Source organism: Pelophylax lessonae (assembly GCF_965119305.1).
Source record: "Pelophylax lessonae genome assembly, chromosome: 2".
Lineage (NCBI taxonomy): Eukaryota > Metazoa > Chordata > Amphibia > Anura > Ranidae > Pelophylax > Pelophylax lessonae.
In genome coordinates, this window is record NC_138769.1 from 445,841,804 (window position 1) to 445,985,982 (window position 144,179).

The 144,179-nt window shown below is 42.3% G+C and overlaps 1 protein-coding gene across 1 annotated transcript; it reads left to right on the forward strand.

Annotated features, from left to right (window-relative positions):
- The first annotated feature begins 4,023 nt into the window (after positions 1–4,023).
- Positions 4,024–116,025, forward strand: LOC309546412 (sodium/hydrogen exchanger 2-like). Its single transcript, XM_082246073.1, has 12 exons — positions 4,024–4,355; positions 31,255–31,718; positions 57,007–57,257; positions 76,905–77,122; positions 83,287–83,492; positions 86,247–86,336; positions 89,735–89,805; positions 92,020–92,178; positions 101,139–101,235; positions 101,537–101,671; positions 104,867–104,957; positions 115,322–116,025. Exons 1-12 carry the CDS (start codon positions 4,118–4,120, stop codon positions 115,684–115,686), a joined length of 2,385 nt encoding a protein of 794 aa, XP_082102199.1. The 5' UTR covers positions 4,024–4,117; the 3' UTR covers positions 115,687–116,025.
- The last annotated feature ends 28,154 nt before the right edge of the window (positions 116,026–144,179 follow it).

Genomic DNA, 144,179 nt, shown 5'->3' on the forward strand with positions numbered 1-144,179 from the left:
AATGCCTAATGAACCTTCAGCCACAGAATACTACATTCTTAGCTGTCAGGTAAACCCATGTGGGCTAATTTGTGGGGCCAATACTGGCCGACACTTACTTCTGTTACCTGTGAATGCCTAATGTACCTTCAGCCACAGAATACTACGTTCTTAGCTGTCAGGTAAACGCATGTGGGCTAATTTTTGGAGCCTGGAATAGCCGACACTTACTTCTTTATCCTGTGAATGCCTAATTTTTCAGACTGGAAATGAAAAACAATGGGTCTGTAAAGGTTCCGCCAAATTGTGGAATGGATGCGGACCCATTTTACAGATGTGTGAATGGACCATATATGTATTAGACAATGTATTTACCGGCTGCTGTCTGTTCTGGCTGATTTATGAAAAAATATATATATTTTTTGCTGTAAAAAAAAAAAAAATTTAGGGCAACTTTTTCAATTGCAATACTTTTGTTATGACATTGTCCATGTGCTGGGACTATTTGTGCACATCTAGTACTCGTTTTGTGGCTGCAAATATGACCTAAAGGTTTTTAAAGTTCGCCTCCCATTAAAGTCAATGGGGCCTGCCGCGAACTCGCGGTTCGCGGACTTTTGAGAAAATGTGCGGCTGGCGTTCGCGAACCGCCCTGACCGATGTTCGTCCATCTCTAGTCCTAGGAACAGTGCATGTACAGAGCTCATCATATGAGGGTAGTCCTAGGTACAAGACATATACACAGCTCATTATATAAGGGTAGTCCTAGGTACAAGACATATACACAGCTCATTATATAAGGGTAGTCCCAGGTACAAGACATATACACAGCTCATTATATAAGGGCAGTCCTAGGTACAAGACATATACACAGCTCATTATATAAGGGTAGTCCTAGGTACAAGACATATACGTAGCTCATTATATAAGGGCAGTCCTAGGTACAAGACATATACACAGCTCATTATATAAGGGTAGTCCTAGGTACAAGACATATACGTAGCTCATTATATAAGGGCAGTCCAAGGTACAAGATATATACACAGCTCATTATATAAGGGCAGTCCTAGGTAGAAGACATAAACACAGCTCATTATATAAGGGCAGTCCTAGGTACAAGACATATACACAGCTCATTATATAAGGGTAGTCCTAGGTACAAGACATATACACAGCTCATTGTATAAGGGCAGTCCTAGGTACAAGACATATACACAGCTCATTATATAAGGGTAGTCCTAGGTACAAGATATATACACAGCTCATTGTATAAGTGCAGTCCTAGGTACAAGACATATACACAGCTCATTATATAAGGGCAGTCCTAGGTACAAGACATAAACACAGCTCATAATATAAGGGTAGTCATAGGTACAAGACATATACACAGCTCATTATATAAGGGCAGTCCAAGGTACAAGATATATACACAGCTCATTATATAAGGGCAGTCCTAGGTAGAAGACATATACACAGCTCATTATATAAGGGCAGTCCTAGGTACAAGATATATACAAAGCTCATTATATAAGGGTAGTCCTAGTTGGGTTTATTTATCACTGGAATTTGCACATTGACTTTATAATTTATATTTTGCATTCATAATACGGATTTTGCACTGTGGACTTTGATTTGTTGAATTTATATATTTTTGCAATTAATTTTATTGTTTTTTATATTATTGTTGATTGCTATTAACACTATTGGTAAGATCGTTGGTATCACATATATGTTGTTTAGCACCACATTTGTTTAGCGCACCAGACCACTTTTATTGTACCTAGGATTACCCTTATATAATGAGCTCTCTACATGCATTGTACCTAGGACTGCCCTTATATAATGAGCTGTGTACCTACACTGTACCTAGGATTACCCTTATATAATGAGCTGTGTACTTACACTGTACCTAGGATTACCCTTATATAATGAGCTGTGTACCTACACTGTACCTAGGATTACCCTTATATAATGAGCTGTGTACCTACACTGTACCTAGGATTACCCTTATATAATGAGCTGTGTACCTACACTGTACCTAGGGTTGCCCTTATATAATGAGCTGTGTATATGTCTTGTACCTAGGACTACCCTTATATAATGAGCTCTGTAGATGCACTGTACCTAGGATTGCCCTTATATAATGAGCTGTGTATATGTCTTGTACCTAGGACTACCCTTATATAATGAGCTCTGTACATGCACTGTACCTAGGACTGCCCTTATATAATGAGCTCTTTACATGCACTGTTCCTAGGACTACCCTTATATAATGAGCTCTGTACATACACTGTTCCTAGGACTACCCTTATATAATGAGCTCTGTACATGCACTGTTCCTAGGACTACCCTTATATAATGAGCTCTGTACATACACTGTTCCTAGGACTGCCCTTATATAATGAGCTCTGTACATACACTGTTCCTAGGACTGCCCTTATATAATGAGCTCTGTACATACACTGTTCCTAGGACTGCCCTTATATAATGAGCTCTGTACATGCACTGTACCTAGGACTACCCTTATATAATGAGCTCTGTACATGCACTGTTCCTAGGACTGCCCTTATATAATGAGCTCTGTACATGCACTGTTCCTAGGACTACCCTTATATAATGAGCTCTGTACATACACTGTTCCTAGGACTACCCTTATATAATGAGCTCTGTACATGCACTGTTCCTAGGACTACCCTTATATAATGAGCTCTGTACATACACTGTTCCTAGGACTACCCTTATATAATGAGCTCTGTACATGCACTGTTCCTAGGACTACCCTTATATAATGAGCTCTGTACATGCACTGTTCCTAGGACTACCCTTATATAATGAGCTCTGTACATGCACTGTTCCTAGGACTGCCCTTATATAATGAGCTCTGTACATGCACTGTACCTAGGACTACCCTTATATAATGAGCTCTGTACATGCACTGTTCCTAGGACTGCCCTTATATAATGAGCTCTGTACATGCACTGTTCCTAGGACTACCCTTATATAATGAGCTCTGTACATACACTGTTCCTAGGACTACCCTTATATAATGAGCTCTGTACATGCACTGTTCCTAGGACTACCCTTATATAATGAGCTCTGTACATACACTGTTCCTAGGCCTACCCTTATATAATGAGCTCTGTACATGCACTGTTCCTAGGACTACCCTTATATAATGAGCTCTGTACATACACTGTTCCTAGGACTACCCTTATATAATGAGCTCTGTACATACACTGTTCCTAGGACTGCCCTTATATAATGAGCTCTGTACATACACTGTTCCTAGGACTGCCCTTATATAATGAGCTCTGTACATACACTGTTCCTAGGACTGCCCTTATATAATGAGCTCTGTACATGCACTGTTCCTAGGACTGCCCTTATATAATGAGCTCTGTACATACACTGTTCCTAGGACTGCCCTTATATAATGAGCTCTGTACATACACTGTACCTAGGACTGCCCTTATATAATGAGCTCTGTACATGCACTGTTCCTAGGACTACCCTTATATAATGAGCTCTGTACATACACTGTACCTAGGACTGCCCTTATATAATGAGCTCTGTACATGCACTGTTCCTAGGACTGCCCTTATATAATGAGCTCTGTACATGCACTGTTCCTAGGACTACCCTTATATAATGAGCTCTGTACATACACTGTTCCTAGGACTGCCCTTATATAATGAGCTCTGTACATGCACTGTTCCTAGGACTGCCCTTATATAATGAGCTCTGTACATACACTGTTCCTAGGACTACCCTTATATAATGAGCTCTGTACATACACTGTACCTAGGACTGCCCTTATATAATGAGCTCTGTACATGCACTGTTCCTAGGACTGCCCTTATATAATGAGCTGTGTGGATTTATACCCAGGACTGTCCTGATCCATGCAGCTCTTTACAGTCATCATACTTGTGGCAGGGCTGGATGACAGGGAGGAGGAGCGCCGGGCTGTGGGCGTCTCTTGCAGTGCTCAGCACCTGTTCTTAGTGTAATGAGTGTAAGGACAGAAGGCAGGAAGTCGGACAATTCTGCTAACCTGAGTCTGTCACTGTGTGGAGAGAGGGAATGTACTAGGAGCATGCATGATCCCTCTCCTCTATAGAGGGCAGATCTACAGAACATGATGGATCTGTCAGCCAGGACCGGACTCTGTTACTTCCTGCTGTGTCTGCTCCACTTCACCCCAATAGAATCTTCATCCTCCCTGGGGACCAGCAATCCAGGGGTTCCGACTACCTCCCACCATGGGGTCACCCCTGCTGAGACTAGGCTGCCAGTCTTCACCCTGGACTACCCCCATGTTCAGATCCCCTTTGAGATCACACTGTGGATCTTGTTGGCTTCCTTGGCTAAGATCGGTGAGTAGATCGATGTTTTCCTGCTTAGAAATCACTTTGTTTCATTGTAGACAGCCATGGAAAGAAATCAGGATAGTATCTTTCCGAGATCAATGATAATGGATAGGGTGGATCAATAATCCATCATTTATATAGAAAGGGGATAGCAGTCCACGCAGAACAAGCGAGTGGGTTTAACTCAATCAATAACTTTATTTGGAGTTTGAAAGAGTTATATCAAGAGAGAAATGATTGAGAACAATAATCGATGATCGATCGCATATTATGTGTATTGCCTGTGTTATGCTTTTATATAAATATATCGATCTATCTATCTATCTATCTATCTATCTATCTATCTGTCTGTCTGTCTGTCTGTCTGTCTGTCTGTCTGTCTGTCTATCTATCTGTCTGTCTGTCTGTCTGTCTGTCTATCTATCTATCTATCTCTCTATATCTAGATAGATATCTATATATAAAAAAGCACAGGTGATACCCATAATATACAACCGATAATAGATTACTTGTTCTCAATCATTTCTCTCTAGATATATATATAATTATATTTTATATTGCTGATCAATTTACTGGTTGGTAGAAAAATATGATCAGAAGACTGAAAAATGGTCAATGCACAATACATAATAAGTGATCTGATCGATCTGTCCTGATAGGAGTAATTGATCTATAGCTGACAACTCCCATGGTCAATATGTCACACACAGGAAAGTGGATTTTGATAGATAGTTAAGATATGGTTGTTATTTAAACATGTAAGTTATCAATAGCATCTATGTTTCTATCATGCAATCTCATAATCCAATCAATGGAAATAGGGTCAAATTCATAAACAAAGCATCTCAGTGCTGCAAATGCAAAACGATAATATTCCACCTTGACTGTTTGGCTCAATTTGATCGATATCGAAATTGGTCTAAATTGGTTGCAAGCGAAGTTACGCCTTGTTAAATTATTTGCAGATTCAATCGATTTAATGATTTGGGTACAAAAATCAAAGCATGCATGGCCACCATTAGCGATCCTATCTACTGATCTATGTACTTTCCTACAATAGATTTTCCATCCAGACTGATCAGAATCATTTTTGCCTAAATGGGTAACGCAGTATGGGGTTGATTTACTAAAGGCAAATAGACTGTGCACTTTGTAAAGTGCAGTTGTACACTGCAAGAGCAGTTACTCCAGAGCTTAGTAAATGAGCAGAAGCTCTGCTGACTTCCGTCATCCAATCAGTGCAAGCAAAAATGCCTTTTTTTTTTTTCCTTGCATGTGATTGGGTATTCTTTGTACAGTGAAACTTTACCTCATTTACTAAACTCTGGATCAATTGCATTTGCAGTGTACAACTGCACTTTGCAAAGTGCACAGTCTATTTGCCTTTAGTAAATCAACCCCACTGTGCCTTTCCAGTAATTTATAGATTTGATCATATTGTCTGACTCTGTGAAGATTGTTGCATGTATGGTCACCATTAGATGAACATCAGAAAAATGAATCAGAAGAGAATACCATTCCAGTGTTTTTGTATCTCTCTGTATCCATCTTTAGTTAATAGAATGATACCTATGGACATTGCCTGCACCTGGAGGTATCATTGCACTATCTGGCACCCTCACAGGATGACTTGGTAATGAAAACCTTTACTGTATAAAGAATGATTCTTTACACAAGGGATTATTAGTCCGGGGAATGGATCTACTGCCTTGTGCCTATGGTGGCCTTGAAGTCATTTACTAGGTTGTTAAAGCTGAACATCAGGCAAACAGCAATACATATAAGGGAACCACTTCATCTCTGGAAGGTTTTATCCCCTTCCTGACAAGGCCATTTTTTGCGATACGGCACTGCGTTATTTTAAATAAAAATTGCGCAGTCGTGCGACACTACCCAAATAAAATTGATGTCCCTTTTTTCCCACAAATCAAGCTTTCTTTTGGTGGTATTCGATCACCTCTGCAGGTTTTTTTTTTTTTTTTTGCGCTATAAACAAAAAAAGAGCGACAATTCTGAAAAAAGAAAAATATATTTATATTTTTTACTTTCTGCTGTAAAGCACAGCCAATAACAAAATAAAAAATTGTTTCATCATTTTAGGCCAATATGTATTCTGCCACATATTTTATGGTAATAAAATCCCAATAAGTGTATATTGATTGGTTTGCACAAAAGTTATCGCATCTACCAACTAGGGGATAGATTTATGGCATTTTTAAAATAGTTTTTTTTTTAATTTATTTTACTAGTAATGGCGGCGATCAGCGATTTTTAGCAGGACTGCGACCTTTGCGGCAGGCAGATCAGACACCTAACTGACACTTTTGAGGGGACCAGTGACATTACTACAGTAATCAGTGCTTAAAATATGCACTTTTACTGTAATAATGACACTGGCAGAGAAGGGGGTTAACACCAGGGGCGATCAAATTGTTAAATGTGTCCTTAGGAGGTGCTTTCTAACTGTGTGGAGGATTTACTCACTGGATGAATACAGAGAACTGTGTTCCTAAAAAGGATCCCTGTGTTCATCTCTGGCAGAATGCCAGTCTGCCTTGTTTATATAGGCAGACCACCATTCTGTCTCTAAGGGGAGCAATCGCAGATGGCCGACGGACATAGTGTGTGCCCCACTGACTATTCCACGAAATGATGTACAGGTGCGTCATTTCGCGCAATAGAGCCGACCTGCCGCAGTAAAACTACAGAGGCTGGTCGGCATTTGGTTAATTCCCAAAGGAGATATACTCCTGTTCATTCCTGTCCATCCAGTCATGAAATTTACATAGCTCTGTCCCACAGTGCAGCCCTGTTTAGCAGAGGAGGGAACCTGATCTTTCTCTGCTCCAGTTTCACTTCTTACAGGTTCCCCCTGCCCTATATCAGACAGTGAGTGGAGAAGCAGCATACAGATAAACTCATCGCTCTGTCCCTGCTCTCTCCTCCTGTCAGCATGCTTTGCACTACAGCACACTAGATTGGCTCATTGTGCTGCTTCTCCCACCCTTTCTCTGGGCTCTGCTGTACAAACTGTAGAGTAGCCTGCAAGAGGCTGATACCAAGTCAATAATTTCAAAATATATTGACTTTTGTATTAATAAGAACAGAGTTGTGTTAGTTTGCACCTTTTTATATCTGCCTGGAGTTCAGCTTGGAAAGACAAGGTTCTAAAAGCTTAGCAAGGATTGCAAAAGCCTGAAGTGCCGGTTCACACTGGTGCAATGCGGGAACCCTGCGAATCCACTGCGGGTTCCCGCATCGCACCTGACTCGCAGGCAGTTCATACTGCCATATGTGAACTGCTGGGGGTGTCAATACAAAGTTAATGACACCCCCAGATCAGTTCGCATATCGCAGTGCGAACTGTCAATTCAGACAGCAATCGGATCGCATAGGTGTGAACAGCCACGCGATCTGATTCTGGTGCTGACCAAAAAAAAGGTCCTGCACGACTTTGGCCTGAATCCGATGCAAATTCAGTTATACAATCTGTATGGCTGAATTCGTAACACACAAACATCACATGTGATTTGCAGAGCAGTGCGGTGCGAATCACATGCAGTGTCTGACATCGCTATAGTGTGAACTGGCACTTAGGGCTCATTGAATGCGTTTATAAACGCAGTATGAATGCACATGCAAGAAAAACGAATGTATCTTAATCAGTCTAGTTTACACCATTGCTGTGTTTTAAAAAAAAAAACAGCATGCTGCATTTTTTTTTGCATGTTAACAAGTATTTTTTACTGCCTAGTGGCGATTTTGTATTGAGCGGGGGGGGGGGGGGGGGGTGTGCTGCAACTGCAGACTAAGCGTTTGGCATGTGTTCATGGCGCGGCCCTATTCACTTATATGGGAGAGTTTTACCAGCAGTTCTGCCTGCTAATCTCTGCATGTCGCGTGGAAATTGTGGCACTGTGATGAAAAGCATCACACCCACTGCAGTGTGTACAAACTCAACTAGCACTGTGTCTGCTTGTAGGTGGGTGGTCAACGAGCAGTAAAAACATGGATCAACCACCTGTTTTACCACCCCCTACCCCCAGTTTATAAGGAGTCTTCCAGCTTTTGGATGTGTGCCAAGGTATCCACCCATTTAAGTATTATATGAGCTCTCCAGTGTAATATGTTACATCATTTTTAATTTTAGACTCTACACCTGGGTTAGTGTGGATCACCTGTAATCTCATTGACACAACCCATTACAGTCAGAAAGATGCAGCGTCTTGGTCAGCAGTTACAAAGCAGCATGGGTGTTATTATTGATGCAATGGGGTTGCTTTACTAAAGGCAAACAGACTGTGCACTTTGCAAGGGCAATTGCTCCAGAGATTAGTAAATGAGGGGAAGTTTCACTTTGCAAAGTATACCCAATCATGTGCAAGAAAAAAAAAAAAAAAAAAACAGCATTTTTGTTTGCTTTTACATGATTGGATGATGGAAGTCAGTAGAATCCCCCCTCATTTAATAAGCTCTGGAGTAACTGCTCTTGCAGAGTGTCGCTGCACTTTGCAAAGTGCACAGTTTGTTTGCCTTTAGTAAATAAATGCCAATGTATGACACGGCTCTCTGTGCTCCTTCCTAATGGGAACTGCAAATTCCCCCGAGGGTTCCACAGTACTGTTTATCAAAAAGAACTATCTCTGTTTCTGCCTGTTACTGATTCACAGCTAAAGATTTCTTTTTAATGTAACTAAGTTTTTACAAATAAATCACCTTTAGGCCCTGTTCACACCTGAGCGTATTAGAATCATGGGTAGAATCGCACGATTCTGCCTGCGATTCCAGAACCGAAACAAAATGCCCAAAGCGCTTGCCGTGACATTATTTCTTAATGACATTCCAATCGCAGTGTGGTTTTGCCTCGATTGTCGTTTGTCAAAACACACAAAAATTGCAGCAAAACACGCAGCGCCAAATGCTTTGGCTCAGTGCCCAAATTTAATACATGAGCGTCTTAGGTGTGTTTTTGGAGTGGAGGGAGGCCAAATTGAAATGAATGGCGCCATTCCAAAAATGTCAGCGTCACTCAGGTGTGAACGGATTCTAAGGCTGCTATCAAAAGGGTGGCCAGAGGACAGTAAGGGTAAAAACAGGCAGTTTATCTGAGTTTTTACTACCCAACTGCTCCCAGCTACAAGAGGGAACATGGTGCCATTCAGGTGAGGATACATTGCCAGGGTGCAGCGGTGCAGTAAATTTAAGGGTTCATGTGGAATTGTTAGGGCTCATGTACACAGGGCAGTTGAAAACTGAGATAAAAGACAAAAAAAGAAAAGAGTGCGCACCGACCTAATGCATTACCATTAAAACCATTTATTAAAATATTAAAAAGTGTACTGAATACTCACAAAACTGGTGTGATATTACACACATCAACATAGCATGTACAATCTCCAAGGTAGCCAAGGTCCCACATATAGCGAATAGGCATGCAGATGGTCGCATGGGGCTGCTGTGGCTAGGCTGACGCGTTTCAGGGGCGAACCCCCTTCCTCAGAGCCAGAGAAATGCTGCGAATCCACACCTTTGGGGGCTGATGGCAGTGATATATGTGGTAAGGGTTAAAAATATTGTAACCACACCATAGAGGGAGGGGTCCCCAAGGCCCCATGGATGAGGCTTGGGCCATACTCTGCTATTTAAACTTGTGAGTTGGACATGACACAGTGGCTCTGAGGAAGAGGCAAAGCCTCGAAACGCGGCAGCCGTCATCCGATAAGGACAGTGGACATTGGTATGGACTGCTCCTGATATTCAAACACTTGCTTTTGATAGGACTGATTTACACCTTTGTTTGTGAGTAGCCATTTTTATGTGAAAAAAAAAAAAAAAACATTTTTAAATGTCCGAAAATATCGACCGATACCGATATCCGATGACCAAAATATCGGTATTGGCAATAAAAAAACGATATCGGTCGATCACTACTTGTAACGTCCTCTGTGAGCTCCCAAAACCTCTCCATACCCGTTACTTCTGTTTGTTTGAAATAAGCAGTGCATGTTAGTTGCAGTCATGTACGCTGCTCTATGCACACTGCAGATCACATAGTCTATAGTCCATCTCAGCAGCAAGAAAGAGAGGGTGGCAACAGTTCTACATTCAGGAATGAACGTAGCCACCCTCTAGGAAGTCAGGAAATCACAAGTATTTTTTATGCTGAATTTTCCCGTAAACTCCTGGCAGAAAAACAGCAAAATATTATATTAAAATAATGCACCAGTGCATGCAGCTTTAAGTAGATTTTTTTTTAAACCAGAGTTTAGCATCACTTCCAGTCTCAAGTATAATTGATACCAGTGTGTTGCATAACAAAAACAAAAAAAAGAAGGAAAAATAGAAAAAATAAACAGTATTTCACAGTTTGTAAACATAGTGTTTTTCCTTTCTGTAATAAAAGAAGTTGTTTGACTAATAGAGACATTGATGTCGGCTGCATGAACAGCACTGATTATTATAATTATGTTTTTTACTTCCAATCTATGGAATGCAATGCAGTATATGAGACCTATTTTTATTTTTTTTTTGAATGATGAATTCTTCAGTGCTTTTGGTCAATGCAGAGAAGGAGGATTACTAGTGTAGTGCATTAAGTGCCCATTGACAATAGAGGGTGGCGTCATGTGCTGGCATGATCTGACTGCCCCCAGGCCAATTGTTTGGGTTTAATCCAGCAGAGAAGTGCTGTGATTGAGGTTATCTCAGGAGAAATAATAGTGACTGGACAGGTTTTTTATTGTGACTTACAGCATTGGCTGGCAGTGTCTACCAGTACCAAGTAAAAGTAACAGTGTCACCCAACCTAGCTCAATCGGGTTACTGTCATGTCATGTCTTTGGGTGCCTTATTCTCTGTCACTAGACCATAAAACTAACTCTGCCCTAAAGCCTCGTACACACGCACCGATTGTTGGCCGTGAATTTTCGGCCAACGTCCGATCGGCCGATTGTCGGCTTGTTGATGCTTCCGACAACCCGACTGCGACTTTTCGGCCGAACAAAATCTGGTGTGCAGGCTATAAAATTTTTGTTGGCCGTCACCAAAACGGCCAATTTTCCGTCAGTCAGTACAGATTTCGGCAGACAAAAATCAGATGAGCAAGACTGGGCATGCTCAGAGAAGAAAAAACACACGGAAAGTTAACCAGCACATGACATCACTTCTGAAGTTGGTTTCTGTCGGCCAACAAAAGTCAAGTGCAAGTCTAGAGCACATTTCAACCAACACAACAACACTGGACAAAAGACGGCCGATCGGTCGGCCAACAATCGGTGCGTGTGTACGAGGCATTAGTTGGTTAGCCTGTGTCTGTGACAGTGGTTGTGTTACCAAAACAAAAATGACAGGGGCTGCTCAAGGCTCCATCAGGTGATGAACCGCTAGGAGTGCAGCTGGAAGGAGGAGACTCCAACAATACCCAAAGCATTGGCACCGGTTGGGTGATGTAACTGCTGTAGGAATTGAGCATCATTGTCAATTTTCACCAAGCCGCTTAGGACCCAGAATTGTGCAGACACATGACTGCTAAGGGAACTTCTATGACCCTGTGTTGAGGAGAATGGTGGGTCAAGTTGGAAGACCCTTTGAAGTTTAAAAGGTCCTGGCTGGGTATGGAGCCACAAGCGCTTGTGACCTTTTGTAATGAGAGGTCCATGTAATCTGGTAAGGGAGTTTTTCAGCTATTTGGTGGTGGTATTGACACGCATGATCACTCTTTAACCACTTAAGCCCCGGAAGATTTTGACCCCTTTCCTGGCCAGGGCCTATTTTGCGATTCGGCACTGCGTGACTTTAACGGACAATTGCGCGGTCGTGCGACGCTGTACCTAAACAAATTTGGTGTTCTTTTTTTCCCACAAACAGAGCTTTCTTTTGGTGGTATTTGATCACCTGTGCGATTTTTTGATCATGCGCTATAAACAAAAAAAGAGCGTCCATTTTGCAAAAATAACAATATTTTTCACATTTTTTTATATGAAATTCCCCAAAAAAATGTAAACATCAAAATTTTTTAACATTTTAGGCCAATTTGTTTTATGCTACATATGTTTGGTAAAAAAAAAATCGCAAAAAGCGTATTTTGATTGGTTTGCGCAAAAGTTATTGCGTTTACTAACTAAGGGAAAGATTTTTGTCATTTTTGTTGTTTTTTTTTTTACGAGTAATGGCGGCGATCTGCGATTTTTTTTGCGTGACTGCGACATTGCGGCGGACAGATCAGACCCTTGACTGACATTTTTGACACTTTTGGGGTTACCAGTGACATTACTGCAGTAATCAGTGCTATAGATATGCACTGTTACTGTAAAAATGACACTGGCAGTGAAGGAGTTAACTTTATTGGAGAGGGAGGGGTTAAGTGTATCCCTAGGGGCGTGTTTCTAACTGTGATTGGCTGTGGCTCCTAGTGTAAGAACAGAGATCAACGGTCCTACATAGCAGAACCGTTTGATCTCCATTCTTGCACAGGGAAGAATGACAGGCGGCTTTGTTTACATTAGCCGCCTGCCTTTCTTCCGGTGTAACAGAAGATCGCGAGTGCCCAACGGACATCGGGTCAGCCGGGCACATGCACGGGGGGGTCCGTGACCGCACGGGAGCGGGAGCGCGCCTCCAGCGGCGCACGCTCGCTCCCTAGACCCTCACAGGCTAGTGACGTAGCCCTACGCCGCTTTGCCTGTGAGGGGCTGACTGCCGACGTAAATTGTCGTGCGGCAGTCGGCAAGCAGTTAAGATGGTGAATGATAGTGAAACTCACAAGGATCATCATAATACACTTGTGGACTTTATATGTTTACTAATTTAGCGCAACTTAAGAAAGCTAAACTGCTAGTACAAGGACAGAGCTTATCCCAGCTCAAAACATCTAGTAGGGAAAAGAAGGCCTAATATTTGCACTTTACAGCAAAACCCCTCCAACCAGGCCCAACAGGTTTCGCTCATGGGAAAAACTCATAGGTGAAATGAGGCTCCAGGGCAGAGTGAAACGCATTGGGATCATGGCCTGGTTAGAGCCCAGGCTGAGGCTTTCATACACCTTCTTACAGGGTTTTGCTGTGATGTGCAACTTTTAGGACTTTCTTTCCCTACTGGCTGTGTTACCAAATCCGGTTTCCCAGTTATCAAAAACACTCTATAGGGTAAAGAGAAGTGATAAAAAGGATTTCCAATGGCTTTAATAAACACTGTAATGCTCTGCAACTGATGCAAGAGTGGTAAGTGACCAATAAACAATTCATAGTGGTATGACCAATGAAGGCTCTAAACCAGGGGTGTCCAAACTATGGCCCTCCAGCTGTTCAAGAACTACAATTCCCATCATGCCTGGGTATGTCTGTGAATGTCAGAATTTTACAATGCCAAGTGGAATGTGTAGTTCTGCAACAGCTGGAGGGCCGTAGTTTGGAGATCCCTGCTCTAAACAGTACTAAGTGCCCATTTTGATCTTTGCACCACAGTGTGGTGTGTCGATCTGTCATTTATTTTGAATAGCACCCCAACAAACATCACCATAGCAGTCAACTGACAAGTTACCACAATGCACCACAATCCACATGCTGTACGTTGTGATGTCCTAGGTTAAAAAAAACCCCCATGCATTCCCAATTTTTGAAGGATTAAAATGCGCTGACAGATTATTTAAAATAAATATGCTGCTTGAATGTAGAACACTGTGAACTGGGAGCACTGTTAATTCAATGAGCTGAAATTGCGCTGGACCGCACCAAAAGCGGTGCATGCACTACTTTACAAAACACACAGGGACTAGATTGCATGGGACTACTGTAACATGCAATCCAGTGCAGGCAAATGCACTTGTGTTTGAGGTGTTGTTAACCTTAACACACCCGCTGCAGATCGCAAGTGCATTGCAATTTGAATGCAATATGGGTAAGGCGCATGGAATGTGGATTTCCCCCATCGTGTTCTGCTGTGAACTGTCCCTTAACCTCCCTGGCGGTATGATTATTTCTGATTTTAGGTGCTGAAAGCGGTACCATTATTTTGCTAGTAATTCTTAAGGACGAGCAGCCCAAACCAACTAGTTTTTTTTTACTGTGCGCTCTTCTATATAACATCTCGGGTATGATAAAGTTTGAAACGCAAAATCATAAATTAAATTATAACAACTAACTATAAATAAGTTAAAGCATATATATATATAAAAAGTACAGTATATATTATATAAATATATATATGTGTGTGTATACATATATAGATATAGATATATATATATAGATATACGTGTATATCTATATATATATAAAAAGTACAGTAAAACTGCAGGAAAGGGCACTGGGGGGCATTTTGTAATGTAATCCAATAGGATTGCAATATATCAGTGTGTTTGTGTGTTTTACTTTTCAAATTTGCCGCCGGTTCCACCCCCCTGGGAGCGTCACATCGCAGGTAACGGAAGCCGGGGCTCACAGCATCGGGCGTAAGATCCGGCCACCGTATGCTGCAGGGACACATCGCGGGATCCCGGGGAAAAGGTAAGTAACCTCTACCAGGATCCAGTGATGCTCCCTGGCGGTACCCCGAGTGTGGCTCGAGGTTATCGCTAATGGCACTGAAATTTAACCCCGAGCCACACTCGGGAATACCGCTAAGGAGGTTAAAGAAGAACTAAGGCTCCATTCACACCTGAGCGTATCATATTCAGGCGTTTGGTTTGACATTGTTCGGGTGTTTTTTCAGGCGTTTTTTGCAGGTGTTGACATCTAACAAAAACGCTTGTAATCTGCCAAAAAAGAAGCTCATGTATTTTTTGAGATTCAGGAGTTTTGCTTCAGGTGACAAAATGCTTGAATGTGAACAGGGGGCCATTGAAATGAATAGGGTTTTGCTTATTGAGCATTTTGAGACTTCAGAGATAAGCGTTGTATGAGCTGAAAAACACTCAGGTGTGAACAGGGCCTAAGGCTCCATTCACACCTGAGCGTATCTTTTTTTTTTTGGGCTTTTTTCAGGCGTTATTTTGGGCTTTTTTCAGGCTTTTTTGCAGGTGTTTGGAGGCAAGCATTGACATCTAATAAAAACGCTTGTGATCTGCCAAAAAAGAAGCTCATGCACTTTTTTAAGCTTCAGGCATTTTGCTTCAGGAGATAAAACGCTCATATGTGAACAGGGGCCATTGAAATTAATGGGGTTTTGCTTGTTGGGCGTTCTGAGACTTCAGAGATGAGCGTTTTACGAGCTGAAATACGCTCGGATGTGAACAGGGCCTAAAAGACAAACTTTTTTTCAGTTTTTTTGCCATCTGTGTCCCATTGGGGAGATTCCTGTCACATAGCTAACATAGAAGGTCAGAGGAAATCCCTCCAAAGTGAGGGTATCCCTGGATGTCACCAGGATCACCAAAACTAGTGTCCCCATTGGAAGATTTCTCTTCTATTACTTTTCTGGGAACAACCAAATATTTGTAAATTTCTTTTAAATTCTCAATAATAACATTAACCAGGATACATATAGAGGGTGAACCTTTCTAACAGGGCACAGAAAGCAATAAAAACCGTTCAGGTCTTTTAACCCCTCTCCACTCCACAACAAAAGTTTTGCCTTTAGTTATACTTTAACACGTTCAGTATGAATTAACCCAACCTGTATACTGTAAAAGAGCCCTTACAGTTTATCGAAAGCCAAAACTTTTGTTCAGCTTTGGATAGAGTATGGAAGGCTAAAACCCTTGTGAGTTTTTTTCTGCTCGTGTTCCCATAGAAATAAGACCAGGGAACCAGATTCCTTGATTTCTAATGTAGGGAACAGAATTATAGCTAGAATATCAAATTTTTTTCTTAGTAGCAACCATTGCTTCTTCTGTAATATTCTACAAGCATTAGTCTTAGTCTGACTTTTACGGTATATAAAGTGCAGTGTAAAGTAACCCATGGCAGCAATATAGCTATTATTTCTGGATGACCGGTACTATTTACAGTTGCTGGGCAGAGTCATTGCATTTTCATTTGAATAATACAAATTTACATACTGGGCTTTCCATTTCTCTGCAGAGTAGGATAGGATCAGAGTATCACAGTGAATGGTAGTATATTGTCATCATACATTGTGCTATATGTGTGTGTTTGGAGAGTCAGGGCATCAATCACTTCAGCTCCGGAAGCTTTTAACCCCTTAATGTGACCAGGCCGTTTTTTGCGATACAGCACTGCGTTGCTTTAACTGACAATTGCGCATTTGTGCGATGTTGTACTCATATAAACTTGATGTCCTTTTTTCCCATAAATAGAGCTTTCTTTTGCTGGTATTTGATCACCCCTGCGGTTTTTAATTTTTGCGCTATACAAAAAAATGACAGACAATTAAAAAAAATATATATATATATATATATATATATATATATATATATATATATATATATATATATATATATATATATATATATATATATTTTTTTTTTTTTTTTACTTTCTGCTTTAAATCATTTCCAATAAAAAAATGTAAAAAATCTACTTTGGGTTGGGCTGGGAAGAGTAAGAGTAGCACTTTGACAGCACTTTCTAATTGTTTGTCTTTTGCTTTTGCCTCATCCAGTAAGCTAGATCAGCCTTTTTCAACCCTGGGGTGCCTTGAGGTTTCTTCAGGGGTGCCTTGGCAAAATGCCTACAAATCAAACAAACACTGTAAATAAGCCAGCAGGTGAATCAAACTTGGATTTTAGTGACACACAGGGCTCTTTTTCTTAGAGAATAAGTCCCGGTTCACATTTGTGCGATGCGGGAACGCTGCGAATATACAGCGTATTCCCACATCGCATCCGCACCCCTGGCAGTTCACACTGCCATATGCAATACGCTGGGGGTGTCAATTAGATGTTAACTACACCCCCAGATAAGATCGCATATCGCAGTGCGATCTGTAAGTTCTCACAGAATCGGATCGCACTAGTGTGAACCACCATGCGATCCGATTCTGCTGTGGACTAAAAAAAGGGTCCTGTGCGTCTTTTAGTGCGATTGCGGTGTGAATTCAGCCATACAAACTGTATTGCTGAATTTGCACCGCACATAGATCGCATCTAATTTTAGGAGCAGTGCGCTCCGAATTACATGCGATCTCTGTGATCGCACAAATGTGAACCGGCACTAAGTGCAGGAACTCCCTCCTTCCAAGTCACCATTTGTCTCTGCCTCCTACCCACCTCTGAGCATCTTCCCTTGGTTCCACCTCCTGCCCACCTCCCAGCACTGCCTCTTTTAGAGAATACAGAACCAAGTATGATTTTGTGCTACCTTGTAATTTGTATAGGAATTTGTTAACGATAACAAGAAAGAAAGTTAAATACACCCCCTGCAGTGAGCAACAATAAACTCCAACCCAGCAAAAGTAGACCCCCCAGTAACAATAGATCCCTCCGCACCAATAGACCCCAGCAACTAAAGATCCCCCAAACAACAAAATACCACCCCAGCAACAAGTGAACCCGATCAGCAACACCAGATTTCCCAGCAGCTAGCATCCATAGACCCTTCAGCAGCCAGCAACAGTAGACCTCTCCCTCAACAATAGATCGCTTCCAGCAACAATTAACCGCCACACAAAAATAAATCCCCACCAGGGACGACAGATCCCCCAGCAGCCAGCATCAATAGACCCTCCAGCACTCCTTGCAATTACATACTTTAATTGCTGGAGGTGCCAGAACTGCGTTCACCCACTAAAAAAAACACTGGTTACACAAAGCCATAGATTGTAATTATGCACCATTAACCTCCTTAGCGGTAATCCCGAGCGTGACTCGGGGTTGGTTTTTCATATCAGGAGCGGTAACCCCGAGTCACGCTCGGGGTGGATTGCAGAGAGCGCAGCGGTGTTCTCTTACCTTATCCTGGCGATCCAGCGATAATCTCTCATTGCTGTGACCGCCAGCCAGTCTCCGTCGCTCTGATCACTTCCTAGTTCAGTTCCCTGCAGCAGCAATGAGCGGAACTAGGGAGGTAAATTCAAAAAAAAAAAAAAAAACGTTGCACAAAACACAAAACACATTTTATATTATATATATATATATATATATATATATATGCATGCATATATATATATACCGGTATATATATATATATATATATATATATGCATAAATATATATATATATGTATATATATATATATATATATATATATGCACACACACATATATCTATATATAATATATAATGCATATAATGCATAATATAATATATATAATATATAATATATAATGCATGAATTATAATCTAATCAATAATATAATTTTATTATATATATTATATATTAAATAATAAAATAATATTATTGATTCGATTATAATTCACGTGTTTGTGTTTCAAATTTATCACATCTGGGATGTCTACTAGACTCTTGTTTTGGTCAGGTTTAAGTCAGTAATTACTAAGAATTGTAGGCCTATAATACATAACACCAAATTTCCATGAAAAGAATTGTACCGCTTTTGGTATGTAATTCCTGACAGAATCATACCGCCAGGGAGGTTAAGACTTTCTAGACACTGGCATCCTAACAACCAACATCAGTTACAGTAATAAGGATGATGTCTGTTGCCTCCACAGCATCCTTGTTTGACCCTCCTCTGTACTGGGGTCACATTAGCTGACTGATGGAGAGAAATTGAGGGAAATAAGAAACATTGGAATACTAGTCAGTACCAGTGTACAAAAGTGTATTTGCTTTGGAAGAATAAATCACCTCTAACATTGGGTGTCCTGCATGTGGATGTTGTTGCATTGTGTAAAGCTATTAGAATAAATAAAAAAGCACTGAGCTTGATACAGTAGCTAGTGTGTATAAAGTTACAGTAAGTACTGTTTATTACAAATAATGGGCAGAAGCATATTTTTGGGGGGACTGTGGTGTATGATTCAGTGTTCTGGAAACGTTCCTTGGAAGGTGTTCAGCTATTAATAATTGATAAGCATTTTATACTGCTGAGGCCAAGCAACAGAATTAGAACATTTAAAAGATCTCTAATAGCATTCATTTGGCAATCCCACTAAAAGTCAGAGCATTAGGCAAATGTTGCCTTTCAGAAAAGAAAAAAAAAGAAATTATGCTTCAACTGAAAATCTCTCCTCTATGACTTTATTTGCAGGCAATCACAAAGAAAAGCATACAATGATATATATATATATATATATATATATATATATATATATATATATATATATAAAAACTCTCTATGTTCTGTTAATAAATGTATTTTTTTGTACCTGTATTTGAGTGTGCATGCGTTTTTTAAATAGAAGTTGAAGAAACAGAGGAGAACTGGCATGTGAGTGTCTAAAGGCCCGTACACACGTACCGATCGTCGGCATACAAACGTCGGTGGACGAAGGATCTGCCGATTGTACGCGTGTTAGTATGGTGCCTCCGACAGATGTCTGCGCACAATCCGCGGACAAAAGTCTTTCGTGCAAACATGAAAATATTTGTATGCCGACACCAGAACGGACGATTGTTCGCCTGTCAGTACACAATTCGGCCGACAGACCGCAGATTTGCAAGACTGGGCATGCTCAGAAAATAGAAAACACAGGGAAAGTTAACCATTACATGACATCACTTCTGCAGTCGGCGGACAAAATTCTTGTGCTGTCCTTGTGCTGTCTTTGCACTTTTCAGCAGACACCGACATCCCGGGGAGAAAAGAGGAACATTTGTATGCCGACCATCGGTACGTGTGTACGGGGCTTTAGTCACGATATGTATAGATACAAAGAAAAAGAATGCCCAAGGGACTTTGTGAGACACAAACCACCAGGTATAATATGTACAAAATTTATTGCGTATTTAAACACTTTGGTACATACAAATAATAATAATTCTGGTAGACATAAGTACATACATATATGCATGGGTTTCCATAGTTTCATAAATCAAGCTACAACTGGGAACATATATGCATCACCTTACAATGCCGGTCCTATGGTTTGTTGTTGTTACACAATCCTAGTGACAGAAGCACTCAGCAAAGAAGTCCTTTATGATGGAGTTCTCAAGGAGGCTAATTACAAGAGCTGGCTTAGGTCATAGTGCTTCAGTTTTCACTTCCAGAAGGAAAACTATGGACCTTTGTGCAGTGAATGAAACTACACAGACGTAAGCCAATTACCTAACATATTCATGTGGATCTAAAAAAAAAAAAAGATCTGCTGTCACCCCTCTTCTGCCCAAGACTTCCATTTAAAAATTGCTCTTTCATCCCCAAATATTTCTCTGTCCGGGAACAGGGTCTTCTGGAGTTTCAACAGCCATCACATCTTTTCCTCCTTCCCTCCTCGGCCATGTTAATAGACCTGATTTGTGTGAGGGAGAAGACTTAAGGCCCGTACACACGAGTCGAAATTCGGCCGGGAATTTTCGTCCGACGTCCGATCTGCCGATTTTCGGCTTGTTAGTATGATGCTTCCGACAACCGACTCCGACTTTTCGGCCGAAAAAAATCTGGTGTGCAGGCTATAAAATTTTTGTCCGCCGTCAAAACACGGCCAATTTTCGTGCAGTCGGTACAGATTTCGACAGGGAAAAATCTAATGAGCAAGACTGGGCATGCTCAGAGAAGAAAGAACACAAAGAAAGCAATCCAACACATGACATCACTTCTGAAGTAGAATTTTGTCGGGCGAGAAAATTTGTGTGCAGTTTAGGCACATTCCAACCAATAAAACACAACTCCGGACGATCGGTCGGCCGATAATCGTTGTGTGTGTACTAGGCTTTAGGAAGAGATGGCCAGTCCAAGCCTATACTTACGCCAAGCCTTTCCCACGGCTATTAGAGCAGAGCTGGCCTCAGAAGTTGACCGATAGGAAAGAAGAAGAAATGCTATATGTAGGATACATAAGGGGCACAATATTTATTCTGGGAATAGGCAGACTAATGTCCCCCATGACATCAGCTCTGTAATAAAAGGCTCAGGAAGTTAGGAGAACAATGCTGCTCTAAGAGACACAGCTCCAGGAACAAGATAGATACACTACAGCTGATATAAAAAGTCTACACACCCCTGTCAGGTTTCTGTGATGTAAAAAATGATAAATAATTTTAGAACTTTTATCACCTTTAATGTGACCTATAAACGGTACAACTCAATTGAACAATTGAAAAACAAACTGAAATCTTTTAAGGGAGGAAGTAAAAAAAAAAAAACAAAAACTAAAATAATGTGGTTGCATAAGTGTGCACACCTTCTTATAACTGGGGATGTAGCTGTGTTCAGAATTAGGCAATCCCATTCAAACTCATGTTAAATAGAAGTCAGTACACACCTACCATCATTTAAAGTGCCCCTGATTAACCCCAAATAAAGTTCAGCTGTTCTAGTAGGTCTTTCCCGACATTTTCTTAGTCACATCCTACAGAAAAAGCCATGGTCCACAGAGAGCTTCCAAAGCATCAGAGGGATCTCATTGTTAAAAGGTATCAGTCAGGAGAAGGGTACAAAAGAATTTCCAAGAAATTAGATATACCATGGAACACAGTGAAGACAGTCCTCATCAAGTGGAGAAAATATGGCACAACAGTGACATTACCAGGAACCGGACGTTCCTCCAAAATTGATGAAAAGATGAGAAGAAAACTGGTCAGGGAGGCTGCCAAGAGGCCTACAGTAACATTAAAGGAGCTGCAGGAATATCTGGCAAATACTGGTTGTGTGATACATGTGATAACAATCTCCCGTATTCTTCATATGTCTGGGCTATGGGGTAGAGTGGCAAGACGGAAACCTTTTCTTAGGAAGAAAAACATTCAAGCTTAGTTCACTTTTGCAAAAACACATCAGCATGTGGGAGCATGTGATAATGTTTTTGAGGGGCCAAGCCCAATCCCTGAAAGACAACCCCACACCATAATCCCACCTCTACCAAATGATTTAGACCAGTGCACAAAGCAAGGTCCCTAAAGACATAGATGAGTGAGTTTGTATTGGAGGAACTTGACTGGCCTGCACAGAGTCCTGACCTCAACCCGATAGAACACCTTTGGGATGAATTAGAGCGGAGACTGCAAGCCAGGCCTTCTCTCCTTCTCTCCAACATCAGTGCCTGACCTCACAAATGCACTTCTGGAAGAATGGTCAAACATTCCCATAGACACTCTCCTAAACCTTGTGGACAGCCTTCCCAGAAGAGTTGAAGCTGTTATAGCTGCAAAGGGTGGGCCAACTCAATATTGAACCCTACAGACTAAGACTGGGATGCCAATAAATTCATGTGCATGTAAAGGAAGGTGTACCCAATACTTTTGGTAATATAGTGTATCTGAGGGGGTAAAGGGTTTGATTTTTTTTAATAGCAACCTCCGAGGGGTTAGGTGACCTAAAGTAATTTTTTTAATTTAATTCTGTTTAAATTTATGTTTGGCCACTTGAGGACCATGAAAGGATGTGAAAATCTACCCATCTGCATCTAGTCTTTCCAGCTCCCGATCCCTACTCCGATATCAGGAACTGTCTCAGGCTTCCTGGTGCATGATTGAGTGGCTCCCAATGCTACGAAATAAGCAGCGCCAGATATATAAGTGGTATACCATCATCAGGGATGCTGTTGTCTGATGGCCCTGCTAAGGAACCCAGACAGCATGATGTCGCTCCCTGGTTAGGAAAGGCTGCTCTAGAGCTTGGGAGCAGGAGATGAAAATTCACCTGAAGTCTGATTTATAGCGTACCTGATCTGATGCTCTTCCAAGTGCCAACATCAACCTCATGTAAAAAATGTATGCTGTTTCCTGAGGGTGCATACCAGTATCACATAACAGAGACCTTTAGTTAAAGAAGGATTGAACCCTCCTGTCCTTGTAAAGTTAAGAAAGCTGCCATTTTAGTCACTGTTTAATCTGTAGTTGTGATCTGTTATGTCACCAGCTATTTGATGGCTTGACAGTTTGGTCAAGAGCACAAGCATTCCTCTTCTCCAGGGGGGGCACAGTGGGAGTGTACCATCATCATCCTCCTCATTGGCATGCTCTGGAGTGGGGGACTCGGCATCGCCATGCCTGGGGAGCAATGAGAGGGGTCAAACCACACCACGGCTGTGCTTGCCAAAACCTCTTCCGTAAAGTCGCGTCTCAGTGCAGCTGCTGCTATGCCCGGTGGGAGCTATTGGATTATCTACCCATCAGTGCTGCTTATCTGTTCCTGTCTTGGATGTTCCTGGTTTGATTGGGGATCTCTGCTGGTAATTTCCATTTGCTTTAAAGGTGGCAAGCGCATTTAAACCCATGTTTTCATTCAGGGGCCTTGGAGGTGAGAGGCTTGCATTAAAGAGGAAGTAAACCCTCCTCAGGAAGTTGTACCTATAGGTAAGCCTATAATAAGGCTTACCTATAGGTACTGTAAATATCTCCTAAACATGTACGGTTTAGGAGATATTTACCTTTAATGCAGCCAGTGACGTCACTGGCGCATGCGCTCTGAAGGAACGGCTGATCGTGCCGTTCCTTCAGAGCCCCGTGCCGTGACCGTCGGCTCCCGCGCGCGTGCGCGGGAGTGACGTCACCGCGGCTCCGGCCAATCAGATGGCCGGATGCCGCGATCCCGGAAGACGTGCGACTGAACATGTCGCTCGTCATACAGGTAAGAGAGCGGCACGGCGGGGGCTCGTTCTAAGGTAAGTATTTCATAATGAGCTAGTATGCGATGCATACTAGCTCATTATGTCTTTCTCTTGCAGGTTGTAAAAAAAAAAAAAAATGTTTGAACGAGTTTACAACCTCTTTAATGGTGGAGGATTTCTGGCACTTGATCACCAAGAACGTTATTTGGAGCACAATTGTCACTGCATGGGACTTTTATATTTCCATTTATATTCATGTTTATGGTTTAATGATTTTATTCATTCATTGAGCGCTGCACTGTATTTACTCTTGTTATATGCTGGGATTTGATATTTTGACCCTGAGTGTCCAGCTGCTATACAATTTAAGTGTTGTTTTGCGCTGATCTTACTTTTTTCTATTTAGTTGGATCTCAAAGTAATGCCAGTAGATAGAAAATGGATTAAAGGTGAACTATATTTTAAAAAAAATATATGAGCAGGCAGCTTTTTATTGCAGAAGAGACATATCTCCCTGTTCGTATTCTTCTAGTGAATGTACACTGAGCTTCACATTTGCAGACTTAAATCGTTACTAAACCCACAACAGTAAAATCAGTCTGCCAGCTGTTGCGGAACTACAAGTCCTATGAGGCATTGCAAGGCTGATAGTTAAAGGGAATGACTCTCACAGGCATGATGGGACTTGTAGTTCTGCAACAGCTGGAGGGCCACCAGTTTGACGCCTCTAAGGCATGCTTGTTATACTCACTGTGGAACATAAGGAGTTAATCTTCTGCATTGTGTAAAAAAAGGCTGTTTGATCCTGTATCTTCTGATCCTCTCCTTCTTCCACTGTCCCCAATATATTTCCTGATAATACAGAGTCAGGGGACAGGATGCACATGCTCAGTTTGGTGTGTAATGCTAGAGAGTTTTTTTTTTTTTTTTTTTTGAGAGAGGCATGTGTTTCGCACAGCGCCAATCAGCACTGTCCAAATAGAGGGTCAGGGGTCCTCAAACTATGGCCCTCCAGCTATTGTGGAACTACACATCCCATGAGGCATTGTAAAACTCTCACATTCACAGACATGACTAGGCATGATGGAAATTGTAGTTCCTGAACAACTGGAGGGCCATAGTTTCAAGACCCCTGAGATAGAGGGATAGGGGTCCTGCATCCTAATAGGACAGTCAGTGCAGAATGAAAATGCCTCCTACAAGCTTTAACCAGACTAAAAGACTGCTATATACTGCTGATGAGAAAAGGTATTTAGCAGTTTATATTTACTAAACAAATTGCATTTCCATGTTCTGTCTACTGTGGGAGACCAAATATAGTGAATGCAGGCTCCTGGGTTTAGTAACACTTTAACATACTTTCTTGGCACAGTGCTGAGATTAATTCTTCTTCTTCCTTATATTTAGGATTTATATAGCACCAACAATTTACAAAATGAAGGCAGACAAGACAGTTACAATTCAATTCAATACAGGAGGAATCAGAGGGCCCTGCTCATTAGAGCTTACAATCTAAAAGATTACTCGATGTGCATGTGCGGCAGTCATGTCATCCCTGCTTGGGAGGGATCCATAATAGAGGGAGGGATCCATAATAGAAGGAGGGATCCATTGGAGAGGGAGAGATCCATGACTGAGGGAAGTATCCTGCAGACTTTAGTTCCACTTTAAGAACTGACAGTTGTTATACACTTCCCTTGCCGTTTTGGAGAAAACAATATTCTAGTTTCATACATTATATGAATTGCTTATAGTGGTAATGTTTCTCCCAATATTTTTAAATTAGGTGGAAGTCATGCTAATATAGGTACACATTATGGACAGGTAGTTGGTATTTGACAGACTGAAGTATTGTAACTTATCCATAGATAATCTAAATGTAATGTAAATGTATCCATAGACATCATAGGCTTTGCCCAGCCAAGCTTCAATGAAGGAATAATTTTTATTGGTTTGCTGGGATTTCATTCTCTATAGTTTATGGTTTTCCTGTAATGAGACATTGTAACACAGTAACTAACTCAGGCTCTATTTTAAGGAAGCTCCTGCAATCATTTTGTTAATTTGTAACACTTTATTACTGTACCACAATTGCAGTAGTTACTTTTATATGGCGATGACAAAGCTGGTTTTGAACTTCAGATGAGTAATATACGTACTGCATGATTAAATGGCTTATCATTTTCCATATGAATGCTGTTATCTCCATGACACATGGAACAATTAATAATTCCATTTACTAATATGTGATTTTAAAGAGCTGACGTTGCATTGTTGCATTGCAAGTTTGAGCAGCCACTAAAAAAGTTGTGTTGTATGCATTAGTCAAGGAAAAACACTATATTTAAGTCATTGTAAAGTCTATTTTTTATTTTTATAAATAAATAAAAAACATGTAATACTTATCTCCTCTGTGTAGTTGGTTTTGCACAGGGCAGCCCGGATCCTCCTCTTCGCTGGTCCCTTTTTGCTGCTCCTGGCCCCTCCCTCCTATCGAGTGCCCCCACAGCAAGCACCCGAGCCGAGCTGCAGCTCCGTGTGTCCATTCAGACATGGAGCTGCCGTTCGGCCACGCCCCCTCTCTCCCCTGATTAGCTCACTGACTTTGATTGACAGCCACGGGAGCCAATGGCACCATGGCTGCATCTCAGCCAATCAGGAGGGAAAGTCCCCGGGGGGGGGGGGTCACAGGTAAGTATTAGGAGTTATGGGGCGGGGGGGGGGGCTGCTACACACAGAAGGCTTTTTATCCTGATGCACAGAATCAAGCCAATAGCAGTTTACTGTAAGTCGCCTCACATACTAGCACATTATCACAGACTTACCTGAAAGCGAAGCCCTCCAGCGGTGCACTTTAACCTCTGAAGGCGCTTCCATCTTTCCGAGTTCGTGGGCTTCAGCTATCTAGCCGAGCCGGCGATTACATCACTCCCGTGCGGGAGTCATTATTTACAGAACGGCTCTGAAGGAACAGCACAGGCATGTAGTTCTTTCAGAGCGCATGAGCTGATGACGTCACCGTCTGCATGTACAGCAAATATCTCCTAAACGGTGCACGTTGAAGCCTTATTATAGGATTACCTATAGTTAAAAATCATACATAGGAGTTTACTTCCACTTTAAACACACACCTGAACATGAATGATGGAGACCTTTCAGAGTACATTACTCCATCTGACTCTCCATGTTTTGGATAGAGGTTACACTGTCAACAAAAATTTGAGGCCTAGTATGTTTAGACTGTTTACATTGCCAAACAGTGCATATCTCCCAACTGTCCTTTCTTTGAAATCAAGTCCCTCAGTCCCTCCTTCCTCAGCTGTCTCCTCTTCTGGTCTAATGATTATGTTAAAAGATACACTATTTAGCTTACAAAGGTTTTGTACTTGTGAACATTGGGAGGAATTACCACCTTACAGCTAAACATATCAGTGGTGTCAGTGGGAAATTATCTGAGAGGTAGAAATTGCTCATTGTGGAAGGAGCCCCTAGCAACCTCTGGAGGAACCCTAGGGTTCCATGGAACCCTGGTTAGGAAACCCTGTTCGAAATGATTGCATTTGTTGTTTTGAAAAACCAATATAAAGGAAACATAGTGGGTTTAATTAATTTTTTTTCTGAGTTTTAATTATTTATGGTCTTAGTATTCGGGGGCATGGCAGAGGGGTGTCCTTTGTCAACATACTTTGTACTAAAAATTGAAAGTGACAGTGTGATCCTACAGATACTAAACCCAGTTAGTGTATTTTCTGAATCTCGGATCTACATGATTGCAGTATATTTGGCACACTGGGATGATTTACGAAAGAAGTAGAGGCTCTTTACGTAGCAAAGTGAAGGTTTACTGATAAGGTGAAGTTGTGTTAAGTTTAATCAACCAATTATGTCCTATCAAAATTCTGCGTATTTAATTGCCTCACGCATGACTGAGTATTCAATGTCTCACTTAGGCTCGGTTTCCACTAGTGCGGCTACGAAGTCGTGCTACTTCTAGCACGACTTTGTAGCGAAAGTAAACTGCGGCTTCAGTGAGACTTGTCCCTCATATAAAGAGGGAAGTCGCACTGAAGACGGCTCAAAAGTAGTGCACGATCTACTTTTGAAGTCGCCGCAACTGAAGCCGCGGCAGTGGAAACGGGCCCCGTTGAAAACAATGGGTTTTGACTTGCTGTGCGACTTGACATGTGTCAAGTCGCACCGCAAGTCGCACAAGTGGAAACCGAGCCTTAGGCCCCTTTCACACGGGCGCTCGGTATGTCCGTATATCACCCCATCCGTTTGCGGGTGATATACGGACATAATTAATGGCAATGGGATTTGCGTGCTTTCAGTTCTGTTCCGTTTTTTGGAACGGAACAGAACCCTATTTTTCTTCCATTTAAAAAACAGAAAGGATGCAAAATCGGATGTCAGCGGCGTCATCCGCTGACATCCGCAATCCCCATAGACATACATTATGTCCGTATATCATCCGCAAACGGATGGGATGATATGCGGACATACGGAGCGGATGACACAAGTGTCATCCGTGTCCGTGAAAAAATAGTGCCGGAGCGGATCGCAATACGGTCCGCTCCATGTTAAAGAAGCCTTACTAGCATTCACCTTGCAAAGTGAACATTTTTTGTGAACGGCCTTTACTCAACTGTGATTCATTAAGCTGTTTGCAACATAGTGTAAGTTAATAACACCTCTACAGATTTCTTCTGCATGGGTTGCCCTCAGCAAACTCATGGAAACTCAGATGGGTGTGATTTACATGAAGAATAGGACACTTAAGTTCTTTAGCAAAGGGCTCATTAACAATGCAGATTCTTTTTATAGTTGCTCAAGATTATTATATAGATGTTAGGATGATCAATTATTACTGTCTGTGTCACCATGAGAGATTTTTCTTTGCTGTTTGCCCCATTGTCACAGACAGGTTCTGACCTTGTTCCACTATATCCAAAATAAAAAAGACATTTTTAGGTTGATTTACACTGTAAATACCCATATCATTTACACAAACTGTTTCATTCTGCTTTGGAGTGGAACTAAAATCTAAAAAAAATGAATGTGGAAGAAGAAGTGGATAAGATGGCAGTGGCAAGCAGGAAGCACAGTGCCATCTGTGATGGAGAGGGGCAAACCAATGTACGTTTGCCAGCATGAGTAAGTATGCTATGCATACTTTCTTATAATTCAATAACAATTGAAATTTGTTAAAAGCCTGCTGAAGACTGCAAACCATCAGCACTTCCATTATAGACCAATTTCGGAAATCTGGAACTGAAGGCTTCAAGAAATACATACAAGGTTTGATTTAGCCCACTTTCACACTAGCTTTCCGATCAGGTCCTGTCAGTTTTTCAGGCGGACCAGATCGGATGCTCTATGCACCTCTATGGGGCAGCGGATGTCAGCGGTTACATGTCAGCTGACACCCGCTGCTCTCCAATCTGATGTGGTCCGTGAAATCCGGACAGATGGCAACCATATTTTCAATTTTCATCAGGCGGTCTGCTTTCATCCAATCTCCCATAAAGGAGAGCGGGGATCTGACAGCTCTGTTTCTGCAAAGTAAGCGGACACCGAGCTGTCATCTGCCTGCTCAGCGGGGATCAGCGGATCGATCCCCGCAGAGCAAAATGGAGTCCACCGGGCAGAAGGCCCATGTGAAATGACCCTTACTAAAATTGGAGAGTGCAAGATCTGGTTCAACTGTTCCTGGTAGCCAATCAGCTTCTAACTTCAACTTGTTCAATTAAGCTTTGATAAAAAAAAAAACTGGCAGCTGATTGGTTTCTATGCCGAGCTGCACCAGATTTTGCACTCCCCAGTTTCAGTAAATCAATACCATAGCTCCTGCAAAAACCAAACCTGACATATAAAGCATTAGTGCTGGTTCACACTATAGTGATGTTAGACATCGCATGTGATTCGCATCGCACTACTCTGTGATGGTTCACACTATGGCGATGTCAGACATCGCATGTGATCTGCACCGCACTGCTATGCAAATCACATGCGATGTCTGTGTGATGCGAATTCAGCCAAACATATTGTATGGCTGAATTTGCATCGCATTCGGACCAAACTCGTGCAGGACCCTTTTTTTGGTCCGCACCAGAATCGGTTTGCATGGGTGTTCACACATATACGATCCAATTCCTGTCTGAATTGACAGTTCACACTGCGATATGCAAACTAATCTGTCATTAACTTTGTATTGACACTCCCAGCAGTTTGCATATGGCAGTGTGAACTGCTTGCAAGTCGGGTGCGATGCGATTCGCAGAGTTCCTGCCTTGCACCAGTGTGAACCGGCACTTAGAGTGCTGCATTTTTTTTTTTTTAAAAGCTTGTCTTGGGCTGCATGTCTTACTTAATACTGTGATTATAATAAAGGCAGTCCCACCCACTGAACACACATTTTCAAAGGATTTTTTAAAGTGAACTAGAGTCTCATTATCTGCAGAACAGAAGCAGATAAGCATGGTCAATAAGGTTTTTAACCTCCTTAAAAGTCTTGCTGTGTATATATTTGGTTTTGAGGAGAATTATTTTTTTCTAACTTCAAATGCCACTAGGTAATATCCTCCGAAGTAATCTATACGCCATTTAATGGTTGTGTAATCATGAAATCATTTCTCTCTGTGTTTTGCTACTCCCTTGTAAAATCCTCTGTGAGTCCTTGAACCTCTCTTTTCCCCCCTCACTTCCCTTTGATTGGGACAAGCAGTGCACATTAGTTGAAGTCATGTACACTACAAATCCAAAAGTCCATAGTCCTCCATCTCAGGATCAAGCAAGAGAGGTTGGCCATGTTCCCACATATAGTGGGACCAAGAAGAACAAAGTACCACCTCGATTGTGGTTCCAAGAGGTACCATACCCGGTACCATATCCCACAATCCTTTGCATGCAGTCACTACTAGCCACTGATTGGTCAGAGAATCCCACCTACCCCGTTGTTATCCCACCCAATTAACTTTAGTACTACTTTAGTGGAAAAGCAAACCATACTGTACCGAACCGTTCCAACACCGTACCATGCGGTACCAGCAGTGAAAAAGCAAACCGGGCCAAGCAGGGCCGAGTAGAGCCGAGCCGGTACTTGCAGTGGAAAAGTGCCACAAATGTATCCACCTTCTAACAGGAAGTAACAGTGATATAAATGGGGAATTTGGAGGAGGCTGAGAGCAATAGAAGGTACTTTTCTGAGTTGAGAATACATACTTGAATAGAACAGAGTTCAGTATCACTCTAACAAAGGCACCTTCGTTCATTTTTCTGCGATATGAAAACCTGTATTTGAAAACCTATTAAAACAAGACCTTTCTTTTTGTCGCACAGGATTCCATCTTTACCACAGGCTGCCTACCATAGTCCCGGAGAGCTGTCTCCTTATCTTGGTCGGATTACTTCTTGGTGGAATAATATTTGCAGTAAATGAAAAGTCTCCTCCAGCCATGAAGACAGATGTCTTTTTCTTGTATCTTCTCCCTCCAATTGTGCTTGACGCAGGGTACTTTCTCCCTATGCGCCCCTTCTTTGACAATGTGGGCACAATATTCTGGTACGCAGTGGTAGGCACACTTTGGAATGCCATTGGAATTGGGATATCCCTTTTTGGAATATGTCAAATAGAAGCCTTCGGGCTATTAAACATTTCATTGCTACAGTGCTTGCTATTTGGTAGCTTGATCTCGGCTGTAGATCCAGTCGCAGTTTTGGCTGTGTTTGAAAATATCCACGTCAATGAACAACTCTACATTTTAGTATTTGGGGAGTCCTTGTTGAATGATGCTATCACTGTGGTAAGTTAATTGATTTTGGATATCACTTTTTAGTTGTAGAACAGTATAAAATTATGTTCACCTTTTTAACTTTTCAGTAAGAAATGAAGTCAGAGAGGGGCACACAGAAAACGTCTGTGGTCAAGGGTAAAGCCTCGTACACACCACTATTTTTTATTCAACCCAGCTCAGGTCAGAGCTGCTGTACTAATAATCTAATGTTAGTACAGCGGTCTCTCTCTACTATTGTGTTCTGACAGGAGGACCCCAGAACACCCTCCTTCCCCTCCAACCAGAACACTCCAGTCAGTGCTCCCAGCCATTGGCTGAGAGTGTTGATCGGGAGCCTTCGTCTGGCTTCTTTTGGACTGGTTGCCATACACATGGGCTGTTTGTCGGTGCTCGCCGTCATTCGGGCCAAGTGTACTACTAGGCATAATAGGACGCAACGTCTTGTTTTAGGTAGGACCTTCACTTTTAAAAGTTTAAAGCTAAGTACAACAATCAGTGACAACATGACTAATATATGATTGTGATAACATTGTGTGTTGAAAAAACAGTCAAGGAGTCTAACAACTCATGCTCATGGGTGCGGTATATACACAACAAATGTAAAGTATTAGAGAAATGCAAGATAAATAGAAACCAATGAGATGTCAACTGTGCATGGTAGCCAATCAGCTTCCAGTTTTTTTTTTGTCAGTTTAATTGAACAAGCTGCAGTTAGAAGCTGATTGGCTACCATGCACAGCTGCTCAAGATTTTGCACTCTCCAGTTTTTGTAAATAAACCATAAAATCTCCAGTTCTGCCGGATGGATTCAATCAGAATACAGGACACCGATCAGGACGAGCTCCTCTTAAAGTGGTTGTAAAGGCAGAAGGTTTTTTATCTTAATGCATTATATGCATTAAGATAAAAAGCCTTATGTGTGCATCAGCCCCCCTTAGCCCCCCTAATACTTACCTAAACCCATCTAGATCCAGCAATGTTGCCAGAGTGTCTCGGCTGCCTGGGACTCCCCTCCTTATTGGCTCCTGCTTATGTCAATCAAAGTCAGTCAGCCAATGAGAAGAGAAAGGAAGTGGGGCCGGGCTGAGGCTTTGTGCTTGAATGGACACATGGAGCTGTGGCTCGGCTCGGGTGCCCCCATAGCAAGCTGCATGCTGTGGGGGCACTCAACAGGAGGTAGGGGCCAGGAGCAGCGAAGAGGGACCCGAGAAGAGGAGGGTCTGGGCTGCTCTGTGCAAAACCACTGCACAGAGCAGGAAAAAAACAATATTTTAGTATCACTTTATTGATCAGTGGTTCACATAGACTCTTAGCCTCAAGCACGGAGATGCCCTTTGGATCCCTTCCTGTCTGTAGCTCGATAACTGTCTCAGCAGACCGGATGTCGATGGATGCAGTAAAGGCCACAAAGTCCCCAAGCTGGGCAATGATGGTTGTAGAATAGATGACTCTTTCTTTAGATGTTTCTGCAATAATAGCACTTCTTCAAAAAAGAAACACAGCACACTAAGGCTTCCCTCTCCAGCCTGCACCTCACTTTCATGTCTTCTCCTGTGTCCCTCTCTTCCCACTGCAACCTTGCTTCTTTCTTGGGATCCTCAGCTTCCTCTTGTTCTGCACCATGCAGCAGAAATATTTGGGACCATCTGAAATTAATGTAGCCACCCTCCAACATAAAGTTGGGTCACAACAGCAAAAAAAGGGAATTTTGAGGAGGCTGAGGGTAATAGAAAGTATTTTTTTTTAATTAAAGCTATTTTGGCTATATTTTTCCTGTAGGTCACAGGAGTGCAGTTCAATCTGCATTCCTGTGGCCCATTTTCAGATGACTGTGGGCTAAAGCTGAAATCACTCAGCTGGCCCAAGCTTGGGAAAGATCCAGACTTTATAGTCAGGATCCACCCAGAAGCCTAGACTGGCAGCTGGATCAGTTGTTCCCGTTTCCTCCACCCTGGCGCTCCAGTGAGCGCTGGAGGGGCAGAGCAGAGAGCTTTTGACTGACAGTCACCAGCTTTCTGCTCAGTGAAAACTGGGAACTGAGCAATCAGCCATCTTAGAAGCTCAGTCTTATAAGAGGCGGGGGAAATATGTAGCGTCAGATTAATGCTGTATCCACTTAGGTTTTTTTTTTGTTCTAAAACCAAAACTTCTCTTATAATACATATGTGAATCAATTTTTTATTTTTTTTTTTAAACTAGAGTTTAGACTGGCTTAAATATGTTTTTCTGTGATACTTCCACTAGTTAACATACTGTACATATTCAGGTATTATATAGAGCTAAATGGTGACCATCTACAGAATGTGTCCTTAGTACTTGAATCAGGGATTTATCCTTCTGGCTGCAACATACTAGTGGTGTCATTAAGATATTATTAGGGTATTACATATCCTGAACAAGGTGACCCACTGGTAGTACATTTTGAAGTACTAAAAAAATAACATGTAGACATAAGATGTATGATAAAATAAAGGATCTACTAACAGCAACACTGTGGAAAAAATTGCCTAGATACAATGTTTTGAAGCACAATACCAAACTTTTAGTGCTTTACATCTTTAAAGGAATGCTTATTACTCTTTTATTACTGATCACAGAGACTGAATCCGGTTGTGAAAATGTATTTATTAATTTAAATCATCAGCTACTGTACTTGCGTTTTTCCTATTTTTTAAGTAATGAATCTTGTCGCTATATAATTATACGAGAACTGTAATTTCTTCTCATTTTCTGGCCTGAGCAGTCTGTTTATCTTGTGCATAATATATCGCAGAAAGGGGACATTACAGAATAAAATGAGATTTCTTTTGATTTTTGACTTGCTAAAATATCATATCTATATATAAATATACAGGGAAGAGCTACTGAACATTAACATAACAGTTTATCTTGCTTTTCCTAAATAAGTGTATGTCATAGATAAAACTATGTACGTTTTTATCCATGTATACACCATTTATTTCAAAATAACCTCTTTTTGTTTCAGTAAGCTTGATCATGTATGGATCTGATCCCTGGGTTTCAAATATCAGTTAGTCAACGCCAAAGTAACCTCTTTAATTCACCTGTATACATACTGATATTTTAGGATGGAGCGTTGTGCATGACTACATATAACATTTATTTTTGTACTATATCCCAAGGTGTACAATGAAAACTCATTTATACGTGACCACTGCTCTTTGTGCCAATAATAAAGCTGTTGATTATACATGATCGTTTGGTTAAATATTACCATTACTTTGCATGTCAGATCTCCCGTATAGTATTTGTCTAGTAAAAGATTTGTGCCAAGAATACTAAAGTACTACCAATTGTCAATATGTACACATCTAGCCAAAGGAAGTGAAACATAGAATCGGTTGAGGAAGATCTAGGAAATTCTGAATTTCCTAAACTCCTAATTTTACCTGTTATTATCCTATTATTTATATCTGTTCTGTTGCTTTTTGGGGCAAAAAAAAAAAAACTAAAACAGAACGTGGTTGGTTACCGGGGCAGTAGAAATGTGAAAAAAGTTCCAACCTTAACTGTTGAGCCAAATAAAAGCAAGGCCACGTGCGTCCATGGGGTGCTACTGATCCGACTTGGACCCCGACTTGTCAGCCTGACAAGTTGCGGTCCGTCGCGTCCCATAGTGTAGTACAGGAACGGTTCTAATAGGAGCGACACAAGACGCTCCGACTTAGAAAAAGGTTCCTGTACTACTTCGGGGCGACCTGGAGCGACTTGCATAGACATTCATTTTATGAAGTCCGTGCAAGTTGCGCCGAAGTCGCGCTGCACGCGACTTCACAGGTCGCCCCGAAGTCGGATCCGACATAGTGTCAACGGGGTCTAGAGTCACAAATTGTATTATGAGACCAATTTACTAAAGAAGGTAAAAATCTTCAATTATCATGTTAAAAGCAAATTTCTGATCACTTTGAATATCAAATCATGTGCAGATGCTTTTTACATGATTGGATAATTGAAGTGAATATTCAAACAATGTTTTGAGTGATGAGTGTCAACTCTTTTAATAAATATGCCCAACTGTATTTGGGGGATAAATGCCTTTTTAAGTCCCTTTTTAAGTCCCTTTTTAATGAAAAAAAAGCCAAGTAGATATGTTTTTGCCTCTTTAAAACAGTAATCCTGGGAATTCAATATAGTTTCCTTTAGAACTACCTGCAGCTAATTCAGGTAAGCATTTGCGCCACTTTTGGAAACATTACTGATGTGTGCAAGAAATTCTGGTTCTGTAGTTATAACTACCTGCATTTTTAGAGCCTGTGGCTATAGAATTACCACCAGGTTGCAGAATAGGAAACATCAATAGATAAAAAAATGAAAGAAAAACAAACCCTGTAAGACAAAGTCATAATAAGCTAGTATGCATCGCATACTGGCACATTATGATATATTTACCTTGAAACGAAGCCCCCGCAGTGCTGCCCACTCACCGGTGACACGGCCGACATGTTCGGCTGTCCTGCTTCCTGGTTCGTGTCCTCCGGCCATCTGATTGGCCGGAGAAGTGATGACATCACTCCCAACATGCACGCAAGAGCCGCCGTTCACGGCACAGGGCTCTGAAGGAACAGCACGGGCTGCCGTTACTTTAGAGTGCATGGACTGATGACGTCATCGGCTGGATGAAATGTAAATATGTCCTAAACAGTGCAAGTTTAAGAGATATTTACAGTACCTATAGGTAAGTCTTATTAAAGGCTTACCTATAGGTAAAAGTTATAAGAGTGGATTTACAACCACTTTTAAGACCATATCTGAGCTGGTGTACTGAGGTATGTGGTTCTGTAGGCAGCCCCTACAGAAGGTACTGTATAACAGTGCAACCATTTTACCATGCAGGATGGTGTGGACATGTCCTTACCACTTGCTTACTGAGCACTTATACCCCCATTCCTGACCTGGCCAATTTTCAGCTTTCAGCGCTCTCACATTTGAAGTGACAATTGTGTGGTCATGCAGCACTGTACCTAAATTTAATTTTTATAATTGTTTTCACACAAATAGAGCTTTCTTTTGGTGGTATTTAATCACCACTGGGTTTTTTTATATTTTGCTAAAAAAACTTTTGAAAAAAAAAAAAAGAAAACATTTTTCATATTTTGTTATTTAATTTTGCAAACAGGTAATTTTTCTCCTTCACTGATGGGTACTGATGAAGAGGGAATGATAGGCTGCACCGATAGGCACTGATGAGGCAGCACTGATGGACACTGAAAGGTGACACTGATGGGCACTGATAAGTGGCACTGATGGGTAGTGATGAAACAGCACTAGTGTGCACTGATCAGGAGGCACTGATGAGGCTGCACTGATGGGTGGCACTGATGGGCACTAATTGTTGGCAATGATGGGCAGGTATAGGTAGCACAGAGAGGTGACACTGATGGGCACTGATAAGCGGCACTGATGGCACTGATAGGTGGCACTGGTGGACACTGATCAGGAGGCACCAATGATGTGACACTAATGAGCACTGGTTGGCAGCACTGATGGGCACAGATAGGTGGCACTAGTGGGCACTGATTAGCAGTACTGATGGGTACTAATAGATTGCACTGGTGGGCACTGATTAGCAGCACTGGTGGGCACTTAGGGGGACTGACATCCCTCTAACAGAAGCCGATTAGTGGCTTTCTTCTTTTCTTCACGCTGACAGCAAGAAGGAAAAAGAAAGCCTGTAACTGTCTTCTGTTTACTTCTGGGATCAGCTGTCATTGGCTGACAGCTGATCACGTAGTAACGGGCCCGCTGTGATTGTCTCTTTACCCTGCTCTGTGATCAGCCGAGTTCCAAGGGGGCACGCGGGCGGCGCGAGAATGGGAGGATGTCCATGTACGCCTTCGTGGCATTTCAAGCTCGCGCTGTAGCCGTCTTTTGGCTATAGTGCGGGTGTCAAGTGGTTAACCTTGAAATGCATGCAGTTAGCACATTCTGTCTGTTGAGCACTTCAACTTTTTTTGTAGTTATTAGGTCTTTGAACCATTCTTTCCCAGTCCCATTTGTCAAGAATCTGGTGATGTGAAAACCCGTGCTAGTAGTGCAGCAGAGCTATTCTCCTACAGAGCTATTCCCATTGCAGGCTTCTTGATGTCTCTTGACCTCTGTAAGACTCATGTAAAAACAAAACAAAAGTGCTAATAGGATTCTTGCAGTCACTAATACAAATTAAACACATCTTGGGACTTTGAATTTCATTAGTGATACAAAAAGCAGGGTGAGAGGTAGTTAGAGGCAGTTACACCATAAAGGGCTGGTTGTATTAGATTACATAGAACTCAAATCACCAGGTTGAGGAATCTTTAGGTGCAGCCCTTTGTAAAAAATCAAGCTTTATAACTTCCTCTTCAGCAGGCTTCGGCGGGGGGATATGTGCTGTGTGCGGAGTGCATTCCCATGTGATTCTGGTGTGATCTGGCATTGAGGCTTCATTTTTTTTACAGGGGGCTGCTCTTGTAAGTTGTTCAGCCTGGCGGGAGAGTCCTTGTAAACCCTTAAATATACCCAATGAAGGGAACTATTCTCAGGTTATACACAGAGGTGAAACAAATCCTCCTACATAATGTGTACCTGTTTATTGCTGTCTCTCTTTTCTACACCCATTTAACGTGCTGAATTTATAAACTTGCCTGAGAGTTCTGAAAAAAAGGGACAGAGAGTTGAAATTACACTCTGCAGAGCTCAGTGAGGAGAACTCTGAGAGCTGATTGGAGGTAAGAGACACACCCCTCTTGAAACAGCTCACATGGACACAGCTGAGGCTGTCCATTTGCTGAAAGTCCCTCCCCTGTCACATTTTTTTTTGTGGTGTCAGGAAAACTTGTCAGAAGTGCGGATAGCAGAGGAACGAGGCAGCAGACAGAGATGACACTTAGTGCTCCTAATTGAAACAAGTACACACTATAGAAGGATCTGTTTTGTTTATATTTAATGTCTAAAGTTTACAACCACTTTAGGTAAACTGAGCAAACTTGTTAACTCCAGCATAGCTGAATAGCGTTAGCAACTCACTGATTACTTTCACTTTATGTGCACGTCATTGGAAGGGTTATGTGCTGTTTTTCACCTACCATTGTATTTAGTATATAAAACAAATAACCTTTTTTATTTTATTTAAGAAAACATTTGTATAACCTTTTACCTTTCCTCCACTGTGAAGTTTTCATCCCAATTCTAACAAGCAACAGCACATCACAGCAGCACAGCTTAATCCTTTCTGGCTTCCCACTGTGTAGACTTCCTCACTAAGCTGTGATCCTCAGCTCATTTCCTTTGCTGTGGTGTGCTGGACCCTTGTGACAAATCCTGAAGCCCTAAAAAAAACCATGCAATAATGTTTAATGTATCATACGACTTTTATAAATTAACATATATTACTTGCTTCTATCTAAACTGAATGACATTTTGCTTTTTAGGCTTTATTTGAATAATATCTGTTGCATGCATATTAACCCCTTTAACCGCTTGCCAACCAGCCGCCATGGTTTTAGTGCGGCAGGTCGGCTCTGTCCCGCAAAATGACGTACCTGTATGTCGCTTCCCAGGACCACTAGCAGGGGGCGCGTACACACCGCCCCGAGGCGCGCACCTGAACCTATTGCCCACAGGGGGAGTCAATCAGCAGGTCCGGCGGCCGTGATTCCTGCCGGGCACCCGTGATCGCTCCCCATGGAGACAGAATGGCAGTCTGCCGTTGTAAACACGGCAGACCAATATTCTGTCACTTATGAACACAGGGATCCTGTTTTCCTCTTATTTAGGAACACAGGTCTCTGTATTCATGCAGCAAGTCAATCCCCCCCACAGTTAGAAAGCACCCCCCAGGGACACATTTAACCCTTTGATCGCCCCGGGTGTTAACCCCTTCCCTGCAAGTGTCATTAGTACAGTAACAGTGCCTATTTTTAGCACTGATTAATGTAGTAATGTCACTGGTCCCCCAAAAGTGTAAAAAATGTCAGTTAGGGGTCCGATCTGTCTGCCGCAATGTTACAGTGCCGCTAAAAATCGCTTATCGCCACCATTACTAGTAAAAAAATAAAATAAATAAAAATGACATAAATCTATCCCCTAGTTTTTAGACGCGATCTATAGCAGAATTCATATTGGATTAAATTTTTTATTATTTTTTTTTCTTATTGGGAATGTTATATATCAGAAAGTAAAAAAATATTGTTTTTTTTTTTTTTCAAAATTTTAGCTCTTTTTTTGTTTATTGCGCAAAAAATTGATGTAAAACTGAACTCCATGCCCAAGAAGGTTAAGGCAGTTCTGGAAAAAAATGGTGGCCACACAAAATATTGACACTTTTGGCCCAAATTGGACATGTTCACTTAGGGGTGTACTCACTTTTGTTGCCAGCAGTTTGGACATTAATGGCTTTGTGTTGAGTTGTTTTGAGGGGATAGCAAATTTACACTGTTATACAAGCTGTACACTCACTACTTTACATTGCAGAAAAGTGTAATTTCTTCAGTGTTGTCACATGAAAAGATATAAAAAAATATTTACAAAAATGTGAGGGGTGTACTCTTTTTTGAGATACTGTGTGTGTGTGTGTGTATATATATATATACCACCCACTTTATTAGGTACACCGTGCTAGTACCGGGTTGGACCCCCTTTTGCCTTCAGAATGATGTTGGAAACATTCCTCACGGATTACCCATGGTCCATATTGACATGATAGCATCACGCAATTGCTGTAGCTTTGTTGGCTGCACATCCATGATAAGAATCTCCTGTTCCACCATATTCCAAAGGTGCTCTTTTGGATTGAGATCTGGTGGCTATGGAGGCCATTGGTGTACCTAATAAAGTAAACAAATATACAGTGCTGCGCCAGAAAAAATGCAACATGAAATTAGAAAAATAAAAGTAATGTATACAAGTGTTTCCAGTGTCCAAAAAATGTGACAAATAATAAGAGTGACTCGTGAGAACAAATCTTCACATCTGTGATCACCACTAAAAATCTGTGGTGTGCTCCACTTCACCGCCACCAGAAATCAAAGCCTCTCACCTTACACACTGAACCAAGAATCAACCCGGGTCAGAAACAGCTTTACCCCGCAAGGGTCACAAGATGGTGTAGAGGATCTTCATTAGGACATCTATTAGAGCTGCACGATTCTGGCCAAAATGAGAATCACGATTTTTTTGCTTGGAATAAAGATCACGATTCTCTCATGATTCTCTGTGTAACATCTTTTACATTATAAAAAAAAAATTGGGATAACTTAACGGTTTTGTTTTATTTTTTTTATTTTTTTATTCATTAAAGTGTATTAAGTGCGTTTGAAAGACTGCTGCGCAAATACAGTGTGACATAAAAATTTACAACAATCACCATTTTATTCTGCAGGGTCTCTGCTAAAAAAAATATATATAAATGTTTGGGGGTTCTAACTACTTTTCTAGGAAAAATAAACTGATTTAACTTGCAAGCAACAAGTGTAGGAAAAAGGTTTAGTCTTTAAGAGGTTAAACTTCCTTCCTCCGGCAGAGGGAAAGAAAAGATACAATATAATCATTTGTGTTTACAGTTCAGTGGGAGACTAATGCTGATAGGCTTTTGCGGGAGGCTTTTTTTTTTTGACAGCTGCTCCCTCACAGCTATGTAAAGAATCGAGCAAGTGTCCTGTTAAGATCGTCAGGGGGAGTGAATCGCGATCTCGATTCTGTTACGATTAATTCTGCAGCTCTAACACCTATAGAAATTCCCAAAGTAGGTTCCACTCTCACTAGAAGCAGATACTGGGCATAGAAAGGGAAAAGCACAACAGATCTAATGCTTTCCGTATAGATGAATCAGCAAGGTATTTATTAAAATAAAGTACTCACAAAACAAGCACTAGACCAGTGCATATAAGATACAAGCTCCGCACAGCTGAGAGGATGTAGCGTTTGGCAGGATAGGCTTCGCTCCTATACGCGTTACGTCGTCTCCTATTGGGCGCTGACTTCCACAGTAGAGGTACCTAATAAAGTGGCCAGTGAGTGTGTATCCATTGGCCCCTTTTACACATGGAGTCCGTCAGGCGGACTCCGTTTTTCTCAGCAGGGGATCGATCCACCCATCCCCCGCTGAGCAGGCGGATGACAGCTGTTCTTCCGTGATGTATGCGGAGACAGAGCTGTCAGGTTCCCATTCTTCTCTATGGGGGAATCGGATGGGAACGGACCGTCTGTCTGTTCTCATCCAATCCGCCAGACGGATGGAAAATAGGGTTTCCATCCAACCGGTTTTGACGGATCGGATCGGATGTCAGCGGACATGTCTCCGCTGACATCCGATGCCCTATAGAGATGCATGGGGCGTCCATTCAGATCCGCCAAAAAAAACTGACAGGCAGATCTGAACGGACTCCGTGTGTGAAAAGGGCCTTACTCTATGAATTTATACCATGTTGTGTGTTAACCAGATCTTTTATAGTCAAACTCCAGATTAGGATAAAGTGAACACTGTATTCTGCCAGCTTCAGGCTATGATAAGATTAACACATAATAGTAGTGGAAGAGCCAATACTAAACATTACCCCTGTTCATTGATATGCAATCAGTATGCTTAGGTTTCCATATCACTGGACCGAGCTGCCTGTAACCAGTCCTACCTGTTTCACACTGAAACTCTTAGCTTGAGAGAAGTTTCATTTGGCTCTCTTCGGCATTTCCTCCTTAGGTTAATTATTTGGTTCCATAATTAGATAACTGTAAAGGATCAGAGCTGTAGTTTAATCAGTGTTCTTATTGCTGCTTGTAGTTTTTAATATTGAACAGATGGGCCCTCGGTTACTTATTAGTCTCCATTGAGATATTCTTTGCAGAATGACAACTCAAATCACCATCCAATTTGCATTCTTTGCAGTTGTAATAAGTATATTCTCACACGCTACAGGCATGTGACTTACCTCCAGTTGACCTTAAACATTGTTATAGGCATATGCAGATATATGCAGTGCCCACGGAGATATTTTTTCAGTTTAAACTGCTTAAACAGGCCAACAGCTTGGGATGATATATTATATTCTTGAACTTGAAGGGTTATGAACTAAACTTTCTTCCTTTGTACAATAGATCCTTTTTTTTTTTTTTATTATCCACACACATAATACATCCCGCTGGATTGTCCTCCTCTTCCTCAAGAATCAGTGGTGTAGCCGCAGTCCACCTATAGTGATGCTATAAATGTGAATATTTCCCTTGCTCCCAAAGAAGGATGAATGCTTGATAGAGTTGAACTTTCATACACACAAGCGCACACTGTAGGTCTAGATCAGTGATGGCGAACCTTAGCACCCCAGATGCTTTGGAACTACATTTCCCACTCTGTACTGTAGTTGAGCATAATGGGAAACATACAGTGCCTTGCGAAAGTATTCGGCCCCCTTTAACTTTTAGACCTTTTGCCACATTTCAGGCTTCAAACATAAAGATATAAAACTGTAATTTTTTTTTGAAGAATCAACAAGTGGGACACAATCATGAAGTGGAAAGAAATTTATTGGATATTTCAAACTTTTTTAACAAATAAAAAACTGAAAACTTGGGCGTGCAAAATTTTCAGCCCCTTTACTTTCAGCGCAGCAAACTCTCTCTAGAGAAGTTCAAAGTTCAAAGTTCAGTGAGGATCTCTGAATGATCCAATGTTGATCTAAATGACTAATGATGATAAATAGAATCCACTTGTGTGTAATCAAGTCTCCGTATAAATGCACCTGCACTGTGATAGTCTCAGAGGTCTGTTTAAAGCACAGAGAGCATCATGAAGAACAAGAAACACACCAGGCAGGTCCGAGATACTGTTGGAGAAGTTTAAAGCCGGATTTGGATACAAAAAGATTTCCCAAGCTTTAAACATCCTAAGTAGCACTGTGCAAGTGATAATATTGAAATGGAAGGAGTATCAGACCACTGCAAATCTACGAAGACCTGGCCGTCCCTCTAAACTTTCAGCTCATACAAGGAGAAGACTGATCAGAGATGCAGCCAAGAGGCCCATGATCACTCTGGATGAACTGCAGAGATCTACAGCTGAGGTGGGAGACTGTGTCCATAAGACAACAATCAGTCGTATACTGCACAAATCTGGCCTTTATGGAAGAGTGGCAAGAAGAAAGCCATTTCTTAAAGATATCCATAAAAAGTGTTGTTTAAAGTTTGCCACAAGCCACCTGGAAGACACACCAAACATGTGGAAGAAGGTGCTCTGGTCAGATGAAACCAAAATCGAACTTTTTGGCAACAATGCAAAACGTTATGTTTGGTGTAAAAGCAACACAGCTCATCACCCTGAACACACCATCCCCACTGTCAAACATGGTGGTGGCAGCATCATGGTTTGGGCCTGCTTTTCTTCAGCAGGGACAGGGAAGATGGTTAAAATTGATGTGAAGATGGATGGAGCCAAATACAGGACCATTCTGGAAGAAAACCTGATGGAGTCTGCAAAAGACCTGAGACTGGGACGGAGATTTGTCTTCCAAAAGACAATGATCCAAAACATAAAGCAAAATCGAAAATGGAATGTTTCACAAATAAACATATCCAGGTGTTAGAATGGCCAAGTCAAAGTCCAGACCTGAATCCAATCGAGAATCTGTGGAAAGAACTGAAAACTGCTGTTCACCAACACTCTCCATCCAACCTCACTGAGCTTGAGCTGTTTTGCAAGGAGGAATGCAAGGAGAAGTGGGCACAAATTTCAGTCTCTCGATGTGATAGAGACATACCCCAAGCGACTTCCAGCTGTATCGCAGCAAAAGGTGGCGCTACAAAGTATTTACTTAACCACTTGCCGACTGCCTAACGCCGATCTACGTCGGCAGTCAGCCCCTCACAGGCAAACTGACGTAGGACTACGTCGCTTGCTTGTGAGGGTCTAGGGAGCGAGCGCGCGCCCCCGGAGGCGCGCTCCCGCTCCCGCGTGGTCACGGACCCCCCGCGCGTGTGACCGGCGGACCCGATGTCCGCCGGCCACTCTGCGATCGGCGGGGGAGAGGGAGAAAGTCAGGCGGCTTGTGTAAACAAGCTGCCTGTCATTCTCCCCTGTGTATGCAGGATGATCATACGGTTCTACTATGTAGAACCATTGATCACTCTCCATACATCTGAAGCCACAGCCAATCACAGTAGAAAGCACGTCCCTAGGGACACACACAGCCCCTCCCTTTCAAATAAAGTTAACCCCTTCACTACCAGTGTATTTTTACAGTAACAGTGCATATGTATAGCACTGATTACTGTAGAAATGTCACTGGTAACCCCAAAAGTGTCAAAAATGTCAGTCAAGGGTCCGATCTGTCCGCCGCAATGTACCGCAAAAAAAATCGCAGATCACCGCCATTACGCGTTAAAAAAAAACAACAAAAATGACAAAAATCTTTCCCTTTGTTAGTAAACGCGATAACTTTTGCGCAAACCAATCAAAATACGCTTTTTGCAATTTTGTGTCCCACTTGTTGTTGATTCTTCACAAAAAATTACAGTTTTATATCTTTATGTTTGAAACCTGAAATGTGGCAAAAGGTCGAAAAGTTCAAGGGGTCTGAATACTTTCGCAAGGCACTGTAGTTACAAAACATCTGGGGTGCCAAGGTTCGCCATCACTGGTCTAGGTCAAGTAGAAGACAATTAAAGCTAAACCTCGGACAAAACTTGTTTCCTTATTTTGGATAGACTGGGTAAAAGTTAGTCTCTCTGTGTGTTGTTCAATCCTGTCTGTGCACCCATTCCTGATCAGGTGAGAGGGCTCAGAGGCATATGGAACCTCTGTAAAGTGTTTACTTCTAGCTGTGCATTCTCAGTGACCCCCATTGCCTTCTGGTCATTTCTGGACCAGGTGTCACATGGATATTGCCCCCATCTGAGTCAGACAGCAATATTAATATGACATTTCTAACACTTCACCTTTTAATTAAAAATGTAAAAAAGTGTTTTACTAACGAACAGAGTGTTTGTGTATAATCACACACCATTCGGACGGTGTCTTCTTGACAGTCAAACCAGGTCTCTAGACTTGCAAGGCAGTAGTGTTAACCAGTTAGCCACCATTAAACTATATTTGGGCCTTAGAAATTTGTATTTATTAGCTGCAAATCTTAGCAAGGTGCATCTCCCTGGGCGGAGATCTGAGAATAGTGGTTGGCTCATTAAAATTTTCCAACCTAGCCAAAACTACTAGTGCGCCAGGAAAAGCATTAGCATGCTAAGCAGTATTTTTTACATCGGAGCCAGGGAAATGTGTAGCTATTGGATGACAGGCAGTTACTGTCTATTAGTGCCATTAGGTTTAGTTTTTAATGTGATAAAAAAAATTTGTGCATGGATATTATAGGATTAGAAACAATTAATAATGAATTTATTATTGGGAAATATGCTGCGCATAAATAGATAAATGTTCATTAAAAACATATAATGTAATATAATATAAGATAGATAAAAACTGAATTAGCTGCCAACACTTGACCCTGAATTAGAAAAACAGATCACGAAACGATAAAACAATAGTAGTTATAGCGCTTAGAACATGATGTTAAGATGAACAGCACAGTCCATTAATCATTAAGAAGTCCACACATATAAAACAAAGATGTTAAATTTCTTCCGAAAAGTAAAATGTGTTATCCCAAAGACACTCCAAACTCCAATATCCCAGTTCAAAGATTCCACCACCAAGGGATAAGATTGGCCTCTTACCACAACACAATATCCCCATGACAAGGATCATATTCAGCATATATGAGATCCGGATCCGCTGACAGGTCCTGCACCAGCTCCCACACAGATCGTACCCACTCCTCTCAAAGTTAGTAAGTATGGAAAGGAAGGGAAACAACTACCATAGCGTAATACTGTTGAGAAACTTTATTCATATAAAACTGCAGAGTGGCAACTCACATTTGTGTTGTAATCGTAAGCGTGTATCACGGAGTGTCCCGGGACTCGATATCCTGCCGAGAAAATGGCCGCCGCGCCCCCTCGGTGGTCACAGCGTGACGGACCCCCTGACGACGTCAGTTACTGACGAAATGCGTAGGAGGAGCCTACGGCACCTCACGCTGTGACCAACGAGGGGACGCGGCAGCCATTTTCTCGGCAGGATATTGAGTCCCGGGACACTCCGTGATACACGCTTACGATTAAAACACAAATGTGAGTTGCCACTCTGCAGTTTTATATGAATAAAGTTTCTCAACAGTATTACGCTATGGTAGTTGTTTCCCTTCCTTTCCATACTTACTAACTTTGAGAGGAGTGGGTACGATCTGTGTGGGAGCTGGTGCATGACCTGTCAGCGGATCCGGATCTCATATATGCTGAATATGATCCTTGTCATGGGGATCATTGTGTTGTGGTAAGAGGCCAATCTTATCCCTTGGTGGTGGAATCTTTGCACTGGGATGTTGGAGTTTGGAGTGTCTTTGGGATCACACATTTTACTTTTCGGAAGAAATTTAACATCTTTGTTTTATATGTGTAGACTTCTTAATGATTAATGGACTGTGCTGTTCATCTTAACATCATGTATAAATTGCTTACACACAACCCGGAACCAACACTTGTTTGCAAGCAACCAAGCACTTAGAGAGGATAACTACCTCTAATACGGTGTGATAACAAATGCTGCTACTTAATAAAATACCATGAATAGGAGAATATGTGTAAATACAAACGATATGTAAATACAAATGCACGCCCCGACGCTTTTCGTACTTCCGACTTCATGGCCCCGTGAGGAAGTCGGAAGTACGAAACGCGTCGGGGCGTGGCCAGGCGGCGTAACCAAGTCGAAGTGTACGAGGAGTGTGAGCACCCGGAAGGCGCGATCCGCGGCGTGGAGTCAGGTTACGGGTCCCGATGGGTACACACCTCCGGTTATGCGATTATCCAACTGATGTCATGTGAGTGTGATATTTTGTGTATTTTGGAATAAAGCCAGTATTATACGTTATCACACTAGTGGAGCTCTATTCCTTCCTTCCCTTGCATGTCTCTTGTATTTGATTGAGCCCATTTTCGGTCCTATCCCGGAACCCAAGTGGATGCAGCAGAGCCTTTCATTGGTCTGATTGGTCCCAATCCGGAGTCCCGAGTGGAAGTGGTTGTATTGTGGCTTGTTTGCTCAGTGGTGAGAATCACTGGGCCAGTGAAGTCGGTGAGTGTGCATTACCTTCCCCCCTTCAGAGCACAGTGGTGGTGGTCAAGGTGATCCTTTACTTCTGCACCGATTAGGATTTCTCAAGGGATACATCAGTGTGGATTATCGTTATTTGTCATACGTTTTTCTATGCTGCTTTGGTGGACTGATCCATGTTGGGACTATTATTTATATATTTATAATTTTATACAGTCTTTACTGGGTTTTATCAAGTTTTCAGTGATTGTGATTGGGGAGTGAGCTTATCATTCTTGTTTGCGCTACTAGAATTTTTTGTATTTACATATCGTTTGTATTTACACATATTCTCCTATTCATCTTAACATCATGTTCTAAGCGCAACACCTACTATTGTTTTAATTAATAATGAATGGATTTAATCTCTTAATCAGGTAACAAAATATTTTGTTTTGCTCTAAAATTGCTTTTGATTGAGAAGGTCAAGCCTCTGAAATCATTTGTTCCCGGCGCAATTATTTCTGTTTAATAATCAATGGTAAAATCTAGAATCTGTCTGTGTGCCAAAAACACATAAGGATAGGCTACATTCATTCTGGCGATTTAGCCCTGTGCGAATTGCAGCGGCAGGAATCTTCTGTGGGTAAGTGCAGCGATTACAACAAGCAATCGCAAAAAGCAGCCTTGGATAGCTGCGGGGGCGCCGGCAACCTGTAATTGTAGGGAGCGGCACCAGCGGCCGCAGCTGTCCGGGGCTGTTTTTTCCGATTGCCTGTTGTGATCGCTGCTGGACACAATCAAAGTTTGTCCAGCAGAAATCACCGCATTACCTTTCGTTGGCAGAGGAATTAAGTCTGCACACACTTGGGACCGGCTACTGTAGGTGTCAGCTATGAGCTCAGTCTTGCACTCTGGCAGGCGCAGGAGTGAGTCATCCTTCCCAGGCCTGACAGTGCTCTGGAGTGGACAAAGGAGGACATAAAGGGGTGGACAAAGGCATGTTGGTCTCCCCCTAGCTTCTACAAAGCTTTCTCCTTCCCTTGGTACATGTGAGTATTTTCATCTCATCTAAATAAAATGTTTAATTGAGCCAGATTGTTGTATTTCCCTCCTTTCCCCTTTTATAAATACAGTCTAAAATTACTCACAGTACACACTGCACACATATGCTGCATTTCTTGTACTCGCAAAATACTCCTAAGGCCCCTTTCATACAGGGGAGTCCGACGGCGGACTCCGTTTTTCTCAGCGGGGGATCGATCCGCCGATCCCCTGCTGAGCAGGCGGATGGCAGCTCTGTCTCCGCGCTGTGTGCAGAGACAGAGCTGTCAGGTCCCCGCTGTTCTCTATGGGGGAAATCGGATGGGAACGGACCGTCTGTCCCTTCTTATCCGATCCTATCTGATTCGATCCGCTGAGAGTGGGCTGCCCTATGCATGACACATGGAAATGTGAATCGTGCTTTTAAAACAACTAGCAGAATCGGATCGCACAAGTGTGAACCACCATGCGATTCTGCTGCGGACCAAAAAAAGGGTCCTGTGCGTGTTTTAGTGCGATTGCGGTGTGAATTCAGCCATACAAACTGTGAAGTCTCTGCAAGTCGCGCCGAAGTCGCGGTGCACAGCGGTGCACACGACTTCACAGGTCGCCCCCACAAAGTCGTGTCGCGCTAGTCTGAATGGGCTCTAAAAGAGAGGAGAGGTGCCTCTGAGTGTAGCAATATGGTTACATTTAATGAAGGTACAACATTTAGCAACTCACATGTTTGATGATTAAAAGAAGCACATCTAAGGATGCAGGCATCCGGGGTAAAGCTGTCCACATAGACCATCCTCCGCACCGCCATCAACGTCATCCCTTCCACACTGCGCTGGGGCTTTAACAAGTGTTAAAAATGGAGTTTCGGCACGTTTGATGAGCGTTAAAACTGCTCCACAATGAAAAGTGACAGAAACAAACTAATTTTACCGCGCCACAAACCGCACCGAAACAGCGCCGCAAACGCCTGCTAGAGCGTTTGCAAAGGGTTACCATAGACTTGAATGGGAGGCGTTGAAAGGCTTCAAAACACCTTTCGACTCCACATAAGGCTTCAATTTTGAAGTGAAGCAACGCTAACGCTTCATGTTTTGATAGTGTAAACAGCCCAATGTGCTGTCTATTGTATCTTGTGCATAGGCTTTTGAGGGGCATTTTTAGACTCCATTCACACCAGCACGACTTGTCATGCGACTTGTCAGTCTGACAAGTCGCGCTCCCTCGCGGTCCATTGACTGCTACAGGACCCGTTCTAATAGGAGCGACACAAGTCGCTCCGACTTAGAAAAAGGGTCCTGTACTACTTCGAGGCGACCTCGGAGCGACTTGTATTCCATTATGTGAAGTCCATGCAAGTCGCTCCGAAGTCGTGGTGCATGGGAATGCACAAGTCGCCCCCCCCCAGTAGTACAGAGTCGTGCCGCCCCAGTGGGAACCGAGTCTAAATGCCAGTGTGAATTCAGCCTAAGTGGAGATAGCAAAAAGATTTGTTTTTCCTTTCTGTTGCATCTACAGGACAGGAAAGGAACAATAATTTACTCAACTGGACATTATGGCAAAAAAAAAAAAAGAAACCTGACCAGTGTTTTAACCACTTCCTATTCTACACAGAATTAGTGAAATATGTTGATTCTTATTTAGATATACGGTACTTTTTATCCATTCAAAATCTATTTAGGACATCATTTTGGAGTTTTTGTTGTTTAAAAAATGGAAATTGCCTGGTCTGTGGTCAGTTTGCATCTGACTGCTGCCTGGGTATCACACACACACAGTTATATTTACGGTCCCTGTTTTTAAACAGTTAAATCTGAAGCACTGTCATAGTCTCTACTTTACAGGCGCACGGAAGGCTGTACAATGAGAAATGATATAATGGACTGCTTGTTCTCTTCCCTGAAATAATCCATGTGTACAAAGACGTCTGGTTATTCCAGTATCTCTTGTTCCCATTCAGCTTTCTAGAGCAGCTATCACATTTCACTTTTAAATAAGCATGGTACTACATTTGGGTTTCGGAAATTTAGCATTGTCACAGTGATCACTTTAAAATAAATTCCAGTGACATTTTCCTACTGCGCTCTCAAGTCTTTCCTTTTCACATTCAACTTGACCTTGTACTAGTACATTCTCCATTAAGTCATACATCATGTAAGAGGGTTTGTGTATATGCAATGGTACATTGTTCAGATCTACAGTTACCTTAACACCCTCTGAGTCTAAAACAAATAGCCTGCATATACAGGTATTATTTGCCATAACACATTATAGTGCCCCTACAAAGATGCGGGAGAAATTAACTTTGTTGCCCACTATTGCCACTGACGAGTAATGAAGGCCCCTTGACCCCATCATCTAGGGAAAGGGAGTCTTGACTGCTGGAAGCTTGGCAGCTGTTTGGGTGTTGTGATAAATGGGGAATTTAGGTGGATTTAACAGGATTGGCCACGAAGACACGAGGTGATGGGGTGGAGCCTGAACTCTAGAAAAGGGGCTACGCAAGGGCACGTCCCACCACTCTGAGGAGATCCTGACGTCACAAGAGTTGCCCACCCACCCGCCCGTTGGGAAGTTGTCACAGCTTTATTGGCGGTTTTACCTTGCCAGCGATGGATATTCCTTTATGGGCCATGCCCTCAAGTTTAAGTCTGGGATCAGTTTAATGCCTGTCACGCACTGATGGTGGAGACAGGCCTATTAGACTATCTATGTTTGTTATGATGCTCACAGTATAGACCGTGACTGGCATCGTTATGTGGTAATTTAATATTGTTACAGTTTATAAGTTCAATAATGCTGTGGCCTTGCCCTAATTCCAACTTAAACAAGTATGTGTGTCTTTTCTGGGGGGCCAAGGTCTTGTGTTGGTAATACCTGGTCAGAATATGCCTAAGCTTATCAGCAGTCAAGTGAATAACATTGATTTTCTCATTACAATGCCTCCTGAAAGTTGGTGGCATATATTAGGCAGCACATGAACCTGTGTGTGTGTGCACTTCAGATAGAGGGGTGCTTGTTCAACAAAGCAGGGCACAGAACTATGACAGTGTTCAAAAAAGCAGTACTTTGCTTTTTAGGAGCACAAAAAAACAAGGGATGGCTTGGGGGCATCATGAGCAAACCTAAGAGTTCCTGCTATCACCCATGGCTCCCTTGGCTGTAACCCTTAACATGCATTATCTCCCTAATATTCAACTCCTCCCTAACCTTAAGCCTAAAATATATCCATGATTTGAGCTTATCTGTCCCCTAACCCTTAACCACCTTTGACTCAGTTAGCCCCAATTGCTGATCACCAGAACCACCAAACCTGTACTTACCTTAAAGCCCAACTCCGAGCATATAAAAATAAAGTTACCCAAGGAGTGGGCTGTATTAGCTCATTTTGTCCAAGGGAGAGGAGACAGTTTTACTTATCAGATCTTCCATTCCCCCACTGGAGGCACTCCTTCATGATCTGGTGGTGGACTTTCCCACGGCATCCTCACATCCAGGTGGTCTTGATGATGGCAAGACCCTAGAACACGAGGGTGCTGATTCTGTGGGGACTGGTCTAGCTGTGGGACGGAGGGGATGATTGGTTAAGTATATTTTTTTGTTCCCCTAGACATAAATAAGCAGTTAGCTCTTTCAGTGCGGACACAGCGCCACTTCATGGTATAATTTTTTATTTGGCCAGAACTAGGCTTTAAAGCAAAACTTTACTTTGTTTGGGCCCCCAAAGCATACTTGCATGTAGCGGCAGATTTACCTTTTTTGAGCCCGGGTCCCTTGTCCCCTCTTGTTTCAACTTGGCTGGCACTGGCTTCTTCTCCCGGTCTTTTTCTGGGGCCAGAGTCTTCTGTCTTCTTTATTGGCTAGTCACTGATGACAAATCTCCTGCACATGGGCGTTACTTTGTCCTGACACCCAACTCACATTTGAACACTGAGCTGCACATTTACGTTAGTCATTATACAATTGGAAGAAATGTATTTAACAGCCATGTAAAGTAGTTTTATAGCAGGAGAGACATGTAGAGTTTCTTCCACCATTGAAACCTACATTCTAGCAATTTTTTAAAATGTAACTTTAGTTACTTTATCTTTAGTTTAATCCATAAAGCAATATTCAAAATGTAATATGAAGCATATGTAGTCACGGGTCCATGGTGATGCCACACAGCCGGGGATTTCATTACTAATGCTACTGCTGTCCACACAGTTTCTCTAGCTCCAGCTGTTGGGTGTTACTACCCTTAGTGCTGCATTAATAATATTATAAAATAAAGTAAATATTTGAGAGAGAGTGCTTGAGCATGGAAAGTGTGCAGATAAGAATCTGAGAATTTAGGCATGGAGACCTCATCATTGGAGTTTAATTTTTTATTATCTCCCAAACACAGGGGTGTCAGTTTTGGAAGGACTGACTTTTTTGAAACAAGATCTGGGCTACATTCACACTGGCAATTTGGGCCGATGCGAATACAGTGGAAGGAATCTGATGTTGCGAACTGCTAGGTGCGATCAATGGCATTTTTACTATAATGACAGTGCCGGTGGCCGCTGCTATCCGCGCTCACAGCCAACACAGTTCACAGCAGTAGCAGGAATCCGAAGACTGCTTCTGCAATGTGCAGTGGCCTAAATCCTTGGTGTGAGAGTAGCCTTATATATATTGTTTTATATATTCTCGTTTTAGCAAATTAGATCCCAAAAGGTAATGCTACACCAGAAGTTGGTGCAGTCATTTAAGTCACAAATCCTGATCTACATGCTTGTTCATGCTTTTTAGTGATTCAGAATATTTTCAAACCAGAGGGTTAGCAAATTAAACAGAGAGCTCCTGCTAAATCCATGTATATCCAATGTATAGCAAGCACTACTACAGTCAGAGGTAAATTATCTCTTACCCATAGCTTAAAGAGGTTGTAACCCATAATAAAACAAAAAAACAAAAACAAAAAGAAGAGATTGTGTTTTCTTATAGCAGGTTAAAAAGCACAGTGCTGTCTAATCTGAACCTATCTATGCTGTAAAAAAAAACCCTGGTTGATCCTGCCTGTTCATGTGTCCCCCTGTGTAAACTGACCACGGCAATCATGGCTGCTGATCCATGATTACCATAGTCAGATGACGTGCCTGCGCCATCCTGCTGCTCTCCTCCTCTCTTTCTGCCTGTCAGCTCCTGTGCATGTGAGCTGCCCCTCCCTTCCTCTCCTGTCGCTATTAGTAGCTGGCAGTAAAGTTGAATAAAAATTACTACCAGCCCTTGTGTTCTATCAAGCCATCCTACACAGTGTAAATATTTGTATAAAACAATGCCTCTAAATACCTTATCGCAGATCTTTTCTGGCTGGTCACATGACCACCGGCTGCTCTCCTCCCACCATCTAAGGGCTGCAGTGGGAGGGGGTCAGCGGACAGCACAGCGATCACGAGACCCCTCCGGATGATGTCAGGTGGATCTTGGCCCCTCCCGCTGTAGCCCTTAGATGGGGGGGAGGAAAGCAGCCGGAGGTCATGTGACCAGCCAGAAAAGATCTGACATAAGGTATTTAGAGGCATCATTTTATACAAACATTTACACTGTGTAAGATGGCTTGATAGAATAGAGGGGTTGGCAGTGATATTTTTGACTTTACTACCACTTTAGGTATAACAGGCAGCAAGGTAGTATGGAGAGAGCCCAGTAGGTGCCCACAGTTCAAAGATTTACAAGCTGACATTTGGATGCACAAAGTAATACAATGATATTTAAGATCTGAACTAAAAAGATTTAGCACACCTATATTATAATAAAGGTCATAAGGTGTAGACTTTATAGCAGAAGCAAGGTTAATTATCTACTAAATGTGCCAGACACAATCATTAGCTACTGATAAATCACTGCACTCTAGTATCCAATTTAGTTACTTGTAAAGTTGGCAGTGGAAAGTCTTCAAGTGCTGATCACCCCAACTAAGGTCATGAGGTCTCTGTAATAATTTTTATGATCATTGTTATCAGTGGAATTAAAGAAGTGACTATCAAAGCATCGGTACAAAGATACATGTAATCAGAGATATTTCAATGTCATTTATTTTTTTTTAAAACTCAGAATCACCTTATATATCTCTGTGTAAATGTCAATGGGGAAAGTCCTGTCCCATATACAGAATTGGTTGGGGCAAGATAGTGTCAGGTGGCACTGTACTGTATTAATAATCTTTATATAAAAAATGAATTTACATGTTGCCAAAATGCAATCTTTTTGTACTAATTCCTTTAGATTTATCAAAAGATATACCTCATTGGATAGTTTGCTTGATTATTCCCATAGATCCTCAAATGAAATAGTTGAGGTAAATCTGTTGATGGTGTTTGAGGCCAGTTTAATGGATCTGGAGATTATTTCTGCTTCTGTTTGTAAAAATGTATCTCTGCATTTTATTAACATGAATAGTGCCTGTATATAAAAATGTTAGCAATTTCCAAAATTATTTTTTATTGTTCAAAGTTGCAGTGGTACTCTTTCAGCAGGTTCAATAGGAAGCAATGGTTTTCTGCTGTTAGTGTTTAGACCAGGGGTGTCAAGCTTAATTTTTATTGCGGGTTGCATCAGCATTATGGTCACCCTCAGAGGGCTGGTTGTATCTGTACTGTAGCCCACCACTATCAGAAGTCAGGAGCCCCCACCCTCCCTTACATCACAGTGCATCCCCTTTACTATGTGCTGCTGCTGGGAGGAAGCTGGCGCAGAGCTGGGAAGAAGCAACTGCAGGGTCTGGAGGAGGGCTGGAGTCAGCTGCTGGAGTCTGCTGAATGCTAAGACCAGTGGAGGCGGAGAGGAGGGGGTGTTGTGGCTGCACAGAGAGGTGCAGGATCTGTAGGAGTTGTTTCCTCCTCTCTGCTGCCAACTTCTGAGTTGGGGGGTGGGGGGTCCTCTCTGCAGCTGCAGGGGGAAGCACAGGATCTGGCAGAGGAGTTCTGTCCTCTCTGCTGCCGTCTGCTGAGACAAGGTGGGGGCAAAGAGGAAGGAGATGTAGCAACTGCAGAAGAGGTTTAAGGGCCACATGAAATGTCCTGGAGGGCAGGATACGGCCTGCAGGCCTTGTGTTTGACACCTGTGGTTTAGACTAATTGTCTTGCTTAGCAAAATATAACCAATCTGGATAATTTTCCTTTTCTTTTATAACAGGACATTTCAGATCTCTGGGGCGGAATTTGATTAAAAGGCACATTTTGACCAGATATGTAATATGGTTGTCAAATACTGATATCTAATAAAGTGACTATTTTCTAAAAAAAAGTACCTGCGTATATATATATGTATATATATATATATAAATATATATATATATATATATATATATATATATAATTTACCTTTACTTTTTTTAAATCAGAGAATGTGAGTGGGTCCAAAAATACTATTTTTTTTTAAAAATGTAAAGGGATGTATGAATTAATCACTGTTTAAAAAAAATATAGTAAGATACGTTAAGCTGCCTAAAAACAGAACCGGCATTGTAAATAAGCTTAGGTAATATAGTAAAAAGGCAACTTCAGTTACACTTGGTAACCAATCGTATTTTATCTTTTATTGGTTTTACCCCTACTAACATTAAATCTGATTGCTTCCTCAGGATTACTGTAAGTGGCTACTTACGGGACACTAAGAATAGTGGGTGTGGTTACTAATAAAATAATCAACCAGAACGTGTATTTTAATACGACCTACGGTAATTTTCTTTTCATAGGGATGTTTTAAAGTATATCTACAACACATTTTTTGTCAGCTTTGGATTGCATAGGGAAGAGTTCAAACCCTTTTCAGTATCTTGCAGTCTTTGTGTTGTTGGGGGAGATTCTTATTTTCTGACCCAAAGATACAAAAAGAAGTAGGCAATCTCTCCAAAGTTAGGGGGGGGGGGGGGATTACCTGAAGCCCTTTGAAAAATATTCATTACATTTTTGGGATTCTCATCACAGTAGCAATGGTCACCAGGACAAATAGAGGGGGAAAAAATCTTCCCAGCAAGGATACAAACAGCAATAAAAAATAGCCAAAACTAAAATAGAAAAACGTCATGTATCAGCTTCTGTAAGTGAATATGTGTCACAAAACATGTCATACATTCTTATACGTGTCTCTTTCTGCTTCTAGGTGCTGTATAATTTATTCAAATCATTTTGTGAGATGAGGACAATTGAGATTGTGGATATCTTTTCTGGAATGGCGAGTTTCTTTCTGGTGGGAATAGGAGGAGTTTTAATTGGAGTAATTTTTGGATTTGTAGCTGCCTTCACCACCCGCTTCACTCGCAATATCCGTGTGATTGAGCCTCTCTTTGTTTTCCTGTACAGCTATTTGTCATACTTAACTGCAGAAATGTTCCATCTTTCAGGTATTATGGCGTAAGTAATTCAACTTGTATTAAATATAGAAATAATTGCACTGTATTTGCCTAAATGTTAGGATTCACTGATCTTAGTTTCTCATATATGTCATTATGATTGTATAGTAACACTCATTATGAATAACATCTTTTTTCACATTAGAAATGGGCTTACCCTGTTGTGGATGTTTGGTTTATAAGTATATTGATTTTTATGTTCTATCAGTATTTAGATTCCTCCTATATATTAGTGTAAGACATGACACATATATTGGTAATATTTACCAAAAAGGAATGCTGTGCAGTAACAAAAAAAGACATATCATCACTAAATGTGTGTGTCCATGGACGCACACAGCCCGGATTGAGAGCGCACTCGCATGTGTGCCCCCATAGCTCACGGCTAAAGCCTCGTACACACGCACCGATTGTTGGCCGACCGATCGACCGTCTTTTGTCCAGTGTTGTTGTGTTGGTTGAAATGTGCTCTAGACTGCACACTAATTTTCTCGGCCAACAACAACCAACTTCAGAAGTGATGTCATGTGCTGGTTTACTTTCCGTGTGTTTTTTCTTCTCTGAGCATGCCCAGTCTTGCTCATCTGACTTTTGTCTGAGGAAATCTGTACTGACTGACGAACAATCGGCCGCTCTGGTGACGGACAACAAAAATTTTATAGCATGCACACCAGATTTTGTTCGGCCGAAAAGTCGGTTGTCGGAAGCATCATACTAACAAGCCGACAATCGGCCGATCGGACGTTGGCCGAAAATTTACGGCCAACAATCGGTGCGTGTGTACGAGGCTTTACTCTAGGGGCACACACAGGAGAGGAGGAGCGGAGTATACTAATAGGGGACTTCAGAAGAAGGGGTAAAGATCCGTTTTGTGCAATACAATTGCACAGAGCAAGTAATTATATCCTCTTTTTTATTTTAATTAAAACATTTTGACTTCACTACCACTTTAAAATGTTAAAGATGTGGAATTACAAGTTCTGAACCTTTCTAAAGTGCTCTTCACCATTCTGTTGTCCTTCACACCTACATTAGGTAGTTGTGCTTTACTACACCTCTACCTCTGCATATTATAAAAGCCTAGTAACACATATATTTGCAAAGTATAGTGCAGGGCAAAATAACATTTTCTGCAGTATAATGTAATGCTAGAGAGTGCAAAAGCAAAGATATGTTGGAGGCATTGAGACTGAAAATTCATATACAGTACAACAATCAAAGTTTTAGATTTGAAAAGGAAACACTGAATTTTTAAAAACTGAAATAAAAGGTTGGTATAAAATGGCAGAAGTCAATAATCAGTGGGCATTATTAAAGCAGAAAGAAAGTTAACAGATTAAAAAATGTCCCAAATGCTACTACTGTATAAGCATGTCTTGTATGCTCCTTTATATTTAAAAATCTGCATTTAAAGTGAAATTGCAGTTATGATGAAAATTATCTTCTTTATTTATTGGAATATTATAATAAACTTTTAATTATGCTGATCAGAAAAAAGCATCTAATCTAGACATTCAGCAACCCTCTTGCCTTTTACTGACAAAGGTTGCCCTGTGTAGCCGCATGTGGCTGCTCATAGGCAGTTCCTGGTACCGTTGTTGGTCCCTGTTCAAACAGCACAGCAAAGCCCCACCCAACCCTGCCCCTTCCAGATGTCACAGGCTCTTCTTAATGAGCTTATAAAAAATGAAAACAAGCCACTGATGCTAAAAAAAAAATGTAAAAAATGAATCATTTACAAAGGGGGGCTGAGAGAAGGTCCGGTCCACATGTACAGCTGTGCAGGGCTTTGAATCAAGACTGTCCGCGGTAGAAGAAAGCTGGATTCAGGGGGAACTGTCACTGTAGCTGGAAGCGCTGTGGGGTGGCAGCAAAAAAATGACACTCCACAATGCCCACTGCACTTTATGATGCGGGGGTCCAGTCTGGGTAAAGAAAGTAACTAGCTTAACTGTGTGCAGAGAAAACTGTCCTAAGACGAGCAGCTGATCACATCCATCCTGCTGTGCAGAGTGTTACTAATGGAAAGAAGAAAGCCAAAGGCTTGGATCCGGTACCTGCACGTAGAAAGACTCAAAGGTATTTCCCATTTGGAGGGCACCTCACGCCAGGGATCAGCACAAACAGGAGCAGCGGCTCCAAACTCCTAAGAGTTTATATGGCCCGAGTATGGAACTCCTGCTGTTTGGGCTATAGAGTGTCCGGTGTGAACATCTCCTATTTAGACTGACTTGTGCATGATCTTCCCCCATACCACTCTGCTGGTGTCAAGGTCTTACCTTGCCTTCCTGTTGGCAGCCATCTTGGACATGTGCAGACTGCTGTCTCTTATAAACTCTGATTGCATCATCTCTTGTCTGCTGCCTGGGCATCGCTCAGTGATGATGTTGCACACCTGACTATATATATCACCTGATGGATTTCAGACCTTGCCCTTACATTTGTGCTCCAAGGTGCATCACTGCTAGCAGTTCTCTGTTCTCTGTTTTCTTCGTGTATGACTTGGCTTTGCAAACAACTCTCCTGGCTCTCAATTCCGCTTCGGCAGACGACCCCGCATCGTTTGACGACCCGGCTTTGCCAGATTACTCACTTCTGGACTCGATCCCGGCTTGGATGATTTCCCGCTTCTGGACTCAATCCCGGTTTGGATGACTAACCGCTCCTGGACTCGATCCCAGCTTGGATGACTACCCGCTCCTGGACTCGATCTCGGCTTGGATGACTACCCGCTTCCGAACTTGACCCTGCTCTTGATTTCGCTCCTCTTTCTTGCTGTACTTTTATTATTGTTGCATTAATAAACTGCTTTATTTTACTTGCATCTTCATGTGGTCTGGTTTGCACCCTGACAGCTGGCCCGGGTGCCCTATGTTCTCTTTTATTTCCCCCCCTTGGGGTCTGGTACCAATAGGATCCCCTGAGGAAGCTGTAAGCCAAACGTGTAGCGATCCATTGGTTTACCACGCTTGAGATCCCTGTTCAGCCCGGAAATTAAAGATCACCGGAGATTCTGCGCTAACACATACCAGATCTTAGCTGTATGTGAGCATGTAACAGGTTCTTTTGCATATACTCACCTACCTTGTATGGGGAGATGTTGTATTGTTTCCTATCAACAACTATCTTTCTGATATGGTTTTGATATTTTTTATCATGTTGTTACAATTAAAGAAACGTATTTTTACTTTTTCAGTGCTCGTGTTTCCTTATGGGATTATTAGTGGCAACCTTAAAAGTCCTACCTATTCCTTATCTAATTGCTAAAAACCAGTGTTAATTTTGGCAGCAAATTTAAATTTAGTTTTAGTCTTAGTCTTAGGACTAAAATGGCATTTTAGTTTTAGTCCTATTTTAGTCTTCTGCAAGTGTTTTAGTTTTAGTCGTATTCAGTCGACTAAAACTCCAGTATATTTTAGTCGACTAAAACGCCCTACATTTTAGTCGACTAAAACTCATTTTAGTCATCTATAATCGAATGGGTGTAGTTCAATTGTAATTTGTAATGCATTATTTAAGCATTTCTCTACAATTTCCAAACTCATTATATACTACTACTGGTCCTGGAGTGAAAAATCTAATGTGTTATTATTTATGCTTTGAGCATGCACCAGTGTTAATTTTTGGCAGCAAATTTCGATTTAGTTTTAGTTATAGTCTTTTGACTAAAATGCCATTTTAGTTTTAGTCGTATTTTAGTCTTAAGACTAAAATGCCATTTTAGTTTTAGTCGTATTTTAGTCATCTGAATTGTGTTAGTCGACGAAAACGTTTTAGTCGGTTTTAGTCGACAAAATTAACACTGCTAAAAACTCAAAGGTCCAGTCCAGCAGTTGGATGACAAGAAGGCAGTGGATCCTTGCTGGCTTTGTTCTGAAGACTAGATGCAGGTAGAACTGTCAACAAAGGGCTGGGGTGCACTTTCACTGCTTTTAGTGCCTTCAGCCTTTTTTTGACAGCTCCCTTTGCATCCAGACTCTTGAGCACAGCCAGTAAGGATACATTGCCTTGTCATCCAACTCCTAGACCAGGCCTTGTACATGCTGGTACCCAGCCTGTTACTTTCTTCTTTCCACAACAGACAGGATGCTTGGCTTTTCCTCTCCCAGTGCCTCCTGCTTGCTTAGAACAGTTTTCTCTGCACACAAATCAGCTAATTACTTTCTGCATCTGGCCTGGATCCCTGGATCATAAGGTACGGAATGCATTATAGAGTGTGATTTGTGCTGACACCTCAGAGTGCTTCCAGCTACAGTGACAATTCTCTCTGCATCCAGCTCCCCTGCTCCAGTCTTGATTCAAAGCCCTGCACAGCTGTACAGTGCATCCGAAAAGTATTCGCTTCACTTTTTCCACATTTTGTTACAGCCTTCTGCAAAAATGGATTAAATGTATTATTTTTCGCAAAATTCTACAAACAATACCTTTTAATGACAACATGAAATAAATTTGTTTGAAATCTTTGCAAATTTAATAAAAAAGATGCACGTATTCACAGCCTTTGCTCAATACTTGATTGAAGCACCTTTGGCACCAATTACAGCCTCAAGTCTTTTTGAGTATGATACTACAAGCTTGGCACGCCTATTTTTGGCCAGTTTCTCCCATTCTTCATTGCAGGACCTCTCAAGCTCCATCAGGTTGAATGGGGAGCGTTGGTACACATCCATTTTCAGATCTTTCCAGAGATGTTCAATCGGGTTCAAGTCTGGGCTTTGGCTGGACCACTCAAGGACATTCACATAGTTGTCCCGTAGCTACCCCTTTGCTATCTTGGCTGTGTGCTTAGGGTCGTTGACCTGTTGTCAGGTGAACCTTCACCCAGTCTGAGGTCCAGAGCGCAGGTTTTCAGCAAGGATGTCTCTGTACATTGCTGCAATCACCTTTCCCTCAATCCTGACTAGTCTCCAAGTTCCTGCCACTGAAAAATATCCCTACAGCATGATGATGACACCACCATGCTTCTCTGCAGGGACGGTATTGGCCAGGTGATGAGCAGTGCCTGGTTTCTTTCAGACATGATGCTTGTCATTCAGGTCAAAGAGTTCAATCTTTGTTTCATCAGACCAGAGAATTTTGTTTCTCATGGTCTGAGAGTCCTTCAGGTGCCTTTTGGCAAACTCAAGATGGGCTGTCATGTGCCTTTTACTGAGGAGTGGCTTCCATCTGCCCACTCTACCATATAGGCCTGATTGCTGGAGTGCTGCAGAGATGGTTGTTGTTCTGGAAGGTTCTCCTCTCTCCACAGAGAAACACATCGGGTTCTTGGTCACCACCCTGACTAAGGCCCTTCTACCCGGATCGCTCAGTTTGGCTGGGCAGGCCTGCTCTTGGAAGAGTCCTGGTGGTTCCAAACTTCTTCCATTTACAGATAATGGAGGCCACTGTGCTCATTGGGACTTTCAATGCTGCAGAAATTTTACTTCCCGGATGCACTGTATATGTGGACCCTCCTTTGTAAATTATTTTTTCTTTTCAGTGCTATCTCATAAATGAGGATGCTTCATGAGAGAGCACTGACAGGGGAATCTATAATCAGCTCCAAGCATCCTGTATATTCCAACTGGCTATAAAGTGCTAGCCCTCAGTAAACACGCCCATCAGCTGTCCTTAGACTTAGTAAGGAGAGGGATTTAAGTCACATTACAGGCACTAAATACTGCTAAAGAAAGGAATAAAAACTGTGATTTTTGCATTTTGGGACATAAGGTTGAACTTAGCTTACAATAACGATTGTGGAGGAGTATTTAAATATAAGGCTTTCCTTCTACTTTAATTATATATTTTTAATCTTTTATCTGTGGTTATTTGACCACTACTCATCGGTTCTAGTCTAGTGTGAAATAACAGCCAGGGAAGGGATGTATGTGCCTGTTTCTGATGAGTAGAATGCCAGCGCATGTGCAATAGACATTTGGCAAAGTGATATGAGTGAACACCAGCATGGGTGTTGTTGGAGCTACGAATACCAGTGCGTGTGAAGGAATTTCCTGAAGGGCACAGATTTTCTGCATGAATAGGGATGAACTGACACCTCCACGTACCGACAATGCTCAGGGGCTGAGTCAGTTCAATAGTGGTTTAGTAGCATTGTCTGGCCGACATGGGAAGCCAGGTTCAAGGAAGGGAGAAGGCAAAATTTCAAGGTAATTTATTTGAATTAACTAAAACTGCTATAAATTAGCATATGAATATGAATATTGGAAGCCATTTTTTTCTTTATTTTTGCTAGTAGGGACACTTTAATGTTTACTTCCTGGAAGTAGATTATATGTGAGGGAATGTAGTAAGAGTACACAGAAGAAGAAAAAAGATGATTCCCTGCAGAGGTAAGTAGGATAGTAGAGGTGAAAAAAAATCAACATATGGTAGATACAAGGAAACAGAAAGTATAGTTGAAAGAGAAGTGTATAAATACAGACAGAAATAAGCACAGAAAGAGGAGAAAATAGCTAAATCTAATAAGAAAGAAGACAAATTATTTTTTTAGGTATATTATTGACATGAAGAAAGATACAATGGGATCACAAAATATGAAAACTGGGTACAATACTTATGTTGATGGAGGCCAAAGGACACTGAGGCTACATTCACACCTGAGCGTAGCGTTTTCGCGCGTTTTTTACCGCGATTTTTACTGCGATTTTACCGCGATTTTTGTGCAGGCGTTTTTAGATTGAATAGAGACCAATAAAAAAAAGGCCTGTAATCTGCCCAAAAAGAAGCAGATTTACTGATTAGTACTTTTTTGAGCGTTGGGCGTTTTGTATACAGCATCAAAACGCTCAGATGTGAACAGGGGCCATTGAAATGAATAGGATTTGTCTTGTTGGGCGTTTTGAGAGCTGATCCTAGAGCAGAAAAACGCTCCAAAAACGCCCCAAAACGCCTACATGTGAACGGAGCCTAACAAAAACAAGTTGGGGAATATATTGCTTCTAGCAGTAAAGTTTAAACGTGGTTGTAAACCTCTGAAATGAAAAATGAACAAAGCATATCCTTCTTCAGTGTGTAGTGCCTTTATCCAGAGTACCCAGTGTGATTTCTGGCTGCTCTCTGCTTCCCCTATCTGTATGAGTCACTTCTGACAGTTTATGATGACACCAGGAAATACTGGAAGATGGTCCTGCCCCCTAAAGCACACCGCAGATGATTGATGATGATCTGTGCATATGAGACTGTTTAGAGGGAATGGGCCCATTCTCTCCTCCCAGGTCTCAGATTACACTCAGCTCTGTGCTGTGTGCTGAGCAGTATGTGACATCAGATCACCGCCCCCTGCCTGTTGGAGGCTTACAAATAGTCTTTGATGTGTGTAGCTCTGGAGAAGAGAGGACTGCAGATAAACAGGCACAACTTTTGTAGAAAGATTAAATTAATCCCTGTATTACCTGAGGCTAATCACTTTAGTGGGTATATATAAGGATTTGCATCCACTTTATGAATAGGGTTTCCACAGGCAGAGGTAACAGATAAACAAAATCACTTAAAGCTTTACAAAGCAGTGGGTCCTGATTGTATTCAACCCAGAGTTGTAAGAGAACTTTAGCTTCTGGCCCATTAAGGCCCCTTACACATGGGACTATCCAGCTGCAGTGCGTCCCTCCTGGCATTCTAGTTTGCCCAGGAAGGACAGGTGCAGCGTCCAGCTCTGCTGCAAGCAGCCTGTCAAAGTCTGGGTGGGGCTGAATGCAGTACTGAGCGGTACAGTGTTTAGGGCCCTGTGCGTTCAGGGACAAAAGTCAGAAGACCTGCACTCCATACCTTTTGTCCCATACAGTCATCATCCATTTATTTATATGTGAGAGCTATAAAAAGGCTTGGACGATCTATCTACAGCTAGACTTTGCATTACACTGCCAACAGCAAATCTGTATATGTGGGTTCTTGAGGGATGCATATAAAAAGTACATAAATAATTGCAAATAAGAATATCAAAAGATCTCAGTGTTTTCCCAAAACATAGAATTTAGAGAAAAATATCCATAAGTGGCAACAGGCACTATGTAGGTAGCGAGCCATAAAATAATACATGTAGCCAGTCAGCCTTTCCCACAATCTTATCTCGAAAACTTGAAGATTTTATTACTTTTTTCCAAGTGCCTTAATCAGTTTTTATTGCACTACTAGCAATAACAGGCAGTCATTAATCTGTCGGAGAAAGTGTCAGAAATGAGATCTGGTAGGTAGAATTCCTGCAGTAGACAGTTAAAGTTGAACTACAGGCAGAAACTTTTAATCATTATCCAATAAGCCCATTCCCATATTTACCAAATATATTCTTTTTTTTCAAGCAAAGCAGCAGTTAGCAATAATTGTTTTTTTGAAATGCAGCAATTCCCGGCTCATTTTCAATTATATCCGGTGTGTAAGATCAATGGCTGCTGTGCCGCTACTTCCACTGCAATTTGGGGATAACAGTGGCAGGACTAGTCTGTCCTGCCAGCCATTACATCATAACTAGGACATTATAGTTAATCTGCTGCATTGCTTTAAATTGGCAAAGCACAGGTTTGCGTTAAACATGTAAACAACATTTTTCTCTTTTTCTGGCTTCTGGATGTCTGTTCTATAGTAGAAATCAGAATAAATATAATACAAGAGTGCTATTCTTTTCTCAAAGTGGGGGTAAACTCCCATGCATGACTTTTACCAATAGAAACAGTGAATATCTCCTAAATGTGCACCATTTAGGAGATATTTACTTTTGATGCAGTGATGTCATTGGCGCATTCACTCTGAAGGAGGGGCATACCATGATGTTCCTTCAAAGTCCTGTGCCTTGAAAGCGCAGGAGTGTTGTCATTGTGACTCACATAGCTGGACTCCGTGAAGCCAGAAAGAAGACCGGGTGAAGATGGAAGCGCCTTCAGCAGTGACAGAGCTCCGCTGGAGGGCTTCGTTCTAAGGTAAGTTTCACAAAATGTGCTAGTATGCAATGCATTGCCTTGCAAGATTTAAAAAAACAAAAAACAAAAACAGTGGTTTACTATTGCTTTAAAAACACATATTTGCACACTGTTTCTTTTTTTTTTAATTAGGCTTTTCCAAAATCAGAACAGTCAACCTAATGTAATGAGACAGTTAAAAAATAATTTTAGCAGTGGCATTTTTATATAGTCACATTGGTCCAGCTTAGACCAATGTAACTATGTATATCAGAGTTGTATAAAGTACTTGAAACCCATACTTGAGTAAAAGTACAAGTGCTCGATCAAAAAGTGACTTGAGTAGAAGTACTAAAGTATTCAACATTTTTTGTACTTAAGTATTGCAAGTAGTTTTTTTAAAAATGTTGCTACTCAAGTACTGAAAGTAAAAGTACCAGTAGTTTTGAAAAAAAAATTGCTACTCAAGTACTGAAAGTAAAAGTACAAGTACTGTGTTATGAAGTTATTAAAGAAAGAAGTCAAAAGTTTGAACATCATATTGTTTTTTTATTATTTCAAATGCAGCTTCTATTTATACATACAGTAGCATTTATTTTCGTATGCGCTGATAATACACATGTTTTGAGCTTCGTGAAACCTGCCATCTACTGTTCTGGCAGTGGTAATTTTTATAATAGTAACGAGTAACTATGCAGCACAAAAAAAATATATCGGAGTAGAAGTATTGAAATCATTGAAAAAATGTAGTGAAGTAAAAGTGGAAGTAGGAGAAAAAAATTCTACTCTAGGAAAGTACAGATACCGCCTTTCGGTACTTAAGTACAGTAGTGAAGTAGTTCTACTTAGTTACTATACATCTCTGATGTATATACCATATCTGTGGGATCCCTCTAGAGAAGCTAAAAATCACTATAAGGCCCCTTTCACACAGGCTTTCTGATCAGGTTTGCCTGTCAGTTTTTCAGGGGGACTTGATCAGATGCTCCATGTACAGTACCTCTGTGGAGCAGCGGATTTTATCGGTGACATGTCCGCTGACTCCTGCTGCTATCTGATCCTGGCCATGAGACCCTATTTTCCATTAGTCTGGAGGTTGGGTTTGGATGAAAATGGACAAGCAGTCCGTTTTCATCAGATCTCCCATAGAGGAGAGCGGTGATCTGACAGGTCCATCTCAGCACAGTGAGCAGAGACGGAGCTGTCATCCGCCTGCTCAGTGGGGATCGGCGGATCGATCCGCACTGAGCAAATCAGAGTCCGCCAGGTGGAAAGCCCGTGTGAAAGGCCCCTATAGACACCACTACTGCAATGATCTCCACAGGTCCTGTGCTGAGCAGCTGCCCTACTACATTCTGAGCACAGGAGGTTGTCTGCTTGGCAGGGGCAGGCATTCAAAGAATGCTTTACATTTTTTCAATGATTGCAAAGCATTCTCTAATTGGACGAGGTGGTGTGGTGACATCATGCTTTCCACCTTATCCAATCAGAAAATGCTTTGCTGACCTCTTGTGCTCAGAATGCAACAGGACCTTAAACAAAGTGGAGATCATTGAAACAGTGGTGTCTATTCCAGTTATCGCCAGCTCCTAGAGGGGTCCTGCAGGTATGGTACATGCATACTAATATTGGTGAAAGCTGGACCAATGTAACTGAGTGAAAGTGCCTTATCCAGTATTCAACTGTAAGGAAAAAAACACACACATACATACATAGATCAGATGCCATGTGCAGAACTCAGACAACCATAAATTAACAGCTGGCCTATGTGAGAACAGTACTTTGTATTATGTAATACTGCAATATTTGGATATTACAGTATCTAAAACTAAGACCTGACTCACATATTCCTAGGAGGAAAAGCTTTGAGCATTAAATTGGATCTAGAGTACAGCCAAGAGACAGAGTAGCACCATTCAAGTAACATCGGCTTTGTGGGTATTGGCCTGCACATTCTCATACCAGCTTCTTAGTGCAGTAAAAAGATAAGATAATTCCTTCCCAGTCACACAACAATATCCTAGCTGGAAAATATTGTTAGTAGGGCACAATGGCTCCACAGGCATTTACTATATATATATACATATATATATATATACACTATATTAACAAAAGTATTGAGATGCCTGCCTTTACACGCACATGAACTTTATTGGCATCCCAGTCTTAAGCCTCGTACACACGCACCGATTGTTGGCCGACCGATCGGCCGTCTTTTGTCCAGTGTTGTTTGTTGGTTGAAATGTGCTCTAGACTGCAATGGACTTTTGTTGGCCAACAACAACCAACTTCAGAAGTGATGTCATGTTCTGGTTTACTTTCCGTGTGTTTTTTCTTCTCTGAGCATGCCCAGTCTTGCTCATCACATTTTTGTCTGCCGAAATCTGTACTGACTGAGGAACAATCGGCGGTTCTGGTGACGGCCAACAAAAATTTTATAGCATGCACACCAGATTTTGTTCGGCCGAAAAGTCGCAGTCGGTTGTCCGAAGCATCATACTAACAAGCCGACAATCGGCCGATCGGACGTTAGCCGAAAATTCACGGCCAACAATCGGTGCGTGTGTACGAGGCATTAGTCTGTAGGGTTCAATATGGAGTTGGCTCACCCTTTGCAGCTATAACAGCTTCAGCTCTTCTAGGAAGACTATCCACAAGGTTTAGGAGTGTGTCCATGGGAATGTTTGACCATTCTTCCAGAAGCGCATTTGTGAGGTCAGGCACTGATGTTGGATGAGAAGGCCTGGCTCGCAGTCTCCACTCTCAATTATCCCAAAGGTGTTCTATCAGGTTAACGTCAGGACTCTGTGCAGGCCAGGCAAGATCCTCCATCCCAAACTCGCTCATCCATGTCTTTATGGACCTTGCTTTGTGCACTGCTGTGCAGTCATGTTGGAACAGGAAGGGGCCATCCCCAAACTGTTCTCACAAAGTTGGGAGCATGAATTGTCCAAAATGTCTTAGTATCTTGATGCCTTTCACTGGAACTAAGGGGCCAAGCCCAACCCCTGAAAAACAACCCCACACCATAATCCCCCCTCCACCAAATGATTTGGACCAGTGAGTTTGGGGTGGAGGAACTTGACCGGCCTTCACAGAGTCCTGACCTCAACCCGATAGAATAACTTTGGGATTAATTAGAGCGCAGCCTGCGAGCCAGGCCTTCTCGCCCACATCAGTGCTTGACCTCACAAATGTGCTTCTGGAAGATTGGTCAAACATTCCCATAGACACACTCCTAAACCTTGTGGACAGCCTTCCCAGGAGAGTTGAAGCTGTTATAGCTGCAAAGGGTGGGCCAACTCCATATAGAACCCTACAGACTAAGACTGGGATGCCAATAAAGTTCATGTGTGTGTAAAGGCAGGCGTCCCAATACTTTTGGCAATATAGTGTATATATACTGTATATATAGAGAGAATTTCAATTTCAGCTCAAAGGGACACTTATTCTGAAAGTGTCAACTATTTTCACCTTGTCAACTTTGGTTCCAGGGGTATCTGCATAGCATGCATGCAGGCACCCGTGTTATAAAAACACATGTGTGTATAAACTATAAGCTGGCAGCTTGCCATCAAAGTCTAACTACCATTTATTATGTATGTTTTGTATGTGTATCCCATTAGATCACATAAACATTCAGTTTATTTAACAGATCCTCTGAAGGAGATTATTCTAACTTTTCATGTTGTATCTTCAAGTGGTTGAAAAGTCAATTTTTATATTAGAATAGCAAAGAGGTTTATACTATCCTGCATTGTCCAATATTATTGCACAGAGCAGCCCCATTCCTTCTCTTCTGGCCCTCACCTCTCCTCTTCTTCTGTGTATGCCCCCATAGCAAGCGGTGTGCTATGGGGAGCAAACACGCAGGCATGCTCCTGAGTCAGCCTGTGACATACACATTGTGTCTCGGCCTGGCCCCTCAGTTCCTCCTCACAGGATATGACTGACAGCAGCAGGAGCCAATGGCTCATACTGCTTTCAGTGAAGCCTGTGAGAGCAGAGAGAGAGAGGAGAGAAGATCTGCACACAGACCGAGCACTGGATTGATAGAGGACTCAGGTAAGTATTTCGAGGATTTGGGAGGAGGGGAGGAGCAGCTAGTGGAAGGGTTATTACATTAATGCATAGGATGATGCATTAAGGTAAACAACAACTTTTGACTTTGGAAGCACATTAAAGTCAGTGTTGGCTGTACACTGGGTCTGTTTTCCTGAGAACATATAAAACAACCTTTCTTTACTGATATAGTTGTTAAATTTATGGCAGCCGTTAATATAAAGCACATGAAATAAAAAAAAGCATGCTATTTAACAATATAAAAAATCTTCCATAGCTGTACTAAAATTGAGAGAGTAGATGTCTGTAAAGGTTCTCATTTATTCAGGTCATGGACTCAGGTAATGGCTCTGACTGTCGAAAAATCATCATCATTTATGTCCAAAAGGTATGTAGCACTACCCCGTGTAGGAGTTACTGATGTCAGGGATTCCCCATTGCTGCACAGCCAGTCACACAGCATTTCCTTCTTGCATCCAAACACAGAAATCAGTCCTTTGGCTTGTTTTTGTTGTTTTATTAGGGGATGATAACTTGGATGGCGTAAGGGATTATGGGATACCCAACTTGAAAATCCATAAACAGAACCAGGGACAACTCCCTCCCTATTTACAGATTCCTCTTCTTCCTTCCTTATGCACAAACTTGGTTCCCTTTTGTACATCTTCTGGTGGATCTCACCCTGGAGGAGCTAACAGTCTCTTGTTTACTCAGCAACAGCTCATTACAGGCTAGGAACTCTCAGTCCCTTAGTAAAGTTTCACATAAGAAGTGAACAGCTTTTCACACCTTCTTCAGCTTTCCCACAGACACTGATCCTAGTTCCACTGCTTGCAGAAAATGTTAGCCCACCTGGCTGCTTTCTCTTCCCAGTTCCCCTGACTGACACGCACATAGATATTTCCCAGGGCAAAGTTAGATGAAGACTTCGCACACCGCTGTCTTTAAGAGAGCACTGCTACAGCCAGCAGTCTCTCCCCATGACTGTCCCTGAATCGTGCTGATATACTCACTGTCTCTCCTTGCAATCTCTCTGCTGCCTCTCCGGTTTGGGTTCCTCCAACTGTCTCCTGTGGTGGGATCCTTCCAGGCCAGTCTCCTGAGCTCCAGTCCGAAGTAAAATGCCTCCCTGGCAGGGGTCCCTCGAAGGGCCACCAACAGCCTCTCCTCAGCACTGCTTCTCCATCTTCCACCTGTCTCCCCTGCTGGCATGGCTCATGTCTATTTAAGGGGTACTTAGTTCCCTGCCAGACCCCCAACCTGGGGATTGGCTAAAGGCCCCTAGATATTCAAGGCGAACCCTCCAAGCTTCCGTCCACTATTTTCTAGAATTTTCTCCAAACAGTGGGATGCACCAGGATGAGTCACCCAGCCCTGGCCTCTTATAACCCTGACCCAGATTTAGTGACTCAGGTTTATCCTTGAGCCAGACTATAGTTGACCTACTCTCACTTGTAGTAGTACACACTAGAGGGTTCTACAGATAGTTCCATCAACCTATTCCAGTAACCATGGAATGTGTCAAGGGAGATATCGATTGTCCAAGAACATTACAGGAGAGGTGAAAGTTTGTGAAACCTCTAATTACATGAGTCATTGTTTCTGACATTCAGTAGGCCTGAAGAAGCTGTTTGAATAAACATGGAAACATCTTTATCTACAGTAAAAGTCCGAATAAGCGCCGGTTCACATTACCGCGACACTACTTCGGATGGCGACCTCCGAGGTCGCGGTGCGAGCAGCGCGCCGCGACCTCGGAGCGGCCGCCACGGACTTCATAACATTGAAGTCTATGGCGGTCGCCTCCTGGTCGCCCCAAAGAAGCTCCGGACCCTTTTTCTAGGTCGGAGCGACTTGTGTCGCTCCTATTAGAACGGGTCCGCAGCTTCCCTATGGGAGGCGACCTGCGGCGACCTGTGAGGCGACCAGGTCGCCTCACAGGTCGCCCTAGTGTGAACCGAGCCTAAATGTGACTAATTACTGTTAGCTAAGATAGTAGATATTGAGGATTGTTTTTGTATAGCATTGCATGTATGCTGTGTAGTGTTTTGGCATATTTGTCACCTTGGGCCAAAACAGCCATATACTTAGTTTATTTCCCTTCCCATATACATTATATGGCAATCTGACAAATGGGTACAACCTGAACAATGTTTTTTTCTTTTTAACCTCCCTGGCGGTATGATTCTTTTGGATTTTAGGTGCTGAAAGCGGTACCATTATTTTGCATGTAATTCTTGTGAATGAGCAGCCCAAACCAACTGTATACATTTATTATATATATATATATATATATATATATATATGTATGTATACATATATTATGTATACATATATTATATATATATATATATATATATATATATATATATATATATATACCTGTATATATATATAATGTATACAGTTGGTTTGGGCTGCTCATTCACAAGAATTACTTATATATATATATATATATATATATATATATATATATATACGTGTGTGTGTATATATATATATACATATATATATATATATATGTATATATATATATATATACGTATATATATATACATATATTTACATAAAAAGTACAGTAAAACTGCAGGAAAGGGCACTGGGGGGCAATGTAATGTGATTTTATTTTATTTTGAATGGTATCAGTGTGTTTGGTGTGTTTTACATTTGAATTTGCCGCCGGTTCCACCCCCCTGCGGACGTCACGTCGCCGGAGACGGAAGCCGGGGCTCGCAGACGATCGGGAGAGAGCTCCGCCGCCGCACACCGCCGGGATACATCGCTGGATCCCGGAGAAAAGGTAAGTAAAGCCTCTTCCAGCATCCAGCGATCTTCCTAGCGCTACCCCGAGTGTGGCTCGGGGTTACCGCTTTTGGCACTAAAATCTAACCCCGAGTCACGCTCGGGAATACCGCTAGGAAGGTTAAGTGATCATGCCAGCATAATACATGCTCTCTTTCCCCAAACACGTAATATCTTTAGAGAAGGACAGCTAGAGAACATCTAAACACCTGTGCTCTTATGTCAGTAACAGCAGCTAAATATATTTCATCTGGTTATTTGTACGTTCCCTCAGAAATGATTTATCAGGGGGTTCTGTACAAATGTCAGTCATCTCCTGACCTTGTCACAATTATCCAGTTGGAGGGAGCATGATCAACTCATGTTCCTAAAGTATATGTGAACCTTTACCTTGTAAAACAACCCATTCAGTTTAAAATAGAAATGCAAGTTAAAACATTTGTGTGTATACAGGGCTTTTTTTCAGCTGGAACTTGGTGGAACTCAGTTCCACCACCTTTGGCTCAGGCCCTCTGCTCCCTGCTCATCACTATCATTTGTAAACACAGGGTCGTGGTTGAGTTCCTGCACCTTTTTTCTGAGAAAAAAAGCCCTGTGTGTGTATATATATATATATATATATATATATATATACAAAAACAAATACAAATATTTGTGTGTAAAAAAAAAAAATATGATAAATTTGTGTCATTTGTGTACAGTATTGTATAACTGCACCATTGCCAGTTAAAGTAGTGCAGTCCTGAAGAGCAAAAAATGGCCTGGTCATGAAGTGCATTTCTGCCTTTACAGTCACATTTTATAAACCTCCAAGTTACAGTATGGTTGGCATGTGTTCCCATACACACAGCATATCTAGAAATAATTAAAACAATATTTTTTTACATCTAGTTTTTTACTTGGATCAAGTTTAAACATAGGATTCGATAGACAGCTTGTATTGTTCAGAATGGCTTGCAGTGTGCAAATATGGGACAAGTTTAGGGACTTTTTTTTGTGCATTAACATACTTAACTAACACTTTGTTAGGACCAGGGCCGGAGTGGGACTCATTTTCAGCCCTGGAGTTTCATGCCTTAGACCGGCCCACTTTAGTTCACGACTGACTATATTAAAATAATGTAATTAAAACCTCAGAATATAAGTTTGCAATGGAGCACTGTTCTCTACAGCCTTGTAATTCATTGTATTTTTCAAAAAATATCATCAATTCCAATTCAGTGCAAATACTCCCCTACACTGACACCTCTGACACCTACACTGACCCCCCTACACTGACTCCCCCCCCCACACTGACACTTACACTGACCCCTCCACTGACCCCCCTATCAGTATAGACAGAAAGGGCATGGAGGAGATATTCGGGTATAATAGAGGGATTAGGCTTAGGGATGGAGGAGTCTCACTTACCTGTTCCGAGGCTCCTTAGATTTAAAAATGATGCCGCCTGGCACCAACATGTCACCACGCATGCGCCGCCGCTCGGGAAAGCTTGTATACGTTCGGCTATTCCCGGGAATAGCCAAACGTGTACGGCCTTTCCCGAGCTGCGGCGCATGCGCGGTGACATGTTGGCGCCGGGCGGCATCATTTTTAAATCTAAGGCGCCGCAGGAGCACATCGGGCCGCCGACCTAGTGCCAGGACAACGGTCCTCGTGGCCACCAGCCCACCGGGAATGATCCCCGTGCTCCCGATTAGCCAATCCGGGCCTGGTTAGGACAGACACTGTGCTCATCTAGTTTACAACATTACATAGGAGAGGAAAGCTAAGCAGGATTTTTAAGCAAGAAAAAAAAGGTAAAAGGCAATTTTAAATATATTTTTTAGGCTTCATGTATACTGCAGCTGGTAAACGGATGTTTATGAGCATTTGGGCATTTTTTTCAGCAGCCCCTGAACTCTACTCAATGTTACTTTATGTGTACAGGCATTTATAGTAGTTTAGAAGCAGTTGAGGTTAGAAGCATTTTTCTGAAAGCAAAAAATCGCGTTCAGGACGGTAGTTTAGTGGCATCTGAAATGCCAAATGCTTGTAACAGAGTGTAAACGCGGTAACTCAAGTTTAAAAGCAATTTCCCTTATAGGCATTTTCAATGAGAGAGAGAGAGAAAAAAAAAAGCTTCTAAACGCAAATGCTCATAAATGCTGCTAAAAGCAGCATGTAAAAGTGGCAAAACTGACGTTTTTGACCGTCGGTTACTAGCTGTCAAGTTCCAGCGTTTAGAAGAGGTTTTCAAACGTTGTGTACATGAAGCCTAAGAGTCGGTTCACACTAGCGCGACTTGTCAGGCGACTTGTCAGCCTGACAAGTCGCGCTCCCTCGCGGCCCATTGACCGCGACAGGACCCGTTCCAATAGAAGCGACACAAGTCGCTCCGACTTAGAAAAAGGGTTCTGTACTACTTTGGGGCGACCTCGGAGCGACTTGCATAGACTTCCATTATGTGAAGTCCCTGCAAGTCGCTCCGAAGTCGTGGTGCATGCTAATGCACAAGTCGCCCCCGAAGTAGTAAGGTGTCGTGTCGCCTCAGTGTGAACCGGCTCTTACAGTTATGCTATGTAAGGGTGAACATGTAACGATTATAAAGTATGTTATCCCAATGTGGCTGCAAAAGTGGAGATACACGCTAAGAAAGGCAGACAATGGATAGTAGGTAAAATTATTCTTACAGATCGCTGGACAGAATATCACTCATATGTAGGGAAAATATTGCTTTTCACAGTGCAACTTTTACATATCATATCTTGAATTTTAATCAAACCTTTATATGTGTGTATTATTCAACGACTTGTTTTAAATAATCTTGTAATGCATATATTTAGTTAAAGTGGAACTAAACTGTATCTGAGCACAACAAACTGAAAACAGGATTTATTTTGTAGTATTCAAAGCAAACTCCCCCATCCATTCATGTCTCCATGCATTATTTGTTGAGAAATCACTTTGAAAAACACCCCCTAGCAATTTTAGCTGTGGCCATCTTGAGTAAGGGCATAGGATTCATGGAGAATTCACTTTCTGAAATCCAAATGCCTTAGCTCAGGCAGGAAGGTGTGCATTGCTGGGAAAGCCCCCCTCCTCCCAAGGAAAGAAAAATTCCCATGAAGACTCCTGGGATGAACAACATTATTTACTAGGCCAGGAACCAAGAAGCAACTGAATAAATGTAATAAAAAGTTTAAAACAAGTAACTATAATATACAGTGCCTGGCCAAAAAAAAGTTGCCACCTGGAATTATCTAAGCAACTAACTAAGCTAAGCATGCAGTGAGTATCCTATTGGATAGTTACAGCATGTGCCCAAAGAATGAAGTCAGCTGACTACCTGAATATACTGAATGACCAGGTTATTCCATCAATGGATTTTTTATTCCTTGATGGCACGGCATATTCCAAGATGACAATGCCAGGATTCATCGGGCTCAAATTGTGAAAGAGTTGTTCAGGGAGCATGAGACATCATTTTCACACATGGATTGGCCACCACAGAGTCCAGAACCTAACCCCATTGAGAATCTTTGGGATGTGCTGGAGAAGGCTTTGCGCAGTGGTCCGACTCTCCCATCATCAATACAAGATCTTGGTGAAAAATGAATGCAACACTGGACAGAAATAAATCTTGTGCAGAAGCTTATCGAAACTATGCCACAGCGAATGCATGCCGTAATCAAAGCCAACAAAATATTTTTTGGTGGCGACCTTATTTTTGGCAAGGCAGTGTACAGTACATACCAATCAATATACTAATGCTAGAAACATAAGGAATACAAATAGTTAATGTTGATTGAAGGAGTTTATTTCCTCTTTAAATGACACTGCAACAAACATTGTTTTCTGTAATATCAAAGTTTATTACTTTGGCCTCAACAGCACGAACATTTCTTTTTCTTTAGCATAACAACATGTGCCATGTCTATGAATAAATACGTGGAAGAGAATGTGTCCCAGAAATCCTACACTACCATCAAATACTTCATGAAGATGCTGAGCAGTGTCAGTGAAACCTTGATCTTTATCTTCATGGGTGTGTCCACCGTTGGGCGAAACCACGAATGGAACTGGGCCTTTGTGTGTTTCACATTGTTCTTCTGCTTGGCATGGCGTGCAATGGGTATGTTGGTTTAGCACCTGATTACATTTATAGAACAAATTAGCACAGTATGCCTGATAGTATTGTCTGAGTGAACTCTTTTCAAAAATAATTTTTGCAAACAAATTGTTTGGAAGTATATAAAATTTATAGAGCTTCCATGTTAACCTGTTACTTTTGTATTTATTCTATTTATAAATGATTTAAGTAATCAGAGTAGACAAGAAAACAGCTTGTTGATCCTGTTTATATATGTTTGTAGTGGCTGGTAGTTATTAGACTAGGTCAGTGATGGTGAACCTTGGCACCCCAGATGTTTTGGAACTACATTTCCCATAATACTCATGCACTCTGCAGTGTAGTGGAGCATCATGGGAAATGAGGTTCCAAAACATCTGGGGTGCCAAGGTTCGTCATCACAGGGCTAGGGTAATAATTGTGCATTGAAGCAGTGCACGTGTTACCGCACAATTTTTCACACATTGTTACTGTGCATTGTGGTAGGACAGCCCGTTTATTTAAATAGGCTACATCTAAATTGCACCAAAGATGTCCATGACCTTTTTTTTTTTTAAATCATTGCGCACCAAAACACACGATACTTTGTTGCCGAGAGTTTTGTCCCATAGTTTCGCACAAACTTTAGCAAGGTGCGTTGGGAGGGTATTAACAATTATTACCAAAAGGGATGTGTGTTTTGTGCATTGAAGAAATGCGTAAGATTTTGTGTACATCCCTGCATTGCACAAGTGTAAACCTAGCCTAAAAGGCAGGTACCTAGAAGTGTCTGTACTTACCTACAGCAGCTTTCATTGCCTCCTCTAAACGTGAATGCCAGGCCATCATAATAGGGCAAAACTCCAGCACTTCCTTGCAACTACGGAGCTTGCATGCCTTCAACTGCCTCACGCACATTCCTACAGGCTGGTGGTTGAGGCTGCATATCATTGTGGTGATTCAATTTGATGATTTTCATGGAGCAGGCAAGCTCCAACACTACCCAAAAGTGTTGTAGCTTTGTCCTTCCACAAAGGCCTGGCATTTGGGTGTGGGTACTGCAGAGTACAGAACGGCAGTGTTACTTTAAAACGGGTCTAAGTCCAAAGGTTCTTTACCTTAATGCATTGTTCCCCAAAAAAAGCAGGCAGAGGGCAAAGGACTGGTCACAAGTATTACATGTCTTCTCCCTGCAGATTAATTTCCCCCCTAATTACTGACTTGCCATGTCTTGCTCTGCACTATGTCTCTGTGTAGAGGTGGCCATCCTGGAGTAGGCAGGACTTTATTCCTCTTGTCACAGCCTCCAGCAAGTAGAGCATTGAGCAGCACAGTAGTGATGTAGTGACATCACCAAATCTCACTCCAAATCTCCTGGCATTAGTGGATGCACTGGTATGAGGCTATAAATAGAGGAAGTACATCTACATATCAGGAAGTGCACGCCGGACCCGAAAAATAGAGAGGGGGGAAAAAATGATTTTGCCTCTTGGGAGGCTTCCCGACATCTGCCCCCTCTCTGCTTTGATGCGCGACATCACATGACGTCAGAAGGGGCAGTGCCACCGGGTGACATAGGAGGGTGGGCCCGCTCCATGCCTATATAAGAACTGCCAAAGCAGAGAGGAGGCAGATGGCAGGATGCCTCCCAAGAGGCGGAAGCAGTTTTTATTTTTCATTTTTTTCGGGTCTGGTGGGCGTCGTGATTGGGGCCCTCACTCATCCCCTCCCTTTTCCTGACCTGCCGAGGTGCCGAAATATTGCTCTGGTATTGACTTTGGGGGGGGGGGGGGGCCCTACACTGTTTTTTTTTTAATTTTGGCATGGGGTTCCTTTTAAAATCCATACCACGGAGGAAGGGGGGGCTACACTGGTTTTTTTTTTCTCATCTGTATTGCTGGGAGACGGTAATACATTACAGCCGCAAGCAAGTTTAAATGACATTTTTTCCTTTAGAAATGTCAGTATTGCTGCAGCAGGCTCCATACATCATACAGATGTGCCACTTTCCGGGCACATTAACAGGACTCCCCAGGCACGATATTTAAAGGAATTTTTCATTTTTATTTCACTTTAACCATCATTAAAATCACTGCTCCTTTAAAAACTATTGTTTAAAAAACATTTTTTTTTTGCATTGATACATGTCCCCGGGCCCCCCTACACTTTTTATGGCAATAACTTGCATATACGTAAGCCTTTTAAAATGAGGACTTTTGATTTTTCATTTTCGTGTCCCATAGACTTTAATAGAGTTTGCGTGTTCCCTAGAACCTTTTCCCTGTTCGAGATGTTCTGGTGCGAACCGAACAGGAGTGTGACCTCTGACTTGGTTACATACAGTACATACCAGAGTAAATGTTAAAAACAACACTATATTTGCACCAAAAAATGGCTGGTTCACTAAAGGTAAGAGTAGCAGCCTAACTTTGTCTCTATAGGTCAGCCCAATGTACTGATGCGTCAATCTGTGAATGTGTAGTCTAGGTCATATTAGGACGTTAGTGATATCACAACAGTTCAACCCCTCCACCTCTTCTCATATATTGCCACAAAAGTCTCAGCTCCCCTTCCTCCCCTTGAAAACCTCTTGCAAGGAAGAATGTCCCTGGACAGTAGTACAATTCAAGAGATAGGATGGTTCTCTGTTAGTTGAGAGACTTTCCTTATTAGTGGTTTGTACACATTCCTTTGGTTTCAGAAAAAAGTAAAGTTCCACTCAGGGATAAAACTACCATTTTACAACCTCTCCCTCCCATCCCTCTCTAACCTATGATGACATTCTCCCTACTATCCCCTTACCTGGTGAAGGCAACAATTCTCACCTAAGACTGGCATCCAAGTCCATTGTCACTGAGAGTTCTAGTGCGGGGAACTGTTAATCCAGAGCCGCAATGCACCTCCCCTATTCTTCCCTGTGATTAGGTCAGTCCTTCTCTCTCTCCTGAGAGCACCCCCCTGGTGGCCATCAAACAGGAAGTGTCTATATCATGGGTCTCCAAACTTTGGCCCTCCAGTTGTTCAGGAACTACAATTCCCATCATGCCTAGTCATGTCTGTAAATGTCAGAGATTTACAATACCTCATGGGACGTGTATTTCTGCAACAGCTGGAGGGCCGTAGTTTGAGGATCCCTGGTCTATATCATGTGGGCACCCAAAGAAAAACCCAACAGAAAGCATGCTACCATACCAGTAATTGATTCTCTATTCTAGAAACCTTGACAGAAGAAACCATGCACTTATGAAAGTGTCACCCTGCTTCTCTCTTTGTGATGCATTTTCTTATACACAGCACATGCCAATCAGCGGGTGCCAGCCAATGGATGACTGCCGGCACCCACCAATCGTCGGGAAGACACATGGGACAGAGCTCTGCCTATGTATACAAGGCAGAGCTCTGTCCTGTCAGTGGGAAAGTAATGGATTTTCTTTCTCTGCAAAGCAGGGAATAAAATCAATTCCTTTCCTTAGTAAAAGTGTCACACACAGGACACCAAAACACTGGTTAGGCACACATTGAACACTTTGATCGCCCTAGATGTTTAACCCCTTCCCTGCCAGTGTCATTAGTACAGTGACAGTGCATATTTGTAGCACTGATCACTGTATTAGTGTCACTGGTTCCCAAAAACTGTCAAAAGACTCAGTTAGTGTCCGATTGTCTGTCAGAATATCGCTGCCATTACTAGTAATAAATAAATAAAAATTCCAGTATACTGTATACACCATAGTTTGTAGATGCTATAGCTTTTGTGCAAACAAATCAATATACCCTTTTGGGATTTTTCTTTTACCAAAAATATGTAGCAGAATACATATTGGCCTAAATTTATGAAGACATTTGATTTTTTACATTTTCTTTATTGGATTTGTTTTATAGCAGAAAGTAAAAAATATATACATTTTTTTTTTTCAAAATTGTCAGTCTTCGTTTTGCTTATAGTGTAAAAAATAAAAACACAGTGGTGATCAAATAACATCAATAGAGGCTCTATTTGTAGGAACAAATGATATCAATTTAATTTATGCACAGCGTTGCATGACCACACAATTGCCAGATAAAATCACGAAGTGCTGTATAGCAAAAAATGGCCTGGTCATGAAGGGAGGGTCAATCTTCCAGAGATCAGGTGATTAAAGCATATCTGTGGTCAAAATGTAAAATCGAATATTTATTTCCACATTGTTTTTCAGTTATTTTTAGCCTACTTCTGTTAATCAGAATGATCTTAAAGGGGTTGTAAAGTCAGAAGTTTTTTTTTTAATCTTAATGCATTCTTTGCATTAAGATAAAAAGCCTTCTGGGTGTAGTAGCCCCTCCCAGCACCCCCTAATACTTACCTGAGGTCCATCTCTGTCCAGCGATGTCCACGAGTCCCTCTCTCCCTCCTGATTGGCTGGGACACAGCCGCAGCACCATTGCCTTCCTGTGACTGTCAATCAAAGTCAGTTAGTCAATCAGGAGAGAGAGAGTGGGTGGGGCCCGAATGGAAGCTCCATGTCTGAATGGACACACAGAGCTGTGACTTGGCCCGGGTGCCCCCATAGCAAACTGCTTGCTGTGGAGGAACTCGACAGGAGGGAGGGGCTAGGAGCAGCAATGAGGGACCCGAAAAGAGGAGGATGCGGGTTGCTCTGTGCAAAACCAACTGCACAGAGCAGGTAAGTATAACATGTTTGTTATATATAAAAAAAAACAAGACTTTACAATCACTTTAAAGTTTGTGAACTTACTTTGTGAAGATCCCCACACAATTACTTCCTTGAATTCTATGACATATTCACAATTACCTGTGGTTGGTACTGCTGTGTCACAAATTTCACAGAGCCTGCCTTCTGAACTACAGAGATATTGAGAGGCGGAGTTTAAGGAGGTGCAGTCAGGACAGGAATTGCAGGCAGCAAGATATCATGGGATATGTAGTCCTTAGAAATTGAAAGTAAACAGCAGAGGAACAGTTGCAAAGCATGCAGGGAATCTGAGAGGTTGTGGAATAAGATGACCTGCAGGTAGCAGAACTCACAAAGTGAAGGGAGATTTTGCAAGTGAGCTTATATTAGATTGTAAAAAATCAATTGTTTGCTTTGCTGTTACAATGATGATGATACTAAAGTGTTACTAAACTCACAACAGTAAAATCAATCTGTATATGCAGTAAAGCATGCTTGTTATACTCACTGTGGAACCTAAAGGGGTTAATCCTCTGCATTGTGTAAAAAGGCTGTTTGATCCTGTATGCACAGATCCTCCCCTTCTTCCACTGACTCCAAAAAATGTTCGGCTAATACAGAGCCTTTGAAGTCAGGCTGCACATGCTCAGTTTGGTGTGTATTGCTAGAGAGTTTTTTTTTTTTTTTCTTGGGAGAGTGCATGTGATCAGCACAGGGCCAATCAGAACTGTCCAGACATGTCCAGACAGAGGGTCAGGAGTCCTTAAGCCTCATAGGACAGCTCAGTGCAGTATGAAAACTCCTCCTACTAGCTTCAACAGGAACAGGCAGAAGTCACAAGCGTGCTATATACTACTGATGAGAAAAGGTATTTAGCAGTATATATTTACTTAAACGATTGCATTTCCATGTTCTGTGTACTGTGGGAGACCAGATATAGTAAATGCAGGGTCCTGGGTTTAGTAACACTTTAAATGAAAGTGTATGCTGTGATCATAGATTTCCATTAGGCCTCATGTACACTGCTGCTGATAAACAGATGTTTAGGAGCAGTTGGGTGTTTTTTTCAGCAGCCCCTGAACTCTCCTCTGTGTTATCTTATCTGCCCATGTACACTGAGTCGTTTATAGACGTTTAGAGGCAGTTGAGTTTAGTGGCATTTTTTTGAAAGCAAAAAAATATGCGTTTAGAAGAAAGTTTATTGGTATTTGAAACGCCAAATGCCTGTAACAACGTGCAAATGCGTCTAAACATGGTAACTCGCATTTATAAACGTTTTGTTTATAGGTGTTTTCAATGGGGATACTTTTCTGACCATTTTACAATGTAAAAACGCAAACGCTGCTAAACGCGCATAAACGCGGCATGTAAACATGGCAAAACTGACTTTTTAACCGTCAGTTAGTAGCTGTCAAGTTCCAGAGTTCAGGAGAGCTTTTCAAACGTCATGTGTACATGAAGCCTAAAAGTGCATATCTAAAAGTTTTTTTTACTTTTTTTTTTTTTTTTTTATAGGTGTATTTGTCCTGACTCAGATAATCAACAGATTCCGCACAATAACTCTGACGACAAAAGACCAGTTTATCATTGCATATGGAGGGCTTCGAGGTGCAATATGTTTTTCTCTAGTCTTCCTCCTCCCTGATTCTGCTGCGTTTCCAAGAAAGAAACTCTTTATTACTGCAGTAATTGTGGTGATTTTTTTCACAGTTTTTATTCAGGTGAGACTGAAGATGACATCCAGTAGAATTTGCCAGAACCTCATGAAGTGGTTTTCTGATTTGAACTAATACTCGGAGGGCACAAGGCTCTTCATGAAACAATGAGACACACCGCTCAGTCTACCACTATAGCAGGGATATGGAAACTGTGGCCTTCCAGCTGTTGCAAAACTACAAATCCCATCATGCCTCTGCCTCTCGGTGTCATGCTTGTGGCGGTCAGAGTCTTGCTGAGCCTCATGGGATTTGTAGTTCTGGAACAGCTGGAGGGCCACAGTTAACATAACCTTGCACTATAGTATACTACGTAATGTGAACATGCCAGCTGTTGTAGACCTCTAAAGTGTATGTCCCCTATTACTGTTATGCAGGGCTCCATTAAAGAGAGTTCTCCACACCTGCCGTATTGTGACAAAGATTTTCCTCTTGCATTGACAATGGTTTCACAAGATGGAAATTAAGCAAATCTTGAATAGCAGTATAGCCAGAAATTGGAATGAAATTTTTTTTTTTTAAATAAGAATAACCATACTTTATGATACATAGTGCATACTTTTATTTTTAAATCAAATAAAGTTTTATTGAGCCACCATAATAAGTAACAGAAATGTACAGTACATACAGTGAAATGTTATTTTTAGTAGAGCAGGGAAAGGCTAGAAACCCTGTTACCCTTTTTTGCAGATTTCCCTTCACTGTTGTCAATGCAAGGGGGAAATCTTTTTAACAGTGCCTAACAGTGCCACCAATAGCAGTAAACATGCAGTAATCCTTCACCTTTGTACATAATTGAGACGTTTTGGCTAGACTTAAAATGATAAAGTCTAATTTATTTTTGTTAAAAATAACAAACATGTAATGCTTACTTGCCCTGTGAATTGGTTTTGCACAGAGCAGTACAGATCCTCCTCTTCTCGGGTCCCTCTTCGGTGCTCTTGGCCCCTCCTCCTTGAGTGCCCCCATGGCAAGCAGCTTGTTATGGGGGCACCTGAGCTAAGCCATGCTTCCTGCATCCATTCAGACACAAAGTAATGGCCTGGCCCCACCCCCTTTATCTCCTCATCGACTTACTGACTTTGATTGACAGCAGCGGGAGCCAGTGGTGCCGAACTGCTGTCTCAGCCAATGAGGAGGGGAGTCCTGAGCAGCCGAGACACTCCTACAACATCGCTGGATGTAGATGGACCTAAGGTAAGTATTAGAGAGGCTGAGAAGGGCTGCTGTACACAGAAGGCTTTTTATCTTAATGCATAGAATGCATTAAGATAAAAAAACCTTCTGACTTTACAACCACTTTAAGCTTTCAAACTCTTGCCTAAGAACAGGTATCACAAGGTGTCTGTTATAACTTTTGTTAGGCAGCAAACCCTCTTCAGTAGGCTTATCTGATTTAGTTTCATTGTTAGAGGGGCCTGACTTCTGAGCCAAATCTTGACCAACTAAATTTTGGCACTTACCTTTTCTCTAATGCTGCAGGTCTCCCACCAGCAACTTTTCCTGCTAGGGGTGCTAGTTTTCTGGCATGTCCATTGGCTGGCGCCAGATGGTGTGACTCATCCCACCACACAGGGACCTGTGCTGGCAATATAAGCTGAGCTGCGCTTGTGCAGCTCAGTTTACATTCTGGAAAACACTGCAAGCAGGCAGGTAGGTGTATTTTATTGCAGAAGAGACATTGCATACCTCTTCTGCAATAATTCCCTGCCTGCTCACAGATTGTTCTAAAAAAAAACTTAATTTCCGCTTTAAGGGCAACCTACTTTTGAGAGGGGGCAGGTCAGTGGGCTGAGCTAAATCAAGAAAGTCATGCCCCAGCAACAAAGGGAAACTAAATCAGAGAGGAGCACAGATGGTTTCTACCAAATGCAAGTAATGGTAGAAGGGATGGAAGAAGTTTCCTAAGCCCTGCCCAGGTTTCTACTCTTAGGGGCGCACATAGAAGTAATAAAAGAAAAGAGAGTGAGTATAGTACAGGCAGCTAACCTATAACTTTGCCCTTCATTTGCAAAGTAAAGGTTTACTTTAGAAATGCATAAATAGTAGCAACTCAAAAAACATCCTACTTTACTATCTGGCCTTCTGGTATCTGTGAGAAAAAGACAAAAGAAAAGGGGCGCACCGACCTAGTGCATCACCACTAAAACCATTTATTAAAATATTAAAAAGTATACAATATACTCACAAAGCGGGTGTGATTATACACACATCAACATTGCATATACAATCTCCAAGGTAGCCAAGGTCCCATACGTAACAAAATGGCATGCAGAGTGCCCCATGCGACACTCTGCATGCCATTTTGTTACGTATGGGACCTTGGCTATCTTGGAGATTGTATATGCAATGTTGATGTGTGTATAATCACACCCGCTTTGTGAGTATATTGTATACTTTTTAATATTTTAATAAATGGTTTTAGTGGTGATGCACTAGGTCGGTGCGCCCCTTTTCTTTTGTCTTTTTCTCTCAGTTGGTTCTGGATACCCTTGATCCTGAGGGGGCAGCAAGACCATTGGCCCTTTTTTTCCATCTGAGTCTGAAGTGCATCTCTCTTCCCTCCATCATATTCTACTTGAGCGCAGGAGATTTGCTTTACTTCTGGTATCTGTGCAATCTGGCCTCCATGTCTAAGGCATTGGCCAGCACAGCATTTTAAGATACCCATTCTTTAATATGTTGCGTAACTGTAGTGAGGAAGTAATGAGAATGCAATGAACATTAATATAATTAATATATTTGTTTATCCTTTTTAAGGGCATTACCATTCGTCCATTGGTTGAATTTTTAAATGTGAAGAAGGCAAATGCAAAGCAGCAGATGATCAGTGATGAAATCCATAGCCGGGTAGCTCTACTTTAACAAATGTTTTTATTACTATTGAGAACGCATTTGAATATAAAGTCACCTTTATAATTGTGGTATATTAAGAGATTTCTACTACATTTGTTGAATGTGGCATTTATTTTCTATGGGGAATGTAACAGGAGGGGCTGGAACGTGCAAAGATGGTCAGCAAAACTGGAAACCTAATGCTGGAATATCAAAGGCTTAAAAAACAAGGAACTGCCTCCGCTTATCAGGTTCCAACTATAATTAAAATATCACTAAGGGGTTTATTTATAAAAATTTTGCTTTGTGAATGTCTCAACAGTTGAGCAAGTGTTAGGAATAATAAGGTACTGTTTGCAAAATGTGTTTAATAGTTTCCTTTTGCCTTTCGCCTGGCTAATGTAACATTCCCTTGCATTCAATCCTAAGTGTAGCCCTGCCCCCAGGGGGGCTGCTAGTGATGTTCATATCCTCCTCACTTCTATTGCCCTGAAGACCTTCCAACTTATTTGACACTGTAGGCTCAGACATGTTGAATGAAGAATACCACCAGGTTTCAATAAAAGATTAGCTTTACTATCTTTAGCAAGAAGAATAAACAATATTGAATTCAAACATCAAGCGATATTCAGGAAACAAAATAAAGGGAAGATCCTGAGTCCTCGAACCCAAAATAGCATAGGATTCAGCACTCAGGATCTGATATATTAGAAAGCAGATAACCAATGAAATGAGCAACAATATATGAAGGCTGGGATATTAATTATTCATCAGTAAATCAATCCTCCCTTAACTTGTGAGAGTGACCTTTGAATATAATCAACTGTACTCTAAGAGAACAATGCAATGAATCTAACTTGAATTAGTAACACTATCAGAGTGCACTCTGTCACCTATAGGGGGCCCCTTTTACTTGGGATGTCACAAGTCTCCTGGTCGAGCAAGGCCTTGCTAATCTTCACCGGCAACAAGATCCTTAGTCACCTAAAAGAGATTATTTGTAATCCACAGTAAAGGTAAAAGTTAATTGTAATCCATTAGGAAGAGGTATCAGCCTCTAAACTCAGTCAAGTTGTGATGTAGATTGAGAATGTGGAATGAGGCCTACACAATTTGCCACACACTATTCAGCACTGCAGTGTCCTGTGGCAACTATCTGATGTCAATATAGTTTACTATCCAGACTAAAACTGGGTCACAGGCCTTTCCTGACTCAATCTGATAAACTACTGAGTCTATTCCAATTTGGTTGTCTCTCACCCGATCCCTCACTAGGACTCGACACTCCACAGAACACTTTCAGACTCTCCCCGGTGTCCTCAGCCTCAGTCTGCCATCACACCCTGTGGCCAACTCTCCCCTGCTCACCGCAACAGCTCTTCCCCATTCCTCACAGCGCGCTGTCCTCGAGGCAAGAGAGCGAACCAGCCATCCCGCTCCCTATTTATCGACACTCCCATCCGTCCTTGCGAAACCCAGTGCTCCCTGGGAGAATGGTCCAATCAGTCAAGTCCTCCATAGCATCCACTTCCTTGAAGACTTCCTCTCCCACAATCCATCAGGCCAACTTTCCAGGACCCTTAGTCTTAAAGACATAGAACAACATCTAACAGGCTTAGCTGAATCTTTGATCCGGGCTACATAAGAGAAAAATAGATATAGTAACAATCGACCATGGGAGTTAACATTCCCCAATAGAGTAAATAGCCCTAACACTATAGGCTAAGCACATTAGACCAGCAGAAAAAAGAATGAAGGAGATGTCTGCACTGTGTACAGTTTATGGAGAATCTTGTGTGAATGACAGAATAAAAAGGTGTTTGGCTGAATGAACCTCCAGCTGCAGTGTAAAGTGAAAACCTATAACAGTGGTATTATTATTATACAACAACTTACTTCTGGTAGTTGGAGAGCCAACACCCTCCCACCTTCCTAACAACAAGGAACTCATCCTTGCCCGGCACATTTAGCTGTCAGCCAGGGATTCCTGAATCACTGGTTAATGTAAACAAACAGCGCTGGGGTGGGGAGTGCCTACACTTTTTTTCTTGCTTTTTGCATGAGGTTCCCCCTTAAGATTTATACCACAACCATTTTTGTCCCGCTTAAAATCCAAACCAGACCTAAAGGGCTTGGTGTGACAGCATTAGTTGAGTTGTTTGTACAAGAATCTCCGTAGATCTCGGTAGATTGCCGCTCAAATAGTCTTAGCCTATTGCATTAGGGTATTTTCTCGTGAACGTTAACTCTCATGGTTGAATGATCCTATTTTTCTCCTAGGATTGAAAGCTAGGGAATGTTACATTCGCAAGGCAAAAGGCAACAAGGAAACTATTACACACACATTAGACACACTACAGGGATTATTTATTACTCTGGCATGAATGTTGAGACATCTCCAAAGTAATTTTTTTTAAATCAACTCCTGACTCTTTAATTAAAAATAGTTATTGTCATCATCATTAAACACTCTATTATTCTAGCAAAGGAAATTAAAGTGGTATTAAACCCAAAAGCAAACATTTATTATAATGCAGTTTACCAATTTTTAGATGTGATGGCTGCATTGATTTTCTTTTGGAGGCATTCTTTCTTCCATTTCTGCTGATCCAGTCAGCATTTTTGTTGTTTTTCAAAAGCACAAGCTCTTCAGCAGAATGTATCTGAAGACAAGCCATTTACCAATGTCAGGGGTGCCTAAATGCTCAGATTTTTTATTTATTTATGTAAAATCTTTATTCTAAAAGGAAAAAAAAATTGCTGTAACAGATTGTAATGTGTGAGCTGGGGTTTGGCTTCCATTTGTTTAGTGTATTTAAATATGCTAATACTTTAATGCTACCCTCCTCTCAGACTGACAATGCTGCTGTCTGCTGTGCTCCCTGTGCTCATTAAACCAGAGTAGGGGAACTCTAGTACAGGAGGTGGGTTACTGGCCAGATCAGCAAGTGAAAACAGAGGGGAAAAAGCCTAAGAAAAAAAAAATATTAATGCAGCCACCACATCTAATTATTGGTAATATGCAATATAATACATTTTTGGGTTTTGGTCTACTACTGCTAATATAAACGCTTTTCCTTTAACAATTTTGAAATAAATTGTTGTACACTTTGAACAGTGTGGTAAACCTTTGTTAGCACATGTTGAATGTGATGACACCATTGTTGCAATAGGTATGAATGGATAATTATAATCATCTTGCCTGGGTAAAAACATTCACGTTAGTCAAATTTATTACGGTATTTAAAATGTGGGCATCTGTACTGAATGTCAATTAGCTAAATAGAACAGTGAGTATTATCAAGAGATAGCTACAGAGTGACATTTGTCTTCTACTTAGTGATTTTAATTTGATTATTTAGAATTCTGGACTATGTGTACATGTCAATAACTGAGTGTTAATTTATCCCCAGGTTTTGGATCACATGAAGGCAGGCATTGAGGATGTATGCGGTCACTGGGGACACAACTACTGCAAAGACAAGTAGGTTAAAATATTAAAAATGATATAATATGCAGCATAACATCTAATAAATGCTATGGCTGAACATACCTTTACCTTGAAATGTTTTTTTCCAGCATTGAAGTAATTAACGGATTATGTGACAACACCCAAAGCACTAGGGTGGTACTTTTAATTGTAGGGCTTTATAGTAAATATACAGCATGCATGCTTGCATTTCAAATACATTGGCATACATTGCTCTTACCTTTTCTTTTGTAATCTCTGTCAAAAATATATTTTAAATAATGAGTAAGGCGACATATTTAGTTGGAGAAACTTTGAACTGAAAAAAAAAATGTTGGCAGGAGTGCGGCCATAGAAGGGTCAGGAATAGATACCCATGAATTTCTCTCATTACAAGTTTCTTTTTGACAAATAAAATCCTACAATGTTTCCTGGCCATGATTTTGACATTGTTTCCCTTAAAGTGACCTTGCCATTACATAAAAAACATCCCTTAAAAAGGCATATCTGCAAAGAAAAAAAAAAAGAAGGGCAACCACATGCCTTTCAGGCTGCTTCGAGCTTGAAAAATCTTTATATGAAATCTTTAGGGAAATTGATACTTCCTGTAGTGTCGATCTTCACAGCATGACCCCCTCTAGTCTTTCCCCTCTAGCCTTTACATTCCTACTGTACCCATTAATGCATAAAGGTTAGCGAAAAGAACTGCTGAGTATCCAGTGAGAGCTGCTGGTTATCTACCTCAAAAGTGGACTTTAGGGGACCATTTTTCAGTATCAAAGTGATGTTCATTGGGGCAAGGTATGTGGAAAATTAAAGTGGTACTAAACCTAGGACCCTGCACTCACTAGATCTGATCTGCCACAGTAAAAAGAACATGGAAATGCAATTATTTTAGTAAATATAATACACTAAGTACCTTTTCTCATCAGCAGTATATAGCAGTTTTGTGACTTTTATCATTGTCTGGCCAAGCACTGGTTAAAGCTTGTAGAAGGAGTTTTCATTCTCCTCTAACTGTCCTACGAGGCTGCAGGACCCCCGACCCTCTGTCTGGACAGTGCTGATTGGCCCTGTGCTGATCACATGCACCCTCCCAAAAAAACCAAAAAAAAAAACCTCTTTAGCAATACACACCAAACTGAGCATGTGCAGAGTGCCTCCAAGGCTCTGTTCTATCAGCAGATAGATTGGGGACAGTGAAAGAAGGACAGGATCAGAGGAGACAAGATCAAACAGCCTTTTTACACAATGCAGAGGATTAACCCCGTAGGTTCTACAGTGTGTATAACAATCATGCTTTACTGCATGTACACACTGATTTTACTGTTGTGTTTTTACTAACACTTTAAGGGCTCTTTCACATGGAGCGGACCGCATTGTGATCCGCTCCGGCACTTTTTTTTTTCACGGAGCGGATGACATTTGTGTCATCCGCTCCGTATGTCCGCATATCATCCCATCCGTTTGCGGATGATATACGGACATAATGTATGTCTATGGGCATTGCGGATGTCAGCGAATGACACCACTGACATCCGACTTTGCATCCGTTCCGTTTTTTAAACGGAACAAAAATAGAGTTCTGTTCCATTCCAAAAAACGGAACTGAACTGAAAGGATGAAAATCGGATGTCAGTAGATGGTCATCCGCTGACATCCGCAATCCCATTGACATACATTATGTGGGTATATCATCCGCAAAAAAATAGGATGATATACGGACATGCGGAACGCCCGTGTGAAATGGCCCTAAGTATTCAGTCTTCTTTTACAAGCTTGCCTTTTTAGAATATTTATGTTTAATTGCAGGTTCACTTTACTATTATACAGAGAAGTGATTAGTAATGTTGGAAAACAACAATGGAGTGGGATGGCCATCCTGCTGTTATATGGACTGTGTAGAAGTCCAGTTTACCGATGTATCAGTGCCTTTAAATCATAAATATACTCTATGCATTGTGCCACTATGCAAAGCTGGGAAATCTGAAAGTGCAAGATCCAGTTCCAACTTAGGGACATGTTGGACTGGGATCTTCCACTTTTCCACCTGCAGTCCTTTCTGCAGGGATAAAGCTGTAGCCTAGTCTTGAAAACCATTTTAAATTGCCAGTTATTATTATTTATATCAGAAAGTATTTGCGTAGAGTTTAAAATTTTGCAGTTTGTATCTGATATAGAATGTAGGTGTGTGATACAATACTCACATAAGATTTCTGCCAAACATAGGTTTAAGCAGTTTGATCAAAAATACCTGCGTAGACTACTGGTACGAGAAAATGAGCCAAAATCAAGCATTGTGTCCTTATATAAAAAACTGGAAATTAAGCAAGCCATTGAGATGGCGGAATCTGGCTTGAGTAGGGACCCATCTTTATCATCATTGGGGTAAGTACTACACAGATTAGACTTTGTGAAAATGTGTCTCTTGTTTATCATATCAGGTGGTTATTCATTGATCCACAAAGCACTTACATTGGTCTAAAGGGAATTTTGATAGGTCTGTGGTGTGCTACATTGGGCTGCAGGCAACATAAATTTATCACTCTATAAAAATAAATGCATCTCTCCATCTCGTAGATATCAATAATATGAATTTTTGTCAGTGGTAATAAGACAAAGTAAAAAAGCAGACAAGCCAAATTACTAGAATTAAACTGATCATGGAAATTATAGAGTTTAGGAATATGTGCACATGGGCTATTATATGGTGCTTTCACTGACACACATAGGCTGATATGTGGTGCTTTCACTGAGTCACATAGGCTGATATATGGTGCTTTTTACTGACACACATAGGCTGATATATGCTGCTTTCACTAACACACATAGGCTGATATACAGTATGGTGCTTTCACTGAGTCACATAGGCTGATATATGGCGCTTTCACTGACACACATAGGCTGATATATGGTGCTTTCACTGAGTCACATAGGCTGATTGATGGTGCTTTTACTGACACACATAGGCTGATATTTGGTGCTTTAACTGACACACATAGGCTGATATATGGTGCTTTCACTGAGACACATAGGCTGATTGATGGTGCTTTTACTGACACACATAGGCTGATATTTGGTGCTTTAACTGACACACATAGGCTGATATATGGTGCTTTCACTGACACACATAGGCTGTTATATGGTGCCTTCACTGAGACACGTAGGCTGATATATGGTGCTTTCACTGACACACATAGGCGGATATATGGTGCTGTCACTGACACACATAGGCGGATATATGGTGCTGTCACTGACACACATAGGCTGATATGTGGTGCTTTCACTGAGTCACATAGGCTGATATATGGTGCTTTTTACTGACACACATAGGCTGATATATGCTGCTTTCACTAACACACATAGGCTGATATACAGTATGGTGCTTTCACTGAGTCACATAGGCTGATTGATGGTGCTTTCACTGACACACATAGGCTGATATATGGCGCTTTCACTGACACACATAGGCTGATATATGGTGCTTTCACTGAGTCACATAGGCTGATTGATGGTGCTTTTACTGACACACATAGGCTGATATTTGGTGCTTTAACTGACACACATAGGCTGATATATGGTGCTGTCACTGACACACATAGGCGGATATATGGTGCTGTCACTGACACACATAGGCTGATATGTGGTGCTTTCACTGAGTCACATAGGCTGATATATGGTGCTTTTTACTGACACACATAGGCTGATATATGCTGCTTTCACTAACACACATAGGCTGATATACAGTATGGTGCTTTCACTGAGTCACATAGGCTGATTGATGGTGCTTTCACTGACACACATAGGCTGATATATGGCGCTTTCACTGACACACATAGGCTGATATATGGTGCTTTCACTGAGTCACATAGGCTGATTGATGGTGCTTTTACTGACACACATAGGCTGATATTTGGTGCTTTAACTGACACACATAGGCTGATATATGGTGCTTTCACTGACACACATAGGCTGTTATATGGTGCCTTCACTGAGACACGTAGGCTGATATATGGTGCTTTCACTGACACACATAGGCGGATATATGGTGCTTTCACTGAGTCACATAGGCTGATTGATGGTGCTTTTACTGACACACATAGGCTGATATTTGGTGCTTTAACTGACACACATAGGCTGATATATGGTGCTTTCACTGACACACATAGGCTGATATATGGTGCTTTCACTGACACACATAGGCTGTTATATGGTGCCTTCACTGAGACACGTAGGCTGATATATGGTGCTTTCACTGACACACATAGGCGGATATATGGTGCTTTCACTGAGTCACATAGGCTGATTGATGGTGCTTTTACTGACACACATAGGCTGATATTTGGTGCTTTAACTGACACACATAGGCTGATATATGGTGCTTTCCCTGACACACATAGGCTGATATATGGTGCTTTCACTGACACACATAGGCTGTTATATGGTGCCTTCACTGAGACACGTAGGCTGATATATGGTGCTTTCACTGACACACATAGGCGGATATATGGTGCTGTCACTGACACACATAGGCGGATATATGGTGCTGTCACTGACACACATAGGCGGATATATGGTGCTGTCACTGACACACATAGGCTGATATGTGGTGCTTTCACTGAGTCACATAGGCTGATATATGGTGCTTTTTACTGACACACATAGGCTGATATATGCTGCTTTCACTAACACACATAGGCTGATATACAGTATGGTGCTTTCACTGAGTCACATAGGCTGATTGATGGTGCTTTCACTGACACACATAGGCTGATATATGGCGCTTTCACTGACACACATAGGCTGATATATGGTGCTTTCACTGAGTCACATAGGCTGATTGATGGTGCTTTTACTGACACACATAGGCTGATATTTGGTGCTTTAACTGACACACATAGGCTGATATATGGTGCTGTCACTGACACACATAGGCGGATATATGGTGCTGTCACTGACACACATAGGCTGATATGTGGTGCTTTCACTGAGTCACATAGGCTGATATATGGTGCTTTTTACTGACACACATAGGCTGATATATGCTGCTTTCACTAACACACATAGGCTGATATACAGTATGGTGCTTTCACTGAGTCACATAGGCTGATTGATGGTGCTTTCACTGACACACATAGGCTGATATATGGCGCTTTCACTGAGACACGTAGGCTGATATATGGTGCTTTCACTGACACACATAGGCGGATATATGGTGCTGTCACTGACACACATAGGCGGATATATGGTGCTGTCACTGACACACATAGGCGGATATATGGTGCTGTCACTGACACACATAGGCTGATATGTGGTGCTTTCACTGAGTCACATAGGCTGATATATGGTGCTTTTTACTGACACACATAGGCTGATATATGCTGCTTTCACTAACACACATAGGCTGATATACAGTATGGTGCTTTCACTGAGTCACATAGGCTGATTGATGGTGCTTTCACTGACACACATAGGCTGATATATGGCGCTTTCACTGACACACATAGGCTGATATATGGTGCTTTCACTGAGTCACATAGGCTGATTGATGGTGCTTTTACTGACACACATAGGCTGATATTTGGTGCTTTAACTGACACACATAGGCTGATATATGGTGCTTTCACTGAGACACATAGGCTGATTGATGGTGCTTTTACTGACACACATAGGCTGATATTTGGTGCTTTAACTGACACACATAGGCTGATATATGGTGCTTTCACTGACACACATAGGCTGTTATATGGTGCCTTCACTGAGACACGTAGGCTGATATATGGTGCTTTCACTGACACACATAGGCGGATATATGGTGCTGTCACTGACACACATAGGCTGATATATGGTGCTTTCACTGACACACATAGGCGGATATATGGTGCTGTCACTGACACACATAGGCGGATATATGGTGCTGTCACTGACACACATAGGCTGATATGTGGTGCTTTCACTGAGTCACATAGGCTGATATATGGTGCTTTTTACTGACACACATAGGCTGATATATGCTGCTTTCACTAACACACATAGGCTGATATACAGTATGGTGCTTTCACTGAGTCACATAGGCTGATTGATGGTGCTTTCACTGACACACATAGGCTGATATATGGCGCTTTCACTGACACACATAGGCTGATATATGGTGCTTTCACTGAGTCACATAGGCTGATTGATGGTGCTTTTACTGACACACATAGGCTGATATTTGGTGCTTTAACTGACACACATAGGCTGATATATGGTGCTGTCACTGACACACATAGGCGGATATATGGTGCTGTCACTGACACACATAGGCTGATATGTGGTGCTTTCACTGAGTCACATAGGCTGATATATGGTGCTTTTTACTGACACACATAGGCTGATATATGCTGCTTTCACTAACACACATAGGCTGATATACAGTATGGTGCTTTCACTGAGTCACATAGGCTGATTGATGGTGCTTTCACTGACACACATAGGCTGATATATGGCGCTTTCACTGACACACATAGGCTGATATATGGTGCTTTCACTGAGTCACATAGGCTGATTGATGGTGCTTTTACTGACACACATAGGCTGATATTTGGTGCTTTAACTGACACACATAGGCTGATATATGGTGCTTTCACTGACACACATAGGCTGATATATGGCGCTTTCACTGACACACATAGGCTGATATATGGTGCTTTCACTGAGTCACATAGGCTGATTGATGGTGCTTTTACTGACACACATAGGCTGATATTTGGTGCTTTAACTGACACACATAGGCTGATATATGGTGCTTTCACTGAGACACATAGGCTGATTGATGGTGCTTTTACTGACACACATAGGCTGATATTTGGTGCTTTAACTGACACACATAGGCTGATATATGGTGCTTTCACTGACACACATAGGCTGTTATATGGTGCCTTCACTGAGACACGTAGGCTGATATATGGTGCTTTCACTGACACACATAGGCGGATATATGGTGCTGTCACTGACACACATAGGCGGATATATGGTGCTGTCACTGACACACATAGGCGGATATATGGTGCTGTCACTGACACACATAGGCTGATATGTGGTGCTTTCACTGAGTCACATAGGCTGATATATGGTGCTTTTTACTGACACACATAGGCTGATATATGCTGCTTTCACTAACACACATAGGCTGATATACAGTATGGTGCTTTCACTGAGTCACATAGGCTGATTGATGGTGCTTTCACTGACACACATAGGCTGATATATGGCGCTTTCACTGACACACATAGGCTGATATATGGTGCTTTCACTGAGTCACATAGGCTGATTGATGGTGCTTTTACTGACACACATAGGCTGATATTTGGTGCTTTAACTGACACACATAGGCTGATATATGGTGCTGTCACTGACACACATAGGCGGATATATGGTGCTGTCACTGACACACATAGGCTGATATGTGGTGCTTTCACTGAGTCACATAGGCTGATATATGGTGCTTTTTACTGACACACATAGGCTGATATATGCTGCTTTCACTAACACACATAGGCTGATATACAGTATGGTGCTTTCACTGAGTCACATAGGCTGATTGATGGTGCTTTCACTGACACACATAGGCTGATATATGGCGCTTTCACTGACACACATAGGCTGATATATGGTGCTTTCACTGAGTCACATAGGCTGATTGATGGTGCTTTTACTGACACACATAGGCTGATATATGGTGCTTTCACTGACACACATAGGCTGTTATATGGTGCCTTCACTGAGACACGTAGGCTGATATATGGTGCTTTCACTGACACACATAGGCGGATATATGGTGCTGTCACTGACACACATAGGCGGATATATGGTGCTGTCACTGACACACATAGGCTGATATGTGGTGCTTTCACTGAGTCACATAGGCGGATATATGGTGCTTTTTACTGACACACATAGGCTGATATATGCTGCTTTCACTAACACACATAGGCTGATATACAGTATGGTGCTTTCACTGAGTCACATAGGCTGATTGATGGTGCTTTCACTGACACACATAGGCTGATATATGGCGCTTTCACTGACACACATAGGCTGATATATGGTGCTTTCACTGAGTCACATAGGCTGATTGATGGTGCTTTTACTGACACACATAGGCTGATATTTGGTGCTTTAACTGACACACATAGGCTGATATATGGTGCTTTCACTGACACACATAGGCTGTTATATGGTGCCTTCACTGAGACACGTAGGCTGATATATGGTGCTTTCACTGACACACATAGGCGGATATATGGTGCTTTCACTGAGTCACATAGGCTGATTGATGGTGCTTTTACTGACACACATAGGCTGATATTTGGTGCTTTAACTGACACACATAGGCTGATATATGGTGCTTTCACTGACACACATAGGCTGATATATGGTGCTTTCACTGACACACATAGGCTGTTATATGGTGCCTTCACTGAGACACGTAGGCTGATATATGGTGCTTTCACTAACACATAGGCGGATATATGGTGCTGTCACTGACACACATAGGCGGATATATGGTGCTGTCACTGACACACATAGGCGTATATATGGTGCTGTCACTGACACACATAGGCTGATATGTGGTGCTTTCACTGAGTCACATAGGCTGATATATGGTGCTTTTTACTGACACACATAGGCTGATATATGCTGCTTTCACTAACACACATAGGCTGATATACAGTATGGTGCTTTCACTGAGTCACATAGGCTGATTGATGGTGCTTTCACTGACACACATAGGCTGATATATGGCGCTTTCACTGACACACATAGGCTGATATATGGTGCTTTCACTGAGTCACATAGGCTGATTGATGGTGCTTTTACTGACACACATAGGCTGATATTTGGTGCTTTAACTGACACACATAGGCTGATATATGGTGCTTTCACTGACACACATAGGCTGATATATGGTGCTTTCACTGACACACATAGGCTGTTATATGGTGCTTTCACTGACACACATAGGCGGATATATGGTGCTTTCACTGACACACATAGGCTGTTATATGGTGCCTTCACTGAGACACGTAGGCTGATATATGGTGCTTTCACTGACACACATAGGCGGATATATGGTGCTGTCACTGACACACATAGGCGGATATATGGTGCTGTCACTGACACACATAGGCTGATATGTGGTGCTTTCACTGAGTCACATAGGCTGATATATGGTGCTTTTTACTGACACACATAGGCTGATATATGCTGCTTTCACTAACACACATAGGCTGATATACAGTATGGTGCTTTCACTGAGTCACATAGGCTGATTGATGGTGCTTTCACTGACACACATAGGCTGATATATGGCGCTTTCACTGACACACATAGGCTGATATATGGTGCTTTCACTGAGTCACATAGGCTGATTGATGGTGCTTTTACTGACACACATAGGCTGATATTTGGTGCTTTAACTGACACACATAGGCTGATATATGGTGCTTTCACTGACACACATAGGCTGATATATGGTGCTTTCACTGACACACATAGGCTGATATATGGTGCTTTCACTGACACACATAGGCTGTTATATGGTGCCTTCACTGAGACACGTAGGCTGATATATGGTGCTTTCACTGACACACATAGGCGGATATATGGTGCTGTCACTGACACACATAGGCGGATATATGGTGCTGTCACTGACACACATAGGCTGATATATGGTGCCTTCACTGACACACATAGGCTGATATATGGTGCTTTCACTGACACACATAGGCTGATATATGGTGCCTTCACTGACACACATAGGCTGATATATGGTGCCTTCACTGAGACACTAAGGCTGATATATGGTGCTTTCACTGACACACATAGGCTGATATATGGTGCTTTCACTGACACACATAGGCTGATATATGGCGCTTTCACTGACACACATAGGCTGATATATGGTGCTTTCACTGACACACATAGGCGGATATATGGTGCTTTCACTGACACACATAGGCTGATATATGGTGCTGTCACTGACACACATAGGCTGATATATGGTGCTTTCACTGACACACATAGGCTGATATATGGTGCTTTCACTGACACACATAGGCTGATACATGGTGCTTTCACTGACACACATAGGCTGATATATGGTGCTTTCACTGACACACATAGGCTGATATATGGTGCTTTCACTGACACACATAGGCTGATATATGGTGCCGTCACTGACACACATAGGCTGATATATGGTGCTTTTTACTGACACACATAGGCTGATATATGGTGCTTTCACTGACACACATAGGCGGATATATGGTGCTTTCACTGACACACATAGGCTGATATATGGTGCTTTCACTGGCACACATATATCGATAAAACACATGTTTATTTATATTTTCAAGGTATAACATACTGTAACCCTTAGGGCTCTTTCACACATATAGTCTGTCAAACGGACTCCGCTTTTCTCAGCGGGGGATCGATCCGCCGATCCCCCACTGAGCAGGAGGATGACAGCTGTTCTCTGCACTGTGTACGGAGACACAGCTGTCACAGCCCAATACATCTCTATGGGGGAATCGGATGGGAACAGACCATCGGTCCGTTCTAATCCGATCCCATCCGATCTGATCCGCTGGACAGATAGAAAATATGGTTTCCATCTGTCCAGACGGATCGGATGTCAGTGGACATGTCTCCGCTGACATCCGATGCCCCATAGGGATGCATGGGGGGACCGTTCAGATCCGCCAAAAAAATCTGAACGGTCCGCCTGTGTGAAAGGGACCTTAGGAGGAGTGAATAAGTCAAATATGCATAAATTGCTGGTGTAACAAGAAATGTTTTTTTTTCACATCCACTAGCTTGTAATGCTTTGAACCCTTGGCCATTATTTACTAACAGAGTTAAGGTTCTTAAATGAGCTTGGTAAATAATATAAACCTTTTGTTTACTTCAACCAATTATGTACTAGCAAAAATGCTATCCTAACAATATTCCTGTTTTCCCCCCATCCACTCCTAGTTTACATTGGGTGATTGTGTTGGGGGAAAGGCAGTGATGTACTGATTGGGTTGCAGGATTTGGGTTTGGGCTGAGGATATGGATATGATAAATGTAATCCAAAATATCACACGTATTACAGACATCTATAACAAATACATACAGGTGATCAGAATTCACTCATGCACAATTTATAGACTACTTGAACAGTAGTATTTCATGTTAATTCGTATTGGTATTTTTATATCTTTAAAGTCTTCTCAAATAAGTTATCTAGTTAGTCCATGCATTTGCTATTTAATCCAAGAATGGCATTTATTAACCTTATTTTTGATTCTTTAAACCAGAACATATGAAAAAAATAAAGTAAAAGCTCTTTCCCCATCTGAAGTTGATGAAATGCGAGATGTCTTATCAAGGAACCTCTATCAGATACGCCACCGGGTAAGATTTGCTTTATGTAGGTGCGCTTTACTTTTTTCTTTTTATGTCTAGTCCACCGAATATAACATTACTTTTTTATTTTTTTATGGCTAGTCCACTGAATATAACATTAATCACATATTGTTCTTATTGCATTTATCAGATAATTATATTCTTAGGCAAAATTGTACACTAAGAGCCAAACCACTAACCTGTCAAACTTTGCCTTAGTAGGTGAAATGTTAATGTAAATGTTTGATATCCTTTTATTGATTTGAAAATTCAAAGTCTCTAAAGTTTGCAATGTAATTCTTTTTTCTAGACACTCTCCTACAACAGGCACAATCTAGAAAGTGGAACCAGTGAAAAACAAGCCAAGGAAATCCTGATCCGCCGGCGACACAGCATGAGAGAGAGTTTGCGGAAGCATAACAGTCTTATAACAAGGAACAGACCGGTACATTTATTGTTTCCCTATTTCCAATAAAACTCAAATGTAGAAGAATTTTCAAACTAGTTTTTGAAGGGGTGATTTTGTTTTGTTATATATGTTTTTGATCTGACTACAGAGTCCATGCTGTAGCTCTCTATTCTCATATAGAAATTAGCTTGCACTATTATCTCTTACCCACATTGACTTGGGATTATGTCTTCTCAGCTGCAAGCATCTCTAACCATAGAAACACCCATAACTGGGTTGAAACCTTGAAAATGAGGACAAGTTTAGGGACACTTGTTTATGGGTTTGAGAAGGGCTTACCTTTGCCCCAGAAGGAGAAGGATGCGTTGTTTTTTTTAGAAAAATTGTTTTTTTTTTGCAATGCAGTGCTACAATGACAAACCGTTGACACAAAGTGACAGAAAATAATAATCAGAAACAATATAAAAAGGGAAAGGGGGGATTGTTTAGGGCTAATTAGAATTAAGAATAATTAATAACAGATTAAATGGGAAGAACATTTATTATAAGTAAAAGCTCAGGTTTTATATAGGCTGACAAATGGGGGGGAAAAAATCAAAAGCCTTCAGCTTCATAGTGATCTCCTTGATTGGTTGTCATGGTGTTCATCAGGAACCGCTCTGATTAGCTCTGGTTTGTTAGCTCAGATTACAGCTGTCAGAGACAGGTATAAGGGCTCTTTCACACGGGCGTTCCGTATGTCCGTATATCATCCTATTTTTTTGCAGGTGATATACGGACATAATGTATGTCAATGGCATTGCGGATGTCAGCAGATGACCATCCGCTGACATCCGATTTTCGTCCTTTTAGTTCTGTTCCGTTTTTTTGGAACGGAACAGAACCCTATTTTTTCTTCCATTTAACCGGTTGCCGACCGCCGCACGACTATATACTGCGGCGGTCAGCCCCGGCCAGGCAGAGTGACGTATCGGTACGTCACTCGCCTATCACTGACTTGCGAGCCTATCGCGGGCGAAGGGAGAAAGACAGAGCAGCTTGTGTAAACAAGCTGCCTGTCAGTTCTCCCTGTGTAAAAGTGAAGATCTGTCCGTTCTACTATGTAGAACGGTTGATCTTTGCTTTTACACCAATAGGAATGTCCCTACACAGTTAGAATCACGCCCCTAGGACACACTTAACCCCTCCCTGTCCAATAAAGTTAACCCCTTCCCTGCCAGTGTCATTTTTGCAGTAACAGTGCATAGGTATAGCACTGATTACTGCAGTAATGTCACTGGTAACCCCAAAAGTGTCAAAAATGTCAGTCAAGGGTCCGATCTGTCCGCCGCAATGTCGCAGTACCGAAAAAAAAATCGCAGATCGCCGCCATTACGCGTTAAAAAAAATGACAAAAATCTTTCCCTTTGTTAGTAAACGCGATAACTTTTGCGCAAACCAATCAAAATACGCTTTTTGCGATTTTTTTTACCAAACATAGGTAGCATAAAACAAATTGGCCGAAAAATGTTAAAAAATTTTGATTTTTACTTTTTTTTTTGGGGAATTTCATATAAAAAAATGTGAAAAATATTGTTATTTTTGCAAAATTTACGCTCTTTTTTTGTTTATAGCGCGTGATCAAAAAATCGCACAGGTGATCAAATACCACCAAAAGAAAGCTCTGTTTGTGGGAAAAAAAGGACGTCAAATTCGTTTAGGTACAGCGTCGCACGACCGCGCAATTGTCCGTTAAAGTCACGCAGTAAAAAAGCGCAAAAAAACCCCTGGTCCTTTAGCAGCCAAATCCTCCGGGGCTTAAGTGGTTAAAAAACGGAAAGGACGGTAAATCGAATGTCAGCGGTGTCATCCGCTGACATCTGCAATTGCATTGACATACATTATGTCCGTATATCATCCGCAAATGGTTGGGATGATATGCGGACATACGGACCGGATAACACAAGTGTCATCCGTGTCCGTAAAAAAACAAAAAAAAGGTGCCGGAGCGGATCGCAATACGGTCCGCTCCATGTGAAAGAGCCCTTACAAGTAGGAGTGCACACTTTTTGAGTTTTACCTTAAGGTGTATCTACACCTCTTTAGATTACGTTTTTTGGGTGTACATTGAACGTTCAAGATCCACAGCTGGTTAGCTGCATTTTAGAAAAGTAAGGACTGTTTTCTTCTAGTGATATAAAGTTTATTTTAAACTCACTTAATAGTTGGGTAAAGGCAAAGGGCCAAATTAAGCACAATCACATGTGAAATAATATTTTTGTTTTACTAGCGCCACTCATAATTTTTTGTTTGATTATATATCTGTGTACATTAAAGCGGAGTTCCGGCCCATTTTGCAACTTTAGTGATTCCGGGAGTGCTCGCTATGCTGATCAACAATTGGGCATTTTCAATTTTTTTCGGGGGTCCCTTACCTTATTTTCAGGGCATTTTTGATCCTTCTTCCCCCTCTGTGGCCACGGCCACCGACATCACTTCCGCCTTTGCATTGCATCCTGGGAGCTGTTTGTCATCACTCCCAGGAGGCTGGAATCAGGAAGAACCCCCAGAACACTCCCTGGAATCAGGAAGAAGGACACAGCAGATTACACTGTGGCTTCAGATGCCAACATCCAAGATGGCCACACTCAGGCAGCATTTTTAAAAGTAAGATTTTGACTAAAATCCAATACTGTACACCTTGTAAGTATGAGAATAGCGGTTCTGTAAAGGACGATGGATTCATATTATTGGGGTATTTTTAGTTAAAAAAAGGTATTTGAGGCAGGAACTCCGCTTTAAGGTGGACACGTTTGTTTAAGTGGCAGCTGTAGAAGGGGTAATACACATTTTTTGCACAATCCTATGCATGATATTTTTTATATACATATTTTTTTATATACTATGTCCACAACCATTCCTTTGTATAAGTTTTTCTTTCTTTTTATAAAAAAAAATCAGATTTGTTTGACAACTTCGGTATTTCATGAATCCATGATGGGCTTTTAAAAATAACCTGTCATTTGACCTGAGTCAACCATTATTTTGATAATTTTCTAGTTACTAAATTCTTTATACTAATGGAACAATTTTCCTACAAAAATATCATACAAGACTTAATCCTTATTAATTCATGGAGCCAGACCTCTTCTAATTACTATTGCAGTTTGGTTTCCCCAGTATTCCACATATTGCTTATGGTAGTTTGAATGTTGAAAAACAAGTCTGACAGTCCTGTTCACATATTTTTAGGCTTCTGTTCAGCAATCCCGGTTTCTCTCTCTACCTGGACACACAAAACTTTCTGAAAGGCAAAGAGGAAAAAATACAACTTCTTTTAGAGGTGAGACTATGTTAAAGAAATCATGGCATCTTGATTTGTAATATACAGTATCTCACAAAAGTGAGAACACCCCTCTTATTTTTGTAAATATTTTATTATATCTTTTCATGTGACAACACTGAAGAAATGACACTTTGCTACAATGTAAAGTAGTGAGTATACAGCTTGTATAACAGTGTAAATTTGCTGTCCTTCAAAATAACTCAACACACTGCCATTAATGTCTAAACCGCTGGCAACAAAAATGAGTACACCCCTAAGTGAAAAATAGAACTTTTGTAAGAACTTACCGTAAAATTCTTTTCTCGGAGTCCTCTGACAGTGGCCACCCATCCATTTAGCCTTCACTATTGGGTAATGGCGCCCTCTGCAGGAGTAAGCTAGGCAGTTTTAAATTTTAATAAAAAACTTTTCTATACTTAGACACACCTCTAGTGGGCTGTCCCCAGCCATTATCCTGATCCAGTTACCACTGGTCCTCAGTTTGTAGCAAGCAGTACCGGAAGGCAATAACCTCCATATCCAAAAAAAACAGAGGGGCGGGGGCGGCGACTGTCAGAGGACTCAGAGAAAATAATTTTACGGTAAGTTCTTACAAAAATTCTATTTTCTCTTACGTCCTCTGACAGTCGCCGCCCATCCATTTAGCCTTCACTATTGGGACGTCCCAAAGCAGTGCAGGTGTGAGGGGTGGGAAGACGCAACCAACTGAAAGGGAACGAAAAAAACACCCAAAGGAAGAGACAGACAAAAATATGTCTCTGCAAACAACCGCCACACTCAAAACCATGAGGCGAAAGGAAGCATCCGAAGATGCCAGTACATCAATTCTGCAGAATTGTGTGAAAGTGTGCATAGATGACCAGGTCGCCGCATTGCACACCTGAGCCACAGAAGCCTGATGGCGAGAAAACCCAAGAGGCACAGACGGCTCTAGTAGAATAGGCATTTACAGGGAAAAGAGGAACCTGACCCTTGATGGAACAGGCCTGAACAATCATCTGTCTGATCCACTTAGAAACGGTTGCCGCGGATGCAGCCGAGCCCTTCCGAGGTCCCTCAGGAAGAACAAACAGGGAATCAGACTTCCGAAGAGAGTACATGGCAGAAAGGGAAACCCTGATCGCCTGGACCACGTCCAAGGAATGCAAAGCCACCTCCTTGGGATGCTTGGGCTTCGCACAAAGCAAAGGCAACATGATATCCTCTTTGAGGTGGAAAGACAAGACAACCACAGGGAACAAAAGACCGATAGGGTCACAGAACCACTATATCCCCATGAATCACCAGATAAGGAGATCGGCATGACAAAGCCGCCAGTTCAGACACTCTGTGAGCAGATGTGATAGCCACCAGAAAAGCAACTTTCTGGGACAACACAGGCAGAGGAATCTCTCTGATGTTCTCAAAGGGGGGGGTCATTGTAACACAGACAACACCAAATTTAGGTCCCAGGGAGGCAGGGGAGCCTTCCTCGGGGGAGCCAGATGCTGCACCCCCTGGATAAACGTGCGAATCAAGGAATTTTTCGCCAGGGGACACTGGAAAAATACGGCTAAGGCCGACAACTGACCCTTTATCGCGGTCAGCGCCAAACGCTGATCCACCCCTTCCTGCAGGAAGGCCAAAACCATCGCCACGGAAAAGGAGCGAGGATGGAAACCATGCGACTCGCACCAGGCAATATACGCTTTCCAGGTGCGATGCTAAATCTTTCTAGAAGTAGCTTTACGAGCCTTCAACAAGGTAGGGATGACCGCATTCGGAAGACCCCTATCTCTCAAGACCTGGCTTTCAACAGAAACGCCATTAAAGCCAGAGACTGTAAAGCAAGATGGAAGATTGGCCCTTGAGACAGAAGATCGTCTCTCAGCAGAAGCCGCCAGGGAGGTTCGACGAGCATCTGAACGATGTCCGTGTACCAGGACCGACGCGGCCAGTCTGGGGCCACCAGAATGACTTGTATCCGTTCCGACGCCAATCTGCGGAGGAACCTGGACAACAGTTGAATTGGAGGGAAGGCATACATCAGCCGATACCGGTGCCAAGGCACCACCAAGCATCTGTGGCATCCCCCAGAGAATCGCGGGTTCTGGCCACGAACCTTCTCACCTTTTTGTTGAGACGGGACATGAACAGATCCACCTCCGGAGTCCCCTATCTTGCACACAGGAGGCAAAACACCTCCAGATGCAGGGACCATTCTCCCTGGTCCAAGGTCTGGTGACTCAGATAGTTCGCCTGCCAGTTCTCCACACCCGGAATGTAAACCACCAAAATCGCCGGAATGTGCGATTCGGCCCAAGACAGGATCTTGGCTACTTCCTTGGCCGCCCGGGCACTCTTGGTGCCCCCTTGGTGATAGATATAAGCCACAGCTGTGGCGTTGTCCATCTGTACCCGAACCGGACACCCCTGAAGTCGAGATGACCAACGGAACAGACAGAGCTTGATTGCTCGGAGCTCCAAGACGTTTATCGGCAAGGAAACCTCCTCTGCCGACCATGCCCCTGGGCACAAAGCATGCCCAGAACTCCTCCCCAGCCCAACAGGCTGGCATCTGTGGTGAGCACCATCCACAGCAGAGGCCGGAAGGACTGGCCCTGTGTCTGAGTCGGCGACCGGAGCCACCACAAAAGATCTGACCGTACTTGGTGGCTCAGAGAAATCCTCCTGTCCAAAGACTGAGGAGTTCCGTCCCACCTGGCCAGGATCTCCACCTGTAGAATCCTTGTGTGAAATTGAGCAAACGGGACGGCTTCAAAAGCCGAAACGATCAGACCCAGAGACCCTATACAGGTCCGCAAGGAGGAGAGATCGTTGTCCCTGAGGGACCTGATCTCGTCCTGCAGGGTCTGGAGTTTGTCCTCTGGAAGGAAACTCATGCCTGAGCCGAGTCCAGGACCATCCCCAGGTACTGAAGACGAACTGAAGGAGTCAGTGCCGACTTCTGAAAATTGATGGTCCAACCAAACTCTTGGAGAGTCTGAACCGTTACGGCCAGATCGCTCATCAAAGTTGCACACGAGCTCGACCTTAACAGAGGTCGTCCAGATAACCGAGGACCGCAATCCCCTTTAAACGCAGTAAAGACAGCACCGGAGCCAAAACCTTGGTGAAAACCCTGGTAGCCGAAGCGAGACCGAAGGGTAATGCCACAAACTGGTTATGCTCCCCTGCCACCGCGAAGCGGAGATATCTCTGATGACCCTCGTAGATAGGGATGTGCAGATACGCATCCTTCAAGTCGATGGAGGCCAGGAAGTCCCCTGGACTCAACAACGCCACTACCGACCTGATGGATTCCATCCAGAACTTCTGCACCCTCACAAAGTGGTTCAGAGACTTGAGGTCCAGAATCGGACGCACTTTGCCCTCTTTCCTGGGAACTGTGAACAGGTTGGAGTAAAAAACGCGAAATCTGTCCCGTTAAAGTATGGGCACAATGACTCCCTGGACAAGCAGATCTTGCACCGCCCCCATGAGAGCTCTGAGACGATCGGGAGTCAGCTGGAGATTGGACGGGAAGAATCTGTGGGGGCGAGATCGAAACTCGATCTTGTACCCTGAATGGATCAGCTCGTGAACACAGCTGTCCCGAATGCTGGACAACCAGGGTTCCGGAAAGCAACGCAGACGTCCCCCCACCCCCTAAGACGGGTGAGGGCGTCCCTTCAGGAAGAGGTCAACTGGGCCACCGAGCCAGACTGACCGACCTTTGGCTTACCCGACCACTGCTTTTTGTGACCACCCGAGGGCTTGAATGATTTGCCCTTGTCCTGCGCCCCGAAGGCACCAAATGACCCATGCTGAGCTTTGAAGGAAGGTCCCCGCCTAGCGCGGGATGACTTACCCTTAGTGACCTGGGGCAACAGAGTACTCTTACCCCCCGTAAGCCCCTTAATCAATCAACTCATCCAGAATGTCCCCAAAAAGACGACTCCCCACATAACGTACATCAGACACCGTCTTTTTGGAAGCGTGGTCAGCCGACCAGCTTTTTAGCCAAATAATGCGGCGGATCGAGCCCCGACCGCAGACAACCAAGCTACTAATGGAGCCTCGTCCAAGGCCGCATCACACTGGTACACCCCAGTCTGGGTAATCTGATCAACCATGTCAAGGGCAGTCGGAGAGGCTGACTCCGCCACCAGGGTGCTCCGAAGCACCTTGGACCATGCCGTGAGAGCCTGAGAGGCCATCATCGAGGCAAAAACAGGTTTTAACAGAGAGCCCGCCTCCACGCGCCTATCAGCCAGGTCTGGCACACCGGGGAGTCCTCCACTGGCATCAAGGTGGATTTATTCAGTCTAGAGACAGTGTGATCCATTTTAGGGGACACCGTCCAACGTTTGTCCACGGCCTCCAAAAAGGGATAGCGGTGGGAAAAACGCTTAGGCACCACCAGCATATGTTTAATGCAACGCCACTGGTCATTCACAATTTCGTGAAACTCCTCAGGACAGGGAAAAACCTGACCTGACTTCTGGACCCTTCAGAACCCGAAAGCAGCCCGCTTACTTGACTGAGATGGCTCATCGTCAAGATTGAGAGTTTCCTTAATGGCGCTAATGAGGGCATCCATCGCAGCGCGTTCCTACGCCACCGAGGAGGAATATTCCTCCTCCACCCCTCACGCCCCTAGAGGCCTAGCCCCTGAGCCACAATAACATGGTGCCTAATGAAACTCAATAGAAAAAGTCACCAGCAAGATGACCGCTTGCCCTTAATAGGCATCAGGACAGGTATAAATTGGCTGCTGCCGACAGTCACCTGCCCTCACCCAAAATGGGGCCGTGCTAAACGGCGCCCAAATAAGCATATACATGCGGTCTGGCCACCACATGGGACCCCAGGGAGGCCCCTTCACAGCTATGGAGCCACCCCACACCCCCCCAGGTACCACAAGTACCCCGCACAGCGCCCTCAGCAGGGCCAGGGAGGAGGGGAATATACACCAAGTCGGCCAGAAGGGGGATCCCACAGAGACCACCAGCCCTGCCATCCCCTAAGAGTGGGCCCACAAACCCCCCCTAAACGTCCCCAGGGACGAGGGGGTATCAGTACTCACCAGTCCAGGAAAGTGGGCAACGCTCTGGTACAGGAGACCTCCCACCCTAAGTGGGGGTGCCGTCAGCCAAGGAGGGATGCTAGTAAAATGCGGGCATTCCCGAGTTGAGACACCCTCAGCGAAGATGCACCTTCGCAGGCTCGTCCCCATTCCGAGGGGCACTGTCGTTGCGAGGCCTGGATGCACCAGAAACCTGCGACGCTCGTTGGCAGGCTGGGACTCCATAAGGATCTATATTACCCAGTGTGAGGCCCAGCTCTGCTGTCACTAGTAGTCCTCCAGGAAAAGTCCCTGACTAACTAGTGAGAGAAATAAAAATCTATTTTCAGAAGAAAATCACATAGATTGGTGGAGAAAAAAACATAGAAAATCGAGAAGCTAGGTCCCGGCAAGGAAAAATCTAGCCTACTCCTAATGCTAGGCAGTATAAAACTGAGGATCAGTGGTAACTGGATCAGGATAATGGCTGGGGACGGCCCCCTAGAGGTGTGTCTAAGTATAGAAAAGTTTTTTATTTACATTTAAAACTGCCTAACTTTCTCCTGCAGAAGGTGACATTACCCAATAGTGAAGGCTAAATGGATGGGCGGCGACTGTCAGAGGACGTAAGAGAAATGTCCAAATTGGGCCCAAAGTGTCAATATCTTGTGTGGACACCATTATTTTCCAGCACTGCCTTAACCCTCTTGGGCATGGAGTTCACCAGAGCTTCACAGGTTGCCACTGGAGTCCTCTTCCACTCCTCCATTACGACATCACAGACCTGGTGGATGTTAGAGGCCTTGTGCACCTCCACCTTCCGTTTGAGGATGCCCCGCAGATGCTCAATAGGGTTTAGGCCTGGAGACATGCTTGGCCAGTCCATCACCTTTACCCTCAGCTTCTTTAGCAAGGAAGTGGTCATCTTGGAGGTGTGTTTGGGGTCGTTATCATGTTGGAATACTGCCCTGTGGCCCAGTCTCTGAAGGGAGGGGATCATGCTCTGCTTTAGTATGTCACTGTACATGTTACTATTCATGGTTCCTTCAATGAACTGTAGCTCCCCAGTGGCGGCAGCACTTCTGCAGCCCGAGACCATGACACTCCCACCACCATGCTTGACTGTAGGCAAGAAAGACTTGTCTTTGTACTCCTCACCTGGTTGTTGCCACACACGCTTTACACCATTTGAACCAACTAAGTTTATCTTGGTCTCATCAGACCACAGGACATGGTTCCAGTAATCCATGTCCTTAGTCTGCTTTTCTTCAGCAAACTGTTTGCGGGCTCTCTTGTGCATCATCTTTAGAAGAGGCTTACTTCTGGGACGACAGCCATGCAGACCAATTTAAGGCAGTGTGCGGCGTATGGTCTGAACACTGACAGGTTGACCCCCCACCCTTTAACCTCTGCAGCAATGCTGGCAGCACTAATACATCTATATCCCAAAGACAACCTCTGAATATGACGCTAAGCACGTGTGCTCAACTTCTTTAGTCGACCATGGTGAGGCCTGTTCTGAGTGGAACCTGTTCTGTTAAACCGCTGTATGGTCTTTGCCACTGTGCTGCAGCTCAGTTTCAGGGTCTTGGCAATCTTTTTATAGCCTAGGCCATCATTACGGAGAGCAACAATTCTTTCTTTTAGATCCTCAGAGAGTTCTTTGCCACGAGGTGCCATGTTGAACTTCCAGTGACAAGTATGAGAGAGTGAGAGCGATAACACAAAATTTAACACACCTGCTCCCCATTCACACCTGAGACCTTGTAACACTAATGAGTCACATGACACCAGGGAGGGAAAATGGCTAATTGGGCCCAATTTGGACACCTTCAATTAGGGGTGTACTCACTTTTGTTGCCAGCGGTTTGGACATTAATGGCTGTGTGTTTAGTTATTTTGAGGGGACAGCAAATTTACACTGTTATACAAGCTGTACACTCACTACTTTACATTGTAGCAAAGTGTTATTTCTTCAGTGTTGTCAAATGAAAAGATATAATAAAATATTTACAAAAATGTAAGGGGTGTACTCACTTTTGTGAGATAGTGTGTAGGTGTATATATATATATATACAGTGGGTACGGAAAGTATTCAGACCCCCTTAAATTTTTCACTCTTTGTTATATTGCAGCCATTTGCTAAAATCATTTAAGTTCATTCTTCTTCCTCATGAATGTACACATAGCACCCCATACTGACAGAAAAACACAGAATTGTTGACATTGTTGCAGATTTATTAAAAAAGAAAAACTGAAATATCACATGGTCCTAAGTATTCAGACCCTTTGCTCAGTATTTAGTAGAAGCCCCCTTTTGATCTAATACAGCCAGGAGTATTTTTGGGAAAGATGCAACAAGTCTTTCACACCTGGATTTGGGGATCCTCTGCCATTCCTCCTTGCAGATCCTCTCCAGCTCTGTCAGGTTGGATGGTAAACGTTGGTGGACAGCCATTTTTAGGTCTCTCCAGAGATGCTCAATTGGGTTTAAGTCAGGGCTCTGGCTGGGCCATTCAAGAACAGTCACGGAGTTGTTGTGAAGCCTCTCCTTCCTTATTTTAGCTGTGTGCTTAGGGTCATTGTCTTGTTGGAAGGTAAACCTTCGGCCCAGTCTGAGGTCCAGAGCACTCTGGAGAAGGTTTTTGTCCAGGATATCCCTGTACTTGGCCGCATTCATCTTTCCCTCGATTGCAACCAGTCGTCCTGTCCCTGCAGCTGAAAAACACCCCCACAGCATGATGCTGCCACCACCATGCTTCACTGTTGGGACTGTATTGGACAGGTGATGAGCAGTGCCTGGTTTTCTCCACACATACCGCTTAGAATTAAGGCCAAAAAGTTCTATTTTGGTCTCATCAGACCAGAGAATCTTATTTCTCACCATCTTGGAGTCCTTTAGGTGTTTTTTAGCAAACTCCATGTGGGATTTCATGTGTCTTACACTGAGGAGAGGCTTCCGTCGGGCCACTCTGCCATAAAGCCCCGACTGGTGGAGGGCTGCAGTGATGGTTGACTTTCTACAACTTTCTCCCATCTCCTGACTGCATCTCTGGAGCTCAGCCACAGTGATCTTTGGGTTCTTCTTTACCTCTCTCACCAAGGCTCTTCTCCCCCGATAGCTCAGTTTGGCCGGACGGCCAGCTCTAGGAAGGGTTCTGGTCGTCCCAAACGTCTTCCATTTGAGGATTATGGAGGCCACTGTGCTCTTAGGAACCTTAAGTGCAGCAGAAATCTTTTTGTAACCTTGGCCAGATCTGTGCCTTGCCACAATTCTGTCTCTGAGCTCTTCAGGCAGTTCCTTTGACCTCATGATTCTCATTTTCTCTGACATGCATTGTGATCTGGAAGGTCTTATATAGATAGGTGTGTGGCTTTCCTAATCAAGTCCAATCAGTATAATCAAACACAGCTGGACTCAAATGAAGGTGTAGAACCATCTCAAGGATGATCAGAAGAAATGGAAAGCACCTGAGTTAAATATATGAGTGTCACAGCAAAGGGTCTGAATACTTAGGACCATGTGATATTTCAGTTTTTCTTTTTTAATAAATCTGCAACAATGTCAACAATTCTTTGTTTTTCTGTCAGTATGGGGTGCTATGTGTACATGCATGAGGAAGAAGAATGAACTTAAATGATTTTAACAAATGGCTGCAATATAACAAAGAGTGAAAAATTTAAGGGGGTCTGAATACTTTCCGTACCCACTGTATATATATATATATACATGTATACACATATATACACATATACCTGTTAATCTCGTGCATAAATCAAAAGACTGACACGCCAAGCACTAGAAATTAGGCTCACACAAGGGCCTATTATCGCAGTGACTTTAGGTTATTATTAAAGTATTTGTGAACCATTACCTCAACCCAATCAATTTAACATAGAAATGCAAAGCAAAACATTCTCTATCCTCAGCTGCAAAGAGCTGGAGGGTGGAGACTGCGGGGGGGGGGGGGGGGGGGGGGTTGTCAGCAAGAGGCAGTGAAACAGCAGTACACTGATCTTCAGAGTGAAGAGCTAGGCAGGAAAACAGAGCATACTTTTTTATTACAGGTACATGGTGACACAGACCCATATCAGGAATATGACACGGGGAAACATACACTTTAAACTACCCTGTCAAGGATCTCCCTATGTGTTTTGTGGTTCTGTCTGATGGACCCTATGTCAGTACTGTCCACAGTTTCAGCCATTGTAGCTCTGCAAGAGAGTAAAGATCAGTGGCATGGGCAGTGGGACAGGCAAGCGTAATGCAAATAAGAGCCCAGATTTTTTCTGAGCTTTCAAAAGGTTACTACACTAGATATACAAAAATAGTTTCAATTCTCGAACCATTAAAAAGATCTGAAATTGTGGCAAAACTTTGTTTTGTATAGCATGTTGTTCAATAAATTGGAGAGTTAGTATATAATTTGTACTCCAGACACTGCACTGGCCTAGGCAAATTGGAACTCTGGGCAGGAATAAGTATTTACATTTCATTTACCTTTTAAAGGCAAAGTAGCACAATCAAGTCTCCCCCCCCCCCCCCGGAGCCCACCCTGGAGTCTAAGGCTGGCCATACATTATACAATTTTCTTGTACAATTTTCCTTTAGATTTACCAAAATCATATAATGCGGGGTCAAACCTAAACACTTTGAATTTGTATTGCAATCGGGCAGGCCTTTGCACTACATAGTTTAAGGTAAATATAAAGGAAGTTGAATAATACATTTATATAATGTATGCTCAGCTTAAGTCCGACTAAGTAATATAGGGGCTTACAAAAGAGTGTTGTATAACAAAATGTCTTAGTTGATCTTTGCTTCGTAACAACCATTAGGATTTTAAAAAAAGATAGATTAGCTGCAAACCTCCGCCAGCCCAACAGTTTTATTGAGACTTGTAAAGAGCTGCCACCAGGACAAGGACACAGACAATGTGGAGAGGTTGACGTGTTTCACACTGACATTCTACTTTTTCAGAACCACTTTCTTTTTTTAAATCCTTATTCGAATGTGAGTCGGGGCTAGCACCCAGTCCATCCAGTCCTTGAGATTACATCACTTACCTGGAGCAGTGTATTGCTCTCCTTGTTTCCCAACCAATAAGATTTACTGCTTTGGAAATAAGAGTAGAACATGAAAAATTGACAATATTTCCCTAACGGCAAAAAATAAGTCTCTTGTCAAATGTTAGTGTTGATAATGATGTGAGGCAGAAATATTATTTATTTGAATATTGCAGTTAGATGTTTTATTTTACTTGTCAGTATATTTACCATAATTTTGCTATCATCATGTTTTTGTTATATACAGTGGGTGACAGTGATTCTGATGGTGGTACCTCCAGCCAGGAGTTACATTTTTATCCCAGAGCTAAAGACATCTTGCGGGATAATAGACAAAAACGTGCTCCTTTTAACAGTAGGCTAGAGTGGACTGATGAGAGGTTTAATAGTCAGACTAAAGAATCCAGTTCAGTAGATGGCTTACCCCTGCAAAGAGGACTTCGGGAGCCACTCTTGCCTAAACCAAGGTTTGAAACCTTGAGAGAGGACAAAGGGCAAAAGGAAGAAACTAGCACTCCAGTTCCACCACCAAGAAGTAGACCTTCCTTGGAAGATGAGTTTAAGAAGAAGAGACGCAGAGAAAGAAGACCTGATCCTCGATCACCAAAATAATAAAAATCATGCCTTTGTCAAAGAGGAACAATTTTTTGCAAAAAGAAGTGGACATGTTGCATTGCCATGTTACTCAATTCAGGTTTTCTGGATATAATGTATTTTCTGATATCCCAAAATGAGATTACTTGTGCCACTATAAAACTGGTTATCTTTGCAGATTTTGACGGATAAACTAAGCAGGTTGTTTTTGCAGATTCTTTATTTAAGGTGTCCAGCATTCATACAGAAAATTGGAATATACAGTAGAAAATGTTGTTTACATAGTAACGCAGTAACTAAGCAGTTTTTACAGGCGCAACATAAATATCTAATTAGGTGTTTACAACACCTAGAATATCAGTTGAACCATTTCTACAGGGTGTAGAAATGTTTAAATTAAATGTTGCTGGAGCATGTATGGAATCTCAAAGGCTATTAGTGTACATACAAAATGATATTTTAGCTCAGAAAGTATTCAACACAGACACAAAGGGGTTGATTTACTAAAGGCATATAGACCAGTCACTTTGCAAAGTGCAGTTTCACTCTGCCAGTGCAGTTGCTCCAGAGTTTAGTAAATGAGGTAAAGCTTCTCATTGCAAAGAATACCCAATCATATAATAAAAAATTTAAAAAAATATCATTTTTGTTTGCACATGATTGGATAATGGAAGTCAGCAGAGCTTCTGCTCATTTACTGGAGCAAGTGCACTTTGCAAAGTGCACAGTCTTTTTGCCTTTATTAAATCAACCCAAAGTGTCCCTTGTTTTTTTCAAAGATGACTGCAAGCTTTGCACACATTTTTACAATTTAAATGCAGCCAGCACCAAAAAAAGTTCTAGATATATCCATGGCATGGTCCAAGTTTTGGTTTACATTTATGTGGGCCCTTTGGTGAGAACTGGGATGTGGTGTGATCACCACATAAAAGCAAATGTACACTGACTGTACCAATGCACAAGTGTCTATGTACCCATAATGTGTTGTATATGAAAGAGATTTATTGCGCATTGCACTGATTTATTGGAATGCTTGTCCTGAATGTATTTCTGATGGCAGCAGGCTTTACTTTGTTCACAATTTATTTAAGTCCTTGTTCACAATTTATTTGATTGAAGCCGAACCGATTAAATGAGAGCTAGTGTGGGGTCCATGAGTCATAAAAGATGGGAAAATGGTACATTCTTTAATAATATTTAAAATTATCTGCACTGATTACTTAAGAAGACATACAGTATATGCAGTATATGCACTGATTGTTAACAGTGGTTATAGCCAATTCTTGGCAGAAAGTTGTACCTATAGCATTAGGTCCTGTTTACAATTGTGCATGTTGGTGAAAGTAAATGCATATGAAATGCACAGCCACAGATTTTTTAATACAGATCTTACAATGCATTTTGCATGCAGTTTAACGTGTGTTTAGCTTCACTAAAAATGCCCAAGCGTGAAATGATCCTAAGCTTGGCCCTTCATGATGGTGGCCCACTTTGCTAGTATACACCTGGAGAAAAAAATTACAGTAATGTAAATTCTCCCACATACCCAGCTAGCAGGGTGCAGCCGAGGGTCTGCGAGGGAGGTAAGAACTAAGTCATTCCTAGAAGACAAGATTTGTACTTTGTCATATTATGATAATGGACCTGTCATGAATGGTTTCTGGGCACAGGATTGGAAAATGCAGGATCCAAGCATTGCACTTACGATCTGCTGATTGCGGGTGCAATGTCTTACAGGCTGAAGAGTAAAAAAATAGTAAATGCACATTTTTTTCCCTGCGAAAAGATGTGCATGTATTAATTTATTTTGTAAAAGGTGAACTTAACCTTTCAGCTGCAGCATTAGGAGCAATAAATTTCATATTACCTACCTATAATTATTATACCTATATTTAGGTATATTTAGTTGTGGTGTTTGTGTAAGTCAATTTACTGATGTTCCTCAGGTCATGTGACTTAAAATGTAATAGGTCAAAGAGAGCACAGAATGAAAATCCAAAGTCTTTATTTTTCAACTGATTACAACAATCAGGACAGTTAGGGTCCTTTAGTTAGGGCCCTTGCTACTTCTACTCTGAGAACCAACACTGACTGTTGTGTATAACATCCTCTACCTACAGATCAATTTGCTTTGGAGTACCTTTGAGTCCATTTAAAATACTATCATTTCACCCAGCTTTGTGAAGGGGAATTGTGTGGCCCCCGAAAACATGTGGGATGTTTTTGTCCTGCTTGTTGAAACTAGCTTAACAAAAAAAACTGTGGACTCCAAGCGACTTTTAATTTGCCACTCTCCTTGACATATTACACTTGGTTTTCTAAACTCGGCTGCATGTCTTCTTCTAGGGGGATCTCTGTCTTTTTGGTGAGCTGCTAAATATAGGCCAATTAGGCCTAAGTAATGACTTTATCTACATACATTGTCCACATTAATTATCTCTATAATTTATTTATGTGAGTTCAAGTGATTTTTATTTTCTACTTCTTTGATGTGCATTTTTTTCCCCCATCATACAAAAAAAAAAAAAAATGGAGAAATATTGTTTGGTAATACACTGGTATTGCCTATTTCCAGCCAAAATATTGTTTTATTTGTTTTGGGTATAGCAAAGGGCTAGAATCTCAGTGGTGCCTTTGTCGTTGTCTTTGTCCCAGGAGTTGATCCCTCTCATTTCCCAATAGTGATGGGTAGTTAGAAGTACAGGTATTGATTGGAAGTTTTTCCGGTGGAGATGGGGACAGCAACAAAACTCTTTTATAGTGGAGGGGGAAAAGGTTAGAACCTATGTAAGATTTTTATTGCTGTCTGTGCCTTCCTGACTCGGTGACCCCCATTCCCTTCATTTCTTGTCCAGGGATAGAATCTAAATAGAAATTTACCCAATGGAAACATAGACAGCAATAAAAGCCTGGTTACTACTTAGCAATTACTCAATAAATGTTTATTAATATGTACTACTACTACATACTGAGATGGTCTTCAGTTTTATCGGGCACTATCTTTAAAACAGCGTAAGACCTTCTGCATACCAGGATGTAAATTATTTTAAAAATTTGTCAATTCAGACATAAATATGCAACACTTTGACAATGTATGGAGAGACAGTAGATTAATTTTGAGCAATTGACTTGAAGCTTGTTTAAATAATTTTCACATTAATATAATTTTTACTGATAGTGCCACATAAAAGGTGCTGCTGCTTAGGGATGCTTTCCTGAACTCCAAGTCATAAGTATGAATTATGCTCAGATTTCCTCTTTTGGAGGAATCTTTCATAAATTAAAGTCTTCTTATGTGGGCTAATAAAAAGCCACCTGTCCTCTTTGTATACAAATTAGATTTGATCTCTGCAGTTACTTGAAAAGTTGCTGTCATTCACTAGTGACCTGTAATGATCATATGTTGGATTAAAATTTCTAAAACATATTCACCAATAACAAGAAATGTTTTTAACTGTATTATAATTTTTAGAATATTTATTATATTGTGAACCAAATTATGGAATTGTGTAATAAATTTTAATATATAACAAATAAGAAATACTGTTCATATTTTCTACAATAAAGAAGCAAAATGTTTTCTTCTTGCGTTCTGGTAATTTTTAAACAGGGTGCACCAAGTGACATTGGTTTTCTGCACAGGAAGCCCAGCACCAGCTGCTCATTTTGTAGCTGCCCAAGAACTCGCATTCTACGCTGTATGAATAGGGCTGGATGTAAGGAAAGGTATCTCTCCTCTGACTTGCAACCAAGCAGTTTAAAGTTAGGCTTGTAAACACCAGTCTAGAACTTTACCTTTCTGCAAGCAATTCTGCATATTTTAAATAGGAAAAATTGGTGCTATATTTTGTAATTGTCTAGTATATTTGACTCGATCAACTTCTCTGTCTCACCAAACAAGCAGTTTTAACTATGCCTTATAATTAGATCCTTCTGCTGCTACCTGGGCTGTGGGAATCAGCTGCATAAAGAATGGCAATCCTAACTAACAAAATAACATTTCTCCATCTAAAACATTGTCCTAATAAGAAGTAAGGTATTCTTTTGTATTAGAAATTACTTGAATGTCCAAACGTTATTTATTATAAATAACCACTTCATGAGCAGGCATACAGTACATTAGCTAGCATTTGTATTGGAGCTGATACTCTGGCAGACGGGAAGCATGAATTTGATATTAAAGCCTACAAGTCTTCTGAAACATGAGCACAACCACAACTGCAACTTCACTAACCTCTATAAAGCAGTGCACAAAACCACTTACTTCTGGGGATTAGATTGCAAGGCTGAAGGAAATACAAACATCTATTGTTTGTTATTCCTGGAATGATGGATTGTTCTGCTGCTGGTGTTATGCCAAAGTTATGAATTAAATAAACAAGCAAAAAATTGGGGGAGCAAGCCCTGAACATGTATATCTAAAGCCGGAGCAGCTATGGACCAAGCAACATGTATATTAAAAAAGAATAGCACACACATGCAAAAGAAATGACTATCAAATATGGAGACAATCCATAAATAAAAATGGGGATTTAGTCCCACCATACGTCAAAGTACCCCATTATCAGTGGGTCCTACACTATCCATAAAAAAGGGGTGAATCCAGCCTCTCTAACCCTTGGAGACAACACTCCTTGCTGGGATAGATGTGCTAATGCACTACAAGATACTCCTCCTATATCTACTTGATAGTGGACACTGATAGAGTACAGGTGTGTGGGGGGTGGGGTGCTCAACTTCAGAAGTCTGGTCAGACCGAATACATAATAAACAAGCAAAAAATTGGGGGGAGCAAGCCCTGAACATGTATATCTAAAGCCGGTGCAGCTATGGACCAAGCAACATGTATATTAAAAAAGAATAGCGCACACATGCAAAAGAAATGACTATCAAATATGGAGACAATCCATAAATAAAAATGGGGATTTAGTCCCACCATATGGCCATATTGTGCTCAAGCCCACTACGTCAAAGTACACCATTATCAGTGGGTCCTACACTATCCATAAAAAGGGGTGAATCCAGCCTCTCTAACCCTTTGGAGACAACACTCCTTGCTGGGATAGATGTGCTAATGCACTACAAGAGACTCCTCCTATATCTACTTGATAGTGGGCACTGAAGGAGTACAGGTGTGTGTGGGGGGTGGGGTGCTCACCCTCAGAAGTCTGGTCAGACCGAATACATACAAGCTTGCTCCCCCAATTTTTTGCTTGTTTATTATGTATTCGGTCTGACCAGACTTCTGGGGTTGAGCACCCCACCCCCCACACACACCTGTACTCTATCAGTGTCCACTATCAAGTAGATATAGGAGGAGTCTCTTGTAGTGCATTAGCACATCTATCCCAGCAAGGAGTGTTGTCTCCAAGGGTTAGAGAGGCTGGATTCACCCCTTTTTTATAGTGTAGGACCCACTGATAATGGGGTACTTTGACGTAGTGGTGGGCTTGAGCACGATATGGCCATATGGTGGGACTAAATCCCCATTTTTATTTATGGATTGTCTCCATATTTGATAGTCATTTCTTTTGCATGTGTGCGCTATTCTTTTTTAATATATATGAATTAAATAAACCTTAAAGCCCAACTCCGAGAACATTTAAAATGATCCATTGTAGTGGGACTGTGAAGACATTGCAAGGATTAATTGCTCTGTTTTTCTAGGGGAGAGGAGAAACAGTTTTACTTTCCTGATCCTCTGCTCCCCCTGACAGATGGTGCTCCCACATGCTCTGGCAGAAGACTTTCAGCATCAACAAGTCCAGTGCAGGGCTATGGATCCTGCTATTGTCTTGGTGACATGCCTGGAACTGGGCTTTAATTTCAAGGTCCTTTTCTGGTTTGTATCAAGACTGTGGTATTTGCTGAGCCTTCAAACTCCGCTTTGTTCAGTGAACCTAACTCTAAAGTAAGCAAGCATACAACCATAATGATTTGAATTTGCGCCCAAATTTTTTCCTACTTGCTTGCTTGTCAGTTAAATAAGTAGCTAACTTCAACAAGAAAAACATAAAAGGGACTATTTAGGATGGTAATATTGGAGAAAACTTTCTCTTTCCAATGCAGATAGTAGAATTGAGCCCAGAGAGGGCTTTCCTAATTAAAGCGGAGTTCCACCTAAAACAAAAAAAAATACATAAAAATACCCCCGGGACAGTCAGGGCTAGTGCATTCCACAATGGATAGCCTCTGAACTGTCCCGGGTTGCACTTACCTTTTAGAAGAAATACTTACCTTGAACATGTATTGTCCAGCGCTGCCATCTCAGGTGTGAGCAGCTGAAGCCAGCGCGATCCTCTTCTGCGTCCTCTTCCATCCTCTTTGGTCCTACGATGCACTGCACCGGCCCCGCCGTCACTTCCGGGGGGCTGCAGCATCATCCCTGCACAGCTTCTGGGCATGCCCAGAAGCTGTTTAGCAAGGTATGACGCTCCTGCACCGGAACTGACGTCGGGGCCGGTGCAGGCGCATTGATTCCTGGGAGTGATGACGTTCAGCTCCCAGGAATCATTGCAAGCCAGGAAATGACGACTCGCCGTGGCCGCCGAGGGAGGAAGAGGAAGTAAGGTAAGTATATTATCTTCTAAAACAAGGTAAGTAAAAAAAAAAAGAAATTTGCGATTATCCATTTTTTTTTCAGGTGACCCGGAGCAAGAAGATGGACCGAAGATAAATTTTACTTTAACGAGTGAAATTTCTGAGTGGTACATTTTGGGAGGTTTGTTAAATTCATCTGATTGGTTCAGAAAACATATTTCCAATATTAGTTTAACTTTTATATTACTGAAGTAATTTACTTTAATTTATGTTTATGTCCGTTTTACTATGATTTGATTAATTCAGTTGTTTGTGTAAATTTGATGTTGAGCTATTCAAGATTTTTACAATTGGAAAGCAGCAGAAAAGCACCATGCACTGGCCTAAAATATATACAATTAAACAAAACAAAATCATTTCCCTTTAAAGTAGTAGTACACTTGTACCTACAGGTAAACCTACAGTATAATAAAGCTTACCTGTAGGCACAAGGAATATCTTCTAAATGTTCACTGTTTAAGAGATATTCAGTGTTTCTTCAGCCGGTGATGTCAACAGCACATGTGCTCTGAAGGCACAGCATAGTAAGGCCATCCCTTCAGAGCTCTGTGCCATGGCTGTGACTCCTGTGCACATGCAATCAGAAACAGACTTCATGAGGGCGGCCCTGTGCTCACTGCTCAGCACGGTGGAGCTTGATTGGCATTTGCCCATGAACACTAGAATTGGCGAGCCAGCCACTGGCATTCTGTGCTTTTTACAGATAAGAGGAGGTTCACCCTGAGCACATGTGACAGATGTGAAAGAGTCTGGAGAAACTGTGGAGAATGTTCTGCTGCCTGTAACATCGTTCGGCAAGACTGGTTTGGTGGTGGGTCAGTGATGGTCTGGGGAGGCATATCCATGGAGGGATGCACAGACCTCTACAGGCTAGACAGTAGCACTCCCACTGTCATTAGGTATCGGGATGAAATCCTTGGACCAACTGTCAGACCCTATGCTGGTGCAGTGGGCCTCATGTGGTGTTGCTGGAGGATAAAGGAATTGATACCATTGAATGGCCCCCACACTCGCTTGACCAAAGTCCAATAGAACATCTCTGGGACATTATGTTTTGGTCCTTCCAGCGCCGCCAGGTTGCACCTCAGTCTGTTCAGGCGCTCAGTGATGCCCTGGTCCAGATCTGGGAGGAAATACCCCAGGATACCATCCGTCGTTTCATTAGGAGCATACCCCGATATTTTGCGGCATGCATACAAGTACGTGGGGGCCATACAAACCACTTTGAGTTGCTGCACGGAACTTTCAGCAAAATGGACTAGCTTGCTGCATCATTTTTTTTCACTTTGATTTTTGGGGGGTTTCTTTGAATTTATCCCTCTGTAGGTTGATAATTTGTACTTCCATCAAATGATGTGGCATCCTTTCATTCCTAACACATTACCCAGTCCAAATCAGTATGGATATCCAGCACAATATTTTTCCCCATTAAGATCTTATATGTTTTCAAAATGTTCCTTTAATTTTTTTTTGAGCAGTATATATAAACATTTTTGGCCCCGTTCACACTGGGGCGATCCGACTTGGGGGGGCGACCTCCGAGGTCGCGGTGCGAGCAGCGACTTTGGAGCGGCCGGCACGGACTTCATAACATTGAAGTCTATGGCGGTCCCCTCCAGGTCGCCCCAAAGAAGCTCCGGACCCTTTTTCTAAGTCGGAGCGACTTGTGTCGCTCCTATTAGAATGGGTCTGCAGCTTCCCTATGGAAGGCGACCTACGGCGACCTGTGAGGCGACCAGGTCGCCTTAGTGTGAACGGGGACTAAAGATTTTGTATGCAATCTTTACATATAAACATTTACTTCATGGTTGTATACCTGATATTTTATTTGTAAAGAATCCTGCCTTGTTTACAAAGTCCTACCTTTTTACTTTCTGGTAGACTTTGTTAATGAGATAGTAAAGATGTTGGCATATTTTCAGGCAGAGGAGGAGTCCCTCTTCTCCATTATTCAGGTCTTCATTTATAGGACCGCTCAGTGAAATATATTGTGTTCTGGTAACTGTATGTGGCTCATTGTCATAATGATAGTATTTAGTAAATTCCGTAAATAAATTCCTTTCTTTTATTCCACATGCCGTTATGTATTTTTTTCCACCACATTTACACACAAGCCAAATTGTCTAGCTAAAGCTGGATCTACAGGCAGGGTCAACCAGTATGAAAACTATGTTATGGGAAGAATCAGAAAAAAAAAAAAGAGTATGGGACTCAATGCAGTAACGGTTATGACATTTGATATCTGCGTTTTTGTTTCTTTTTTTGGAAGTATTGCATGTGATAATAAAAGAGTCAATTCATCAAAGTAAAATATTGAATTTGCTTTAGAAAAAAAACAAAAACATAAAAATTTAGATAAATTATTCAATTATTCAAGTAATTTTACTAAAAGAAACACAAATTTGTTATTTATCTCATGGTATAGGCAGTTGATATTTTAGTAATGTAAAAAAAAAACAATGAGGCTAGGTTCACATTAGTGCAGCTGCGACTTGATCTGATTTTCAATGGAATTTTTTTGCAATGCATATTTCATGCTGCTACATATTTTATTTGTAGGGGAAGGAGACTTCTCAATTCACTTAGCATTGGTATTCCTACCTCTGCTAAGGTGACACTTTCAGCTCTCAGGGATGCTGGTTGTTAAGATGCTAGCACTGGTCAGCATCCTAACAACCAGTGACTCTTCTCTGTCCTGCACTTTCAGCTGCCTTTTGGGGATTCCTAACTTTGTATGGAATATTCATCTCCTATGTTTAATTTTTACATGATTATTTTTTTTATTAGCAATCATAATAAATAATACAAATACATATAACACTATAGGCTTCATTTTTGGTATTATTATTTATTTTCCATTTACAGAAAGGATGGAGAAAATAAATTACAATTTTACAGGTCACACATGGGATGTTGTCACGATCTTAATGCATGCATACAGCTGTAAATATTTTCTATTAAAGTATAGTATATGTAAAACCAAAACTAATTTTTTCTTTTTTTTTTTGGAGTTGTAGGAGTGTCTTTTGGGGAGATTTTTCCTTTCTTCTCCTGGAGACTCTATAGGAATGAACATAATTTATCTAAAGTGAACACATTCCCGTCTTAGAGAGTTTTTGTAGAAATATAAATTTTCAAATGAAGAATTTTTCTTCACTTCATGTTCTGTGATGGATTTCTTATCGCCTTCTGTCTCAGTGACAATGGTTATATGAGGGCAAACTGATGCATCTCCCCAGCAGGTACACAGAAAGCAATAAAAACCTTGAAGGGTGCTTACTCGTTCCAAAATTAAAAAGAAAAGAAAAAAAAAGGATTTTATACACTTTAAAGGAAACTTGGACTAAAAAAAAATATAGTGGCCCAGTGGCGGAACTACCAGGGTCGCAGCAGTCTCACTTACGACTGGGCCCTGGAGAGTTCCGTCACTGAGGGGGGGGGGGGGGGAGGGGGGGAGGGGTTGCTTCCGGCTGCTGAAGCATGGCTGAGCTGAGAACTATCACTGGAGTCTGGAGCCCCACCTATCCTCTCCAGAGAGAGAGAGAGAGAGAGGGGGAGAGAGAGGAGCCATGTAGGGAGGTGAAGCGAATACTGAGGGGAATCGGCTGACTGTCTAAGTAAGTGACAAATTACCAGTGCAACTGATCCCATTCTCCACCACCCCTGCCTCTCATTGATCCCAACTCACCACCACCAAAGACCTCATCCCTAAACCCCCTCATTCATCTCTACAACAGAGGTGGTGGGGGGATAAAAATGAGACCTGTGGTGGTGGTGAGGGGGGGGGGGTGAGATAAGTGGCAGTGGTGGTGAGGGGGGGGGGGTATTAGTGGCAGTGGTGGTGGTGGTGAGGGGGGTGGGATCAGTAAGAGGCAGGTAGTGCTGGTGTAGGAGGATGGCACCACCACTGCCACTAATCCCACCCCTCTCACCACCCTCACCACTGATCCCACCCACCCTCACCACCAACGCTGCCACTCATCCCACCCCCTTCACTACCACCACTGCCACTCATCCCATTCCACCACAGCTGCCACTGATTCTATATCCCTCCACCACCGCTGCCACTGATCCCATCCCACCACCACCGCTGCCACTGATCCCATCCCACCACCACGGCTGCCACTTATCCCATCCCACCACCACCATTGCTGCCACTCATCCCCTCCCATCATCACCCCCGCTGCCACTTATCCCATCCCAAGACTGCTGGACTGTGAAAATGGTTAAACACCGTGACTAACTATACTACAAATAACATATTTACACATATACAGAAATGGACAACCTCTACAGAGCCATGAAGACTCCTTGCAGGCCTGCAAAGAAAACACAAGCATATAGCAAATATACATTCCATATACTTACAGTGAGACTGTCCTCTCTGCAGAGGTGACCTTCTCACCTGAACAATCCCTAGAATTCATGTAGAGATAGCTGATGCATCAAGCCCCCTAAGGGCAACTCTTGACTCGTCGTCCTGTTGCACTCCTGTAATAGACAAACAGAACAACCTACCTTTCTGACTGACTAAACATACTCTGTACTTGTTCCATTTGGGAACCACATGACTAGCAATAGGCAAAGTCCCTCTTAATTACCAGGGTACTGACTCTTTCCTATTCTAGCCAGACACACAAGTTGAAGAGGATGAACAGGTGCAGAGTCCATCCGACTGATGCTTGCAGTGTCCTTTCCTTTGGAGCACTGAAAAGAAAAGCGCACGCAACCTCGGGCAATAACGCTTTAATAAAGGACAACAACACAGTACATTGGAATTGCACTCACACTTTTCCTTTAAGACAATCGCTTTACAGACCTGAGGAAGGAGGCTCCGCCTCCGAAACGCGTTGTCCGTAGTAACAGCAGAGGCAGTGCACCCGTGTCTTGAATCTCCCACCTCGCAGCTCCGTACAACTTGTGGCTCCGGCTTTGGCTGAGGCTCTCCTGAGGCGCCGTAGATTACGTTGGTATAGTGCGCAGGCGCACTAGAACCGGCATCCGGTGACCAGGCAACACAGGAAGTGAAGAAGAGCGGGGATGCAGCGGCGGCAGCCGCGAATGAGGAGACCGCAGAGTCACCATCAGGAGGGACGGGAGGAGCGAGTAGCTCCTGTTGGAATGCTGTAAAGCGATTGTCTTAAAGGAAAAGTGTGAGTGCAATTCCAATGTACTGTGTTGTTGTCCTTTATTAAAGCGTTATTGCCCGAGGTTGCGTGTGCTTTTCTTTACAGATTTGAATTGTTTTGATCCGCCCCCCCCCCCCCCCCCCCCAGTGGAGTGAGAGAGGAGCAGCAGCAACCAGGACATTTCAGCTATAAAACATACAAACAAAGGAGGTGAACACATGGACAGCGCCATGGGCTGGTGAAGTACTCCTCTTTGTACTTGTTGTATATCAGCATGTGCAGGATCTGTCCTTTTTGTTTGGAGCACTGAAGCAACACATCTTCTCCTGGTGGCATGTGGTCATTGCTGAAGCCTTAGCATTAGCTAGCCTACTTGTGAGTGTCTGTAAGAACTCTTCAAAGAAGCCCTTTCTCTCTGTTACCCCCTCTTTGAAGGGACAATGAACCACTGCCTTTTTTTTTTTTCTCACAAGGTAGTAACTTGCACAAATTTTCCTTCAACATAACACTGGCCTGCTGACACCCCCAAATGTAACACTGTCTCCATGGGGCTTGCTGTGTGTTGACTTCTTTGGCCTCCCTCTGATTACCTGCAAACAGTCACTGGGGTTTTTTCCACATATCCCTCCCTACTTCCTTTTGCTCGTAACTCAATAAACAGTCCAGGGTATTTGTTTTTTTGTATTTATTGTGGAAGTTGGATGGGAGAAGGGAATAGTGGGATACTCCAACTGAACTATTCATAGTAGCTAAGGATAACTCTCACTTGGCCTCACCCGATTACTTGTGGAAGCAGACACACTGCTTTGACCATAATGCCACTTGTATGGAAGAACTAGGTCTTCTTGTTCTCTGTAGCAGCTGACTTGATGCAACTACATTATCTTCAGGACAATCTCTAGCATCCCCTTGACTGACACAAATCCACTGACTCTTCTACTTTAAGGGATGGTCCTCACAGGACAGGCCCATGACACAGATCTGTACTCACCGTAGGTAGAATCAGATCCTTCCTGGTGTCTTTCTTCTAGTCAGCTCTGCAGGAGCTTTGGTTTCAGCTTCTCTTTGACTTTTAGGCCCTCAGGTAGACCACCCAAGGCTGCACGGCAGCTTCTCCAGAGAATGGGCAGCTGCCCCCTCCCTCCTAGATCCCAGTCTCCAGCCATAGACCCCAAGCACATGTGCCCCAAGCATTTATTTAATTACCCAGCATGCAATGAGGCACTTTCCTCTGCTAATCGCAAGGGCTGTAACAATGCCTGTGCCCTCACTTGTCAGGTTTCCTCTCACTGTCCAATATGCCTCACTATTGGTCCAGTGTGAAACATTCAGAAAAGCTGAGCTGTACCTGAGCACCGTGAGCAAATCCTACCAAAAGATCCCACTCGCAGGTAGGCAGAGAGCACTATAAATGTACCTAAGCAGAAAGATCCAAAAACTATACTCTCTTCTAGCACCTACCTAGGAGGGTGCTACACTTCATTTAATCTTGCATAGATCGTTCATTTTGGAGTGTGCAGGGGATGAGAGATCAGATAACAGCCTATGTGGATAGAGCTGTAGTATTGAAAACAAGAAGTGTGTCCTGGGTTCTGCAAAGCTTACCATACACTATACAACATGATTGTACAATCTAATTTAGATCTACCATCAATTTATTATGTAATGAAAGTGCCTGCCTGATTGAATACAGAGTGACTAGATAGGCATGTCCTCCTATTATATAGTTTAGGTAAATTTAAAGGAGATTGTACAATGAGGTTGTATAGTATATAGCCCCATTTATACAACTAAAACGAACTAGTGCCACTTTAAGTGCAATTAATTGTTAACAGCACACCAAACACAGAAGCAAACACATATTTTGCCATGTGAAAAACCAAGTGACAAACACAGAAAAACGCACAGTAAAAATGTGCAACCCACACCCCACCAAAATGTCCCATGAGCCACATGTAGCGTAGGCTATTGAAATCAACGGGCTGCGCTATGTGTGTCAATGGAACCACGTTCCAAAAACATGAGGCCCCACTACGCTAGGTGTGAATGGGGCCTAAAAGTGAAATTGGTGTGTTTACACAAGAACAGTGAGACTCCATTTACATCTGTGTGTTTCCGAATGCATGGAAAACTGCACAGAAAATTCACACTTTGCCATGTGTTTCAGAAAAACACTGCAAATTAGCATTGTGCTTGTTTTGTCATTACATGTGCCGCAAACGCACCAGAAAATGCAGAAATGAACCATGCTCTGCTCCAAAATGTTCTGAAAATTCTCTAAGGTGATTACTACGTGTGGGGAAACCCATTCAAGTAAATAGGCTGCCCTATACGTGATGAGTGAAAACACTATGTGAAGATGTGAACGCCCCGGGCCTTCCACTCCCTCCTATGTAGGGTTGCCACCTCATCCCTTTAAAACAGAACACATTAATTACACAGGTTCGGTGGCTGATTAAGGTGGTAATTAAACTCACTTGGAGCCTTCTCTGCATTAAATTAGCCTCAGAACCTGTGTAATTAATTTGTGTTCTGTTTTAAAGGGATGAGGTGGCAACTCCCTCCTATGTACTTGTATAAAGATGGCCATACACTATGCAATCTGATTGTACAATCTCTGTTGCTTTACATTTACCAGAACTATGGTATAGGCGGACACACCTGACCAATCCAATAAATTTGTATCAAATCAGACAGGCCTTTATACCACTCTACTTCACTCTGATACCCCTAATTAAAATCTAATGAAACCCATTGCCTTCAGAAGTCACCTAATTAGTAAATAGAGGCCACCTGTGTGTAATTTAATCTCAGTAGAAACACAGCTGTTCTGTGAAGCCCTCAGAGGATTTTTAGACAACCTTAATGAACAAACAGCATCAAGGAGGCCAAGGAACACACCAGACAGGTCAAGGATAAAGTTGTGGAGAAGTTTAACGCAGGGTTAAGTTATAAAAAATATCCCAAGCTTTAAACATCTCACGGAGCACTGTTCAATCCATCATCCGAAAATAGAAAGCGTATGGCACAACTGCAAACCTATCAAGACATGGCCGTCCATCTAAACTGACAGGCCAGGTAAGGAGAGCATTAATCGGAGAAGCAGATAAGAGGCCCATGGTGACTCTGGAGGAGCTGCAGAGATCCACAGCTCAGGTAGGAGAATCTGTCTATAGGACAACTATTAGTTGTGCACTCCACAAATCTGGTCTTTATGGAGAAGTGTCAAGAAGAAAGCCATTGTTGAAAAAAAGCCATAAAAAGTCCTGTTTGCAGTTTGCTGGAACCATGTTGTGGGGCACACAGCTAACATGTGTCAGATGAGACCAAAATTTAACTTTTTGGCCTAAAAGCAAAACGCTATGTGTGGCACAAAACCAACACTGCACATCACCCTGAAAACACTTTCCCCACCGTGAAACATGGTGGTGGCAGCATCATGTTGTAGGATGCTTTACTTCAGCAGGGACAGGGAAGCTGGTCAGAGTTTATGGGAAAATGGGTGGAGCCAAATACAGGGCAATCTTAGAAGAAAACCTGTTAGAGTCTGCATAAGACTTGAGACTGGTGTAAAAGTTCACCTCCCAGCAGGACAACAATCCTAAACATACAGCCAGAGCTACAATGGGATGTTTTAGATGCACTGTTTCATTGGGCAACTATGTGGCAAATGAGGTTTAATGTTGATAAATGTAAAGTTATGCACTTGGGGGCTAAGAATATGCATGCATCATACATACTAGGTGGAGTAAAACTGGGGGAATCCATAGCAGAAAAGGATCTGGGTGTTCTGGTAGATCATAAGCTTAACCACTTACCGCCCGCCCGCCGTCATATGACGGCGGGACGGTGCGGCTATTATCCTGGGCGGACGTCATATGACGTGACCCAGGAAATGCACGGCAGGCGCGCGATCGCGGGCGCGCCGCCGTGCACTGCCGGTGTCGGGGTGTCCCCGGGACACCCCCCGTCACCGGCAGGGGGGAAACAGCCACTGGGCGTGGCTGTTTCCCACGTGATCGGCTGTGTTCCAATGACACAGCCGATCACAATGGAGGCGGCCGGGAGATGACCGCGCATGCGCGATCGGGAGCGCGCAGCGCGGTCATGTCGGTCATGTCGGTGGCAGAGTTACTGCTCTGTACACAGGTCAAAAGTAAAATCACACTAATAAAGGTCCCCCCACACAGTCCTCAGCCCCCCCCAATGTCACCTGTCACCCAACAGTCACCTCATCAGTGCCCAGAAATTGACACCCATAACGTTCACATGTGAGCGCAGCGATCGCGGGCAGAATAACCGCGATTCTGCCCGCGATCCGGAAATCATTGCAAATTGCGGGACGCCTGTGCGTTGCCCGTTTTTTGCAATAGCACCCCAAACGCTGTGCAATGTTGCCACCATTTCCGCCTGCCGAATCGCGGTAACATCGCGCAAACATCGCATGACGCCCAAAAAAGGTACAAGAGCTTCTTTAGGGCGTCATGCGTTGTTTGCGTGATGTTACCTCGATTCGGCAGGCGGAAATCGCAGCAACATCGCACAGCGTTTGGGGTGCAATTGCAAATCACGGGCAACGCACAGGCGTCCCACGATTTGCAATGATTTCTGGATCACGGGCAGAATCGCAGTGATTCTGCCCGCGATCGCTACGCTCACATGTGAACATAGCCTAAAGTTCACCGGTCACCAGAGACTGCCATCAGTACCGCCGTGCACCAACGCCCGTCACCTGTCACCCATCAGTGACCATCACCCGTCACCCCATCAATCACCGTCACCTGTCACCCCATCAGTCATCGTCATCTGTCACCCCATCAGTCATCGTCATCTGTCACCCTATCAATCATCGTCACTTGACACCCCATCAGTGATCGTCACTTGTCACCCCATCAATCATCGTCACATGTCACCCCGTCAGTGATTGTCATCTGTCACCCCATCAATCATCTTCACTTGTTACCTCATCAATCATCGTCACCTGTGACCTCATCAGTCATCGTCACCTGTCACCCCATCAGTCATCGTCACCTGTCACCCCATCAGTCATCGTCACCTGTCACCCCATCAGTCATCGTCACCTGTCACCCAATCAGTCATCGTCACCTGTTTGCCATATACATGCAATCACTTACTGACCGCCTAACGACTATATGCGTCGGCCATTAAAAGCTAAATACTGGGCTTATGGCAGCAGATAGCCCCCATAACCCCGGTATTTTTTGAAACGGCGGGCGGTCGGCTTTCAGATAAGGGTGGTCCCAGTGGCGGATTCGCCGCGGAATTACCCTTACGGTGCAGGGGAAGAGGTGCCCCCCCCCCCTCCTGCCGCGTCCCAGACGTTTTCCCAGCTTACCGGTCCCGCCGGCAGCGGGGAAAACTATCCGGTCCCGGATCCTCAGAGACAGGAAGTCGAGTGAGGGCAAGATGGCCCTCACTCAACTCTATGGTCTTGGAGGACCGGAGCTACGTCAAAAGACGTTGCCTAGCAACCGGTTTAAAGGGACGCTTTTTTTTTTTGCTTTTTTTTTTTTTTTCCTCTTTCAACAATTTTTTTTTTCTTTTCTTTTTTAGTGTAGTTGTGAGGTGTGAGGTCTTTTTGACCCCAGATCTCACAATAAAGAGGACCTGTCATGCCTATTTCTATTACAAGGGATGTTTACATTCCTTGTAATAGGAATAAAAATGATCAAAACATTTTTTTTTTTTAAACTGTGTAAAAATAAAAAAATAATAAATAAAATAAATAGGAAAAAAAAAAAAAAATTAAAGCGCCCTGTCCCCGTTAGCTCGCGCGCAGAAGCAAACGCATACGCAAGTCCCGCCCACATATGTAAACGGTGTTCAAACCATACATGTGAGGTATCGCCGCGATCGTTAGAGCGAGAGCAATAATTTGAGCCCTAGACCTCCTCTGTAACTCTAAGCTAGTAACCTGCAGAAATTTTTAAAATGTTGCCTATGGGGATTTTTAAGTACCAATGTTTGGCGCCATTCTGTGAGCATGTGCAATTTTGAAGCATGACATGTTGGGTATCTAATTACTCGGCATAAGATTATCTTTCACATTATGGAAAAAAATTGTGCTAAATTTACTGTTTTCTTATTTTTTAGTTAAAAAAAGTGAATTTTTTTCAAAAAAATCGCACCTGGAAGACTGCTGCGCAAATATGGTGTGATAAAAAATATTGCAACAATCTCCATTTTATTCTCTAGGGTCTCTGCTAAAAAATATATATAATGTTTGGGGGTTCCAAGTAATTTTCTAGCAAAAAAAATGATTTTAGCTTGTAAACACCAAGTGTCAAAAATAGGCCCAGTCTTAAAGTGGATAAATGGACAACTTTGTGTAAAGCGCTACTTGGATGTTAGGCCTATGTGTGTGGCCAGGCTGTGAAAAAGTGTTACACATGTGGTATCGCCATACTCGGGAGGAATAGCAGAATGTATTTTGGGGTGCAATTTTTGCTATGTACATGCTATGTGTTAGAAATATTGCATAAATGGACAGCTTTGTGTAAAAAAAAAATGTGTTTTCATTTTCTTTCCACATTTTCCAAAAACTTGTGGAAAAAAATGACATATTCAAAAGACTCATTATGCCTCAAAAATTATACGTTGGGCTGTTTGCTTTCCAAAATGGGGTCATTTTATGGGGGTTTCCATTGTCCTGGTGCTCCAGGGCCTTCAAAAGTGCGATAGGTTGTCAGGAAATTATATGTGTAATTTCTGCTTCTAGAATGCCGGACGGGGCTACTTGAATGTTAGGCCTCTGTATGTGGCCAGGCTGTGAAAAAGTCTCACACATGTGGTATCACCATACTCAGGAGGAGTAGTAGAATGTGTTTTGGGGTGTAGTTGCAAGTATACATGTGCTGTGTGAGAGAAATAACCTGTTAATATGGCAATTTGTAAAAAAAAAAAAAAAAAAAATCTTCATTTTGCAAAGAGTTGTGGGAAAAAAATGACAACTTCAAAAAACTCACCATGCCCCTTATTAAATACCTTGGAATGTCTACTTTCCAAAAAGGGGTCATTTGGGGGGTATTTGTACTTTCCTGACCTTTTAGTGTCTCAAGAAATGAGATAGGCCTTCAGTACATCAGGTGTGGTCAAGTGTGATCAGTTTTCAATGATTCGCACCATAGCTTGTGGACTCTATAACTTTCACAAAGACCAAATAATATACACTTACTTAGGTTATTTTTACCAAAGATAAGTAGCAGTATAAATTTTGGCCAAAATTTGTGAAGAAAAATGACTAATTTGCAAAATGTTATGACAGAAACAAAAATGCGTTTTTTCACGATATTTTCAGTCTTTTTTTATTTATAGCACAAAAAATAAAAAACCCAGTATTGATCAAATACCATCAAAAGAAAGCTCTATTTGTGTGAAAAAAAGGACACAATTTTTGTATGGGTACAGTGTTGCATGACTGAGTAATTCTCAGTCAAAGTGTGAGAGCGCTGAAAGCTGAAAATCGGTCTGGGCAGGAAGGGGGTGAAAGTGCACTGTAGGCAAGTGGTTAATAATAGCATGCAATGCCAAGCTGCTGTTTCCAAAGCAAGCAAAGTCCTTTCTTGTATTAACAGAGGCATGGACTCCAGAGAGAGAGATATCATTTTGCCCCTGTACAAATCATTAGTAAGACCTCATCTGGAATATGCAGTTCAGTTTTGGGCACCAGTTCTTAAAAAGGATATCAGGGAACTGGAGAAAGTGCAGAGAAGGGCAACCAAACTGATAAGAGGCATGGAGGAGCTCAGCTATGAGAAAAGATTAGAGGAACTGAATTTATTCTCTCTTGAGAAGAGGATATTAAGGGGGGGGGGGGGGATAATATCAACATGTATAAATACATAAGGGGTCCATATAGTGAACTCCATATAGTTGAGTTGTTCACTTTAAGGTCAACACAGTCAACACGTGTCTTTTTTCAACCTGACTAACTATGTAACTATGTAAAGAATATTCATGTGTAAGAATGGCCCAGTCAAAATCCAGAACTAAATCCAATTGAGAAGCTGTGGCAAGACATGAAAACTGCTGTTCACAGGTTCACAGAAGCTCTCCATCCAATCTGACAGAGCTTGAGCTATTTTGCAGAGAAGAATGGGCAAAAATTTCACTCTCTAGATGTGCAAAGCTGGTAGAGACATCCCAAAAAGACCTTTAGCTGTAATTTTAGTGAAAGGTTCTACAAAGTATTGACTCAGGGGGGCTGAATACAAATGCACGCCACACTTTTCAGATATTTATTTGTAAAAAACTTTGAAAAACATTTATAATTTTCCTTCCAATTCACAAATGTGCCACTTTGTGTTGGTCTATCACATAAAATCCCAATAAAATACAATTACGTTTTTGGTTGTAACATGACAAATATGGAAAATACTTTTTCAAGGCACTGTATATAAACATCTTTCTATTAGGCCTCATGCACATAAGCAGAAAAAATTGTGGCGTTTAAAGCCATTTTTCATTTTTGTTTTATGCCTCTGCACACAGCTCTATTTCAGTCTATGTGTCCAGCTGTTTTGGAACTACATTTCCCATGATGCTTAACTACACTGCAGAGTGGATGAGCATCATGGGAAATGTAGTTCCAAAGCATCTGATGTGCCAAGGTTCACCATCACTGCCTCTAGTCTAACAAAAACAGGAACCACAAAGTACTTTTTATAGTTTGATGCCAAGTCATCTTCTCTGAGTACAGTGACTTTGCCCGCACACTGCCAAATATCATCAATTTTTCATTGGACTTTATAGGTAAAACCTTGTTAGTTTTGGATAGAGTGGAGAGGGAGACTCATCTTCTATTTGTCCCGTGACCAATATTCCTGAGAGTGAAAGAAAATCCAAAATAAAACCCGACAGGGATTCTAACCCTCCCTTGCTCTGTCCAAACTGAAAAAAAAAAATAAATATGTTTTGCCTCCAGCTCTGCTTTATACTCTGGCCCCCAGTTTCCATTAAACCACAATCTAAGACAGATTGTCATTACTAGGCAGTGGCACTGATGTGTGCTGTTGCTTAATGGGAACAGTGGGGAGCACTTCTATGCACATGTTTCTTTTTAATGCCCCTGTGAACTCATAAAGATATCATTGTTTTCTGTATCGGAATACAGCAGCACCATCTACTGGATGCATTTGTGTGTCACATGGCTCATTATACTTCCAAACAGATTTATTTTTAATTCATTTATTCTCAGTATTGAAGGATTTTTAAATAGTGAATTTTATTTTAGAAAGGGAATCCAAAATATCCAAAATATATTTTGCTTAACCACTTGCCTTCTGTGCACTTAAACACCCTTCCCATCCAGGCCAATTTTCACCTTTCAGCGCTCTCACACTTTGAATGACAATTGCGCGGTCATGCTACACTGTACCCATATGAAATTTTTATCATTTTTTTCACACAAACAGAGCTTTCTTTTGGTGGTATTTAATCATCTCTGGGTTTTTTATTTTTTACAAAAAAAAAGAAAAAAGACAGAAAATTTTGAAAAAAAAAAAAAAGTTTTTCTTATTTTCTGCGAGTAAATTTTGAAAATAAATTTTTCTCCCTCACTGATGTGGGCTGATGAGGCGGCACTGATGGGCACTGATAGGCTGCACTTATGGGCACTGATAGGCTGCACTTATGGGAACTGATGAGGTGGCACTTATGGGCACTGATGAGGTGGCACTTATGGGCACTGATGAGGAGGTACTAATATGCCGCACTGATGAGCACTGATAGGCGGCACTGATAGGCGGCACTGCTGGGCACTGAGAGGTGGCACTGCTGGGTACTGAGAGGTGGCACTGCTGGGTACTGAGAGGTGGCACTGCTGGGCACTGAGAGGTGGCACTGACGGGTGGCACTGATGGGCACTGATAGGCGGCACTGATGGACACTAACGGGTGGCACTGATGGACACTGACGGGTGGCACTGATGGGCGGCACTGATGAGCACTGATGGGCAGCACCATCAGTGCCCACACTCAGTGCCCATAGTGCTGCCAGTCAGTGCTCATCAGTGCCTAGATGAGCAGGCACTGATGGGCACTGACTGGCAGCACTATGGGCACTGATTGTGGGCATTGATGGGGGCACTGATGGCGGGCACTGTGGGCACTGATGGGGGGGGCAATGTGTGTGTTTTTTTTACCTTCAGTAATCAGGGCACTGGTGATCAGTGCCCTGATTACATGTCTCTGTGTCCCCAGCGGCTGTCGGCTCCCCCTCCTTCCTCACACTGCAGTGTCTGTGTGAGGAAGGAGCGCCGGCGATGAGAGATGATCTCATATGTTTACATATGAGATCATCTCTCATTGGACGGCTTGATCACGTGGTGAATGGCCGCTGTGATTGGCCATTCACCACGATCTGTGATCGGCCGTGTCCAAGGGACACGGCCGACACAGATTCTCCCCGCTGCGCGCTCGCAGGAGCGCGCGGGGGGGCGTGTCACTGGAGGCCGTTTAAAAACGGCCTCCCTGAAAATTCGAGTCCGCGCTGCAGCCGTATATAGGCTGTAGCGCGGATGTGAGGAGGTTAAAGTACTTACTTTAGTGAGATACATTACTCTAAATACTCTAAAAGTTAATATTAGTGTGTTATATCTCTATAATATTGGACAGCCCTTTTCAACCAGGGTGCTGAGGCACCCTGAGGTGCCTTTTGGGTTCTTCAGGGGGTGCCATAGCAAAATGCCTAAAAATTGTCCCAAATTGTTTTTGTTTGAAAGTGTACAAGATCATAGATAGATAGATTTTTGTTACACAAGGCCACAAGTTTTTATTGTGCAACATTAGAAACCTTGGGCATCATGCGGGCCAGCTACCGACGTCCTAACAATCAGTGACATCATAGGTTAATAAGGTGGAGGCTAGACACCTGTGGATGTCCTTGTTTGAACCTCCAATGCTCCCCTCTGTCAGCACTGGGGTCATTTTAGCTAAGAGAGAGAAAGGATCTAAGAAGAGAAAGATTGGACATTGTAGGAATGAGTCACCTCTAACGCTGGCTCTCCTACGTGTGTGGATGCTGCTGCATTATGTATAACTATTTTCGTTTTTTTGGGGTTTTTTTTTAACTCTCAAATGGTTTCCTTGAGATTATGCAGAATTTTAAAGGGTGCCTTGACCAAAGAAAGGTTGAGAAACTGTTGAGGGGGGCGAGCGCATGCCGCCTGCGTCACTTGTCAGCGGAGACTCCAATGCATGGAACAGGTGGCTCTGTTTGCCACCTGCCACTCGCGATCGCTCCCCACTGAGAGAGAAGAATGGTCATTGGTCAGCTGTTGTAAACACAGCTGACCGTTCTCTCTGGAATGATCACAGAGCGCTTGTGATCCTTCTATGTAGGATCACAGGTCTCTGTGATCATTTCACAAGCCCCGCCCCCCATACAGTTAGAAACACGCCCCTAGGTACACATTTAATCCCTTGATCACTTACTGTGTTAACCCCTTCCCTGCCAGTGTCATTATTACAGTAGCAGTGCATATTTTTAGCACTGAATACTGTAGTTACTGTGATACTGTGATTACTGTGATAACTGTAGTATTGTCACTGGTCCCCCCAAAAGTGTAAGTCAGGGGTCCGATCTGTCCACCGCAATGTCGCAGTCCCGCAAAAAATCGCAGATTGCCGCCATTACTAGTAAAAAAAAAAAATTACTAGTAAAAAAAAAAACTATAAAAATTACATAAATCTTTCCCGTAGTTAGTAAACGCAATAACTTTTGCGCAAACCAATCAAAATACGCTTATTGCAATTTTCTTTTACCAAAAATATGTAGCAGAAAACAAATTGGCCTAAAATGTTAAAAAATGTAGATTTTTTGATTTTTTTTTGGGGGGGGGGGGGGAATGTTATATAGCAGAATGTGAAAAATATATATTTTTTTCAGAGTTGTCGCTCTTTTTTTGTTTATAGCGCAAAAAATAAAAATCGCAGAGGTGATCAAATTCCACCAAAAGAAAGGTCTATTTGTGGGAAAAGAGGACATCAATTTTATTTGGGTACAAAAATAATAAACCTGCTCAGTCATAGGACTCGAGTAAATATCATACCTTTAAACTGTGGTCCCCCCACCAGCCAATCCTGTTGTAAACAGTCGCGGCCATTTCCACACAGGATTGGAGGCCTAGCCCCACATCGGACAAATAAATGGAGTCAAATCTATACAAACTAGGTATACCACCCTTTAAGTTCACATGACATTTGGAAAACCCACCTGATAGAAGGCATACATTTTTCAAGAGATCTGTTGATCCGCCTTCTCACCTTCTCCAAAAGTTTCAACTGAGGAGAGGAGAACCAGAGGAGGCGGGGAACTATCTGCAAAAAAACAAAAGTACAACAAGAAAAAGAGAGTTTAAAGTGTTGAAAATCATGCTTAATTGCAAACATTAAATAAAGAGATTATTGATGGCCAATGTCATTACCATGAACTATAATTACTGAAGGTGGAGGCCAATATATACAAAGCTGAGAAAGATGAAATAATAATTGACTCCAACGCAAACCTCTAATACCTTTCCAATAGATTGAAATGGAGTCAGTGGGAAGTGATAGGTTTTCAGTGTAGCAACACTGAGATGCTCTCCTACATACCCAGAAAACAAAAGCGTGGCCAATAACCCAAACATTCTTGTTTGAACCTAAAGGAATTAAATCTATCTGACTCAAAGCTACCCAGGCTTCTTATTATTGCATCACCTAGGCCCATTCTGGCTGCGCCGATGCGAAAAGAATGGATCGAGAACTGGGCATCAGAAAGACCTATGGTCCGCAAACATTTCTTAAAAACAGAAGAGAACTGAAATTTGGTAAGAGGTAGACCTTCAGGATGGATCAGAAAATTTCCTTTCATTTTAGGCCTGACGGCGAGATAATTTCAAGTGACTACCGAAGGGCAAATTACGGGATCCCCACACAGGTAGCGTTGAATCCAACAAACTCTACCCGTCTTCGAGTGACGGATACATTTGCAAATACCAGTATCTGAAGAAATAACATCCTGGAATCTTAACCCCAAAGTACCTGATTTATTTAAGGGGACTAATTCTTCAACTCTAAGTGCAGCAAAAAAGGCCAAAAAAAAAAGTGATCCCTCCAACTGGATATGACAAACTTGCCGTGTGGAAAAACAAAGCTGTTTGAGCGTTTCAAGATGGACCTACGTTTGTCAGGGGCGTGTTTTTTTCTATAGCATTTTAAGGCTTGTTTTACCAAAAAGAAAACATTCAGTAGTGGGAAGTTATGTAGTTTAAAAAAGAGAAATGCCTGCCAAAATTTTTTGGCAGGCATTTTTTGGCACGCTGGTCTCTGTGCATTGAAAGGGGGCACGCTGGTCTCTCTGCATTGAAAGGGGGCACGCTGGCATCTCTGCATTGAAAGGGGGCACGCTGGTCTCTGTGCATTGAAAGGGGGCACGCTGGTCTCTGTGCATTGAAAGGGGGCACGCTGGTCTCTCTGCAATGAAAAGGGGCACGCCGGTCTCTGTGCATTGAAAGGGGCACGCTGGTCTCTCTGCATTGAAAGGGGGCACGCTGGTCTCTCTGCATTGAAAGGGGGCACGCCGGTCTCTGTGCATTGAAAGGGGGCACGTCGGTCTCTGTGCATTGAAAGGGGGCACGCTGGTCTCTCTGCATTGAAAGGAGACACGCTGGTCTCTCTGCATTGAAAGGGGGCACGCTGGTCTCTCTGTATTGAAAGGGGGCACACTATACCTTAATTACTGAAGGCCCCTTTCACACTTTTGCAACCTCAAAGTCACGCAATTTTTTACAGCGTTTTTTGCCGCAAAGCAATGCCTATTACATTTTTCTGTTTGCGCCCCCCCCCCCCCCCCAAAAAATTTTGAGCACCAGCCGCCACTGGGTCTGAGTGGGATTTAAATAGGGAGACACATGGGAGGCTGGACAGGAAATAGCAGGAAGGAAGGTATAATAACCATCAGGTGAAGCAGGCAACACCCATAGCTGTTAAATCAGCGCAGCAAGAGCAGAGCACAGGCTTGTGGAACCACAGGTGCCAGCAGACCTACAGCAGCAAAAGGTAAAAAACGTATGCAAACAGTAAGACACAGATCAGCTCCGCAGCTGATCTGTGACAAAGCCATTCTCTTTACACCCTGCTCCTGCTATCCAGTAATGCTCCGAACAGATGATACCAATGGTGTAGCGGAGTGGAGAGGTTTGAATTCCATCAAAAATATTGTCTGCATGGAGCATTTAAATCCTACCTGTGATTTCCTGCATACAGTACATTAGACTGTAGGACTTTTTCGAGATAGGTATTTGAATGTTTTTTTCACTCTGTAGTATGATGAGTACTATGTCAGTGCTTTACAGTTTAGGCCCTTTTCACACTTGTGCAACCTAAAAGTCATGCGATTGCGCCGCAATTTTTTTTTACACGATTTTGACTGGACTTAACCACTTAACGCAAACTGACGTAGACCTACGTCGGCTGACTTTAAGTGGTTGTACCGGGATGATGCCTCTAGCTAGAGGCATCATTCTGGTACCGTTGTTTAGAGCCGGCGGTCGGCTTTCCGGCTGTAATGACCGATGCAGCTCGGGAGCTGCTCGATCATTACCCCGGCGGACGGGACATTCCCCACCCCCCGCCACCTTCCGCTGCTCTGCCCGGGTCTCCCGTCCCACCGGGAGACCCCGAGTAACCAGCCGGCACGTCTGCCGGCTGAATGGAGTCCCGATCTAAGCCGGATGCGGCTTCGATCAGGTCTCCGATGACTTAACCCGGAGGCGGCGTCCATTACGTCATATCCGGGTTACTCGGCTGCTAAAGGCGGCAGTTTCAAAAAGTGAATGCATTCAAAAATGCAGTTTTCGGAGTTTTGAATACATAGAACTGTAGTGGAGGGGTCGAGGGTCTTTTAGACCCTCGATCACTCCATAATGAGAACCTGTCACTGCATAATGCTGTCACAAGGGATGTTTACATTGCTTGTGACAGCATTTAAAGTGATCAGATGTTTTTTTTTTTTTTTAATTAAAAAAATAAATAAATAAATAGGAAAAAAAACATTTTTAGCCGCCCCTGTCGCCGTGAGCTCACGCACGAAAGAAAACGTATATGGAAGTCGCGCCGTGAATGAAATCACACATTTGAGGTATCGCTGCGATCGCCAGAGCGTGAGCAATATTTCTAAAAAAAGCTACACTCCAACTCTAAACTTTTTTAAAGTGTCGCCTATGGAGATTTTTATTGACCGTAGTTTGTCGCCATTCCACGGGTGTGCGCAATTTTAAACTGTAACATGTTGGGTATCTATTTACTCGGCGTGACATCATCTTTCACAATATACAAAAAAAATAGTCTAATTTTACTGTTTAGTTTTTTTAAATGCAGTGAAATGTGATTTTTCGTAATTTTTCCAAGAAAATGGCGTTTGAAAGACCGCTGCGCAAATACCACGTGACACAAAATATTGCAATGACCGCCATTTTATTCTCCAGAGTCTTTGCTAAAAAAAAAAAAAATATATATATATATATATATATATATATATAATGATTGTGGGTTCTAAGTAGTTTTCTAGCAAAAAATACTGATTTTAACTTGTAAACAAAAAGTGTCAAAAATAGGCTTGGGGCTTATGTGGTTAAAGCAATGCCTGTGTAATCTTGAGGGCTATGGACCTCCAAACGCATCAAAGTCAGACCAAAGTAGTGCAGGGACTACTTTAAAGTTGCTGTGACTTGAAGTCTTCCAGATATGAACGGTACTCATTGGAAATCATGGAGTATGACTTGTCATGCGACTTTGCAGTCCCAAGTCGCAGGACAAGTCGCAGAAGTGTGAAAGGGGCCTAAGGGAAATAAATACTCCAAAATAACAGTAATCCAGCAGGTAATAGCCAATGACCTATACTACACTGTGTGCACAATTAAAAAATGTCAAAAAGTTGTGCTAAGATGACATAAATAAATGGCTCAAATATCAGATGATCCCATAGGTATCTCATAAATCAAACAGTCACTGAAAACAAACTGCTAGCACATGTATGCAGGATTGAAAGCATAAGATGACAATAAAAGAGAAAAGTACAGCGCTATAAATAAATAAATAAAAATCCAGAATTAACTAAGATCAAAATTTAAACGTAGAAGCGAATGCGAGGGTTGATCAGGTAGAGATCCAAAGAGAGCCACCACCAACACCAAACACACTGCCTCTTACCCAAAAAAGTGGACCTCCTGTAAAGAAGGTCAAAATGGCATAATATTCTTGGCAATTTAAGACCCAAACTCCATTCGTTCCTCAAGGATCCCTCTCAGATAGCAATGAATCCTCTTCGTTCTAATCCAGAGGTTCTTGTGGCTCATAAATGCAGAAATGGAACACTCATGGGGTAGTACGTTCGGACGCCTGACGATGTTATCGCTGACGAAACGCGTAGGGGGAGGTTAGGCTTGTGATGTCATCACGCACCCAGATGTGATGGCCATCTTTTAGGTTGGAAACAATCAGTTTCCTGGAAACAATCACGCTTTTATCTCTACTGTAATGTGAGTTTATCTCTAGATTACCTTTAACCGCTTGCCGACCACCGCACTACTATTTACGTCGGCAGTCAGCCCCTCACAGGCAAAGCGACGTAGGGCTACGTCGCTAGCCTGTGAGGGTCTAGGGAGCGAGCGTGCACCACTGGAAGCGTGCTACCGTTCCCGCGTGGTCACGGACGATGTCCGCCAGTCACTCCCGATTGTCCGTTAGAGCAGGAGAAAGGCAGGCGGCTAATGTAAACAAG

Excerpts from the sequence above, each read along its gene's own strand:
- LOC309546412 (XM_082246073.1), top strand. The coding sequence starts at position 4,118 with ATGATGGATCTGTCAGCCAGGACCGGACTCTGTTACTTCCTGCTGTGT. Across the intron at positions 86,337-89,734 it reads GTGATGAAATCCATAGCCGG|GTTTTGGATCACATGAAGGC; the intron begins GTAGCTCTACTT and ends ATTTATCCCCAG. Across the intron at positions 92,179-101,138 it reads CCATCTTTATCATCATTGGG|AACATATGAAAAAAATAAAG; the intron begins GTAAGTACTACA and ends TCTTTAAACCAG.